The 144,179-nt window shown below is 40.8% G+C and overlaps 1 protein-coding gene across 3 annotated transcripts; it reads left to right on the top strand.

Moving 5' to 3' along the window:
* The first annotated feature begins 31,487 nt into the window (after window positions 1–31,487).
* Window positions 31,488–132,152, top strand: tmtc2b (transmembrane O-mannosyltransferase targeting cadherins 2b). Of its 3 annotated transcripts, XR_004848137.2 has the most exons (14): window positions 31,488–31,997; window positions 73,925–74,501; window positions 96,864–97,710; window positions 99,449–99,563; window positions 100,015–100,100; window positions 102,166–102,350; window positions 103,875–103,953; window positions 106,754–106,875; window positions 113,835–113,916; window positions 116,039–116,153; window positions 120,746–120,809; window positions 125,347–126,922; window positions 127,897–128,107; window positions 128,938–132,152. XR_004848137.2 is itself a non-coding variant. In XM_023279503.3 (12 exons), the coding sequence occupies exons 1-12, from the start codon at window positions 31,915–31,917 to the stop codon at window positions 125,524–125,526; spliced, it is 2,535 nt and encodes an 844-aa protein (XP_023135271.1). In that variant the 5' UTR covers window positions 31,488–31,914; the 3' UTR covers window positions 125,527–127,547. The 3 variants fall into 3 exon arrangements, 1 of the variants encoding a protein (XP_023135271.1); XR_002746653.3 differs by lacking the exon at window positions 127,897–128,107; XM_023279503.3 differs by lacking the exons at window positions 127,897–128,107; window positions 128,938–132,152 and having other exon boundaries at window positions 125,347–127,547.
* The last annotated feature ends 12,027 nt before the right edge of the window (window positions 132,153–144,179 follow it).

Here is a 144,179-nt window from a genome sequence, read left to right as displayed (position 1 = left end):
CAGCATTTGATGATTGTATAATGTTATTTCCTCAAAAAATTTGTTTATCGTGTCTTTTGGGGAAGATGCTGATCGTCCATGAAACTGACATGAACTTTCCACATAATGCATAATAACTCCTGACACCTTCATTTTGCTACATAATTTTAGTCATATGTTGCTTAGTGTGTTCTTTCCTGCTTCAGGCCACACTTCAATACGGAAAAAAACTATTTCTCTGTGCTTTTCCACAGTAAAGGAGAAGTTTATGTGATGCAGATTTATATAATATGCATTTGGATTCCTCACTTCATTCATCACGTCATGTCAGACTTAAATGTTTCTGGAAGTCAATCTGTTTACTTTGTTTTTTATATATGCAGTTGCAGAAAAACATGACTTTTTCTTTCTCCTGTGAGAGATGCCAGAATGCAACTGCTCTCAAAGCTCTCTCAATAAGTTTAATATCGCCCTGAAGCCCTGCAGAATAACAGTGTGGTGAGAACCGTATCTTCCTCAGGGGATCAAGAGGCTTCAGTTTAGAGCTACAACTCCTTTTCTACAGCCAGCCTCCTCCTGATACTTTCCACCCCAGCCTTCTGTCAGCGATCCAGCCAAAGCACAATCTTCTTCCCATAGTATGAGTCTAAAATGGAGAGTGCTTAGCTTAGAGCAAGGGTGTCAAACATGCGGCCCGCCGGCCAAAAGCAGTCCTCCAGAGGGTCCAATCCAGCCCTCAAAGTGTAAAAATTACAGAGAAGACATTAATTGCAGATTGTAAATTAGTAAAACTATAAATTTAAAATAATTTCTAGAGCATAACAGGTTGTTTTCATCATAAACTAAAATACTAGATTGCTCATTGTTCTTTTGTCATTTTGTGTCTCATTTTTGTAATATTTTGTCTTGTTTTTGTTGTTTTTTGTCTTTTTTTTGTCTGACTTTTGTCGTTTGTCTCATGTTTTTGTCATTTTGTTTCTCGCTTTTATCGCTTTGTGTCTCATTTTTGTCATTTTGTGTCTTGTATTTGTTGTTTTTTTGTCTGACACATCGTTTGTCTCATGTTTTTGCTGAAATGAAATTGAGCTGAATGTGGAACCTGGACTAACATGAGTTTGGCACCCATGGCTTTGAGACTCTGAGCTGACTGTGAGAAGATATGTAGGTTGTGTATTCTCTTTACACCTGATCTGCTGGACTCAACGCCGTTATTGCATCTTGAGCTCTTGGAGACCTGAGTAATAAATCTGCAGACACTGTCAGATAAGGCATGCAAGGAGAGAGACAGTCAGACATGGAGGGAGAGGAAGGACCTCCCACTGATAATCACCGTGCTGAACGGGCAATGCCTTCTCGCTGGGTGGCACATCTTGTAAATGTCTGCTCCAACCAGAAGGCAAATACCGCAGCAGCACCAGCCACGTGTTCGGCTGGGCGCTCTGAAGGCCACGACATTAGTCAGACTGAAGAAGAAAGGTTTCCCCAGCCTCACCCAAGGCTGAGCAGAGCGGCTGATGCACAGGAGGTTGTTATTACAGCCATCCTGCGGGAGGACGGAATACTTTGGGCGACTTTCATTGGACTGTCAAATTTGGATTAACGCAAGCATTGCACTAAACTAAAATAAATGTTGCTTTAAAGTTGATGAAAGCCTTCCAAACGTTAATTCATGGATATCATTCTAACTACAGATGAATTTTGTCGATGTTATCCATTATGTGTTCCATTCCTGTGCTATAGATTTGATAGATTCCCCGCTCATATGGCCGGAAGGCATTCTGTGAAGTCAGTCTATTTTCCAGGGAGCTCTTTTACACAACAAACATTTGTGCATATCATGATTTAGGATAGCATCTATTGGTCCAACTGACAGTCGAAAAGATAATTTAAAACAATTGGATATATATCTTTTGGCTTAAAATACAAACTTTAAACGTCAACCAGTGAACCATAACTCAGAGATGTTTTCTGGTTGGGCTTGGCAGCAGCAGCCTGTACAGTATTTTAGAGATGAGAGTGAATTTTTATTAATCCTGATTAATGTTCTTCTGTCTTTGTGTTGCCATTGAAAGCCCCACAGAGGTGCTGTTCGTGTCCTGTGGAATCTTTAGTGAACCTGTGCCCCTGCCAACCCAACAAAACACTTCCAAGGAGCTTCAGGGCTGGCAGATGGTGACACACTTATTATCTTCCAACTCTGTCAGATTTGGGTCACTGATTTGGCTCCGATTGGGATAAGACGATGAATATGGTTCATAATATTTATCCAAAAACAACCTTAAACTTCAGGAACTCAACTGCTGAACTTCATGGTTGGCCAAGTTACTCATGTAAATAACTGGATATTGAGTACATTTACAAGCTGAAAGTGAATAGAAATAAAGTAAAACAAAGTTCACCACAACTCTGTCATAAGTGTCTTTTGACAACAAGGCAATTTAAAGAGCTTTACATAAAAGACACAAGAAACCAAACAAGAAAGAATTGAAATAATCTATTAAAGGATACATGAGGACAAGGGGAGAAAAATGATACGTTGTTGGGTTTTTTTGGCAAATTTGCTCCTATTTAGTGTATTTGTCCCAGCTGGAGTAGAAAACAATGTATATAACTATATATGTATATCATCTTTAATGTTTAATGAAGAACCTCATAATTATTGTTTTAATTCTTCTACAGACCAAGTAGAAATAAGATATGTAGACTGTAATCATAATCAATGGCTGTTCTCCCCCTTTTTCCTCTTAAGTCACTTTAATTACAAATAAAAACAAGATTGTCAACACAATTTTTCCTCGTTTACCTCCCAAACTACCCTCCAGAGCAGCACTGAATACCTACAGGCTGCATAGTACGATGTATTTACAAAAATACTTAGAGTTCATTTTATCACTCCTGTTCTCGATCTCTCCCCTGTTACCCATAGTCTGTTTTTTTTCCATTTCACCTTTCCTTAAGTGCCATCATTAAAAAAATGTTGTACTGGTATTTTATTCAAGCAACAATATGACTCTCAGGCTGTAATATTTTATATTATGAATGAGCCAAAAGAGAAACCACTAAAGCAGGAGAATACAACATTTCTTCTCACAGTGACACTGATTGAACTTCTGATACATAAAGCTTCTTTCAATTTTTAGGATTTTATTTCTCAGTGAATCATTTCAACATATATTGAAATTAAAAGTTTAGAGGGAAAAAAAACCACTATTTTGTGGAGATCTAAAATGTGATCCTGACTATACAACTGCTATAAAAACTCCAAACTCCAACCTTTCCAACCTTTAAAGTAGTAAAACAACTCAGATTTAAGCCTGTGAAGATGCAGGAACTGGATGCATAAGTGGGTCAAAAATGAGTGGGACCAGGTGAGGTCATTTTCTTGCAATATCTTTGTAGTGAAAAGTGTTTTATCATTTCATATTCCAGCTATTACATGTTTTTCATATCAGTCCATTTAAATTTTTTAAATTACCTCTTATACTTTTAAAGACATTGTAATATTTGTATTATTATCCTGAGCTCTTTATCACTGATAATGTCATATTAGAGGTGATGGAGGGATGGACAGCAGCAACAGCTGGAGGAAAGGAGTGGAAAAACGTCAACAAAATGGATGTTGACATTCTTCTATTATTGTTGTGTGCAATATTCTTCTTTTTCAATTGTCAAAACGTTCAAAATCTGTGGAAAGGTGGAAAAATAAACATATTTCAAACTTGAAATCATTCTTGTATGGACAAAATTATAAAACAAACAATAACACAAATGATTATTCTTAACCAGAATAACAAAAAATGCCATAAGAACACAATGATTCTGATACGGGTCATTTTTGACCCACTTATATACCAGAGTGGAACATAATATATTTCCCTCTGAAATGGAGTGAAATGGAAGCATAAAGTTGCATGAGACTGAATATTTAGCTATTTTGCTTCACTAGTAGTGACTGCAGTTGTGCAGAAGTCAGCAGAATAAACTGTCCAGCCGTGAAGACAGGATATGATAATGTACTCCATTGTAGGACAGTTGGGAACAAACACAACGTGTAATTCAGACATGTTTGGCTTTTCCTGCTTTACATTTTTTACCTTTTATAGCAGCCAGGTGACTTTCTAGATATCCAGTTCGGATGCCAACAGTCTGAGTGCTGCTGACCAGAGTTACCAAGTCGATACCAACAATCCAGCAAACTCTCTGTAAGATAGAAAGCATCAATGGGATTGCTAGCTGTACTACTACTGGACTATTAATAAATGTTCAAATTATTATCCTTTCTTCAGGTCATGAGAGAAGTCATTTTAGATTTTATCATTTTAGTCATGTCTTTTACAGCCGGCTAGCGAGCCAGGTAGGTTCACGTCAGTCATTCTCTGTTGAACAGCTACTCCTGGCCTTAGAAACTAGTGGTTGGAAAGACAAAATATTCTGGGAATAAACGTCTACATCTATCCCATAAAAAGAGAAATGCTCTGCTGCACTGAAGGATTTTGTACTCCATGAGAAGCTTGTTTACTTCAACTAAGCAATTTTCAAATAGTAACACTTATATGGTTTGACCTCCAGCCTCAGGGGGTCTGGACTGTCCCAGCGTATTAGATTCAAAGCTAAAGGAATATTGCGAACAATATAATTCTTGCTTTAGCTTCATACAGTAAAGTCTGAGCTCCACTGAAACTGAATGTTTGATGTGTTTTACGTCTGTCAAAGTGTAAAGTGAAATGGGAGCTGTCACAGCTCTGTATCTCAAACCCGAGCCACTTAACTGCAGTTCCAGTGTGCCATGAAATAAATCTAACTATAGGGCCTTTCTGGAGCCCACATCCTGGAGCTGTTGCAGATGTTCCTATGAATAGACTGCATGTGAAGTGTGCTTGTTATGGATTATTTGAATAGATCGCCATGCCGATGTCAACACGGATTTAGAGAGCTGAGAGGTTTACATGACTTTCTGCTCGCTCACACCCGCTGGTGGAGTTTGAAATGGTGTTGGGTGAGACGTGGACGTCAAACTGTTTGGTCTGAGGGGAACCACTGGACAACAAGGTGTTCTGTGTATAATTACTGAGCCAATTTCAACAATGCAGTCATGACTATGATTTAATATCAATACAAAAGCGCTCATTTTCCAAGTGATGAGTTTTTCAGACTTGCAGAGATGGAGAGGATGTGTTTTTCTGCATTACAGAGATTAAGATGAAGCAAATGTACTTTAATGAAGCCTACAGCACAGAGACAAAATAACTGTGTTTTGTAATGTTGGTATAAATTACGAGGTATTATTTTAGGTGCTTCGTACACCTGATGTCTTCTTTATTGCTTTAATTTATTTTAGATATGTGCAAACAATATGTCTTTGAAACCCACCTTTACCTTAAACTCAGAATTTCAGAAGCCAATTTTACAATATTTCTAAGCAGAAACACAAAAAAACAAGATGTATATAAATAAAGATGAATATAAATGTTTAAAAGGAGATAAAATGAAACAAGTAAATTAATAAATTTATAAAAAATATTAGATTGAAGACAGCAATTTAGCATTTAAGAAGACAAAAACAAGAAAAGCTAGAATTTAAAAAGTTAAAAACTTCATTTGCAGTAATTTAAACTTCAGATTTTTCTCTACTATTTCAGGTTACAGGTGCACAGCAAGTTAAACTGGATTTCCTACCAACATTTCTGGACTTTAAATTGGCTTCGTGCCGTCAGTTATTGCTAATAACCCAATTTAAAACATTCAACTTACATCAGTTAATCTGCAGCAGGAATGATTTGTATGTCAGATGTTTATATCCTCACAAACGTGTCCAGAACTCACAAGACTGCATGAAATGAATGAAGCTCATGTATACTTGTAGAACACAAATGGCCTGTTGCTAATTTGACATTCATGACTTTCCATGCTGCGGTTTCACCTCTGAAACCTCCTACACTCCTAAACTTTCACACTGGACCAACACATCGGGTGACACATTCGAAACATGCTATACATCTGACCTTGAAATAAAACAATTTAAATGAGCGTAATGAATGTCTGCGGGGGAGAAATATGTCCCGCCGTCCAGAGCACATACTCGTACCGCCCGTCCAAGTAATCATCTAAAATGAAGTCATTTTTTAATCCATGATGGATGACATGCTCTTGACTGCAATTTCTGCTGCTTCAGTTTTGTTCGAGGCGGTGTTGTGCTGGAACCTTTCATTGTATTAATCATTTCTGAGTGTTGCTAGTACAGGGAACACTTTGGAGCTGGCTTTAAATAAGCTCTGGTTCTGGCAGAGGAAGTGCAAACTGTGGGGAAAAAAAACTGCCAGGAATGATAATCTGATGGTGGTGGAGGACCAGCTTTGACCTAAATCAGCAGAATTCTTCTATTTTACTGGAATCTGGCAGTTTCTGAGAAAATAAAAATTAAAATCTATGATCCCACCATGATTCTTCCTCAGTAAGTCCAGATTTGTAGATGCCTTCAGCTTAATTTGTTGAGCTTTCTCATTACGTTGGACTGTTCCATTGCATAAATGTCATTATTTTTGGCTAACTTTGACTTGACTTCTCTCTTTTTTTCTTCAGTTGCCAACATTAAGTCTTATAAACACCTGCAGACAGGCAGATAAATGAACATAGACTTTCTGCTGATTTGAAAATACGTAACATTTATTTTCTTATTTCTGTTTCCAGAAACCTTTTCTTTACCCCAAGACCCACTTTTCCCACAATGCAGCACTGATTATAATCAGTTGTACTTCCTTTAAAGTACATCTCTACTACTTTATTATTCAGTTTAATATTTTCAGACAGATGAAAAGATTATTCTTAAGGGTACCACTTTGTAATGAAATCGTTTTTTCCTTTGTAGAGTAGATTCGATCATCATTTGTTTGCAACATGACATCTAAGGAAACATGTGGAAGTGATTTTAACTACACCTTTCAGCAGGAAATCTGATTACTGATGACTATTGTTAGTGGGAACAATCATTTTATCATTTTTATTCATCATTTCACTGACAATAAAGCTAAATGACGCAGAAAATGGATTTTTGTCTCCTGTCTCGAAAGATTAATACAGAACGTGCTGTCTCATTGACTCCTGAAAGCTGATATCACGTTCAAACTCATGTTATGATTGGAAAAAGTGTGGTTATTTCTTCAGTAAGTGCACAGCTACTGCCAGTGATCTGACGACTTCGGGGACTTCTTGCAAATCTAACGTTCCTAAAATGGGACACGTCTCAGTGATGAAGGGACAGAATGAATCACAAGTCTAGTCTACATGGAACCTCGTTAACAAATTCCCTCATCGTTCATTTTATGGCCACTTCTAGTTGAGTTGCTGTTGGATTTAATCATCTAAAAGCCGAATAGACTGATTAGATCAATGAATTAAAAATGTATTTGAAGGCACCTGCGTTCTCGTGGCTGATCACAGGGATCACAGCGGGTCATTTTGGGTTGATTCCATCTCGCCATGTGTTTCCAGTTTTTATTGTTTTGGTTTCGAAAAGCAAAGACTGCTCTCAGAAAGAAAAAAAAGGAAAACGATAAGAGCCATCGAGCTGAACATGAAAACCATGAATCAAATGTCCTCTTTTCCAGGGTACGATGAAGTATTGTTTGAATCTGTGCACCACATGGTCGATAAATTCTCCTGGACGGTACCTGGATGAAAAGACTCTGCTGTTTTCTGCATGCGATCCTGGTTTCAGGCCGGCTAGAGAGAGGTCAGCTAGATGAGGCATAAGATTTGTTATACAAACACCATGCAAACAACAAAAAAGACATTCCTCGGCACTTGCGTAATTGTTGAAATTCTCCTTTTGTTCCGCTGAAGAATCAGTGTTGGGTGATTCGTCCCAGGCTCTTCGTTGTTTTATGGTCCTCGGATGTCGTCTGGGTAGCTTTTATTTTTTTTGTAAGATGTGATGAGTTGTGCACATGGGTCACTGTTCAGAATAATAACATGAACAGCACGGCATGCCGGGTAATTCTTCCTCTGTGGGGTTTTTTGTTTTTGTGCATTGTTAGGACAGCTAGGATTGAATTTAACTTTGCATCAGTGTAAATAAATGCCAAAATATTTGCTTTTGCGGTCTGTTTATCACATAAACAAGTCCTGAAGCAGTGCCAGACTGAAAACATGGATGTCATGATAGTGGAAATGTATGCTCTGTTTCTGCAGACTGTACATAACATAAGGTTGTTAGTGGTTTTTCATTTGTAAGCTGAGTTTTATGTTCGCAAAACATGAAGATTTAAGGTATTTTTGAGAACCTGATATTAATTTGAGTGGAAGGACATGTGTATTCAGTTAGCAGAAACTCAAAGTTACAGAATTGAAGTTTTTTTTTCTCATGCCAACTGTGCTTACAGACTCAAAATTAAGGGCCTAAGCTGATTAGCAGTGGTTTTGGATAACTGTTTATCAGACTTATAAGACCAATCTCTTCTTATCAATCTGGGATGTTGTATTGCAGTTTTCATGCACGAGAAGATCAATAAGAAAAATGATAATAAAAAAAAGTGTGGGCTTTTGAGATGTCACTCACTGAAGTTAAAACCTCTGTCAGCTAGAAGCTAATGACTTTCAGATGGAAACACTTGCGGCTTTTTGCGAAGCAGGCAATGTTTTGGCGTGCAGCGACGCTCGTGTGACAAGATGTTGTTGTCGAGGCCGTCATTAACCATCAGAGTGGATCGTTTTTAGTATGAAGAGCTTTGTTATGACATACTGTATATGTGTCACCATCTAATGATCCAGACGTGAAGATTAGAGAGATCTTGTCCGTTAGATATTCAAATGTTGTTACACAAACCCATTACTAGTGACAACAGTCACTAATCAACATGCAAATCTAAAAATCATTTTGGTATTGACAATGACATGTATAACCAATACACTGTCATATTAACCAGGATCCTTTGGGAGGATTTAACACACTTTTCCATAATGAAATGTGCTTTTCATTATTTAAAACATCAGTTTAAATCGAGTAATCTCTTGGTTTTCATGTTTTGGTTTCTTGTTTTTGTGAAAGAAGAGAGAACTTTTATGGTTGATTTACGCTCTTACAGCAGGTTTTTGGACAATATAAGTGAAATGCATCTTTTAAAGCTTTTTTTTTTTTAACATCTTTCTAAACAGTGACCAGGATGGAATGCATCAGTATCAAATAGAAAAACAGAAAATATGAGTTTTTTCAAGTTTACATTACCTGTCATCTGTTCAAAACTGAAAGCCAGAGTCCGGCGTAATAGTGGGTCACATGTGAACAGTTTCTTTAAGTTTTATGGCGAAAGTTTATGATAAGCGGGCCGTTATGTGTAAACACCAAGACAAATGACGAGGACGGCTGATATGTGCTGCATCTGGGTGTGTAGTAAAATCAAACTTGGCTCTTGAGAAGCTCATCTGTTGAACCCTCAGACTAGCAGATACACAGGGTGAAAAGGTAAATCAGATCTCCGTGTCTGCTTTGCTTTCAGAATGAGTTATATGAATGCAGTGTTCTCGGCTCCACGGTGGAATTTTTCACGAAGGGTACGCAGCTAAATTGTTCCAGATAACGTCCAAGCTTTCTACAGCTTTTATTTTATTTTTTTCCATTGCATCAATCTTCTCTTCACTAAACACATGGATGGTATCTTGGATGCTGGTCTTGTGTGCGTGGAAGCTTTTCTCTGCCTTCAGCCAGACTTAAAAGCAGAACCATTGTTTACATGTGGCTCCTATAGTGCAGCTGTGTAGGAAAATGTCAAGAGGAAAGACACATAGACGCAACACAAACCCTCAAGGCTGGCACTTGCAAAGTTTCAGTGTGAAATTAAATTCTCCTAAACACAGGAAATTGCACCATTTGAACTACATTAAATATATATACACAGTTCTACTTGTGATGTATTGCACATACAGCTAATGAATGAGGAGAGCTACTGATTAAGAGGCATTGCTTTCAGACTGCAACTGTTATTGTAGTTTTGGGAGTTATTTCAAAGAAAAAGTCAACTTGATGTTGATGCACCTGCTCTTCGCAAAGTCATTACAAATTGTGTCGTCAACCCCACCAGCTAGGCCTTATCCAGTAAAAACTTTAGCAAATCTAGCATATAAAGCATCATCCAGTCAAAACCAAACAACTAAAGTATGTAAATAGGACTAAAGCATTTCTAGCTATACTGTAAGAGCCTAAAATTGAAGTTATAGAGGGGCTTAACCCTCCTGTTGTCTTCATTTACGGGCACCAAAAAATATTGTTTCCTTGTCTAAAAAAAAATCCAAAAATTCTGCAAAAAAGTTCCAAAAATTTCAGAAAATTTGCAAAACATTTAGGAAGAAAATTCCAATAATTCCTTAAAAGTTTCCCTTAAAAGTTTTATTTTTAAAAAATCCCCCAAATTTGGCAAGAAAATTCTTGTAAATATTTTTTTAAATGAGTAAAAGTCTTCCAAGAAAATCCTAAAAATATCTAAAGTGATTCCATATATATCCGTAAAACTTTTAATATTTTCTTTAAGAACATTCACAAAAAATCAACCAAAATCCAGTGAAATTCACTTCATTTTGCCAGATTTTTTTGTGAATGTTCTAAAAGAAAATTTTTTAAGCATTTCTTTTTTCCACCAAAAATGTTCAAAAATTTCTCAAAAATGTTGCAAATGTGGACATCACAAGTTTCACTGTGAAAATATATTTTTCCGCACATTTTCTAACTTTAAAACAGGTCAATTTGATGACAACACGAGGGTTAAAGGGACACATGAAACTTTACTGCCTTGTAAATTAGCCAAAAAAAATTTAAAATACAGGTTATTAAAGTTATGGTTTTAAATGTGCATTTATTTAAATATTATTTCATTGTAGGATAAGTGATCCATGTTTGAAGAGCTGCTGCCTCCATAATTTCTCCATATGCCAATAAGTGCTCTTAGCATAATATAGTAAATTTGAACCAGGATCAGAATGCAGAACAGAAAACAGTGTCAGATATTCTATGATGGTCCCATGAGGATTCCCTTTGCCACTTTTTACTGTGATAAAACTCTTAACATATGCACAGCACATGCAGAAACCACAAACAGAACATGTCATCGGGCTTCAACTGCAGCCTGAAAGCTGAGCTGAACTTCCATCAGTACTTCTGTGTGTGTTAGCCATGTGTGTTTATGTCTGTCATGTATTAGAGTAATCCACCCTGATTGTACAATATTACCACATTAGTTTAGAGATGTACACAAACCTTAGGCAGGAATTTATCTTGCAGACAGACCCGATATTAATGTTGGATCTTTTGTGTTCCACTTCCAAAACAGGACAACCTAGATGTGACACAGAAAAATCAAAACACAATTTCAGGAAAACAAGCTGTTGTCTTTTTTAGTACTTTTACAAACATGTATTTTTCACCTTTGAAATATCTGGATGAAGGCTTTGCATGTGAAGTTTCCTCACTTAAATTTAAGGAGACCGTAATAGAGTCATCTCAGTTGCTTTTCAGAAGTTTTGTGGCTGTCTATGACTTTACGATTCGGAAACATGATTGAATACAACAGCTGCAGCCAGCTAGTTTGTGTTTATGTCGAAATGTTTTGGGTTTTTCTTTTTTCTTTTTTTTTTACAAGAGAACGGCCTTTTGACTCTGTGTAAATCATAAGTGTGTAGAACCGGTAAGCTGTATCCTCTTGTTTGGCCTCACGCACGTCTTCTTCATTCTCTCCACTGCAAATGCTTTCATGATGAGTTTACCACTGCCTAAGTTATGGAAATTTGAAGCAATTTAATGTTTTTACTGTTTTATAGTTTGGCATAACGTCCTTCTTATAAACTCTAAAATTATCCAAGGCAGAAATGAGGAACAGTTCAAAACGGAGACAAAGATTTCTGTTAAATGCTGATGGCCATCCATTCTAATCAGGAAAATTCCTTCCCTTCAGGATGACACTGTCTCTGAAATTTTAACTCAATCTCTTCACATTTTAGTTGTGTTGTTGTGGAAAATCTGAGGCAGACACGCTCTGAGACGTGCTGTCTCTTTGGAGATAGAATCAAAGTATGTCTAATTTAAGCAGATTTCAATTTTCGCCAGTCGTTTGCAATGCAGGGAAACTATAATTTTTTTAAAAAGTCATTTTGAATTTTATTGAAATAAGCAAAAGATTCAGCAAGATACCCTTCCTAGCATCAGAGCACTTTACTTTGCTGGTGTCACCACATGAATCATTTTTATACAACTTTGTACACACTGAGAAGCTTCACTGTAACCCCACACCCAGTGTCCTTGCTGAGGAGTGTATGGGGAGCTGTGGGAGTGAGCACAATAATCTAGCTGTCAAAAAAGTGACAGATAAATGGTGGAAAAAAGAGACCAGATTCCCAAAACTGCTCTGTAGGGGGAGACTATGACGGGAGTGAAAGCGAGGCTCGCTCACGATGACCTTCGATCATTATTACACCACAGATTGTTAATGAAACTGATGAACCAGCCTTTTGCATGACATAAACAGACACGACTGCAGAAGTAGAAATCCTTCTCTCCTTTGTGGAAGATAAATGTTAATTGGGGAAGTCGAAACAAATTGTCTGTGCATACAAACAAGTCAGAATCAGAAACACATGAGCTCCACGTTGTCGATGATTTGGTGTAATTTCGCTTGTTTAGTAGAGGATGCTGTGGGGCTCCAGCAGCACTCGACCAGATGTTGTTCTTTGATTTCACAAAGTGATTATTAAAACATGCTTTTCCACCATCGTTTGCTGGATGCTGTCAGAAATGTGTCTAATGAAACTGGGGATCTGGGTTGTGTTATTTTGTGTGTGTGTGTGTGTGTCATGAGGTTGAGATGTTTCAGAATTGAAGATGATTTGCATCAGCAGCTCTGAGACACTGTAGCCCAATAAAATGCTGCTACTTATTTTTTATTTATGATAATCTTACATTAAAATAATGTAGATAATTAATATCAACAGGCTGACATCATTGAAGCAGACTCTTCGCTAGAATTCATTCTTTATCTCTGAGATGTTGAAAAATGAGTATCTGTACTTGATGTTCATTGGTTTTCACTTAGGCGGTGAAATATCTCAACATTTATTTGATGGGTTGGCAATAAATTTAGATTTTCATTATTTCCACATGATGAATCCTGATGACTTCGGTGATACTTTCCCCTCCAGTACCATTTGCAGTTTTGAGGCTAAATTTATTTCAATCTATTGGATGGATTGTGACAAAATGTACTTGACGGATACATCTCCCCCTGAGCTGGAAATATAATAACATCATGATCCCAATTCTGATTTGTTAAATATTTTAAATTACGATCCATACATGCAAATTTAATTGCTCAGCTGTGCTTTGTATTCAGTGCTAATTTGAAAATGTTGGAATCCTCACCCTCTAAATGTTGAGTGTGAACTTTTGTAAACAGTATAAATGTTTAACTTTAATCTTTTAGTGTAAACATATGTTAGTATAATGTGCTGAGTGCACAACAGTCACTAAACTATCTTCCAAAGACTGACTCATTTTTGAAATTTGCCAATTCAAAATAGCTTGGATTAAGCAGAAACAAAACAGCATTGTTCTTATGAGTCAGTGATTTTATTTCCATGTAAGTGGCAGAGAGGAATCTGTCTGTGTGAAGCTGCACTCATCATCAGTCAATATAGATCCTGTTAATGGGATGAAAAACATTTTAGTAGCAGAAGTGATTTAAAGCATGTTTGCAAGGCTGTCTTGGAGCCAGTTATGATCAAATGAAAGTGTATTTGTTCTATGACATTGGTACTTTCTTCCTGGATTGGTCTGTCTTGTTTGTTTTTGCTCACTTGTCATATAAAGAATGATTCACCCACAGCTCAGCAGAACACAAACAAGCTGGAGGATGTATCATCAGAACAGTTTCGCTTCAAGTTATCCACCTTCGTAAAAAAAAAAAAAAACCCTTCACATGGATCAGCATAACCTTTATTGTTTCGAGTGCATTCAGTCCAGACGGCATTTTTCTTTTCTTTGCAGGACCTCCGATCATCTGTTCAGATGTTTGTCTGCATATCTATCCTTCATTTTTACGGCTGATGCTCTCATGGATTTCACTGTGAGGAATTTCCTGTAATGCAGTAAAGATGGCTAAGCTGCAGCAAACCAGCCCCGCAACTCCAACTTTTTACAGAAAGTTTTCACGTTGCAAGTTATATAGGTTGAATCATGATGCACTCATTAGTGGTTTGACCTTTTCCTGACTTACAGACCAAATCGCAGGAGAACAGCAGACATCACTGGCAGCCTATTAGGGTTCAAAGCTTGCTGCTTCGGAGGCCACTAGACTCGGCAGTGCCTCCTGCGCAAAGGGAATTCTTTATGTCAAATAACTGCTTCATAAACGCTCACACCTGGGGCCGCGGTGTTTCCAAACCTGGTGGGAGAAAACCCGAACCACCTCCAGTGTGTTTGCATGAAGATCGCACATTAGCTCATGTTGTCTAAATAAGACAGGCTATTTTTTTGTGTGGGTGTACGAGTGGTGAATTATGGACATGATGCAATCCCTTATAGAGCTGATGGCTCCCACATGGCCTATGATTTAAGGTCCCTCCTCAGTTTTGCTGCATGCATGTCAGATAATCCTCCTATTTGAGATTGCGGTGCGAGAACAGGCTGCGCTAAATGAAAATATAGATCTCAACTACATGTCAACATATCTCAGCTTCATCCCTCAGAGGCCGGAATCCTGCATGGATTTGTTCATCACAATTAATGACAATAGTGCTGTTATTCATTCTCATTCTGCACAGGTTCTCCTCAGATAGATGTTAAAATACCACAAGGGGTCATGACTATAGGCGCTGATTTCTATAGAAGCAATACAGCCTCAGAGAAGGGAGTTTCTAACCACAGTACAGCCAACCTTTTCAATATAACATGTTTTGTTTTGTGGCTAATGTCATATGTATATGCCAAAAATGCAAATACCATATTTCAGTAAGCAATTTATTGCAATTTGAGTTAATCTAAAAGTCAGGAATAAACTATGTATCCTTCTCCGGTCATGATTAAATCCCTAAAATGTCATCTCTGTGTGTCAAATTTACGAGTTTAGAAGTTTCTGTCACATGAAAATAATCGCTTCATGCCTCAAAAATGCCTTAAATGCGCCTCGTCACCATTCTTCCTTTGCATTGTGCAGATCTATGGCATTCTTACCATCATCTCCATCCACCTTTCTACCTCTTGCTCCAGCTCGAGCACACCAGCTCTCCTGCGACTCTGCTAAAACACAGTATAGCTACTTTATCCTACTCAATGAAACGTTGCAGTACTGGAGTAATTCATCTCATGTTTGAACTAGAAGCCAATTCTAAAGAAAAATAATGCTTTGAAAAGTCCCACTTAACAACGGATGAACGGTATTGGTTGCTTTGGTTTGGTATGTGTGAAATCCTGATGGTCTGGATCTGTGTTTTTGTGGCTGTCATCAGTACACTGCAATTTCAAGGTGGAAATGTTGACTGTTTAAAGCACCATATGAACATATTACTTAGGGGGAAAAAGTTGATTTCTCCTGTAAACGTAATCAGATGAGCACAACCAGGCTGTTGGACACTGTTGCCTTTATCCACTGTGTGGTACTATTCAGATTAGTAGCAATAAGAAAGAGTAAAAGGAAAGGACAACTGGACAGAACAGTTAAAAATATGGACACATAGTAGGCAGATCATGAACTGTAAAGCTATGGGGTCAAAAAAAGTGGTTTTGTCGCGATAAGGAAAGAGTGTAACTGGTTCAAGAGTCAGAACGCATTTCAGAGACCACTGCAGGGGTGTTGTTATAAAGCTTGGAATGATTTCAGTGTTAACTCCTGGTTGCCAGTAAAAGATGTACTTTATGTATGTAAATTTAAATTACATTTAGGATTTGCATGACGTCCAGTGCCAGTGCATCTAAACTGAGCCAAGGGGTTCTGACCTCGCCTGCCTCTTTCAGTCATCCCTGTAACAGTGAATTGCATTTTTCACTCATTACAGCTGAGATAAAAAGATTAAAATAGCCTCAAGTGGACCAAACTTGTTTGATCCCAACTGACTTTCAAGTTCTTTGGAGGTCTTAAACAGAGAATGGACTAGTTTGGGTTTTGCAGGAATTGCTCGGCGCCAGTTGGGATGCACATCCACCCAACTGCATAAACACACACACAGACCAACACGGAGATAATGGAGAGGTAATGCATCTGTCAGTATAACATTTACAGTAATTACAGAACCCATTGTAAGGCCTTAATTACTGCCTAGAAGACATTTATCTCCGTGTGTCCTTTAAATGTCACAGAGACTGTTGTGTCTGAGTCAGTTTTGTACCTGAACGGCTGAATCCTGATGGGTTTGTTCCAAAGGCAGATCCACAGGTCAGCTCACTTCAGGGGCGCATTACATTAGCATTCGATTTACATTCATTTGCATGATTTTTGTCATCATCACCGGGTTTCATCGATCAATAGCGGCTCTATGCACATAAAAGACAAAAGGTGCACCTGTCGGATCTGTCACAGGAGCTGCTGGTTGCTTTTTAATGCACAACATTAATTGTTGTCTTTGGTGAGCTTGAATTCATCTGGGAATATTTTTGCATGAGAGGCCAGTTTATTCAAATTACAAGAAAGATATTCTGGTGATGCACTACTTTACAAACATGGGTTCAACATTAGGCTGTTTAAATGCAGAAACTGTATTCAAATTGCTGTTTGATACAAATTTATTCTCCACATTGACAAAGCCTTTGTAACCCTTTTAAACACTAGATATTTTTTAATTCTTATTATTTCTTGATTGTACCTTTAACCATAGCTCTTTTTTTTCATATCATGAAGTTTGAGTTCACTTTTGTTTTATTCTCCTTTGTATTGAATTTTAGCTGCACAGGTTCTCCAGTTGCTCCGTTTTACTATGGAGACTTAAAGTTTCCTCTTAGATATCGTGGACTGAAAAAGGCCAAGTAAGCATTCACACTGAATGTTTTGTCCATCACCAGGCACCACAACAACATCTCGAAGCAGCTTTCCAGTGCCAGCTCCCACATCCCCACATTCATTTGTTACAGTCTGGGCACCTTCTGGTATTCATCTGTTAATGCAGCTCTGCTTTCACAAAGCCTCCTGCCTCGGATAGTTGTTTTATTTATATGACAGTTCAGAGGTTTTATTTTGAGCAGAAGTCTAACATCGCTGCATGTGTTGTGTTTTGGTGCGAGCCAAAACCTGCACCTGTTTGCTTTTTCTGAAAATTTGAAACGCTGAACTTCAAACTGTCAAAGTGAAATGTAACTCGCTAGCGGGCGGCTGTGCAAACCGAGGTAAACCGATACCTGTCCGACACACACAAACTTACAGAGTTACTCAGAACACAACAGTTGAGTCGAACTCCTGTTTGAGAAACGTGAAGCCTGGCTTTGCAGAACTCCCCACTCCTAAGTCATTTCACTGTTTACTGGATTAGCCGGCCTTTCTGGCTCATACTTTGTTTGCATGCATGTGTGCACTGTGTTTCAGAGCGCAGACATTTCCTGTGTGTGCAGAGATGAGCCAGAGTTTGTAGAATGAGATAAACCTGAGTGATATCACATGCCTGGGCCGTGTACATGTGACTTGTGTGAGTGAGGTCAGCGTCTGTGAGAGCGGCTATGTGTCGGAGTGTGAAGATGAGCTGCAGATGGCTGGATGGGCGAGATTAATGGATGAACAGTGGCTTTGTAATGTGAATGTGTGGGATGGGAGGGAGATGTGTGATCTCAGTGCTGCTGCTGCTTCCACCCTCTCTCCACATAGCAGGTTTGCACAGTCAGTGGACTCTGTCTGATTGCAGAATCCTGAGCTCTTCTGGGGCCTGCTAGGAGCTGGAAAGAAAGGCTTCTGGCAGTGATTATGATTCAAGTGAGAAATAAATCCTCTATACTGTAAAGCCTCCTGTAGTATTTGGGTGTGAATTTTACTGTGTCGCCATGGAGCACCTTTTCTTTGCTACCCGGATTCTTGTACACCTGTTCTTTGTCTAATTTTCCTGCTTTCTTTCCTGCAGTAGGTGCAGTTTTTTCATCTTTAAACATTCCCTCCAGACATGTTTGAATATACTTAAAAGTGCTCTACTTTGACTAAAATTTAGTGTGTATGGCTTTTCCATAAAAAATTAAATTACCTCATTAGAAATTCTTAAAATGACATCTGTGCCTCCTCCCTTGCTGCACAGTCTAGAATCCATGAATATGAAAGTACGTTTTCCTTTTAAAAAGTTTAACTACTGGATGTGAGACGTGTGCTGCATCGCTGGAAGTCCATTCTCATTGGGGCTGCAATAGAGGCTTCAACTTTCCACATCCCACTTGTGTAAGTTGCCTGTTGGAGCAGAACTAACTTCCAAACGATGTGTGATGTCAGAAACTGTACTTGGATTTTGGATTTCAGGTGACATTTCAGATCCAGCAGAAGAATCCGAAAACTTTTTCAAATTCTGAACATGCATCATTCTGTGCAGTGAAGGTAAAACTTTACAGAGACGTAACAGAAAACTATCTCCTCTGCTGCATTTCCGTCCTGTGGACAAACCCCCAGTCCTCCTCATCAAAGCGTTTAGCCAGAGGCCAGTTGGTTTCTCGCAGACTTCTGTCCACACGTTCTGGGATGCTGCATATGGGTGGAGTGTGTTCGGTCACGCCAGCCCGCCACTTCTAAAGAGGAGAGGCTACATGAAGAGAAAAAAAGAAGCCTTGATCTGATTAAGCGCTTCAAGATGTTTGCATGTCGGTTTAAACCCGAGAGGGCGAGGGCCACTCGGGGCATTGCATTGTCACATCCTGTTGTTTGTAATGATCTCCTGCTCCCTGCATGCTCTGCTTGATGCTCACAGAATGCATTCAGCTACACAACACACCACGCTGTTGTTGTGTGTTTTGCAGCAGAAAACGCACTACATCACTGCCTCCTGAGAGTAAAAATAAAGCATTGGAATAAACGCACCGAACAACTCGTGCTGGAACTAAAGAAGATTCTTCATGGGAAGTGGAAAGTTGTTGCACAAAATAAGTGGAAAATTAGACTTATTGGCTGCCAGAGGTCATCGTCAACATCCTAAACACATTAGTTCAATTGTCAGATCCAAAGGCATTAAAAAGTTTCCGTATTATCCTATTACATGACGGGACTTTCACCTTCATCCATAGTTAGAAAGCAGCGAGACTTAGTTTAAAACAAATGCAGATGGGTTAGTTGATTTTCAGCACGCAGAGCAACAGACAGCACATACTGATGCCACCTACAGGAAGGTCAAGTGTCCTGATTTCTGAGCTGCCAAAGATTTCTAAATTAGCATGTGTTTCATTTGTACAGAAGGAGTTCATCCCCTTCCTTGCTCCAGAAACAAAGGTGAAACAGCCTACAACAGACTTATGCGATACCAGGTTGGTCTATATACTATAAACCATCATATTATTATTATTATTATTAGTTTTATGTGTGCAGTATATATTATTCACATTGATATCCACTGCATATATCTGTTATTCATAATACATTCACTTTGGTTGCTGGAGCTGCATCATTAGATTATTTCTATTTACAGAATTAAGTGTATAGTAGTAATTATAATGTGCATATTAAAGCTATTTAATGTAATCTCTCCAATTTCTTTAATTATTGTTATTTTCCTCATTGTATACACACATAATGTTGTCTTTATTAGCTCTCAGTACTGGGGTGTCCTCATACTTTTGACCAAATTATACACATCCTGTTCACAGTCTAAATGTCCGCATTGACTTTGGAGAAAAGTGAAGCAGAGTTTAATGTTTTTTTTCATGATTGTGTTTCTCTCCCTATTATAAAAACAATTTGTTTAACTGAACTTTGTGTAACCTTCACTAGATGATTGCAGCAAGGACAGAAAATTGCATGATAAATTCGAGGCTGATCCACCCACTGATCATCATTATCATCATCATTAACCTGATATTGCTTCAACGCATGCACAGTCTGGAACTCAAAGCCTGCCATTAATGTTCACAGCAACAAAGACAGTGATGAATTAGCAACACTCAGACCTTTGCAGTTTGGCATTTACAGTCTTTTCATAAAGGACCACTTACGTTAAATGAGAACTCATAAATGTGTCTTTCTATTTCTCAGACAGACTCTGGTTGGTTGCCAGATCTTGTAGTTCAGATGACACGTTTACCTCAGAGCGGTGTTGCAGAGATTTAGTATTTAAAAAAAATAAATTGCATTTCTACAGTCTAATTTTGTGGGACTCACAAGAGGCCAATTATAAAAGTAATGGTCAAAATCAAGAAAGCAGAGACTGATAAATCAATAGTGTCTTTCAGTAGGCACTGATTGCTTCACCGGGGTGCATTTATCAAACTTTGTCTCCCATTAAAAACACAGAAGACGTTCTACAACATTTTCTTCTTTTGTCTATATCAAAAAGACACTATTCCTAAGACTGAAAATATTGTTTTATACAAGCAGCAACCTGCAGGGCTGAAAAATGCAACTAGCACAGACGTGTAGTTCTGTTCTTCTCTATTTTCTTAATCTTTCACTGTTCTATCATTTTCTTTGACCACTAAGGTGTATATCTTAAAGCACTATTGTTTTCCAGACTCTGTCTTTTAACTTAGCTGCTAGCTGTTAGCATAGCCTTAGCTATGTGAGAGTATGTTTGTGGCAACAGCTTGTGTTTCTTGTACCATTTTTGCTGTTTGAGAGACATTTCTGAGACCGCAGAGTGACGACAGACATGATGTAATGCATTTAATCTGTCAATAATCACTCAATAAAAATAGAGATACCGAAAAATGCCAAATATCGTCCATGATAATCTACCGAGCTGATAATCGGTCTATCCCTAATAACTACTACCAAAATGACCACTGAGCTTTAAAACCACGATTCAGAAAACCTGTGTGCTAAGTCACAGAGTGTTTGTCCATCTTTATATGCAGTCTGTGGTTTTACAGCAACTTCATCTACTGGCCAAACAATGTGTGAGACCACCATGGTTCCTCTTGAGTAGCAGGGAAGTTCCCTGTTGGAATCCCCCAATCTATCTTTAGTAACTAATTCACTAAAATGTCAAAACCTTTTCATGAATCAATTAAAACAAACTGTATGGTGTTTAATGTAAAAATTACCTGCATTATTAGAAAAAAATTGAAAAAAATACAGTGAAAAACAAAACTAAGAGGCCTCACACACCCACAGTGGATCTGAGTATACAAAAAGAGGTTGAATTTTTCATTGAATCACTTCCAGATGTCCGAGACAGAAATACGCTCAAATAAACACGTAGACCTGCACAACACAATCTTCTTCAAAATTGAAATGTTGCGGAAAAATGTCCAAACATTATCAAGCCGCTGTTTATCGCCAGTCAAAATATTTTCCTCTGCATCCTCCGCATCTGTCCCCACCCATGTGTGCAGCGTCTGGCCGCCGTGCTGAAAGGATGTGCAGATTAAAGGGCCCATTAGAGCCTCAGTGACACCGTATCCCATATCACAGGGTGGTGCGGTGGAATTGCAGAGCAGAGGGTCTGTGTAATCCCAGCTGATGATATAAACAGTTTGAAATATCGCAGCAGCCAAAAGCACTGCAGAGGACAAAAGACATCATTATGCGTATGGAGGAATTTCACTCATGGTCATTATTTGTGATACGAGGCTGCTGAGCTGCAGTATCACAGCACTCTTTGTAATTTCAGTTGCTTGGAGTTGGACCCATTTTTCTCTTCTTATTATCTCCCAGGCTTTGGCAATGAAGAAGTATGCATTGTACGCTGTGAGAAGGGCTCTCTCTTGTTACTGCATGTCACTTATTCAGTCCTGATTAACAATAATAGGCTGCAGAATCTATCAGCACGGTCTAATGTTTGCTCAAGGGGCACTTATGAATCAGATTTTCTTTTTTAAACATTAGATTTAAGATGAACTGCTTGCTAGTTTTGGAAATTGGGAATAGTGGAAATCAGTGGCAACAACTTGTGCTCCACCTCAGTCTTTTTTTCCTTGGAAAATATTCTGCTGACGTTACATTCACTTACATGTCTGTGATACGCCAAGAAAGCAAAGGGTTGAGTTAGAAAACACATACCTCGTCGTCTCAGACTTTTTTTTCTTTTTACTGACCCATCATAATAAATAGTTTCAGTCAAAATTCATGTACTTTCGGCCCAGCAGATGTTCTTGCGTACATGCGACATTTAAGTCCAATTTCGTTACATTTGATGGAAAATATGTTGGAGTTGCATGTGGTATTGTGGTATTTTGAGCAGTCAGTCAGTCTTTGTTTAGGATCTGTCATCTCTTGGCCTTGCATTGCGTGAGCTGGCAGACCAGAGCGCAATGAGAGCCCGTGTGCTGTTGTCCTGTTTTACAAAACGCAATGCTGACGTTGAAAAATTTGGCACTGGAGACATCCAATGCAAAGACTCTGGTAATATCAAACACGTATCTCATTCTCAGAGGTCACAGTGTCTTCATTCTGCTGTTTTTTTTGTGTATTCTGTAGAGTAGATCAGCTCAGACCTGTCATCGTGGTACACAACAGCTAAGAGCAACATGTAATTTCCATTTAGTTGAAGTTGGCGCTGCCTTCTCCCTTAATCTCTTGACAACAAATCCAAATGTAGTATGTCTTGTGTGATCGGGGCTCTGGGTAATACATGTTACAGTGATGATTTACACTCATTCCAACATGAAAAAGGAACAGGATCAGCACAAAATGTCACTAAATCTCAGAATTATACCAATGACACATGGAAGTTATTAGGTGTTTGGTAAGAAAAGTGCTGATTTTTGAACATTTCTTATGCAGTTGATCCCGCTTGTTTGCCTCTGAAGACATTCATCTTTGCTCTGCCATAAGTATAACAACATTATTAACCAAAAGAAGATGTGGGGTTTTCTCTGAAGTACAACGCACAAAATCGCCTAGACCCCATTATATGGGTAAATTACAGCCTAATGCACATCTTTTAGCCCTAAACAGAGGTTACTGCATGTCCCCTTCATATCAATCCAGCCTAATATCCTGGTGTGTGGCTCCACTTAAACACTGAAGCACCATGTGAATTTCTGGCTCTGAATGCTTTTCAAGCTGAGAAGAAAAGGAACGCAGCAGAAGGACGGACAAAGAAACCGGAGGAACTGGAGCCACTCGCCTTCTCTTGCTTGCACGTCGTCTTCGCCACTGAAACTCTCTGGCTTCGTAGAAAACATGAGCTGAACATTATGTCAATTTGCGTGTTGTTTTCCTGAGAGAGAACACAAAAGTTAGTTAAAGCAATAGCAAGCAGAGGACTGGGCACAGAAGAAAAGTAGAGGCGGAGGAGGATAGAGAGAAATAGTGTGACAAGTGTGTTGGCAAGACGAAAAGAGGGAACACATTTGTATGCAAGGCTTAACTTTGGCACATTAGCATTCAGCGACTAGTCATTCTCCACTATGTGTTCACTCCGCTATAAATCAACCAGCGTGTTTACAGTAAAGAAGTGCAGCCATGGAGGCGTTACTTCTGATGCTAGACACATCTTGAGACCACTCTACGTCCTTAACATTTTATTTTCATTTTATGCACAAAGCCTGCAGTTTAAGCTGGATGTCTGTGCTGATGAAATTCAGAGGAACATCTTGATGAAATTGATTTGACTGATAACTAACATCTGAGAGACTATAAAACCTCTTTTCTCAGGAGTGTCTTCCAGAAATTGAATTAACTGGCTTTTCTTCCCACTAACAAATGCTTTTGTGATACAGTACCTCTCACTCCGTCTATAGCCACTCTGAGCTAATGTCATCACATTCAAACAGAGTTTAAGAGCAACTTAGTGGTGAGATTATGGGCAGGTAGCATGGATCGACTTTGACAGCTTGCAATAAAATTTATGAGGTACTTTCAGATGGAGAGCAGTCGTCACCACCACCTCCATTACCAATCTAAACATGACAGCAGCCATGCAGCAGAAACTGGGGGCAGCAGCACAGAGAAAGAGTATCAAGTTCTTAGGGTTCTGCTTCATAATTTACATCTTGATACACGACCATGGCAACCACAGAGATGATGTAAATGATACAGAAGGTAATATTACTTCTATCTGATATTGTCATGGATCAATACTCCTTTTAAATTGTGGTTGTTTGATGCACTGCATGTTAAAGTGACTATTGTTTTCCAGTCATCCTTGTATTTGTGGTAGTTGGGTTGTAACTCTTGTTCTTTTCCTCCGCCACGTCAAATTCAAATGTTTTTTGGCCCAGTATGAAACTTTAAGCCTGCATTGTTTCTTGATAGCAAGCAATTAGTCAAAGCAAGAGTGGTAGTCTACTCATGAACGTTTCCTTGTTTCCATCTTCTGGTTGTCTGCGTCGGCTACAGAGGATTTCACTCATTCAAGCATCTGTGTAACTGCGGCAGAGCCAAGACATTCATGAGTAGCCACCGTGTAATTCTGTGTAAGTCTCAAGACACAACATCAAACAAAAAATGCACAGTTCCATAACATCACCGGGACTTTTATTCATAGTTGTCTCTGCTCTGGCATGCTCTTTCCAGATACAGCGAGGAGAGTGAGCAGGCAGAAGAGGCCTGATGTTTAAAGGATCCGTCCAACTTGGCTCTTCTCTGAAAATCCTCTGCAGAACACATTAGCCCAGATCAGCTGTGGTTCTCATCAGAGGCACTCAGGCCGAGGACCAAATGTTACACTTAAAAAAAAGAAAAGAAACAACTGAGATTGATGCATAAACATACACTCTTATAAACAGACACTGTGGTTTGTGTGCATGAGCAAAGCGTCCAGACACTCACAACCTGTCTTTCTGGCACTAAGCAGTGATCCTGTAGCCACAGAATTCACAGCTCAGGTTTCTGAGACACATTCAGCTCTGTGTTCATTACCAACCTCTCACTGAACATATTTATGGGGTTTTATGCACTATGGAAATGGTCCATCGTATTAAGATAATCACAAATGAAACTTATATATACAACAACTTGAATTGTATGTGTAACTTTAAATATTCTCCTGCTTTATTTCACTTATTTATAGGCCAGTGCTATTGGGTTTTATTGAGTCTTTGTTGAGGTTTGGAGTGGAAGGTTCAGAAAACTGTCCTCAAATCTGCTTCCAAGAAAATCATACTGTCTGGTTGCTTTGAATATCTGAGAGAATTTATCGAGCACAAACAAAGCATTTTGTACAGTGGAAAGGTGGTCGGCTAGATGTCCTTTGTTGATTTTTGCAGCTTTTAAAGGTTACAAAAAGATCAAGTATGTATCCACCAGGCAGTGTCCTGCAGCGTAGTCAGTCCAGTGCCAGTCATGTGGTGGCAGAGGTTAGGAATAACAGGAGTTTCAGTGATTGTCTCTGGAGCGAAGACGTTGATTCATCCGTGGAAAGACCTTGCTGCGGGTAATTTCATTATGCAGATGAGAATGAGCGCCCCTGTGCTGAGGAGGACAGAGGCGGCGTGCAGCTGGCGGGACACATATTCTCTGGCACAGCAACCAGTACGCCACTAAAGTGATCTTTTGATCAGTTTGCAGTTATCCCCTTTCCTTGGGTTGAGTTAACAGGAAAAAAATGGCATTCAGAAAAAGCCACAGCATTCCTGTGACAATGCTTATGTCTGTATAGCATAAACAGATGGGGGTTCTTGGCGAAGCAGAGTTTCAGCTTAACTTTACTTGAGGATCTATTGTGTTTTATTTATAGCAGGGCTGCTGCTGTGTTGGCGTTTTCATCCTGTGGAGAATTTAAACAGAAAGAATTTGAAGTCACTGAACCATCTTTTGCTAATGATAATGATAGTCAAAGTGGACATTTAACATAACAGGTTTGATGTAAAGTGTTGAAATCCACCACGGAAACAGTTCATTTTGTCGATGATTCTTCTGTTCTTGTGGACAGTTTTTATTGTCCTCCTTCCTCTCTGTCTTTGAGCCATAAATAAACACTCTCACTTCTCTCACTGGTTGTTAAAACTTAACTATTCCTCCTGCTGTGTCAGGTCTTTTTCAAGTGAATGATTGGTTAACAGCATAAATATATGCTGAACTCTCTCCAACTTTGCATTATGGTTTCAGGTGGCTGGCGATAGGAAAAGGAAAAAAATCAGAAATCAGTGTTATTCATCCACGAGTAACCCACTCCAGCTTGCTTTCATTTTACCTGGCAAATAACAAGAATCTGCCTTCGGAGAGAAAAGACAGCGTTCCCTTCTTTGCCAAAGATCAAGACTTTCCTTCCCTGCTTAGACTTGAGAGAAAGATGAGCTGCGTGGCTCTCGCTGCGAGGGGGTATCTGGGTTCAAAGCAAGACGCAGAACATGCTGATGGACTTCTTAGATGATTGTGGTTACTTGAAGATAAAACGTGGCTCTTTTGAAACAGCCAAAGAACCTTTAGGTTATGCACCATCAAGCTGGGCAAGTTCATTCCAAAAATAATAGCGAATTGCAGTTTAGCACTCTGATAATACCGTGGATTCTCTGCTCGCTCCTCTGTTCTGGAATTTAATTGCTTTTTAAATTGAAAATGTTTTCCTCTATGCACCGGTGCACACTGGGAGGTAGCGAACTGAGCATATATGTGTGACAGTGCTGTTATCGCCACATGTTTAAAAGGAACAGGTTCAAATGTAATCTCCCTGACATCACAGGTAGCTTGAATCTCCCAAGACCAGCGCTCCATAAAGGTCCATCAAACCTCCCTCTCCTCCGTTTCTGTCACAGTTAATGGGCCTGCCAGGTGCACAGAGCAGCTAAACTCCCTAATGAAAATGAGAACAACAAATTATATTAATGGAAATGCCACCGCTCCGTGTTTGATGGACACCTTCCTCTCCTACCTCCACTCAATCTGTCCGTCAGCGTTATGTTTTTGTCCACTGCACCATCAACTCTGAAGAAGTAATTTGCTGATGATAGTTTGCGGCTGAGTAAGCTGGGTCTATATATAAACCCAAAGTTAATGTCTCACGTTAATGATCTCATGGTTTTTGCTGATTATTTCAGCACAAAACATGTTCTGATACACATCATTGTTAGCATTTGAAGCATATTTTCAGTTCTCATCTCACATTTACCTGCATGCAGTTCTTGGTTAGACTATTTACTGATATTACATGTTTTTTCTTGTTTGATATTCCGTCAGTCCCTCCAAAACACCCGCAAAGCAGATAAAGCTGCTTGGCTTCATGCAAAGCCATATTTAAGAGAGTCTGCATTAAGCATCACTTTCTGTTTTACCGCACTCACGACTCTTTTCTCTTTTTTTTTCCATGCAGAAGTGATTTGGGGCTCAGACGTAGGTTTGAACCTGTAATTATCAAACAGCCAGAGCAGTGTCCCTGTAATTCCTCCAACCAGGATCTGTTCAGGGAGGTCTCGCTCTGTCACATACATCGGGCAACACTCCCGCCTCCCCCCCTCCTCACCCCTCCAGGGCCCTCTTCTCTCTCTCATTCACCCACACATGCACATGGTTTTACTTTACATGTGTGAAGCTGAGGACTTATCAGCATAAAGAACAGTTACGGTGACTCGCTCCCACACAGAAGTTTCAAATAGTAGAACTGAATTTAATTCCCTAAATACACAATCCTCTGCTACGTTACGCAAGAGAAGTTAAGAGTTCAGTTCATGAAGGCTCCACTGATCAGTGTAGAATAATTATCAGATTCTTGTTTTAAAAAAGAACGCAATGTAAAAATACACTGGAATCATTTTAAAAGTCCAGCCTTATGAGCAAACTGTAAGTGATATTTAAAGCATTAGCATATAGCTTATACAATTATGTGGTTTCATCTGCATCAAATTTTATATCTGAATGTAAAAATGAAGAAAAAAATACCGTATTGTATTGCTATTGTAATTCCTTCTTATATTAAACTTTGCTATAGTTCAGAGAGAATTATTTTTAACTTTACTGCAACTATGTCACAGAGATTTTACACACAAAAAGCTGAGAAATTATGCACTACAGCATGCATGAATATATATTATTGGAGAATATTGTCTCTAATGTTTTATATGAAAAATAACTCTGACTTTAGTTGCACAAATGAATAAGAGAATCTATTAATGCCAAATACTAGTTAGTTCATAAGTTTGTTGAGTTTCTGCCATGTAAAGCCAGCAGCACTGTTCTACACTGCAAACATTATAAAATAATTTAATCAGATTAATGTATCTTCCACTGAATGTAAACATTTGAGTATTGCTAATTCCATGTTATCTGAATTTAAAATGTCTAATTCTTATTTTCTCACCACTTTATAAACATGAGTTCATATAAGTTGAGGCACCGTGACTTAAAATGCTGAGCTGAATGAACGAACAGCAACGAGTTCACTCATCTCAGTAAATTAAGTTTATAAGAAACAAAACTGGAATATAAGCAGACTACCCATGATGCACTGTTGGAGAGTTAAAACTCCCCAGAGACAAATATTTATTGTAGTTTAAGAAAACAGCCATGGTGGAAATGCTCTGTGTCTTTAATACATGCTAAATCAAGGAATAGTTGTGTCTTTTAATAACAATGCAAGTAATTCTAACCATAAATTCAGAACTCATTCATGTTACTATTAAATGCAGACTTAGAATTCTCTAACTGTAACCTGGAGCAGCCTTGAAGTTTGTCTTTGTGCCAACTCCAGTCACAGATAGTGTCAACAGTTTAGGCTGTAAGTCCACAAGGATAAATAAACCAACCCTTTAAATTTAGAAAATGTTAAAGAAAAGTAAGTCTGTCTGTAATCACTTTCTACTGACCAGTTGATTCAACTTAACTTTTTGAACTAATTAATCATCTTAAGTGCAGTTAACTCTTATTTTTAAGGCAGCAGGGGGACTTCAGTTGCCAAGCTTAATGAACTTAAAATGATTTACATTGAACCTTTAATTGTAAATTCTTTTTTGCAAACGTCTTAGTGTGACGGCTACTAACAGAATGTATGTATAAAACAAAATTTACTCAAAGTTTAGCTTAGTAAATCAAAGGATTGGCAGAAAATGAACCAGCAACTACACCTTGATAACTGATTAATTCTTTAATTCATTCCATGTTTAATGGTTAAAGCTTCTGAGATATGAGGATGTTCTGCTTTTCTTTATATAAAGCCATCAGAACTGAATAATTTGGGAGTTTTAGCTGCCTTTCAAATGAAGAAGAACAAAATTTGAAATGATCACTTTTGATTCTGGTTGATATGATGGAAAATTGCAGTAATTTATTGAAGTGTTAATCAAGAAAACAATTTTTAAAAATGACCCTTTTTTTACATGAGGTAGTTTTACTTTTGATATTTTAGGAACATTTTTTTCCTTTATAGTACTAATAATACTTCATAATTCAAGCGCAATATTTGTAGTTTCCTACAGAAAAAATGTTGTTGACGAAAAAGTTTCAAAGCTGCAACACATAAACAGAGACACCTATGGCATAAAAAAGAGCAGCTATACATACACTTAATGTAACTCTAAGTTCATAAAATAATCATGCTACGATCGCTAATCCCAGCCAGGTATCTGTTTGTTTTTGCTGCACATACTTTGAACCTGATGGAAAAATAGCAGCGACTCACTCATGTTTGCTTAATCAGTCGACAGTGATTATAGATCATAAGCAAAAAAGAAATAAAGTCTAATTAATTCCTGAAGTGTGTTCCATCATCATGTCCTGCTGCTGTCCTGTGAAAGGCAGCACAGACAGATGGGTTCTGTCTATTGAAACCACCCTGAATGAAAACGCAAAGGGCCAGGCTACTCGCTTTGTCTGTCAAGCACCTTTACAATTATTCTTTTTCCCCTTTCTTCTTTCTTTGCCAGCGGCCTCCTCTTTATGCTGTGAAACATCCACAGTGGAAGGGAGTTCAAGAACACTTCAGAATAGGAGGAAATACAGTGTAATATGTTTGGAAATTAAAACATGTTGCTCATGCTTGAGAAAATAGTCTGATAAATCATGATATTAATTATTTTTGTGATATAAATTAGTCATTTATGAGCTATTAGATAATCAACAGACAAGTCTGGGTTTACATAAGGTCAGTCATTGCATTAAGACATACATCAGCAACTAGAATAACAGCCTAAGGACTTGAATTGTCTCCCCACAGACTTTATGCACTGTGAGCCCTCTAGTGGTCACTACAGGGCCAGTAATACGCCACATCTGAACCTAAATCAGGAAAGCAATTACTGAAATCACACTTCAGAGACCCCCAGGGTTCAAGTGTGATGAGCGTGTCACTTTTTCCTCACATCAGCAAAAGGAAAAGGTTATTTCTTCGTGATTTCATCAGATAGCCAACCGTTTAGATCAAAGAGAGCCAACTGACCGACAAAATTCCAATCACTTCCAATCACAAGAATCTCTATAATGTGAGTTTTTACGAGCAACCGTGACATTGTAGTTCTTTTTTATTTTTTAAGATTAACTAGAATAAAAGCAAGGATTCACATTATTTTACAGCTGCTTTGATCACTGTTTAGGACGTTGACGGCAGATTAATATCAAAGGTTGCGGGCCATTTTCCACATAAATTCTAACTTTAATGAAGATTATTTGCCCTAAACAAGCCTCAGATTTAGCTAATACTGCGATTTGGTCAATTTGTGACAGATGGTGATAATGACAACACTGATTACAGTCATATTCCATCCATTATGGTAGCAAACCCTGTAAAGGATGATACTGTAAATATTAAAATAAACATTAATGTGGGGAGTTCATGGATTATAAACCGGAAACTGCACTCTGAGGACTACCTCTGTATTATGGACTGCTGTTAGTGACCCCTACCAACGGATCTCAGCATCATGTAGTGTGATTTATCCCTCTGTGGAGGAGGGAGGGTGTGCGCATGCGCAGGAGTTCTACTAACCACATGCGTTTGGATCAGAGATGCGGTCAAGTGAGTGGAGATGGAGAGAGTGGGAGAGGAAGTGGAGCTGAGTCACCTCCATAGTAAAGCTCGGGATGTAGGAAATTGTAGGAGAGCGAGTATGGATATGGATTAATTTATTTATTTGTTAATCATTATGTAAATATGAGGGAAGTTGCTTACAGGATTTAAAGCTTCAAAAATTAGAGCGCGCAAAAAGTGATGATAAGGTGTTTGAAAAAGGTTTTATTTCTTTCAACTAGGTTTTTATCTTTTACATTTAAGAGTCAACCTTTTGATGCACATGGGTCAAAAGATACCCATAATTATTGGAATATGGATATCTTTTGACCCATGTTGTGCATCAAAGGGTTAATAAGGATATCACAGAATTATATTTGTTAAAGGATTTCAATTTTTTCAATATTTTGCGCACTTTTCCACCATTATCAGAAACAAAACAAGGACTGTGCAATGTGATGTTTTATTTTGAAAGTCCAACCGGAATCTGCACCAGTCACCGCCGCGAACTTGACGTTGCTCTAAATCACGACGTTGATCCAGCAGCGGCTGCGGAGCATCAGAGCTGCTGTGCTCTGTGCGTGTCGGGGAGGCGTGCTGCATGTTGTCACTGATTCACGGAACGCTGCTCGCTCCTGTGTTGTGTTCTTTTATTTACCCCCCTCTTTTCTACCCAACTACCCAGCAGGAAAGACAAGCTCTCGGGCTCAGACCCAAAATGGGTTAGAAAAGAAGAAAAAAAGCCACCTATGGATTATCCACTTTGTGCACTTCGGCGAGGATGATGGAGGAGGAGGAGGGCGGGAGGACATGGACTTGTTTTCGCGGAGACATCCTGACAAAGACGGGGACTGAGAGGGAGTAGGGACCCGATAGGATCCGCTGCCTCTTCTCTCTCTCTCGCTTTGCATCTTTTGTTTTTATTTATTTTTTTGTTGTTGTTTATTTTGTTACTTCCTCCCCGCGCGTGTGTTCGAGACAGAAATGTTTGCAGAATTGCTGTGCGGCGCCGTGGCTCTGGTCCTGTATGTCAACACTCTGGGCGCCGATTTCTGCTACGATGACAGGTACTTGGAGTGAATGAAACCACATCCACACTCACTAACACCACGGCTCTGTCCCCTCAGCTGTGGCACATCTATTGTGATCAGGATTCATCATAAGGCTTCGTTCCTGCAACTCTCATTGCATGACAGCTGAGTTTCTTTGCATTAACCCAACTTGCAGGTCCCTGAAGGCAGCTATCAGGTGTCAGTAGAGTGGAATCACAATGCAACTGTTCTGAAAATCACTATTAGTCCTGCAGCTGTCTTCCAGAATTCCTCTAAAAGTATCATCTTCTTGCAGCATTCCTTCACCACGTCTCTCCAGCATCACTTCTAGGTTGGAGTTTGTAAATAACCCTGCAGTCTCCGGAGTCTGGACTCGCTCAGAAGTCCTGAGATGTGTAGAGGAATTAATTGATCTCAGGAGGAAGAAGCATGTTCTCCAAACTCGTCCAAAATGTGCATCCCGGTGAAAGTTAGAGTGGAGTGTTCTGGTGTTAACCCGCTTAAAAATAGGCAAAGTTGTCACCTACACCCGCTGGAGAGGCATCAGTGCATGGGCTGCAGCGGGGTAATGCATTACTCATAGCTGGCCTTTTGATATTTGATGGCTGAATGGTTGTCAGTGCCTCGGGCTTTTTATTCACCATCCACGCCTTGATGTAGGTCAGAGGCATCAACTGTTTTTTTTTTTCCATTTTCCATCTCTATCTCATCTTCCTATCATCCTTATTAATCAGCTGATGTTTATAGATATGAGGCTCAAGCTCTCAGCTGAATATTTCTTTGTGTTTTGCTTCAGCAGGTTGTAGGTTTAACTAGTAAAACACACAGTTTAGTGAACACACACTGCATTAACACTCAACTAGTGGTGTGTTTCCTGTGCTAAACTCCACTCGCTGTTCTGTTTGTCACCTTTTTTTCCCTCAGACTCTCACACTTTTCTTGCAGTTGTGTTGAAGTGATTTTGACTTTGCGCTGAGGTCAGGTGCTTCTGTGTGAGAGAGATGGTGGTGTTTGTCCATAAACCTGTCAGGGAGTGGAGAGGTGAGAGGCTACCTCTGCTGCTGCTGCTGCTGCTGCTGCTGCTGCTGCTGCTGCTGCTGGACAGCCTCGAGTCTTCAGGTTTTAATGCAACACAGAAAGCCAAACCATTGATGTTAACATATTATTTATCATCATGCAAGTTTTCAGTCCAAGTTACTCCCAGCTCCTTATGAAACAGATAAATGACAGAGGGTTTTTTGAAAGATTTCCTCTGACGTGCTCCGTCTCTGACATGCCTTTTCATCGCTGGCTCTCTGTCATGCAGCGTTATCTGTTTTTTAACGCCATGTGTTCAGGCTTGCGATTAGCAGACGTCTCTTGTCCCCCCTGGGCTCCGACTGGGGGATGGATGGAGGGAGCTGGAGGAAGGGTGGGTGCGACGGAGATATATCATTCTGCTAAGTAAAGCGGTCGTGGACACAGACTGATCTCACTTGCTAATGCTGCGTTAGTGTAAGGAATAAAAGCTGAAGTGACTTGGTGATGGTAAGGAAGCTGTCATAAGGGAAAATACTGAATGTGTGATGGCAATAAATCAAACTACCAGCCTGTCATTACCAAAACACCCTGCAGCCTGTAAATTAGATTTATTTTACTGTGAATTTGACAGTAATTTATGGGTCATTCAGAGGATGATTTTCATAAAAGGACACCAGTAACACAGAATATAAGGTTTCAAAGACAAACATCAAGAGCTGATGTCTTATTTAGTGTGCATTCAATTAAAAAAACAACACAGAAAATGAATATTTATGATAAATAGTTGTGCAGGAAACAAATATGGATGTTTTGTCACAGTGCAGCATTGAATCTGGCCTGTGAAAAGACAGCTTGTGTTTGAGCTCTCCTCCTGGCTGTGAAACTGACGCACAGACTCAACTCAGCCAGTGATTTGAAGTTAAAGTCCAAGATTGCGGTGTGTCAGATGGCTCCAGGCTGCAAAGCTGGCATAAAAAATACACCTGAGATTTTAGCAATCGATTGGCTGATAGTCTCCGGCTGGCAGCACAAGACTGAATAATTTGTTGCTTTTTTTTCCTGTTTATTAAGGGAGTGTTGAAGAATGTTGCTGTGTGTTCTTAGTCGCATTATCAAATGTGTGCTCAGTGGTTACACATTAATTTGAGCAAACATATGTAGCTACCGAGGCCATTAGGAGTCCATATTATGGGAAAAAAAACTAGTTTGCACGTGTTATTGAATTTTTATCCTCCAGGCTCACAGATATAATTCCATGCAGGGCAGTTTTCTGACCCCGCAGTCAGCTGCTGCCCCTCCCTCGATAAAAATGACAGCCAGGAAGAGTGACCTGTTCCGCAGTGCCAAATTGCCCCAGGGGGGCTTTTCCTCTCCCTCCCCTGGACGCACTCATCATTAGCACATACACAGCTTTGACACCTGCACTGGAAAATGGGAATCATATGTCATGTAGTTCATATCTCTGCTGCTAAAATCTGCAGTTAGGGCTGACTGAAGGAATGGGGGAGCTCAGAGGAGAATTAGTGGTGCAATACTCTGTGACTTCCTGCAAACCTGCATAGCAAACATGCAACCTAACAGAAGACATCTAATGAATGGCTTAGATGTTCATTAGATGTGGCTTAATTTCAATTTTCTGAATTAAAAATGACCTTTGGGCCGCAGGTTAATTGAGGTGAAAATGCGAGCAGTGAGGCCAGAAATGTAGCTGCTTTCTCCATTTAACAGCTGAAAACGCTGAACTGTTTTCAAGGTATATTTCCACTCAACCCACACACACTGGCTTTATGGATTATCACGCCGCTGTCGGGAGCCTGATGGATGTGATGAACTGCGCCTACCTCATTCCTCTGCCCTCGCCTGGTGTTGTACAGTTCGACTGTGAGAGGATATGTGAAGGTTGCGGGTCACGCTGAAGGACGCAGCCTCCCTGGGCATGGCCTGGTGATTTATAACGCTCAGGCTGTCGGTAAAGACGAGTCGCCGCTCTGCTCCATGTGCCTAAAGCTTTATTAGAGAAGTCGGGATCAATGGCAGAACCCAAAAACACTTAGGTTAGGTTCCATGATGGCAGAGCAGCCACACACCGCTTTGTTTGACTCATGTTGTTTAATGATCGTGCTAGTGCGGTTATGGAAAACATCAGTAGTGCATCTTTATTTTTTTGTTGTTGTTTTTGTTGGATTTTATTCAGTTGTTAAGTAGGTGGTAGCTTTGACTCTTATTGTGAATTTGTGTCTCTTAAATCTGTGTCTAAAAGCATAATGCTAGACTTTCTGTAGCTCTGTGTGGTCCGTCTGTCTGTGTTCGACTACCTGTCCTGACGTGGACTCGTCTGCACCCATGACTGCTTCTTGTTTGGCACCGTGTGTCAGTGCAGTGATCTGGAACCTTCCTCTCATAGCCTGTACTGTAGGACTGGCTGGTTAGCCTTGCGGTTATGTTGAGGGCCCAAGGGCGGCAACCCAGCAGTCTGAGTATCTCCACTTTTTTTTCCCCAGTCAGGCTTTCTCTGTCTGCGCCCTGTAATTACCGTCCTGCCTGCAGAGAGGGACTCACGACATGGGTTTCGTTGATGTAACTGCTCCACTGTCTTCCTCTCTCTTTCTCTTTTTCCCTGTCTGCCTTCCCTTCCACTACCCCCCAAAGCCTTTCAGGCCTCCAGCTCCCATCATCCAGTACCTCCAGATGGTCCCGTTTGGTGAGCAGTTTAGGGTTTTTTTCTCCGTTTGAAGTGGATTCAATTGGAGGATGTTGTGATTGGTTTGTCGTTGCCAGGATGGAGACATCAAAGTTCCCCATGACACAGGCGGCACAGAATAACGCCAGTGAAGATGGACTCATTACTAAACAGAATAAACTCATATAATCATATTTTTAAATGAGCTATAATCAATATTTGGCATCAATCGAAGGACTGTATAGTTTTGTAGTGAGAAACCCACAAAGAATTAGCACTGGGCTCTGCTGATTCCCAATCATTAACGTCGATTAAGTCGATGCATTTCAGCATGTATTTGTTTTCTGATCAAAAAAGCTTTCAAAGCCACTTTTTGTTACTTTATCAACACCAAATGACAGACAAAATAATCCGCTGAGTTATGCACCAGTTAGCAACAAAAAACAAATGGAGTTATATTTGCCACAAGGCTAAAAAATGACTCCAAATGAATGCTAGCGTTTTGTATTTGTGTAAATATGCAGTGACAATGCTTTAACCAAGTGTTGTGTTCACAGTTTGTTTCAATTGCCGCCATTTTTGAAAAAAAAAAACCCTACTTGTTGCACGTCTAAATGCCAAATGAAAAATACAAACAGATGATCAAAGCCGCTTGTGGAAGTGTTTGTTTCCAATGTGTGATGAGTCTGGAGGAACCTTTGTGTTTCTTTCTTTAGACCTCCATGAGTTGCAACCTGTTGGCAAGAGAGGAAGGAGATATGTGGGAGGCATCCTGCCCAGTGCTGTTGGCCCCACGCTTTCTCTAATAGATATCCTCAGATGGGGGAGAGAGAGTGATTTGAGCATCATTTACAGATTAAACATGTTTGTTCTGTGCCAAGCTGACACTGTTCACATTCCAGGCGTAGTAGCTGCCAATGTTTAATGAATGGGAAAAGTTCTTACCAAACTTTGGTCCAATGTCGCTCTCATTTTTCTTTCAAGATGCTTAAGTATCACAGAAACTTGACAGAAAATCAATGAGAAAGCAGAAATAGATTTGACTTGGCCTCCAGTGTGAGCATCTTTGCTTAAGCCACACCAGCCCGGAAAGATTAACAGAGTTTTAACCACAGATAGATTGGATCTCAGTTTTCCAAAGCACTCATTTTCCAACAGATAGCCAGTCAGGGCAGAAATTGTTATTTTCATCCTCACCACAATTGCAAGATAAGCTAGCCTGGCAGAGAGTCATTTGTTTCTAAAAATACCATTAATGAGGGGTTGTGATGTGTTTGTGAGTTTCTTCCCTTACCAGCAAAACCCCACAGAATTACTTGAAGCATCGGAGTCTTGGATGGAGTGAGTTCATATTTAGGTTAATAGGAAACAGCTGACTAGATACGATGCTCTTCTCTCTCCTCCTCGCTGTCATCAGGCTACATTATACTGCATCGTGGTTGCTGAGTTTTACCTCCTAAAGTTCATTTTAAAAATTGTTGGCCTTAGCGCTCCATTCCCTGTGGTGAGGGCAGACGGGAAAAACCTGAAATACCTGTATGCTTGGAAAATGTGCAATAGAGATTAAACTTGAGAAAGTGTTTTATTGGTGTGCCTCCTAACATGTAAAAAGTGTGGAAACGCACACATTGCAGAGAAACATTGCATTCCTGTTGCCTTTCTGGGGACTTCCTTTTCCCTACCTATCCGTTCTGGCCCTCCGGATCGCTCCTCAGACTGGATCAAGGCCAGTTCATGCTTTCCGTTTCTGTGAGGATCACCGTGTCGGCATGCCACTGAGTTTATCATCTGCCTGAGTCTGCGAGAACCCGTGCGTATTCCTCGTTGAACGTCCCCGTGCAACCCAGAATTTGTGACCACGCGGTCTGTATCCACTGCTACTCGTGTGCCAGGAAAAATAAAATGTGTGCTCGCTTGAGGAGAGGTTGTGTGAGGAGATTTGCCGTTATCTGCACATTCATAGCTCGTCATTAAAACAGTAGTTACTGTAGTCACCTTTGGAGGCACGTTTGGTTTTTTACATGCTTTCCGTCAACAGTGCCCAAACACAGTGGGAAATTCCAAATTCTCCAGAAGCCCAGTGCTGTGTCCGCCCACTGTGCTTGGCATGGGAACAAAATGTAGCTGCTGGCTATTTCACAGTGCTTGGCACACCTCAAGAATGATCACTGACACGGTGCTATACTTTGCTGCTGTATCCTGTAAAAAGCGCCATAACAGCCAGCCTTTCAGAAACATCCACAGGAGCCCTGTGTGTGTTTTTCTCTATTAGGTGTGATGCATCGACGTAGCAGACTGCTGTGTGATCTTTTTGTTGCAATAATGGAAACATGTTTGCATCTAACCAAGTTCAAAGCCTGCATCTGTCAGTCAACATAGATGTGGAGACCGTGAATTTGCCTTAAGAATAAGATGGCAGCATCCACTGTATGATCGATGTATTGACGGGTAAAACCATGCTGCGCTCAGGCTTCTCCGTCCAGCAGATCTCTCACTGTTTTTGCAAGTTAAAGAAAGTCTGGGTTTTTTTTTTCCCATTAGGAACTGTGGAAATATTGATTATTTTCCCTCCACAATCCCTTGTGTGACTTTCAAGCATATCAGTATGACAACCAATACCTTAAAAGACTTCTGTGATTTGAGGAATTAACAAGAAGTCAGGGCACAGAAATGCCACACATATGTTATACAGTTACAATAAGAAGACATTGTAAAGAGCTCTGTTGAATCTGCCTGTTTCGAAATACGAAGCATGTCCCCAGAGGATGAACCCTGCTGACTCTGGTGATCGTATATCTGCTCTAGTGCCACCACATGTCAATATTTGTGGGTAAGAGTCAAATATCTATAGTTTCTATTGCTGTGAAATTCATCAACACAAATATCATTTCCATCGTCTTACCCGACAGCTGCACTGTGGAGCTAATTGGCAGACGTTGGCATGGTAACGCTCTTAGATGCGGTGGTGAAAATAGCAAACCTTATAGCTGCTTTACGTCAGTGTGAATTGTTATTGTCACTGTGAGGATGCTGTCACGCTGACAGTAGTCTTTAACTCGAGGCATCGCTGTGCTGAGTGCTGCTAACACTCTTGATTTTTAACAAGCCGACTTTTTGATTTTTTTCCCAGCGATGAAGCCAATCAACAGGGTATTTATTCACAAATCTAGCTTTCATTATATACAAGATAAGGTACACAGTATGCTACTACTCCTCAAGTAAACACTTCAAACCTTATACCGCCTCAAACTGATTAGTGAACCTGTGAACAGTAGCGGCTATAACGCTGAGCATGGTGGTACCAGGGAGTTTTTCACTTAATCACAGTAATCCTGGCTGGCATTTTACACAGGGAACATGCACCTTCAACACTATCGGACACACATAACCTCCACGTCCAGATGGTGTCTAGACTTCTGAGAAACATGATACATATATGTTGATGTGCAATCGATCACACAGCTATCTGCTGCCGGACGGTGCTGGGCTGAGTCAACAGTCAGCGTCAACGGCCGTCATTTTTGATACGCTGCACCAGAAGACCACTGGTTTAACTGCGGGGCTGAAAGCTGATCATGAGCGGTCGCCATGCCCACCGGTTCTTGAAAGCCCTCACTGTGCTCCGTCCAGGCCAGAGCAAGCTGCTTTAAAGCTGCATTAATCAGGCTCTGATGCTTTGTAATCACCCGACTGGTATGCAGTGGGATGAGAAATGGGCCATATGTAGCTGTCGGGTTAGCTGCCCGGTGTCGGATTGAGGCATTAGAGATTGTCTTCGCTGCACTGCACAAGATGTTAACCTTAGTCCTCTCATTGCTCCTTGCCTGGCTATTTAATTAAAAGCCAAGAGATTATCTCTCTTAATACATCATGTGGTTAAAGCAGCACACACACAGAGACAGACAGTGTACTGCAGACTGACAAAGGCACACGCAGAGAGATAATAATTGCCTTAAATGGGAATAATGTGTTACTCCAGACGGAATCATCCGACAAGCAAATCCGTCACATGGTCAGTTTTGTGTGGCAGACGTTCAACACAACTATTCAATAATGTGAGAAAGGAGTTGAAGCTGCCAAGGAATACACCGAGTTAAAATGATGGATCAAATGCAACAATATGAGAATGGTTGGATTTTTAATCAAATGACTTGATGCATGAGGTGTGCCAGCTTTGTGCATTTCCCCCCAAAACAAGCAACATTGTTAATGAGGGCACTGATTGGTAAACTCTGGTTATAGGTTACGCTGCCATCATTAGGCATGGGTCTCAACTGATTTGACTCTGTTGGGCTAAGTTGTTAATGGGTCTAGACAAGGGTTTGGATTTCCAGGGCTAATGCTGGCTGATGGCTCTTAAGCCGTGGCCACTCTCAGGCTCTTGGCCCTCTTCATATTAATGGGATTAACAGCACTGTGGATGAGAGGGAGCACGACATGTAAGCAGAGAACCCCAAGCCATTAGAAACAAAAACTCCCCTGTCCCCCATATCCAACAGGGATGTCATAGTTTGCCCTTTTGAGTAAGGAAGAGAAGAAGGCCCCTTTTTTTTCCCCACTTTGCCTCTCCATCTCGGTGGCTTTATTCTGTCAAGGAGCACTGGCTCATTTCGATAAGGTTATGACACAAGTTGGCCGGTTCGGAGGCAGTGCCTTTGTTCATTGTGAGAAGAAGGGTTTGTGTGGTCCCTCTGTTCTCCCTGGACTCAGTTAGGGAGGCCATTTGTCGCCAAGTAGAGGGGAATTAATCCCTGGTTTTGTTGGCCTGTTGTTTATGAAGCACAAAGAAGCAAGACCTCAGTGTTCAGTGTTTGAACAGAGCAGAAAAGTGCTGCAGCGGTGCGGACCAAACCTGTCAGAACCAATTGGGTAAATTCATTACAGTCGTACGTGCTCTGGTACGTGCTCTCCAAGCTCTGGCTCTGTTTTTTATGTGGTGAGACACAGGAACGAGGTCAGGAGGACTCACAGTGAGTGAACTCACTGAAGCCTAATTGTATTATGAATATGCCAGCTCAATTAGTTAATTTTGGGTGGCCTGGTTGTATCTGTAGGGAGATCATGTGTCAGTCAAAGCACTTGGTTTCCTGACTGGAAATATACTGAAAGCTGCCAAAGCTGACAGACTGGATGATATTTTTTAATTTGTAATTGGTACATTTATGGTCCTGTTATTTGCAAGCCATGTTTTAGTTTTAAAAAACGTATATATACTTCAGTTAAATAAAGGGTGAAGGATTTGCTGGATTTAGAGTGGATTTGATGGTTGTAAAGTAACCCCATTTGCTGCATTCATATTCTGAAGTCTGGCGGTGTACCGCTGCAGTGCTCAGCTAGTCTACCCGGCTGATCGGCCCCACGTCATATCTTCAAAATCTAAGGAAAGTTTCTCCCTCTGTTTCATTTCCTTGTTTTTGCAGATAGTGCTGTCTGGTCGGTTATTGCTGCTGGCAGCCTATTGTTTGCATTAAAGTGCAACAGAGGCAGCAGTATGTGGAAGAATCTCCGCTGAGGAAAACAGAGCGCCTTTTTAACACAGTAGCTGATGAAATGAAATGTCCGACAGTGGCCTAAATCTTGTTGCCCGGGACAACTGGCCAAGTGCTGCTGGTAAACCCGTCGAAGGGGAGAAGACAGACTTAAAGCCACCGGTGACAACAACAAGTTCAGTCCAGGGTATCAGTTATATCAGGGTTGTCAAACATGCAGCCCACGGGCCAAAACCAGCCCTCCAGAGGGTCCAATCCGGCCCGTGGGACGACTTTGTAAAGTGTAAAAATCGCAGAGAAGACATTAACTGCAGATTGTAAATTTGTAAAACTATAAATTTTGAATAATTTCTGGACAAGTTGTTTTGATCATAAAGTAAAATACTAGATTTCTTACTGTTCTTTTGTTGATTTGTGTCTCATTTTTCTAATATTTTGTCTTGTTTTTTTGTCTTTTTTTGTCTGTTTGGTCATTTATCTCATGTTTTTGATGTTATGTTTCTTGTTTTTGTCGTTTTGCGTTTCATTTTTGTCTCGCTTGTGTTGTTTGTCTATTTTTGTTATTTCTGTCTTTTTTGGTCTTGTTTATGTCATTTGTGTAATTTTTTGTCTCATTTTTGTCATTGTCTATTTTTTGTCGCTTTGTAACTTTTTTTGTCTACTTTTTTGTTTCATTTTGTGTCGTTTTTTCTAATTTTTTGTCATTTTGTTTCTCATTTTTTAAAAAATTTTGTCTTATTTTTGTAATATTTTGTCTTGTTTTGTTTTATGTCTTTTTTTGTCGTTTTGATCATAAAGTAAAATCCTATATCATTCAGTTCCAGATAGCTGTGACTAAATGTGTTCCTTTGTAGACACTATGTGATCTGGAAGTTGTAATGTGGAAATGATAAACTGAGGCTGAATGTTGTTGAAATTGAGTTCATTGTCCTTAATAAATTTCAGGTTGTTCATAATGTTTTGTAAAAAAGATAATTCATTAAATGTGAACATTTTCATAATGTACTTTATTGCACTAAAACAAAGGAAAAATCTGAGTTGTGGTTATTTATAGGTCATTACGCTGTGATTTTTCTGGTCCGGCCCACTGGGGATCAAATTGGGCTGAATGTGGAACCTGGACTAAAATGAGTTTGACACCCCTGGGTTCTGTTGTCGTTACACGCTTGAGACTTGTCTCAGCTTCTTGTCAGGTTCAGGTTCATTCCACAAAGGAAAGTGTTAAGACGTTCTCTGACTTGTGTTATTTTTGTGGTTTTAACGGTTTTCACATATGATTACAGTATCTGGTGTTTCCTAAGTGTGGTGAGTGAGTCAGATGCAGAACAGTAGGTCCTGTGGTCTGGCCGGTCCAGCCGCTGTGAGTAACCTGCTGCTCCCTTTAGGCCTGTAACACCGGGACACAAATGAAGATGTGCCCCTTGAGGCGTTCATTCTAGTTCTGTGTGTTCTCCTGCACTGAGTTGAATAAAGGGTCAGTGTCTGCAGAGAGAGAGGGGAGACATTACTGTACACTTCAGATGAGGGAAAGGAAATCCGAAGGGACTGGTCATTTGTGCATCGCTGCACACTTTTTTTTCTATTTTTGTGGACAGACAAGCTGACAGAGCAAATTGAAGACTGAATTCTTGTGGATCCGAAGAGTCCCAGCTGCAGGAGCTGCCTCCTCCCTCTCCCTTCCCTCACTTCCTACCTCTTACCAGACCACAGCAGCGGAGGAAGCACATCTTTTCACAAGCTGCCTCTAATTGATACTGTTGAGCCCTGGGAACCAGAGAGCGTGGCTTTCGTCCTCTGCAAAATGCACAAGAGCCTGCAGTATGCCACCCTCTGGGACACCACAGGTTATTTACAACCAGACGGACGCTCTGGTGTCCAGCCTCACGTATAGTTTCATTTAATTTAATTTAAAACAGTATATAAACCTGCTCTTGGATGTGACCCTTGCCAAGCCTTTCATCAAATAGCTACTAGCACTGGGAGAGGGCAGGAGTTGAATCCAATCCAGAGCTGTAATCTCAGCCTTTAGGGGGCTTTTCACTAAATGGTTGTGTGGGATCTGAAAGAATGAAACCAGATATATATGTAGGCTCAATTCTTACACTTGGTACTGGCTTTTTTTTTTTTTTTTTTTGATACTGTGTGCTTTTCACCACCGGAATATTCTGACTTGTTTTAAATCAATAATTATGTTTAGAATGAATCACAGATTTGTAGGCATTCATTGTTTTTCTGTGTGTTGAGAGCGTCGTATGTGGCGTCACCGAATCCAATCAAATGTGGTGTAAATTGACTGCTTCTAATGTAGCCTGTCATAGCTCGGTGCGGCAGACGAGCCTGACATCCCTCCAGATGGAGAACAGCTTGTGTTGTATTGTATTTCACTCACAGAGCCAACACTCTCGTTCGCTCTCTCTTCCTCTCCCTCCGTCATCATGAATAAAGTCAAACCGGTGACTGATTGATGGGATGGTGATTGTTTACAGGCTTGATTTCAGCGGTTTATTTTGGCTGAGCGCTGACCCTCAGTATCTGCGGCTGCTGTGTTTCTCCTCATCTTTGACCTTTTCACATGTGCGATTTTCCCCCTTCTGGCCGTTCTGCCAAGTGAGCTCTTCCTCTTCATCAGGAGATGGATACACACAATCGGCAAGGGTTTATTTTTCGTCCGAGGAGGAAGTTTAGGTTGGGAGAAAGAGCGCGCGACTGCTTTTTTTTTCTTCTTCCTTCGTCGGCCCCGCTGAGGTTTGAGGATCTGGAGAGGAGCTCTGTCAGCTGCTCTGACGGGATAATGAGATTTCTTAAATGTGCTCTCAAGAGAAATAAATTTCTAATCTGAGGTAGAGTATGCAAAAGAGAAAGGAGTAGAACCGGCGAGAGAGAAAGGAAGACAGAGTAGCGTGGCACTCGATGGAAGCGTGATTGTTTAAGTGTGGCTCTGAAGGCCTGGAGGCTGTTTCAGTCTGCGGTGCACACGTGTTGTCCAGACGATGAACTCCAGCTGCGTAGGCCCTTACAACATTTACCTGATGAGATCTTAAGAAAGTCCAAAAACCACACCAGATCCCCCAAGCGGCTCCTCCGAACGTGTCCGGCATTTACAGTAGACACATTTCTCTGCACCACATGGTAGAAACATCAGCGGCTGTTTTAATTAGGAAGCAGTTTAAGGGAAATCCATCCTCAGCGCTGCTGGCTTTGCAAGCTTTGTTTTCATTTGTGTGACTGACTGCCGGGTCCCAGATGAAGACCCCTTACCCCCACACATGTCTATTCAAACAAAGTGTCACTCAGAAATCTCAAACTTTCGCCCCTTCTGCCAGAAATATGTTAACCTCAGCAAATCTTTCAGCCTCACGGTCCGGTTTAATCTTTTATCTTTTGGAGGAACACGCTCCATTATCTTGTAAAAAGACAAATTACACCACGAGGAGACTGACAGTTATATCAAGACAACTTCTCGAGGGGAGACAATTTCTGTCTGGGAAGAAGTGAAATTATCTCACCCCTTTTGGCAGATTTCCTTCACTTGTGTAAAGAAAAATACATTATCAGCACTAAACACGAGATTAAATGAGTAGCACTGTGCTCTGCCTGCCTCCGCTGCTCATTTAGTACCACTCTGAAACATTTGCTAAAGCAGTGCGCCCGTCACTCCACATGATTGATGGGGAAGGCGACGCTCCCACATGACAGCTGAAGTAAAGCAGGCACGCCTCAGGTAGAATCCACGCGAGCCACCCGCTCCCTCGAGGCTCGGCCCCGTCCTTCTGCTGAGAACAGGCCGTGATTGGCGCTGCTATTATGTCAGCTCCTAAACAGCACGTCCTGAAGCTCTTATTCTCATCCTCCTCAGGAGCTAACTCCAGCTCATTGAGAGGTTATTGATTTTTAGCGTACGAATGATCCACCATAGTTTCCCTGCGAGCACACAGATGGCTGGTCCTGATTAGGTGAATAAGGATTTCATTTATTTCTTCCTGCAACTGTTGCACAGCTCATCCATTCATTCATTCACTGAAGTGTAACCCTATAATGGAAAATGAATGACTTATGTGTGTAGTGCCTGCAGTGTCTCAGCAGCATATAGTTTTTATACAACATATACTGTATGTGTGTGCTTATTCTCCTATAATGTTTTTTTTTTCATTTTACAGTTAAATTTAGCATGTAGGTATACTAGCATGTGGCCAACAATCATGGTTCAGATGCGTAAGAGATCGCTGTGCATCTCACACTATGCAGCCAGAGACGTTTGGCTGTAAATCACACAGATGAATGATTGATACCGCTTGTCACCGTGAACAGATGAGTTGGCAGCACGCACGCTGGCATGTTTTCCTGCTCAATGAGCTTTTAATTTGCGGTAACGACTTGACATCAGCAAATTAGGTCTAAATCAAACTTCTGTGCAAAGCAACTATTTCTTGTACCTGTTTTCAAGATGCTCTGGACCGCAGACAAATTGCTTCTTGAATTTTGAGAACAAGGAGTTTTTAAAAGGCAGAAACTGAGTTTTCTTTTCATGGACAGACCTTCACTTAACTACTCCGTAGACTTTCCAGAAAAAAGACTTCTTATAGAGTGTGTACTGCTGTTAAATACAAACAGCACTTCATAAAAATGCTACCTGTTTTATGCAAAGTACAGAAAAGGACATAAACCATGCACAGAAAGTGTTTAACAGCATCAGGGAAAAAAACACTGACAGGAGACATTTTAGTAAATGTACCCTTTTTTCCAGTTAAGCCACTGACTGTTATTTAACGCAATTTAAAGTTGCCTTTATGGCTGTTTAGTAATTTTTAGTGTATTTATTTATCTGACACATATAATTATCACTCTTTCTCAGTTTGGCTGTGGTGTGTGCTTGCTTTTCAGTGTAATTGGCTGATGTTTTCATGGGCATTTTGTGTTTTACACTAAATTGCAAGCTTGCCTTTCACTCAGTACAATTACAGTTTTCCTTTCGAGAGCCGTGATTAAGCTGAGCTTGATGTCAACAACCTGCTTAACGCAAGGCAAGCGTCCTGCTGCGGTTATTCAAAAATCTATGTTTTACATGGGAATAGTTTAAAGTAGAAATATAAATCAATAACATCTTCCTCAGTACATCACTCAAGTTTTTCGTCTTTCAGTCGTGCTTTGTGTTGCCAGAGCCTAATAGTTTTACAATGCACTGTCTGAGTGAGCATATTGTTGGAAGGGACACGTCCGAGGCTGTGCCATAATCACATAATCATCATTATGAATGATCTCATGGCATTTATAAGAAGGCCTCTGGCTTTTCTCAAAACCAGCCCCACTGTCTCGCATTATGTCCAATATCTGATTGATAGAGAGAAGAAACGTTTGAAATTTTGCTTTTTTTTTTTTAACTCTTGGAAACTCATCACTGCTATTCCTCTCCCAGTGTAAAATCTCCAGGTAAACAGAACTGATTCAGCTCCATCCAAATATATTTAAACATGGCCAGCAGACACCAGCATACAGCTCGTATAGTGCTCTGAGCTGCTCAGCTTGTGTATCACAGTCCCATTGTTCTTCATAATACTCCAAATCAGATGTGCTTCTGCAGATTCCCTCATCTGAACCCCACAGATATTACAGTTACAATAATATTGGCAGAGGCGCCCCATTCTTACACTTGATCTTTCTTTGTAAACTACATAAATCAGATGGATGATTCTGCATGTTTTTCTCATTCTAACAGCTGCTTCTTCAAACTACATTTGGTATGTATAAATTAGCAGAACAGTCGATTCTCCCCCATGCGTTAATTATTTGCAGATTCGTCTGACTCTGTTTTTTTTTTTTTTTTATGTTACTGTCAGCGAACCACAATGATGACCCAGCTCCTGCAGCAGTAGACGCCCACGGTGTAAAACCAGATTAAGCCTTTAAACTATGGGTAGGCGAACAGGCCCAGAGATCACATGACCATGTTTTAGGGTACAATCCAGATCTTAATCACAATTTTTCTGCACAGACTTAAAGTCATGTGATGGCCTGATTAGTTGTACATGTTTGCCAGGATGCACAGACCGTCACCATGAGGCCAAAGTCACTCTGCATCCTGTATCCTGTTTATTTGCTCTGATGTCCTTCTGAAAGGTGTGACCAGAGGTGGTGAATCGTGTTTCCGCGCTTTGACCCTTTTAGGATCTGCTCCTTTGTCCTCTGTGTGTCCTGATTATGTCTCAACCAGTTGCGCTTTTGGAAAAAGAGTGATTTCCTCCTCAACGGATGTGGATTAATAAAGTTTAGAAATGCACCAATATTTATTTAATGATGCGATCTTTGCGATTCCTTTGAAATGCAGATTACATGCCAAGATAAGATCATCTGTCAGATCACCCACTTGTACTTTAAACCTTGTAGTCTCCGGTCAAGACACTGTTAAACTTCTCTTAATTCAAAACTCTTTCATGTGAGGGGTTTTTGATGCAAGTATTGTAGTTTTAGAAGTTCATAGACATGAAAAAAAGGCAATATCAGAATTTTTTATTTTGTTTTGGATTGAACAAAGTTATTGAAGTTTAAAAAGAAGAGCCTTGAAGGTGAAGTTCATGTGATCTGGATCAGAGATTTCATCATGGATTTGATGAATGAGATCAAAGTGTGTGAAAACTGGTCAAACATGATCCTCGTATTTAAAAAATGCATCAAATAATCGATATGTTTCGTTGATCCCAGTTGGAAATACGGAGATAAAACCCAGTTCTCCTCTGTGTGCATGCGCCACGTGTTGACCTCAGCACAGTTACACTTTCTGACAGCTCCAAACCTTGAAGCAGAGGTCGCTTGCATATTCATAAACCTCAGTGCATTTGACCTGGATGTTGAGCTTTATGCATTTTCATATATGTGCAGATAATGAAGAGTGGTTGCTATAATGTTGAGAACAAACAGCAATTGCTCTCTGCATAAATACAGTGCATCATTGTGCACATTATCCATCAAAACACTCCTAATGTAAAATACGGAGCAGCTGAGAGCTTTCACCTTGTCAACCTAATAAACCTGCTATGATGCAAGTTTAGCCGTGTGTGGTGCAACCTCTGGCTGATCTGAGTCTCCATGCCAGCATTAGTTTTACGGGTAAATCCGCCTCAGCTTATCACGAGGAGGCTTCATAAACTTTTGATATGTTGAGCTGCTTTCCTGCTTTTCCATTTTAAATTTTTTTTTTATGGAATGCAAATTGGAGAGTTCTCCCGCTCCCTCATTAGCAAATACTTAGGAGGTCGGCCACCCTTTATTAGCGCCGAACACACAGTGTGTTGTATGTTTTGAAAAGCGGAAAAATATGAAATCGCACCTGATGCCTTATGGTGTTTGCCGAAAACAATGCAGGTTAATGAGGCATTCCAACAGTGCACAAACAACGTGTACCATCTCAATCCTGTAGCCCAACTGACTGAATCTCATTGAAATCATTCATAACTGGATGCACTGCTCTGGTATCCCGGCAAAACTCCAACATCGCTTCACAAAAACACCATTTCCTCACATAAGTTTGAGAGCATTGTTTTCAGCAGTGTTGGTTTCTGTTATTAGCTCAGTTGCTGATGTGTTTATGGCTGTTGGGACTGTGTTTATTTGCTCAAGATTTTATGTTGTTTATTTGGAACCAGTTTCTGCAGCGTACAGTGAGTCCATTCAGATAATTGAGACATTTATATGTTGGATGAAACAGCGGCTTTGTGCTCAGCAGTGTTTACCTCCAGAGTTTTGCTGTAGCTAAATCATCAGCTATCTCTTCTGTCTGACTCAGACTGATCTGAAGGTGTCTGTTAATTTTCCCTGAATGCTGTCTGATTGTGAGGAGCCGTGCATATGACTGACATTGACTCTTGCAGAGCAATTATCCTGCTGCTTTTTTACCCAGCTTTGCTGTAAATAGAGTGAAAAATGGCCTCATTTATTTTTTTGTCTTTCCTAAAATGTCGCATACCTGATCCTGCCCCTTCAGTAATGATACTGAAGGCTGACATTACTCTCCTAAAGTCTGTACTTTATGACTTCCTTACCCTGTTTGCAACACTCATTCTTAAGCCCAATTCTTTAAAGTCTTTCAAAACAACTCACAAAAATCAGATTTTATTTCTGGAAAGGCTCAATAGTTTCCTCAAACAACTGGACATTGCAGTTTTTATCAAGTGTTACTAACTCAGGGGTAAACAGTGAACCAGTTGGAACTATTTTAAGTCAAGTACTGATAGAAATGTGTTGCTTTTGTGAGGATTTATGGCAGCAGTACCTATGCTAATGGTAATAATGGAACAAGAGCATCATTGTGGCTCACTGAACAGTTTCTGGACACCAGTGTTGGAACAATATAGAACATTTCCAGCGTTGTCCTTAAAAAACATGTTACTTAATGGGACAACATGTTCATTTGTATTGTTCATTTGCTGTTTCAGTAACACAAGCCATATTTGTGTTGGCAGTTAGTAGAGACATGTGGGGCTTCATGGGTGTAAATGAGTTAAGCATAGAGTTGTTCTGGCTGACACATAGTTTTGTGTCCCTGCATCAAGGGCCAGCGTTGGTCCCTGAAAGAGCGAACCAATGAGCAGCTGGTAATTGATTTGTGAAAGCGCCCCTTCTGGCTTTGTGAAATGAGATGACAAGTACAGTCCTTAGGCATAGTTGAGTGAAGGGAGGGTAGGGGGAGAAAAAAGGGGTCCATGACCCACTGGAAGATCAATACTACATGACGAGGCTGTGGAAATCATGCTGCAGCTCTTTGTTCCCATTCAGCCTTTGCAATCAACCAACCATTTTGCCACACTACACTTGGAATGTTATTACAAAAAACACATCTCAGTGACACAGGCCATTTGTTTTTACTGGCCATGTGTTTGACCATGTGGTTTTCCATACTGCAGGCACAGAATCATTCTTTTTAACTGCCCGTCGTTGTAAGTGATATCAAGGACATAAAATGCAATGTGGATCCCAACAAAGGCGTTTAATATTCAGTACCATGACATGGCGTCCCGCTACAGATGAACTGAGACATCACACATGGATCCCACATCAGAAGTTTTTACGAGGATTAATAACTGCAATTCTGCTCTATTAGAAATAGGTGAGTTCATGTCTGTGGGATGTAGACTTACAATCCTGATGTGTGTGTGTGTGTGTGTGTGTGTGTGTGGGGGGGGGGGGGGTCCATTAATTCTGCTATATACTGGCATTTGCTTGAGGCAAGACCTAAATAATTTGTTGGTATAACATTAATAATAGAAGCAAAGGACAGTAAGGCAGAGATGGAGTGAGTGTTATTTTTTTTTTTCTGGGGTATGTCTTCGGCTTTGAAACCAGCTTTCATTCATCTCCTTGCATGTACAGTGTGCAGTCTACCATGCCGTGTAGAATTTGGCAACATCACCTTCCAAGTAAGCATTTCTCAGCCAAGAGAAGGGGGATAGGTCAATTGCAAGTGCACTTTTCAAGTCATAAAAATCCATATACAAGTATTTTTCTTTGGGGTTTAGACAGAATTCCTCACCCTCAGGAAAGGCAGCCGAGGGGTTGGAGGGAATAATGGCTCACTTTGCACCTCATAAAGACCAGTGAGCACACCTCAAGTGCTGCTGCTGAAGGCCTCTCACTGAAGGTCTCTGACTGCACGCCCTCAGAGCAATCCCAGAGGATTTTAAAAGTGAAGAGGAGTGGGGTTCAGAGGATGCTATCTGCCTCCACACCACTGATGTATGTGTGTAGCCCTCCTCTAGCTGTCCTTCAAAATAAAACACAGTGTAAGTGCTATCCAAGGATGATGGAACTTCATCTTCTTCCCTTCATTCTTGAGAGTGACAGCCGACCACTCTTTTCCTGCTGGCACTTCTACATGTCCAAAGCTGCCAGCTGACACTCCAAAGTCATAAAAATTGTATTTCTTTGCCACAAATGAAAGAGTCTGCATGAACCTTTGGCTACTGAGCTGAATTAAATGCGTGCGCGTGGCATTTTAACCCAGTTTGCATGACTTGCATTTTTAATATCTGTAGAGCTCCAGGAATGTTCTCTGTTGCATTGAAATAACAGGCTTGGCAGAGAGCTGGGTCTCCATTACATTTTTTCTGCAAGTGGTTTTATAGTTTTGCAGTGGTTTACTTATACCCACCCCTACTTTTGGGCAACAATACGATACTGAGCCAGGACTGAACATTAGTGGATGGATTATGAGTGGATAAATGGACAAGTGAGCACTTTGTTTTGTCTTTGCTCCCAAATAATGTATACAAATTGGAGCTGTGTGGTTGGAAATGAACTGGCAGAACCAGTTGCAATCGATTATCTGAGTTGTGGTGAACACCAGAGACCAGGATTGGTTCAGAAGATGCACAACCTCAATGTCAGTGGCTTTGGTCTCACTGTTGCAAAGAACATTGCTGAAGAAATATGTTGATAAATTGTTGTTTTGTTTTTTGACCAAAAAAAATGTGAAAATCATCCAGTTACAAGAGTGATAGTTCACAGCCATACCAGTTACTCCGTGAGGCTGCACTTTGGCCCAGTGGTTCTATGGGTTCAGTTCTAATGTCGGTATGCTAACATGCTCACAGCTCACAGGCATAATGTTTACTGCAGAGAAACCTCAGGGCAAACCACAGATTGATGAACTGTCTGTAAAAGATGGATGTAGCCACTGGTTTGCAGGCTACCATTTAGCCAAACTGGTGGATTTGAACCTGATGATACTTTGCACACTCATAGAAAAGCTACTTTCTTAAGAATATCCTACTATATCATCTATTTTATTCATAAGGGAACCAACATTTGCAAAACGAACATCAAACTGTACTGAAACTAGTGATTATGACCATAATATCTGGAAAATGTTTACTGAAGTCATAAAGTGAGAAGCGGGATCATCTTCTCAATAACTTATGTACAACACGACTTCTTTTTGCTACCAGTGCAGTCACCCCCTGTTGGGATTTAGTAGGAATTCAGATTGATGGCATTTCCATATTGACTTCACGTTTTAGATACGGAGGCTATGTCCATCAGCCTGTGTTTAAAGCATAAACATTAAGAAAACATGCACCAAATCCAGAAATGCTACAAAAAACACCACTATATTTCGGGTTTGAACAAAAATGGTGGACAGCACGACAAAACCAACATCTCCATCCACTGAGTTGAAAAAAACTTGCAACAACAATTAGATGCATTTCTCTGCACCTGCGTCTCAAGTTCAGATCTAAAAGGGAGATGGACGGGATTATGCAGCCAAAAATGTTTGACCTATCGTAACTCAGGATTGTATATGGCTCACTAGGTAGGAGGCTGAAATTAATCTTTCCTCCCACTCTTGATTCACCGACTTATTTTAGGTCGAACAGGCATAAAATCTTCTCCTCTGAGGAACACTGGTCTTCCTCTGAACTCCATTATCAGAGATCTCCCACAGTAACGGGTCCGTGTGATTAAACCCCACTGATTTGTTCACATCTGCATGCAGCTGTGTCTTACATGATGTCTTCAGCTTCAACATGTTCTGCTCCCCACTGAGCGCCTCCCGACTGGACTGATGGATGCAGAGCAGCAGAGCATGGTGTAGTTAAGACTGCAAAGTCTGTATAGACGCTACAAGCAGTTTGACAGATTTAAATTAATAGTCAATAAAATGTGTAATTTTTCCAGAGCTCAAGGCAGCATTTTATTACTGTCCAATTAAGAGTCCCACAGATATTGGGTTCTATTACAGCACTAAACAAGTTATTTTGCATGTTATGTTTCTATTCGGAACTGTTAAATTCTACTGCATCAGATGAGTAGTTCTAGGAGTTTATTTATTCCCCCAGTACCCTTGAATATTTCATCACTCCTAATCTGCCCCTGTGAGTCAGAGGATCACAAACTGGGGCCAGCGCAATTTCTCGGCACCTCACTGTTCATTACAACAAAACTGGTAGCAAGACGAACGTACACTTTCTGTCAACATGTTATTTTTGAGATTATGGCTTCCTCGCTCCTTCATGAGGAAATTGGGTTGACACAGTGAATTTCTTTCCATTTAAGCAGCCTTAATACTTAATGCTGTTTTGTCTGCCCTTGGGGCCCGCTGAGTGTGCTTTGCACTTTTCTAGGCTGGCACAGATTCTCATTACCCCTGGAAAAACTTCCCGTGCTCATGTAAAACGCTGTAACCTGAGACTCGAAATAGTTTGTGGGAGAACCTAGCATCGTTCACAATCCAGCGGAGGCGATTTCTGCTTCCTGAGACGAGTTGCATGAATAGAAAACAGCCCCGTGGACGATGTGAGGAAACAGCATGTGCTCATTTAACACCTATAAATATCTGAGGTGAGGTTAACATCATCTGTTTTCTCCAGAGAGAGGATTCATCAAAAGAATGAAGGGGACTTGCAGAGTGCTGCTATGTCAACTATTTTTTATCCTGGTGTAACCTCTTTCCAAGAGGAAGTGGCATTAAATTGCAAAACATATTGAGATCTTAGCAATCAGAGTGTTTCAAAGCACTGCTGTTGTCTTACAGATAAAGAATTGCACAGATGTTGAATGGAAGCACAGCTCAAACCATAGTGAAGAATTTTAGGTCTCATTAAAGTGTGTAATACAAAGTAATCCCGCAGTCTTCCTCAGCGCTCGAAACTAGTAAACACTGATGACATAAACACCATCAAATGAACAGGATTGCGAAATGTTTACAAGACACCATCTATTGTGTGCCGAGAGGAAATTATTTCTTACTCCCTGGTGAGAGATTCTATTTTCACCATCAACTTGTCACGCTGGAGCTACCCGAACAGAAAATCAAACCCCGATCCGCCGGATAATGGGGCCTTTGAATCCTTTTAGGACTGATGATGGCGCCTGCTTCTGCATTCATTGGGCAAAATTTGAAAGTTGTGTTTATCGGGATGCATCGGTTGTGTGTGTGTGTGTGTGTGTGTGTGTGTGTGTGTGTGTGTGTGTGTGTGTGTGTGTGTGTGAGTAAACGCTTGTTCGTGCTTTTTATGAGCTCATCTGAGCGGCTTCCCAGCGAGTGTGTGTTTTACAGCCGGATTCCTCCAGGATGAGTCTGACTGTTTGATTGAACAGCCCCATGGCGGCCTCGCAGTCTCTAGCCTAATGAGCATCACGTCTAACAGGTGGTCCATCAGAGCGCTGAGAACAAGAGGAATTAGGCTCTTAGTATAATGCTTATTTGCTGTCTGGAGAGGCTCTGTGTTTTTACCAGTAGCGCTACTCTTTTCTCCATCCAGTGAGGAAAGTGAATCATAAACTCAGCATTTCTTGGATCAGATGTTGGCAGCCTGTCTGTGGTCAGTTCTGTAAGTCATCAAACAGTCTTAGAAACCTGAAATGTAATTTGGGTTTATTGACCGAATTAAGGTTACTGACTGAGTTCTACCGTGAACAAGCTGCTTTGTTTCATTCAGCTACGGAGGGTTTATAAAAGTAAGCACATGGAATGAAAAAGTGACACAAGTGTTTGCAGTTTCACTTCCAGTATATGTGATTGAAAAATAATTGGTACAAAATATTGGTTTACGACATATAATGTGTAAATAATTTGTATGACTACAAGCTAAGTGTATACAGCCACACAATGTAATGCGGATATTTTTTTTTCTTTAAATCCGAAATACTCACATGGAGAAAGCCGTGTTTATATTATTCTCACTTGAAAATGCTACAAATATTAGTATGCTAACACGGTAAACTAACCCTGCGTACTGCGGCTACCCTTACATGCAGTATTGCATACCACTTTGTCATAATATTATGCCATAAGCTTTGATTATAATCTGTCTGTGAGCTTTTGACAGCTCAGGCTTGTTTATACATTTGTGATGTAGCTTCCACTGGCAAAGGATTGTGGGTCAGAAAGGCCAGAAAAGCATGCTGGATTTACAGGATTTACATACTGTAAAGCACAGGTTTCATATAGCGAGTTCACCAAATAAACCAGGCTAATTTTAGTAAGTCAGACTTGGTCCGACTTATTGTTGGGTTATTTTACTTCTATATGGCAAATTGACTTTACTCTGGCAAATTATGATGGGAAACTTACCTAGTCCAGGCCATGATAACTAGTTGTTGCTGAACCAGAGTTCCACACATTCAATTTAGACGTTTGACTGCAATCCCCACTCTTCTTGGAACAGGCTCATGATCCTGGTATTGTTGACATGCTGCATTCGACTTATAATGTCCAGTATACTCTGTATTATGGTAGTGCTGGTTCGAATGCACCCAGAGGTTCTAAATTCTACCAACTAAACCATCAGCATGTTAACATTTAGCTCAAACCAATCAACAGTGTGTCAAAGCTGTGAGCAAAACTGCAGATTTATTGCTTTTAATTTTGTTCTACTTGAACATTATGTAATCAGGAGGTCTGTGGAGATAGACAGAATCCTGTCCAGATTGGCAGCATGAGTGCACTGCACAGACCAACAGTGATGCAATGTTGACAGAATGAGAATGAAAGCCACCCTGAATATTACAGACTGCACTCGCCCATTTTTAATTCCTTACATGTCCGTGACTAAAAAGTTTACCGTGTAAAAGTAGAGAAACTTCTTAATATCTCTTCATGGTGAGTTCATTTATCGGCCATTCTGAGAGTCCTCAGAGTTAATTTTTGCTTTCCTTTCACCTATAGCTGCCGTCTTCTTCAGTCTGAGTTATGTAGGACATTTATTTTATTTTCCAGCAAGATCCTTATCTAAAATTAGACTGCATTAGACTGAAGTGTTAATTGGGTTTAATTAGGTTAATTGCTTAAATCTTACTTATATCTAATCATAATAAAAGTCAATGTTATGCTAATAACTCTAGCCAGAAAAACAAAAAAAAGATTATTAATCCCTATAAAGTTTTTATAGCAATGACAACACGCGAGTCCTGTTTGCTGATGTTGTTTTAAGCATCCTCACTGGATGGACATAAAAGGAATGAAATGCCATCTGCCATGAATGCTTTCTCTTTATTTTCTCTTCATTTTTACGCTGGCTTTTGCAGATTCATATTTGTTTGTTTTCTGATTGAGCAGGATATGCATGATATCAGACACAGCAGCATATGTTTGGCATGGCTGCGGCACGCCTTTTGTTTTGCGGTGAGCTCATTAGATGATGGTGTGTTAGAATGCACAGGCTCAGGGCTGGGTGGGGTTACATGCAGCCCCCCTCCTCATCTTTCTCCTGCTTGCGGAGGACTTTTAATGGAATCTGATTTGAAAGCTTGTGAATAATTCCCATGGGGTTGTGGTTTGTAGGTCATTGTGCCATTATGGTTTGTTCCTGGTCTGTCTGAGGCAGGATATATGCGTGTCTGCTGTGTCTGGGTGGGTGTGTGGGTGGGGGAGGGTGTAGCAGGGGGTGGAAGAAGGGGAGAAAAAGAAGCGGCGTGGAGGCTTGGTCTCCTTGTCTGGTCGAGGCATTGCAGCTTCTCCCTCCGTACGTGGACACCGGGTGAACCGACCCACCCCCTCAGGCCTCCTGACCCATAAATCCCTTCCTCTGGGCAACAAAGGGATTATGGGAGAAATAGACTAATCTACTTTTGGGAATTTACTTATGCAAAGTGTTTGCCACGCAAGCCCTGGCATCAGCTTAATGTTAGAAAGCAGCAGACCTGTTTTTTATTTTTAGTTATGTCCTCATCCAAAGCTGCATTGTTTTTTGGTATTTTTGTACTTTCTGTGCGGTGCAAAGAAAGAAAACGCTGCGGTTCCACTGTGAGAGCCATTGTTTTCTTTATTTGGGATACTTGAGAAGAACACTGGGCTTGTAAGGGGCCACCTGCAATAACAAATGACTCCCCAGGGTGTAGGAAACATCCAAAAGCAGCACTCTGGATGATTTTTGCTTTGATTTATTAATATTCTGCATGTATCACAGGGGTTGTGTGTGAAATATAGCTCTAGGTGTTGCGAGAGCTTTTAAAAAAACCCCTACCTTTTGTTAAGGGCTTCCCAGTCTGTTCTATTCAGTAGCACATACCAGCTATGACAGTCTGTTACTTGGACAAATACTTGGAGAGCAACTTTCACCTCAGAATGGTATTTCTTGGCCAACTTATTCCAAACAGCTTTGATCTGGTCTCTCTCGTTTATATCTGGATGTCGTGTCTTTATCTGCCAGTGCGGTGGGAGTGGAGTGATGATGAGTGAAGGAGGCTGAAGAAGGATGAACTTCTCACCTCGTCTTTGGACGGACACATCGGGTAGAGGCTTTCTCCATAGCTGGCTCTGCTTTGCTTGTTTAAATGTTCCTGTCTTGATGGTGTGATACAGCATCTCCCAGGCTAATTCAGACAGTCTGCAGAGAAATAAGTCGAGGGATTTTGTGCAGTAAAGGTTAGCACGCCAGAGTGACTGGAAACAGACACAGCGAGGGCTTCTTGGCTGGGATCGCTTTATTGTTCTTCCTCGGACATCCCCAGACTCTTGGAAATCAGCCTGCATGTTGTTTGCACAAACTCTAAAATGATTGTTTCCCCTCCACATTTGGCCTGATGATGAAAGATGGTGAGATATTCTGTTGGGTGATATATTTATCTTATAAGGAAGGGCTTTGATTTCTGCACCAGAGGAAGAAGATGTGGGTAGTTCTTTTTGTGTGGTGCACAGAGCTGGATAGTGTTTGACTCGTGCAGACTAGATCCCAGATGCCGGACATGGGTGGTCACACCCAGAGTAATGCTGCACAAGGCGTGTTTATTACCTCTTGTTCATTAACCAAATATTGTTTTTGTGTTTGATTTTAACTGCTCGACCGCACAATTTAGCAAACGAGACTGCTAAACTGTCGTAGATGTTTCCTCTCCAGATGCTTTAATGATGCGCTCATCAGCCCTCACCACCTCAGTTTTCACAGTGTGTCCACAATGCGAGCCAGATGGGTTGGAGGGTGGAGCTAGATGGTCCTGCAGCATGGATATGGGAGATATCGCTGTGGTCCAAATGTGAGATTTTCACAATAAGACATCCTCCCTTACCAAAATCTATTTTTGTAAACAGACTTTCTGACAGCACTTTCTCAGACTAGTCTTCATGGGAAAGTAGCCCCGAGATACCTTCAGTGCATGGAGAAGATGGTCCTCAACTTTGAAGCTGTTTTTGAAGTAGCACATGAAATACTTCAATTTAAACAGAACCTAAATCCCTAAATGTAGGCTTGGCTGTGCAGCTGTTTATTCTGTTTATCAGTCCCACGCTCTCAAAGCTCTTGGAAGCAGAGTTGTTTTCTTTGCATTTTTAAGATGGTTCTTTGAGTTCCTCATCATGACATCGGAACAATGATAGTTTCTGGCGGCCTGACAGATCCGGAGCCGAGTTGTTTGCTGAAGTAAAAATGCTGACTTTGTAGCTCATCAACATACACACGTCTTCAGTCATTACTTGGGTTCAACTGAGCAAACTAAGAACATTTCTGTCTGACTAATCTATGAATATACACCCAAAGGACAGCAAAGCAACATTAAGGTTGTTAAAGTTATAAAATGCTTTTCACATTTTTAGGAGAAAAAAAAATCTACTTATGTTATTCTTCTATATTTTGGGCCAAGTATTGTTTAATAATAATGGACTGAATTGTGCCATTTTATCATTATAACCACGGTCTGCTACTTATGCTGTAGTAAAATTCAATGTTCTCACTTCTACTTCCAGTTTCCTGTTACTGCATAACTTATAAGCCAACACAGACATATCTGTGAGTGATATCAGCTGAGATTTTGGCTCTGCCTCTTGACTGGCTGTTAATTGGTTGATGTTAGTGGAAGGTTCAGACACGGTGGCTTTTCTTATCCTGCAGGCCTCCTGCACAAGCTCCAGTTTCCCTGCTCTCTCAGCGCTCTATAGGAAATGATTGGCCCTCTGGTGACTTGTTGATCTCGTTACTCATTGTGAATGCGCCGCTAGACTGACTTGTTCATTTTATCGCTTAGATGCAACCGTGAGCGTTGCCTGTTATTTCTTTAAAAATGTAGCTTTTACAGCTGCATGATATTAAATATCATATTTTACAGCATGGAGACACGCTACCCAGTCCAAGAACAAAAAGCACTCTCCATGTTGCAGTTTACTTAACCTCATCTGAGCTGAATTCAAATGGCTTGCTGCATGGAAACAGGAGTGCTGTTAAGCTTCTTGAGCACATCCAGGCCCCTCCCAGGCATCCATCACACACTGGAACAAGCTGCTGAGTGCTGCTTGAAGCGTGCGTGTTTATTTGCTATACATGCTCAGTGCTGACAGATACGGAGTGACAGTTGTGAGATATGGCCTGCTGGACATCCAGGACAGGGATTGTCGTGTCTTATGAGCGCTGTCGCAGGCCTGCTGCTCTCTGAACTCCTGTCTCATCTGCCGTTTGCAGCGGATAAAGCAGCTCTAAAGCCTCTTGTGTAAGAGACCTGGTCACCAGGAGGGGACGGAATGACGTCAGTGTCCTCCCATTCTTCCTTCCATTCCCCCCTGATTCTCTGATCCCGAGCACTTGGGAGGTCAGCTGGTCTGCTCCGTTGACCCTAATTCCTTAAGGAAAGATTTCCTGAGAAGAGATGCTGCCTGTTCCCTTCCCCCTTTTCGGTGGCTGACCTGGAAAGAGCACAGAGAGCAGCTGACGCAGATCGGGCTGCAGACGAGGCGCTCAAGTGCCTCAACGGCCTCTCTGGTTTTTTTGATCTGACGAAGGACATGGCTCCATCTGTTTCCTGCTCCTGGCGGCTGCGGCATTCACAGTCAGACTGGATGAAGACAAATGAATAAACGGAAGGATGAGTCACGGCTTTATTTTCATGTTGTGACAAGTGTTTCTGCTCGAGTGCGAGAGACTGGAAATATTGACATGCCTGTTAAATAACTTTGAGAGTGCTTGTGTGTCAGGCGTCATCATAAACACAAACACTCAAACAGCAGACAGTGTTGCTGGAAACATTTCCGTCTATAACTGTTTACCAATTCAACATATTTGCTCAGTAGGTTTCCATTGTTTGCTTCATCAACAAACGCGCCGATTGAAAATGTAGGACGTCGCTACTTGCTGTGCTCCCCTCAGGAAGCCGTTCCCTTCTTCCGAGGGTCTCTCTCATTTCTTTCACTCGTTATCCACTTCCACACTCATCCATCTCCTTTCTCTGGTTCCGTCTTCTTGTCTCGTCCTCCAACACCTGTCAAACCTATTGTCCTTAGAAGAAGAGTAAACCCCATCAGGCATGCTCCTGTGACCTTTTCAGTGACCCTCTCCCCACAGGACGGGTGCCTTTGTTCCTTGAGCCTTTCTTACCAAGTTTTGGGGCAATCAGCAAGGGGGCATCCGTCTTCCCATTGAGGGAGGCGTTGCCCTCGCTGCTTGCTGGGTGTTATTATGGACCACACATGGTCGTGCTCCAGTGGCTCACCAAGACCCGGGGCCTCGGTTCGTGGGCACAGGCCTCGGCTCTGCCTCCTCCGGCCCATAAAGCGCTCTTCTTCTCAGCCTTTTGTCTGCGGCCCTTTCACTTACCCGGAGCTCCGCTGGGCCCTTTGTCCTCCTATCTGGGGGCCCTACGCCTCAGCGTCCACTCCCTCAGCTTTGTTCACTCCACCTACAATATGCCACCAACAAGTATTCCAGAAATGCAATGAATGCAAGTCTTTCTGTCAGGGTGAATGTGCCTAAGTAAAGAAGGGAGAAAAAGAAGTTTCATGTTGCTCGTGAGGTTTTTGTCGACGGTTTGGGCAGTTTACTGAGCTGAGCTGATGATGATGTGGATAAACTCACTGGAATACAGTTAGTATAAGAAATCCCCGCATTCCTTTCCTCATGTGTAGAGAAAATTAAATGAAATTCTTGTTTTGAGGAGTTGTTTACACGATACAGTTTATGAAATTTCCCCTCATTTTTAAAGTGAATTAAAACCTTATGCATGCTTACATTTTAGGCAACTCAGCAGTCCCCAACAGTTGAGTAACTTTCATCACATGAATCCCAGAAATGGCTTTTTTTGTCAAACCTGTAGACATATTTATCAAACTTGAGTGAAGTAAAGAGCCAAAAAACAGGCGTCAGTCTGGATACTACAGTCAAAACTTAATGTGTGTCTTTATGTCTCCACATCCACTAGCATGTCTGACTTTGCAACCATAAATCTTTATATGCAAGGCTTATTAAGTTTCCTTTTTTTCTTTTTATCTGCAGAGTGCAGCTTTTTGATGTTTGACACACATGTCAGGGAGGTTTTCTTTCTTCTTTTTTTCATTATATTGGAGGACTTGCTAATTTAGAAAACTTCTGTCAAGGCCGGTAGTAATGGTACCACCCTGACACTTTATTAACATGAGGCATACAAGATGTTAAAGATGTAAATTTATTGAAATCCCTGTCCTTATTTCACTGTAACCATTTTTAACCGCGAAGGGGATGTCATTTTACCATATTTTGCTCTGGTTTCCTGTATAAATGGTGCTGATTTGTCGGCATTGGCTGCACAGACCTGCAAGAATGAAGCAAAGGTGCATTTATTCATGCTGGTTTGTTCAAGTAATAAGTCCACCAGACGTCCACACCACATGGTCCTTTGTTGTTCTGCCGCTAACCAGCAGTACGGTGCAGAGAAACATCAAAGAGAAGCAGCCATTTCTTGTTTAGCCTTAGCAGAGACCTTGAAAAAAAAGACTTTTTCTTGCTTCACTCACTCTGAGAACCATGTTGCCTGGTGTATTTGGTGCAGTTTTTACAAGATGTTTCTGAGGTATCTGTGGGTTTAAATCCCCCAATCTATAGGGCTTAGTTAAGTTCTTTCCTAATATATTTGTGATCCATGTAAAATTTCCAACACTCTTTACTGGAGCACCATTTTATTGCCACTAACCTTGTGTAACATCAGAACCTTGTCGTGCCAAACTTTAATAACTCCTGTTCAATAAAATACGAGCCTCAAAACCTCTGTGGCCAGTTTGCTTCCATTGCTTCCATACTGGAAGAGGGATTTTTGGTTTACAATAAAGAGTCATTGGAATGGGAGTGGTTGGGGTCTGAGCATCCCGTGTTCTGTTTCTCTTCACACTCCCGATCAGACAAAGACTACAGAAGCCCAAAAGTACGAGTCATTTGAACCAAGAAACAGAAAAAAACATCCTGTGATATTACCTCCTGAGTCCATGTATGTGTTTGTATGTTCAACCCCAAGGGCTATTTTTCAATTTCCACTCATGCCTCACAGGCAAATGTTGAAATCGAGTAACTCTCCCTGTGGAGTCACATGATTCTACTCATTTACGGCAGCCAGTTAGGAACAAGAAAACAAGCAGCTGTCTGTTTAACAATCCGACCTGCCCTCAGGAAAGAGACACTATAGATTGCTGTTCTGTGATACCTGCTCTCTGAAGGGGGGGGGACCCGGCCAAACACCATCGATTTCTGCTCACTTTATCCAATTGATTCTGTTTAGTTCATTCCACAGTAATTCAAAGCTAATGATACAGCCTCGTCAGCATCAATTCTTATTTCATTCTTAATATCATTTTACTTCTTGTTTTGTAGAATGTAGCACTTTTGCAAAGCCAGGCTCGTGTGTGTTTTATGATTGTTTTTTTTTAGAAAATCCAATAGTGCTGACAGTTGAAGTGTAATGCAGCAACTTAGTTGGGAATTCAGTTTAGTCCAACAACGGGAACTGAAGAGAATTGCCTCTGAATGTTATTGACTGAGAGAAAAAGATTAGCTGGGGAAAGTCTTTTGTGATGCAGCGAGTGGCGTGACAATACAATACAAAGGAGACCTGAGGAAGACACAGGAGGAAACATTACTGTTAATGGAGGAGGTTTTCCATTTTGAGGCACAAAAACCAACTGTTAGATGCAAATGTGCTGAATTTATAATAGCAAAATGTGTCATTTTTGTATGTGTTCTTGTTAAATCTTAATTTCTGATTTTTAGAAGAATTATCAATCAAAAATCAATGAAGGATATTTTATGTTGCATAGATTTATTGCTTCAGTTTACTCAACAGTTAACTTTTGCTCTCTTTTGCATAAGCAGACAGTTTGCATTCCATAAAAAAATGAGCTGTGTGTGACAATAGCAAGCATTGTACAAGCTCCTCTAATGATTCGAACACATGAAGTCAGCTTGTGTCAAACCAGTGTGTTTACTTGTGTTGATTTATGTATCTGAGAGATCCTGCACTTTGTAAATGGAAAACTAAATGGGGAAATTTAAAGTCAGTAAAAAAGAACAGGCCCTGGTTACGGAGGCGGTGTGGTTTGTTGATTCGGTGGCTGTAAAATTTCAAATGCGTAAATGAGCTCCTTCGCAAAAATGCAAATTGACACCATGTGGAAGACAAAGCATTCAAAAACACGTAAGAGGCTATTTGGGTTCCTCTCGGACATGTTTATGGGTTTACAAGGCGCTGCAGTCTCACGCAATGGCAAGCGACGCTGGAGATATTTAGGCTCCTTTTGTATTAATAGAAGTCTTCGGGCCATAGAGATGAGCCTGATAGAAAGTCTTGCTTTAGTTATATCCTTTTCTATTCACTTTTTCTCAATGCAGCTACACATTTCGACGTTGTTTACCCCGTGGAAGCTGACATCTGTCATCTGCTTTTGCAGCACAGAAGCGTCAACCCACACCAGTCTAGTTTCCAATTCAAATTACAGCAAATACCAGATCACTGTTGCACCTAAACCTAATTTCCTCCCTGTATCCCATCTCACGTTGCCAATGATTATCTGAGAGAGGGCAAAAGTCAATGAGGCAGCAATATCAGCTATCAGAGTCCATTCTATCAGAGAAGGCTCAGTGCTGAGGCCTGAAGGAACACCAAAGCCCCGTCCATCCACGTTAACACTCGCAGCCGCCCACACGCTCACGTGGCTGTCGATTGGGGCTCCCAATCTCTGTGTGAGTTAGCTACATGTGTCTTCAATTAGGATCTGGAACTGGGGACCAAACGGAAGCGTTGAAAAAGGCTGGGCTGAGAGCAGAACACTGGCTTGTTGTGGTGGAATCTGAAGTGATCATTCAGAGCTGCATCCTTGCCATTCATGAATGTGATGATTCTGTGAGGGTGCTTCTAGCTTTCATGTTGTGTTCAGGTTGTTGCCTCCTGGTTAATGACGGAGAAGCTGCAAATGTCTGCTCTTATTTAGAGCTGAGCACAATATGATCTGCACAAAGAGCAACGTAATGAATTGCTCCCTTTCACTTGGTCTCATCCTGTTTTCTTTTAAAATGTTAAAGCTTTTTGCTTCCTCACATTTGATTGATTGCTCAAGGCTGCAAGAAAAAAGCCACTAGTCACTATGCCCACAGGAGGATGCAGTCATTGGGTCTGCTTGGGTGAAGGCTGCATCTTCATATTTAAACAGACATGGCTATGAGGACTGAGACAAGACACAGCTGTTTCAAATGCTGAAGATATAAGACGTTAGGGGCACTAAAGATGTCTTCTCCTTTCTGCTCCGCTGGCACTCTCAAAGGCCCTTCCGGCACTTAAGCCCCCCTGCACCCGCAATAAACATCAGTGAGCAGAGGCCTCAGTGTTGATGTCCCATGATTCAGGCTCATCCTTCAGGCCTGCCGTGTCTCGTAAAGGCCCTCCACGCAAAAAGATTTGGGGAAGAACGATGGCAGAACGCTGGATAGATGAGTCACTCAGTCAATGTGTTGCTCCTCTCCATATGAACTCTGGCTTGCGCAGGATTTTTTCCATCTGTCTACTACGTGTCTCTCTCTGAAGCCCCTCCATGGGTCAGCATCCTCCAAATCCAAACCAGAACGCTTAAACCTCCCAGTGGTCGGCCAGCCTGGATGGGTTTTGCATGCAACACGGCCACAAGCTCAGCAGAAGTAGCCTCCCCTGCATTGATCTGCCTCTCCCTGTGGAACAGAAGCACTCCGAACACGAGAGGAGGAACAAATCAAACAAATTTATTACCATGTGGCCGAAAAGGTCAGGGTGTGACAAAAGCCTCCTGTTGTGAGGAGGAGTGTTGTGGAGTGGCCCCCTCCAAGTGGAGCTTGGGCGACGACCACAGCATTAGACATGGGTCAGACCGGGGGGGAAACATGGAGGTAGAACGGGTCTGAGAACAAAAAGCTTCATTCTTGTTGGGCCGCCTGTGACGTCCATTTAATAAAAACCTGTTTGGGAAAATTTTCCAGTTAAGCAGTAAATTGGCTAAAAATCCAGAGACGAGACTGAGAAATTAAATTTTTCAATTTGTTGACCATTATGTGACCATTCATTTGAATTCAGCAAACCATAGATACTTAATGGATCCTTTCAAGTGATTATTTTGCTGCCATTTCATTGCAGGAAGATATTTTGTCTTTGAATTTTCAGAAGGTTATACCAGTGTTAAAGCCCTGCGCTGAGATACTTTAGAATTTTTTTTTGTGGGTGTTGTCATCTTCTTGTGGTTTCTCGTTTTTTTTGAATCATTGATCCAGTATTCATGTTAGCAGTGAGGCTCTGTGATCGGTGTTATCTGCTGGCCTTGCAGTCAGTCCACAATTTCAATTCTGAACAGAAATATCACAGTGGCTTCTGAATTTATTGCCAAGAAAGTTTGTGTAGAAATTCATGGTTCCCAGATAATATACCTTAATGACTCCGGTGACCCTCTGATTTTTCCTCTTAGTCCTTATTTTTGGTTTTCAGTGAAAATGCCTCAGCAAATAATTTTTACTGGCCTTCATACCCCCATCAGGATGAATTATATAACTCTGGTGATTCCAAAACTCTTCATCTTGTGCCTCAATCTCTGCATCCTCAACTGAACTTTTGTGTTTAGTGCTAACAAGTAAACATTAAATTAACCAAAATCAAGCTTATTTCTGTAGCACATAAACAACCACAAGAAGGAAAACAGAAATCGTGACACAATCATAATATAAAATACCAAAGACAGAGCAGGGCAACTAATGAGATCATTTTCTAAATTACAATAAATAAAAAATACTATAAAAAATCTCAAAGAGCAGCAAAAAGCTACTGAAAATACTGCGTTGTTGAATCTTACTAGACATTCATACACCCCGTGTTGGCCAAGTCCTGCCTTGCAGAGGCAGTAGCATGGCTGTGGACTTTTTTTTCTCACTTGTTTTCTGCTTTTTCACTCTTTATTTTGAACAAACTGATGTTTCTGCATCATTAGGCCTAACTGCAGGGGCTCTGTATAAATATCACCTTCAAGCAGTAAACAGACTCCTATAAAAACCCATCTAAACCCCAGGTATGGAAGAGTTCTTACACTTAAATGCCACTTTCTCAGCGAGGCCGTCGGCTGAAGGGAGATGCAGTGATGGACACAAAGCTCCACTTTTCTTTATAGACGCAAGACACAAAAGAGAGAAGAGTTAGTGCCTGAGAAAGCGAGGGATGTGTGAGAGAGAGGGGCCTACAGGGTTTGACCCAGCAGCTCTTTGCTGTCTTGCCACAGTCGTGAACATGCTGACAGATTTATTGGATACAATAATCTGAGTCTATATCACTCTGCTCTGCTCTGCTCTGCACGGCCAGCTCCTGTAATTGGTGCTTACACCTGGAATCAACTATAAACATCGCACAACTTTACACTTGGCCTGAAAATATGACATTAAGGTGATTTATTCAGAACACTCAGGCTTCGGACGGTGATTTTTTGTCTTCTAAAGAGCAACGACAACATGACATTCTCAGCAATTGTTAAGTAAAAGACGGAGTTTTTTACTAATGAAATGTTTCCTTGAACAAAAGTTGCTGAGGGGAAATTAATAGCGACACTTCTAGGTAGTTTTATCAAACAGGGCTGTGACCCTGAAGGCCCCCGCTGGATATCAGAGGACTGAGGAAGGCTCACACATACCCCTGGCAACTTTACACCATGGGATTTGATGGCGGAGCTGCCAGGATTCACGCTCTGCCAGTCTGGTTGGCCGGATAGAAGCGTGGCTCACCGGTTGGTTGGTTTGCTGGCTGGCTGGCTGGTTAGCTCTGGTGATCAGCATTCAGGTCACACCCTGCTGTGCCCATCCCGTGCAGCACAAAGGGCTGATCATGGATGCTAGGCAGCAGGCACGGGTATTCACCGAGCTCTCTGCAATGCTGGACAAGCCGGCCCCGCTCCAGACTCAGTGTCTCAGTGTCCCAGTGTTTGCTTGTCTACTGTGCCATGAAATGGAGTGAGGGTGTATGATTGTGCCAGCGGAGCAATGCAAATACGCTCCTTAGGGGGGGAGCATAGAGGGAGGGTTGGGGAGTGCTGCAGGGTGATTCGGGTAGAGTGATGCATGTTTCACGCTGAAGACGACTTGGATCCTTTTAAATGAGCCCATGCATTTTTGTTTGATTGTGTGGGCATATTTTTCTGACACTTTTTGCAAAGCTTACACCCGAGGTGTCAAACTCATTTTAGTTCAGGTTCCACATTCAGCCCAGTTTGATCTGAAGGGGACCAGTAAAACCACAGAATAATACCCTATAAATAACCACAACTCCTAATGTTTCCTTTGGTTTAGTACCAAAAAGTACATTCTGAAAATGTTCACATTTAAGAAACTTATCTTTTTAGAAAACATTATGAACAACCTGAAAGTTCTTAAGAAAAATAAATTCAGTTTCAACAACATTATGCCTTAATTTTGGCATTTATACCAATTTACACCATTATTTACAACTTCCAGATCACAGAGTGTCTACAAAAGCAGAAAACATTTAGTCACAGGTATCTGGAACTGAACTATATAGTATTTTACTTTATGATCAAAATGACAAATCAGATAAAAAAAAAAAAAACAGCAAAAACAAGACAAAATATTATAAAAATGAGACACAAAATGACAAATGTGAGAAACAAAATGACAAAAAATTAGACAAGCGACAAACAAAAAAGACAAAAAATTGACAAAAGTTACAAAGCGACAAAAAAAATGGACAAAAACAAGACAAAAATTACACAGATGACACAGACAAGATGAAAAATGACAAATAAGAAAAAAACAACAAAAAATGGACAACACGAATGAGACAAACAACACAATTACAACAAAAATGACACACAAAACAGTGAATAAAACAAAACACAAAACGACAAAAGCATGGCACGAACGACAACGGTCAGACAAAAAAACAATAAAAACAAGACAAAACATTACCAAAATGAGACACAAAATGACAAAAGAACAATGAACAATCTAGTATTTTACTTTATGATCAAAAAAACTTGTCATGATCTAGAAATTATTTTAAATTTATAGTTTTACTAATTTACAATCTGCAGTTAATGTCTTCTCTGGAATTTTTACACTTTGAGGGCCGGATTGGACCCTCTGGAGGACCGCTTTTGGCCCGCGGCCTGCATGTTGGACACCCCTGACTTAGACCAATAAATCCATGTAATGCTAAGACATGTATGAAAGGAGAGACTCTCACAAACAGAGTAAGAAACTAATAGAATATATGTAAAAGAAGCAGAATGTGTAAAAGTAGGGGCACTGAAAACGTAAATCAACAGCTTGACTCATTCAACACAGTAAAGGACACGGACTAATGATATCCAGTGAAAGAATATTGATTGACTGAATTGCATTTTAGGAGTAAAGAAGAACCCTAATTTTCCTCGTTCCTAACCTTTACTGTGATTGCACACATCCACCATCTCATCCATCCTCAGTCTCCTTCCGTTCATTAATTGCAGTGATAGAAGGCGGTGTCAGGTGTCTACAACAGGAGATAATAGTGCAACACTTTTCCCCGAATTTGTTCCTGATAAAAGTGAAAAGAAACCGGCTAGTTTTGTAAAATTTCACATAGATTTTTTTCTTTGTTTGATGAAAGAAACAGTTTAGTATAAAATGATGAGTGCATCTGCGAACAGGGGTTATTTTCAGATCAATAAATTAGAATGAAAAAGACCAGAGGATTTCTGCTGCTTAAATAACTAAAACTACATGACAAGAAAATGCTCTCTTGCTCTAAAAACGTGCTCCACTGTGTTTCCCGAGGCTGTTTTCTTACTATCAAGGACTTTTATTATAAGCTGGCTAATCACGTGTGTCAAACGGAAGAAAGAAGCCATTCATTCTCCACAATGGGGATTTTACGGCAGCCTCTGTGGTGTGTCGGCTACAGGAGCTGCCCCACAACGGCTTTTTCTGCTTCGCCCTCCTCTTTTATTCAAAATGTATCGAAACATTCGGTGACGCTTAGATACCGTAGTTATTGACAACATTTTAGCCTGAAGATCAAGAAATGGGGAGCTGTGACAGTAAGCTATTCCTTCTCTCCATGTTGAATAGTGCCCATCTTTATGTTTCTTCCCTCCTCAGCTGAGCTAAAAATGTTAACGCTTGATTATATTTTGTCCAGTTTGACTGTCAGATCCCAGCAAGCTATCTGTAACACTGCCCCCTAACAGTCATCTTCTTCCCTTTCAATTTTGCTAAATTATTTCCCCTCATCTTTGTTCATTTCATCTCTATCACCATTTCCATTCATAATTAATGTACTAAATGGGCATTTTGAGAGTTGGCTTTACTGATGCCACTCAGTATGTTAATTATAGCCCCCTAAAGGGACAAAATACGACTATTTATCTCCAGTCTAATAAAACAGATTTAAGAGATGAAGGTTAAATAGCTTATTTGGTAAAGAAAACAAAATGAACATGCACTCTCGCCCATATAAAGAGAATTTTTTTCTATATTCGGTACCTTACGAGCAGCGGAGGAATGCCCATTAATGGCTGCAAGCATGCTCATGGGAAGAAACATTAGACAAAGAGCTTTCCGGAAACAGTGAGTGGGCTACCCCGGTGTCTCTGTGGGCAGTCTAAAAATACCACTGTGCTTCTTTCAGATATTCAATCTGGGTGATGACATATTGTTGGCAGACCTTCGATCACTTTCTCCAAACTCCCAGCAGACTTGATTTTCTTTGCACATGCTGTCACAACTGGAAATCTTTAAACGCTTTGTATTTTAAAGGGCTCACTTTCTCTTTGTGAAGTGTGTAATTTATCACCAACTTTTAAATCGCTGTGAATATTGTTATTTTTTCACTTCTTAGTGCCCGGTTTAACCACAAGGATCCGATGGGAACTCCTTACAAAGAAGGTCGCTGCTAGTTAAATTTCATATTTCCGTTCAAGTGTTTCATATTTTCCCTGAAGCTCTCCACGTATTGTTGACATGGGTGTTGCTCTACTTCCTGTTTACTTCTCCATTGCCCTTCAGTTTTGTCCCATATTTACAGCCGCGCAAAGCATCTGTTACTTAAAACAAATCCTGGTGCTTCACTCTCGTGTGATTTATTTCTGGGCAGATGCCCAGCTCACACATTCTTCGGTGAGGATGGTTTGGCTATTTTCATGTCGTTTTCCTTCAGGCTTTGGAGGATTTTAGAAAAAGGTTTCTAGTCTGGTCGTACAGCTCTGTTCCCCTCATAACTTCATCTCAAATTCATTGAGAAGATGCAAAGTGGGAAAATCCTGATGACATGTCCTTGGTTTTCAATCTCCTTTCTAATATCCAGCTCCATCTCCCGTGTGCTCCCGCTAGTCTCTGCACCGAAAAGCCAATCAATCTTCAATTTTAGATGGCCTCTTTACATGGGATCATGCAGTCATTGGATCTGGCTATTTTCTTCATCCTACTGCTGCATTCACATTACGAGTAGAGCTATTCAGGGGTAAAGAGGTTAGCTCTCACATGATTATTTCTCAGCTAAGGAGATAAGAAGATAACAGCGGGACATTTTTCATGGAAATGCTCCTGAAACGATTCTGTTCTGGGTTGACAAATTACACAGCTCTGAGGTCACAGTAAGGATATTTCCTGCATTTTCATTTGATCACAAACATAGAATATCATGCCTTTGTAAAACTGTAAGGAGTCACTGCACTGCACATGAAATGGGTTATTTTCAGTGTCCCGTTTCTGCCTTCTGACGTGGTGTTGGAATAAAAATGATCGTTTCTGTGAAGCTTTGAGGAGACTGATATGTAGAACAGACACCGTGCTGCCTTTGTGTTCTCTGTTGTGCACGATCACACGTCTTTCTGTTGGTGTTACACATATTTTTAGACATATTGAGTTTCAGACGTGTTGCAATCAGCCTCTCAGTTCACCACAATTATTTCAATTAGCTGCAGTATGTACAGTAAAATGCATATAGTGTTCTCTAAAACCTCACACAGTAGCCTTATCCTTCATGCTGTATGCGTAAACAACCCTGTTCCTGAATAATCCAAGACTTTCCAACACAAGGATAAAGCTGCAGTTTCTGACTTTCTGACAAGCAAACAAATAACGACAGATTGATGCGCCTGAACGAGATCCAGACACGTAGCAGAGGAATCGAGGATGGCAGTCAGAGGTAGATGATCGAGTGAAGAGTAATGGGAGGTAGAAAAAGATTTTGTGGGGCTTCTCTTGTTAGTGGCCACATGATCCCCTTCGTTCCTCTGGGAATCGGAGTACAGGCTGGCGGTTGTGGGAGGAATGTGCTCCCGGCTGGAAAAGACTCTCAGTGCACGGAGAGGTCTTCCCTGCTGCCAGCACTGCTGAGGAATGGGCCCAACCAGCAGCAGAAACCCAATCTTCCTCTCCAGCTGGCCTCCTCTCTGGTAGAGGTTTGATGATGACGATGATGGACCGGCAGTGGATTAATGATTTGCCCTCAGATTGTCCATGACTGGTTGGACTATAATGCAAATGTGTTAATTCAGCTGCGGGGGTATCTCATTTATCCTTGCATCGTGGGTGAAGAGGTTACGCTCCCCCTTTTCTCTGCATTCCTTGAATCCTTGCTTGTGGACCACACTGTGCTAGGCGCTCCTCTGCCTCTGCAATATATATATAAAAAAGAGACGATTTTAGAGGTGAACCTTGTGCAAAGCAATGCTGTAAGCGCAGCAGGCTTTTGTGTCTGCTTCGCACTGGATTTTGTCTGTGCATCGCTGCCAGAAAAGCTCTGGTGTGGTTTTGAGGCAATATATAATGTATCTGGCCTCGCTGGCTCCACCGCACTGTGCAATGGAAAAAGAGCGCACTTGTCTCCAAAATGGCTTTGAGATGTAATTGAACCATAATGCCTCTTATGTGAGCATCTTGCGGTGGAATGAAGATCTCACTTGACAAATGGGCCAGAGAAAATAAACTGGCATAACTGAGTCATGAAGTGGAGAGTTTGGGCTTCCGACTCCTTGAGCCCGCCGCTGGAGGGTTCGAGCTTCCGTCAGTCTGGCTGCAGAAGGTAGAGGAACCCAATCATTTCTTGCACCGACATCCGAGGCATTTCTGTTATATCCCCGCTGATTATTTGCATGTCCTTTCCAGCATCCTGAGGCCTGGTAGTATTTATTTCCCTTAAATCCATCATAAGGGGAGCTATTTCTACTCAAACTTTTCATTGAGGACGGTTTCAATTTGTGATTTGATGAATGCCGCAACCCCTGCTGCACCACACCAAGCTTCCCATGAGCCTTCTGGTATTGAAAGGTGGCAGCCACTCAGTGGGCTCCTGCCAAGGTAAAGTGTTACGCTTCAGAGCCTCGGACTGACCGAGGAAAAGTTCATTACTTTCTGAGTATATTCACTTTTCTCACATTTATTTTCATTTATTCACAGATAAAAACTAAAATGCCTCTTTTCATGTGCCGTTGGAGGCTCCCTCCCACCTTTTCTCCACCCCTCTCCCTTTGAACTAATTATCTGCACTAATTGTGACTACCACGAGGACAGATTACAACCTGCTGCACTTGGCTTGTTATCACTTGTCATGTTTCATCTATCACACTTGCAATTAAACAACACCTTGTTTCTGCTTTTCCGACCACCTTCTCTCTGAGGAGGCGCCTTGTGTTGCACATCATCAGTACCAGCATCTCAAAGAAAACCAGCGGAGGCCTTTTTCTTTGTCAGACACCTTGTATGGTGACAGGACAGACAGAAAAAACATCCATGTAGGGACTCCTGTAGAGAGAAACGTTCCCTTCTTCCTTGACCCCTGCTGACCGTTCCCCTGCCACCGACACACAGCTTGTGGCTGATGTAGCAGCAGGAGGTTAGGTCATGAGGTTCATCCCTGACAGAGAACAAGTCAGAGATGTTCTCATATTTTGAGTCCATGCTCACCAAGAGAGACTGAAATTACATATTTGGTGTTTTTTATCACTATTAAACATGGGCTTATCTACCAGCTTTGCACAGACTCTGAGCTGCTGTGTTCATTGTCACAGTGGACCACCTTCTCTCCAAACTGCATTTTGCCAGTAATTCCTCTTTACTGCGTGCTTGTATTTGCGGCTATGGGTGTGGTGCTCTTGCTTAATCCCCAAGTCCACAGCTCTAAGAGCTGTGGCTGTGGTGGCACCCTCTGATTTTCTCTTTGTGAATGCCACATGACCGCACTCTCAGGGCAAAGCTGTAAGCAAGTGCAAAGTTACATTTCATTGCAACCCATATTTTCTGCTTAGTCTGCACTGGTAAAGAATAGCTGTGCATCCTCCTCAGAGAATCTGCTGTGCTCTGCCAGGAGATGGACTGTGTGTCGTAAACAATGTTTTCAGATGTAACACTTTGTATTGAATGTGGCAGGATGGTGAAGTGGAGGCAGTGAAGCAGAGGGACATTAATTGAACCGAGAAAAATGTGAATGTCCAGCACTGCATTAAAAATGTATGGGATCTGTCCATCTGTAGCAGCCTACATGCATTACCTTTCTTTTTTTTTTGTTTTTTCTGGACGTAGAAGTCCTTCTAACCTTTCCTGTTCTCTTTACAGCCGTGCAATCAAGACCAATCAGGACCTGCTCCCAGAGACCCCCTGGACAAACATCTTCTACGATGACTTCTGGGGCACCTTACTCACACACAGTGGCAGCCATAAGTCCTACCGACCCCTCTGCACCCTCTCCTTCCGCCTTAACCATGCCGTGGGTGGGCTGGAGCCTTGGGGTTACCACCTGGTGAATGTGGCCTTCCACGGGGCTGTGACCGGCCTGTTTACCTGCCTGGCTCGCCTGCTGCTGGGAGGAGGGCTGTGGAGCCTGCTAGCCGGCCTGCTCTTCGCCTCTCACCCCATCCACACGGAGGCGGTGGCCGGCGTGGTCGGGCGGGCCGATGAAGGCGCTGCCCTGTTCTTCTTGCTGTCCCTGCTGTGCTATATACGTCACTGCAGGCTGCGGGGTCAGGCGGAGTCGTGGCGGCTCGTGGCCTGGTTCGTCGTTAGCCTGGGCTGCGCTGCCTGCAGCATGCTGTGGAAGGAGCTGGGAGTGACCGTCCTGGCCGTATCAGCGCTGTACGATGTCTGCGTTTTCCACAAGCTCAAATTGAGACAGATCATCATGCTACTATACAAGGTAAACAGTTGGTTCTCGTCCCGTCGTGCTGCTTTTTCACATGTATCTTATTTCCTGCATCTGTTCCACGACTCAGGAATCTGGCAGGTTTTGGAAAGCTGATATACGTAGGTGTGTATGCGTGTGTGTGTGCTATATGTGTGTGATTTGTTTGCTTTTCATCACAATATAATTTGAAAAACATTCCCCAGTGTGCACAGCTGTGTCATCCAGGTCAGATTGTTGTGTTTTCCATTATATGCAACACATGCTGAGAAAGGAAACAGAATCTTTTTTCTCTGTGTCTGTGCATGACTCACATACATAGATTTCAATGAGTATTCATTAATTCATGTACTGAGGGGCAATCTTAGATTTAAGTTTGAGTATTGTTATGGTAATGAAAAAATATATTGTTAACCTTTTGAACTTGGAGTAGTTTCTGCATGTTTTTTTTTGTTTTTGTTTTTTGCATTTTTACTCACTGTGGGCTAACTTTCTTCTTGCACATCTGTGGAAACGACACAGCCAGAAGTAGAGAACTTAAAAAGTATTTTGTGTTGTATAAACAAGTTATAGTGGCATAAACCATGAAAACAAACCAACTAACAAACAAACAAATAAAAATCATTATTTATTTAACACATTACAACTTTTTTCCAAGTGCCCAAATTCTTTTCTGGACAAATATAGTGTCTCTGAATACTATATACATATTTCACTATTTACTATTACTAGTGCTTCTGTACTTGTCTCCTATCTGCTTGGTGTAAACACAGCCTGCAGTTCAGCCAAAATGTTCCTGAATTTTTGTCACGTAAACGTTGGGTTCAGCTGTGTCATTCATGGCTTTTCAGTTGTCATGTGAAACGCAGAATTTTTTGTTTATTATAGAATCTGTTTAAAGAAAACGGTTTGTTTCTGGCATTTTTTTAAAAAATGAGAGGTGGAATAAAGTGGTTTTGGTGACATATTATGATTACAAGTTTAGATTTGGTTAAGTTTCCCACTGAAACCTTAACAGAAAATTCAAAATCTAATTATTCTTTCTGTTTTTACAGTCTCTGCCTCTGATATATGGTGTCATTTTGACTATTTTTTTTCCTAATATGACTAATCTTTAAAACTGCTAGTGAGTTTTGAGGGTTAATACGATGATTTTCTTGCTAAAACATTAATTCTTATGATCCAAGCAGTATCATGATAAAACTGATGTGTATTTGCTTGGACATTCACATTACACACAAAAGAGAAGAAAATGAAAACATTTCTCTGAAGAAATAGTTGAGATAACAAAAAGCGATGGCCACTTTATATTTTCATGTCACTTTTGAAGCACCCGGCCATTAAGGAGCCCTTTTCCCAAACAGCTTCTGTCAGAAGTATTTACTGTTTGCTGTCTAGTCAATGTGACATCCGTGACTCTCTACTCATCATAACAAATTCAACAGGACGTGTGCACAAACGTGACAAAAGGGCTCCAGGACGACCGATGAGAGGGTGGCTATCTGGCAAAAGATAACACTTTTAAGAACTGTACTGTGGCAAGGAGGGTTAGGGGTCAGCAGTGATGGAGGGAAAACCTGAGAGAGGCACATTCAGAGACACAAACAGGGAGAGGAAATCATTTAATTGAGGAGCCAATCCGTTCTCTCCCTTTCAGTGCTCAGCACAGTGTGGAAATGAAGAGTGAGGGCCTCTGCTGGCTTCTTCTCCATGCTGTCTTCTCATGATTTAAGCCTTATCTGACTCCTCGTGTCCTCCAGAGTACGGCCCATCCATTGCCGCAGGCAGACAAGTCCTCTAATGGCTTGTCAGGCATGGCTAGACTAGAGAGGAAACAGGGCCAAAAGGGCTGAGGGGGACGATGCCTCAAAGCTGACAGTTTTTCAACTTTTTGATTGAAAGTCCACAAACCCTGCTGATCCAATTGTCTCTGGGAAAAAAAATGGACTGGAAGATCATTACAATTCTGGCACTGAGCAGCTCCTATATATTTCTTTCATGGTTTGCCATCGTGGTTAACTAAATTGGCAAACATCTCCAGGGGAAGATGTGTTCTGCTACTGCACACCACGTCCAGTGCAGCTTCTGAATTACACAGTTTCAGATGCTGACAGTAGGATTTTCTTTGATGGTTTGTAGTTTTTTGTGCAAAACACATTATTGATGTTAAGTGGTGATTATAGTAATTACTAATAATATAATAAACTTTAGTTATATGGTAACTTTATACGTAAGTTGCAGCTCAAAGTCGCTGTAAACATTTGAAAAGTTCACAAATAGGTAAAATTAAAATAGATCAACAAAGTAAGCAAGACAACAAGAAACTACATTATAACAAAATTGAATGCTTTTTAAAAAAATAATTTACAGTTACAAGATGTATGCTGGATATTTATCAGTAGGCTGTTCAACAGATTTGACTAATATTAAGCCTATTGGTACATTTGTTGCTGAAGTATTGGATAAATTAAAGCAGGCAACTAAATCTACAAAAGCAAAATGATTCAAAATCATGGAAACTAGTCATAAAATTTTCACATTGATTCTATAGGAGAGAGGGAGCTGATGTAAAGCTGATAAAAAAAATGGGTGTGATGTGCTCTGACAGGTTCTTTTTGTTCAAATTTGTTCCAATTTTTGGGTTGTTCAGTTCAAAAAGTTCTGCAAAAATCAAGATGAGAGTCAATCAGCCTCTATTCTAATACTTTACATGTGCTAGATTTCTAAAGTTAGAAAAATGTTGAAACTTTTTGACACTGTTTTGCAAGAATTGCAAGGTCTCTTAAAGTTCAGTCTTTATTTAACAGTCAAAAGTCAAAATTAATCATATATTTATGTCCCAAAAATTGCAGATTTTCCTGAAGGCTTTACAATCTGTTCAGTTCACAATGTGTGATTGGAAAATTACACCTTTTATTTGATTTAAGTCAGCTAAAAATGTCATTATTTTACAAATATTTGTTGCTATTTGAAAGAAAAATGGCATTTATTAAGGAGTGAATAAGGGTGAATATTTGTTAAATTACAAATATCTAATAAAATCACAGAGAAAATGTATTCATTTACACTTAAAAAACACCATCAAAACATTTTTTTACAAATACTTATTTGCTCTGTTATAATGTGTAACCATAAAATTTTACAGTTTCTCTGTATTTACATCAGCTAAAGATATATTGGAACAGTTTTTACAACTTTTGAATGTTTCAGTATCTTTCTACCATTTTTAAGCTATTTTTTTTCGGCACCCTTTGGTTTTTGGTCTGTTTTCTGGTGTTTAATACGTTCAACGAACATGTTGATAAAGAGTCTAACAATCTGCATTTTATTTACTCATTTATTTGCAGCACAGAGGAGAACTGAGGCTACGGCTCACTTACCGTGGATTACTTTGCGTTGCGCAGACAAATCAGGAACTGTGTGGGTTGTCAGGCACTTTTAAAAAAACAACTGACTGTTTTGAGAGAAGACTGTAAAACAGCATATTTTTCTGGACGTGAGTTTGCCATACATGGTTTTATTCTTTTTTTCCCCAACATGCAGCTTTAGTTGACAACTGTCATTATCGTAGCATGTCATTTAGTCGCACCACAGCCGACATAAAAGCACGCACAGAAGGAGAACTGTCATCATCACTTCAATCACGTTGACTTGGGAGGTTTCTTTTCTGTAAGATTTGACCGCCTGTAATGAAACGGCGCTCTGTGATCATGAGTATGTATGCATGAGTATTGTGACCCAATCTGTTACCCAAATGGCAGCCAGTCCACTGCTGCAGCATGTACATTTGTCTCCCTGCGTCTCTGTGGAGCAAGGCAGTCACTTTGAGTGATGGTGGGCGAAGGGGAGTTATTCCTCAGGGCGAGTTGAGCCTTCAGCCACCCGTATGAGCATTAAATTGTATACAGTGCTGAAAATGATCACAGTGAAAATAAATACAGTCCCCCACCTTAAATTCAGGCTGGAGATCTATCAGCTGGTGAAAACTCCCCCCAAAACAGCGTTGTAATGTTCTGCGATAAGAGGGAAACAAGGCATAAAAGCGTGAGAAAGTAACTGTCATTCTGTCCCTGATTTTCCGTGTTTGAGTGCATGAAACCCGTTCTTCAGTCGGACTAAAGAGGCCCGGTTATTCCGTGACTGACGGGCCGTAATGGGCCGGCGCTCCGTTTTATCGCCGAGCTCTCCACTCAGCTGGAGTCATTTGACATTTAACGTTGGAAATGGTGAAATGGGCCTGCTTATCTGATTGTGGCACACAGTCAATTACATTAGAGTTTTATATCTGCTGCAAATCTCTCATTGTGTCATTACGGCTTCTGTGTGCAGTCTGAGGAGTGTAGGCAGACTGTAATCCTGTCTAGGCTCATAACTCATGGCATCTCCACTTTAAACTGCAGACTCTGCATGTAAATCAGAGGCGAGACGTAATGCACCCATATTATCCTGACTGATTGTTTATGTGTTGGAATTTGCATAAACAATCTTGGATTAGGAGAATCTTATGCTGCAATTAGCCAGGTCTAAAAATACACGTAGTAAATAAATAGTTCTGCAAAATCAGAAAAATAATTGCAGAAACATGAAAGCATGTTGTATTATAATACTGTATGCATGAATGGACTTGTTTGTGCATCATGCATACATTTCCAGTTCAGTGATAAAAAATCCAACAGTATCTGGGTAATACAAAATCCTTAAAGCAGCGGTGTCAAACTCATCTTAGTTCAGGTTCCACATTCAGCCCAATTTGATCCTAAGTGGGTCAGACCAGTTAAATCACAACATAATAACCTATAAATGACCACAACTGCAAATTATAATCACAGGTGTCTGGAACTGAATGATAAAGTATTTTACTTTATGATCAAAATGACAAAAGTCTGACAAAAAAAGACAAAAAACAACAAAAACAAGACAAAACCTGACAAAAACCAGAAACAAAATGACAAAAAATAAGACAAACAACATGAAACAAAACAAAAAAAGGCTAAAATTTTGACCAAAAAGTTACAAAGTGACAAAAAAAATGGACAAACGACAAAAACGATGCTCAAAACACAGAATGAAGCAAAACACAAATTGACAAAAATGAGACACAAAACAACAAGAGCGAGAAAAAAAGGACAAAAAATGAGACAAACGACATGAAACAAAACCAAAAAGAGACAAAAAATTAGACAAAAAAGTTACAAAGCGATAAAAAATGGACGAACAACAAAAATAAGACAAAAAAAATTACATAAATGACACAAACGAGACAAAAAATGACAAAAGCGAGAAACAAAATGACAAAAAAGTAGACAACACAAGCGAGACAAAAAAAACACTAAACAACAAAGATGATGCACAAACAACGAATAGAGCAAAACACAAAATGACAAAAATAAGACAAAAAACACAAGCGAGACAAAAAGGAGACGCAAAACGACAAAAACATGAGACAAACGACAAAAAACAACAAAAACAAGACAAAATATTACAAAAATGAGACACGAAATGACAAAAGAACAATGAATAATCTAGTATTTTACTTTATGATCAAAACAACTTTTCATGGTCTAGAAACTATTTTTCAAATTTGCAGTTTGCAGGTGATGTTTTCTTTGTAATTTTTATATTTTACAAAGTCGTCCCGCGAGGCAAATTGGACACTCTGCAGGGCTGGTTCTGGGCCGCGGGCCGCATGTTTGACACCCCTGCCTTAAAGGGATTAGACAAACTTTATATTCTCCAGTACATTGGGACTATAAATGTTGACACATTATGCAGTGCATGCAGTGTAAAAGCTAATGACTTCTTCTGCCTGTGTTGGCAGTTATGGGAGCTTCTCCAGAGAAGCAAGAGAAACCAGAGGAAAACAATAGTGCTCAGATAATAATTGAATAAACATACCCTGCTGTAGCGCTGACCATGGAGTCAAAGCTCTAGGCATCTTCTGGCATGTGAACTGTGAGGAAAGCCTTTATTAAGAGATTTGGTAGAAACTTTGGATGCACTAGTGACCTTTCTCTACATCAGAAAGACACAGACAGTCACCCATCAGAGCGTATATATAATAAACTGTTACAAAAAAACACTTTTTACTAAAGAAAACCTCCGCTTTAAGTTGCAGTTTAGCTTTTTACGCTCCAAAATCTCCTAACTCTCTTCATGCACTCCCCCCTTCCCTTCCTTTCCCTCCCTGCAGTCATTAGTGTGTAGGTTTAGTTTTGAACCCAGCAGCTCTTCCAGTGTTGATAACTGGTGCCGGTATAAGCCCTCAGCTTATACTGTGTTCTAATTAGTTCTTTCCACGACATGTGTTGTCTTCAAAAGTGGAAAAAAAAAAGTCCTGTCATTAAATTGTTTACTCAAGCTGACCTTTACAGTGGTGATATTCTGCAGTTGCTACGTGCCTGATTAAAGCGTTTACGGCCATGTGTTGCTACATATCGAGCTACTCCGAGGCAATGAGTTAATTTGAGCATTTCAAATGTAACGCGGTTGGCAGTGGTGCGTATGTGGCGCAACCACAATTTATGTGGAAAAACGTGCTTTTTACGAGACCGTTTCCTGCACAGCATCAGTTAATAGGCTCATTTTCAATAAGAGATACTGAATCATAATTAGATCCCCTAATTTAGCTAAGGAAGGAATGCTTTTTAATGTGATCTGACGATGTTTATTCCATAGCATAATGCAATAAATCATTTGCTCTTAGGACCTGGTGCTCTTTCTTTGTTTGTTGACCAATTCAATTAATGGCTAGACAGTTGAAGACAGTGAAATTGGCCTGAACGCAGCCTCTAACAATGGGAAAAACAAGACCACTCTGGCCATATAACACTGTGTAAACATCTTCCCTACTTTTCCCCACATGTGTTGCTTCATAGTTGTTTATTTGTGAGAGTCCATTGTTCTTTTGTTTGAATGATCATGTCCACATAATGCTGCACTCCTTAGCCAGAGACAGAGAATGTTAGTGAGTTTGTTTCTGTGGAGAGCGCTGATAATGTACAGGTAGTGTCTGAGCTGCGGTCCCTGAGGGGCTGACACTCCTGACACGACCATGACAAGAACAATCCTTTGAAGACACAATAGTGAAATCTGAGGCTTTAAAGCGTAAACTGGATGAAGAGGAACTATCTGTGGTGATGTCATGTCAGTGCTGTATATCCTTCAGTACCTCCTGAGAACACATGTGCTCGAATATATCTTCAGAGAAACTCAAGACATGCTTTTGTCTGCATCCAACATGTGACAACCGCTGGAAAATGATTTCCAAATCTGGGCCGAGACCCAGCTGGCCCTTACTGAATGTGAACCTTACACACTTTATCTTTTCACACCTCTTGTTTTCTGTTCACACTTCTGCTATTAGTGCAAGGTCGCTGCTCAAGGCGTGTGTGTGTGAAATGTGTCTGGAGGGAGAGGGAGGGTTTACCTGGGCTCAGGTGTTGCGGAGCTGGTGGGGCCAACCGGGGCCTGAACTCCAGGATGTCAGAGATGGAGGAGGTTTGAAGGGCAGATGTGAGGTCGCTGTAAACATATGCAAACATGCAGCACGTATAGAGGCTGCATACACGATATGACATCCATACATACCCTTGCTGTGCATTAGACGGGGTAAAGAGAAGCACAGCCCACCCTATGCATTCTTACCTGGGGCTCCACAGATGCTCCTCCACGCTCTAATGGCTCCTGTCACCGCGTGATAGATTGAGCCTGGTGGGCTCAGCTAGTGCCCCCTGCCCTCACCCACCTGCCTCTCACCTGGGGATACACACCAGGCTTCTGGTCTGGACTGAGAGACGGGCGGTCGGAGGCGTGAATAATGTAAAGACAATCACAGGAATACAAAAAGGTAAAAGAAAGATGCTTAGATTGCATAACTTCCAGCAAAAGTTGGACATTTATTGATTGACTGATATGGTGGATATAAATCTAACATCCCATCGTAGCTCAGTACAAAGTGTGGAATGGGAGAACAACTAACTGGAAGTCTTGCTGCCACGTGAGGTTGCCAGGCAACAAGCAGGGGAATCAAGGAAGTTACCAAGAACTGTGCAGATTAAACAAATGCTATAGAAAATAGGTTAGTTTTAGAAGCAGATTTCTTCAAGTTTGCTCCTATTTCTGCTAAATTAACCACTCGCAAGCTTCAGATTTGCTGTGCGAACATGACAGCAGTGTAGGTCGAACTCTCAGCAAGAAAGCAGATAAGCATACTTCCCAAAATGTTGAGCTGTTTGTTATGAAAGATGTAGTTAACTCTGAAAAATAGCGCACTCGGTAGCTTTGTAATGGTGGAGACACACAGCTGAATGGATGAGTCTGTCACTTTCAGAGATCCAGTTCCAGTCCACTGATAAAAAAAAAATCTAACAGTCTCTGGGGATTACAGAATCCTTAAAGGGATTAGACAAACTTTATATTCTCCAGTACATTGGGACTATAAATGTTGACACATTATGCAGTGCATGCAGTGTAAAAGCTAATGACTTCTTCTGCCTGTGTTGGCAGTTATGGGAGCTTCTCCAGAGAAGCAAGAGAAACCAGAGGAAAACAATAGTGCTCAGATAATAATTGAATAAACATACCCTGCTGTAGCGCTGACCATGGAGTCAAAGCTCTAGGCATCTTCTGGCATGTGAACTGTGAGGAAAGCCTTTATTAAGAGATTTGGTGGAAACTTTGGATGCACTAGTGACCTTTCTGTACATCAGAAAGACACCCATCAGACCAGTTAAAAAACACTTTTTCCTAAAGAATACGTCTGCACTAAGTTGTGGTTTAGCTTTTAAAATCTGCTAAACTCTCTGCATGCCCTCCCTGCTTCCTTTCCCTCCCTGCAGTCATTAGTCTGTAGGTTTAGTTTTGAACCCAGCAGCTCTTCCAGTGTTGATAACTGGTGCCAGTAGAAGCCCTCAGCTTAGATTGCATAACTTCCAGAGATAGTTGGATATTATTGATAGACTGATATGGTGGATATAAATCTAACATCCCAATGCTATAGAAAATAGGTTAGTTTTAGTATCAGATTTCTTCAGATTTGCTCCTATTTCTGCCAAATTAACCACTCGCAAGCTTCAGATTTGCTGTGCGAACATGACAGCAGTGTAGATCGAACTCCCAGCAAGAAAGCAGATAAGCATATTTCCCAAAATGTTGAGCTGTTTGTTTTAAAAGCTGTAGGTAACTCTGAAAAATAGCACACACAGTAGCCTTGTAACGGTGCAGACATTCCACACACAGCTGAATGAACGAGTCCCTCAACCCCGGAATGTCTTCGCTTTGGGGTGAAATGCAGCGAGTGCAGCCACAGTGATGGAAAGTGACGTGGGCTGGGCTTGCTTCAGTATACCGTTCATCAGGCATAAGTGAACCTGACAAGCATGTTGCCAGCAACAGCCAGCGCTGCGGCCCTGACTTTGCCCTACTGTGAGAAGATGGAAACGAATGAAAAATCCCTAAAACAAAGCCTGGTGTTGGTATAAAAATGAAACACTGCACGAGGGCCTGAAGTATTTCACATTGTCCCTCGTCTGGCTGGAAACGATTCGTTCTTTTTATAGCCGGCGTGTCTGAGAATCGATAGTGGCGGGTTATGTAAGACCTCAGTCCTGGAAAGGAATGTCCCACAGCGCCAATGTCCTCCACTATCCTTCTTATGCACGCATCAGTCGCCTTAATGGAGATGCGTATAGATTTGCTGGTTTGTCTGTTTTCTCCAAATCATTAAGCTTTCACAAGAGATAATTGATTCACCTGGAAGTATTACAGCTAATGACAGGCTCCCAGTAATGAAATCTGCCTCATTTTAATTAACAGCGACGTTCAGGGGATGTTTTCTTTCTTTGGGCAGTCCTAAACCGAAATGGCCATGTTCTTCCAGCACACTCGAAGGTCAATTGATATTTTAAAGTTGAAAGTTTTGCAAGCTGTAGTTTAGAACTTCAACACAAATGAAATATAGTTTGGGCCTTTGTTTCACTTTCTAACCATAGCTGCTATTTATGGATCCTTTTTTTATGGTCTCAGCAAATAAACTGGCATGTAAAATCAGTCAGCCAGAACTGCATTACTGGAGACTTCCAGCTACTTTACCAATATAAAAGGACTAGTGTCAGATTTTGCAAGGCCTTGCGTGGACATGCTGTGTAATTTCTTCATCTCATCACAATTTTCCTCTATTTTTAACCTCCCAGATTTTATTTGCTCTACTGAAACTGTTAAATGGTCACCAGAAATTAAGCTGTTTACATATAAGCTTCCATATAATTCAAAATCAGTTCAAAAATATGCCTTGTTTTCAGAGGTTTTTGACTCATCATCATGTAAACCCAGCAAAAAAAATCTGAAATCTGGAATGCCTCAAAGCCCCATGACAGGTTTAAAGTGCTCTTGGGAAATTTTCTCAAGTCGGTTGTTTGTGTTCTTAGTACAGTAAATACAGCTTTTAGGGATCCTAATCAAAACAAGCATAATCAGATATCCAGTAAACTATAAACAGCTGCCATGAAAAAATCATTCACATGTATAATGGGCAACCTTCCACTGCACACAAACAAAAAGAAAGGAAGCAAATTAAAGACTATTGAAAATTCTCTCTGCTGCTTCATCCCATCATGTCCTCTAATATTCAAATTTAGCTGAAGGCGGAGTGGTTCAATCTATTATCTGAATAGGTCCCATCAGAAATTCCCCCTGTGCATGCTGCTACAAAGGAAAGAACCTGTCATCACTGTGGGCACAGGGACCTGAGGAGAACCGTGCAAAAGAAATGGAGGAAAAAGGAGAGTGTGGGGGATGTTAATGGATGGGGGAGCCACGGGGCAGAGAGTGTCTGCTGTAGATGTTTTCAAGAGGCAGAGTCTGTGTGAAGTGTTTCTGTCAGATGGCCTGTCGCTCCCTGTAAAGCATCAGCTGCTGTAGATTCCACAGACGAGGAATAGAGCCATAGATCAGTGTTTTATTCAGGATAAACATGGAGGTTCCTCTCTTGGTACCTGCAGTGGCACACACTGCCTCCTTATCCTGATTTATTAGTTAGGTCTCATTTGAATGCACTGTATCCTTAAATGACCTTGTGGTTTAAGTCCTGTTTATGTTGCAGCGTGTCTCTATGCTAAACCTTAATGCAGAGATTCAATCAAAGCATGATGCAGTGATGCTTGAAGGTTCATGAATGCTATTTTTGCATAAATATGATTGAAATCATCATCAGATTTGCAAACAAGAGATAAATAAAATACTAGAAAATACACTGAATTATTTGAAATATTATTCAATATTACTTGTTCTCTTGGAGATGTACTTTGGTCACATGTTTTCAGTCAATAGGTTGGCAATCTGGTGTGAGCCGCTGCTCAGTTATATTGAAAGAACATGCATCTATCAAATTTCTGGGGCTTCTTAAGAATATCTCCATTATCTGTAGTAATTACAGAAGATGTAATTGTAGCCAAGATGTATTAAAATGGATTTTTAGTTCCAGAGGTAATTCAGTGCGGAAAGTTTTGCATCACCAGCCCCATCTGCTGTTGTTTTTGACTCATCAGTTACCTGTGACAGCTATTCTTCTGCTAAAAGAGGCCATAAAGTAGGGATAGACCAATTATCGACCCGGCTGATTGTTGTGGCCGATATTTGGCATCATTCTGATTATCCAGATCGGTATTTTTATTGACTGATTACTAATAAATTAAATGTGCTATTTCTCAGAAATGCTCAGAAATGTCTCTCAAGCAGCAAAAACTGAAGAAGAAACACAAGCCGCTGCCAGAAGCCAGGAAATTAGCTTCTCTGACAGTGGCTAACACAATGCTAACGGCTAGCAGCTAAGCCACAGATTAACCTGAAACAGAGTCTGGAAAGCAAAAATAAATAATGCTTCAAGATATGGACGTTAGTGGACAAGAAAATTGATACAACAGTGAAATATTAAGAAAATAGAAAAGGACAGCAGACAGAACTGCAGGAGACAAACTGTCAAGAGCGTCCTAATTTAATCACTCCTATTTCTATTTTACATATTCAGTCATAGTCACCTTTATTAATGAAGAAGCTTAGTTATGAATGACAGGTTCTCTGCTATCACATGCTGCTAAAACGTTACATTTAATGTATGTTGCTTCCAAATATCAGTTATCAGTCTTCTGTTTACCAATAAATGACATCAGTATCGGCTCATATCGGTCGATCCCTGCAAAAAAATTAAAAAGCTCAATGTTGTAAAATGACAACCCTTGTTATGTCTCAGGAATCCTATGTACTAGAGGCAAGTGGATATAACGTCATCACGACTGATGACAGTTGCATCACGAGGATCATGTTTGCAAGAGCTCAATCCCATATTAATGTGAAGGTAAATGTCATTCAGCTAAAACAAAAGTAACACAAGATGGAACTCACAGTGTGATGTTGTTGTAATGGTTCATTTAAATAAACATTAAACTACTTAACTCAGTTTGGAAAACTATTGTTGTGCTCTAAGAAGGACATAAAGAAGATATTGTGAAGTTTGAAGAATAAATCTCCTTTAATAGATAGGTCCATCTTTTCACCCCCCAAGACTTTTCCACGTAGCCCGTCTTAGTTCCCATTTCTCTTTTGCTTTCTGTCATTTCTCAGTCTCACCCTGCCACTTTAGCTCTGCTGCCCTCTCAGATTATATCCCATCACAGCTTGTGTTTAAACAAAGTGATTCACGAGCAGCGACGGAGCTCTCTCGCAATTTACCGAGTTTCAGTGCCGTTTTTGATTAAGCACATGCAGATTGTTGGGCATCAGCTGTGTTTTCCCATCATTTCTGCTTTGGGATTGTTTTCCCATTCTTTCTTGTTTAGCTGCTGAGTTGCAGTCTTTGTCCTTAAACATTCAGTCAACCGTGTGGACCTAAATGGATCCTGGCCCACGCCCAGTTCTAATTTCTAAACTGTGACACGTTGAAGTGATTATCGCAGCGGTAAAGCAAAGCCACACGGGACAATCTACCAGTTGTAAACATTAATGCAGATTCTGGAAAGAATCCTCCTTGACAACAAGATCTGCAAATAGAAATTGTAGTTTTGAAAGTCGCGCTGATTAAATCCCTTTATTCTGTTTGATCAAAGCTTGGTTTTGTGTTAACTCAGCATTTCTTCAAGATACAAGATATGAATTGTTGGTATTAAGCAAATTTAACTTAACAGTGACTCTAATTGGACGTGAGAAGAAGTTAAAGTGCTGCGTCTCAACATCCAGTTAGAAGGAAACATACAGGTGAAGGATTTCTGTGCCAGCACATCTGGGAATCCATCGGTAATTTGTGGGCACGGTGCTATAGAACTGAGTTATTACGCCCTTGTGTGAGTTCAAGCCTGCATGGAGGCATGTGGAAACTCTCCATAAAGATGTCCAGAATACTCCCTAAACTTTTTTCCTCAATTTTCTGTTTGATCTCTCACACAGTTTCTGTCTTTTTTTATTATTAAAATATATCTTTCTGTTATTTCCCTTCTGGAGCTCCTTCCCTGTTGCCATCATTGATTTACTGTCGGTGCTGAAAACTACAAATTAAAGTAATTCCGTATTCTTAACTGACTTTTATGATTCTGTAATGATTGTAATGATGATGTTACACTCTGTGAACGCTGCCTTTGTTGCAGTTAAACAATGAAACTATAAAGCTCTGAATCATTGTCTGAACGCTCATCACTGCAAGCGCCGTATTTCACTGTGTCATGTATTGTTTCTACGTTGCCATTTAATGGTTTTACACAAAGAACTCTCATTCATTCATAAAGAAGTGGTTTATCGTAAATCGATGACTGAATTCTGCTGTTCGTTGTCATCTCACACCACAAGTCATCTTTTTTACTCCACGCTTTGCAGAGCTCCTCTCGTGCTCGTTACTAGCCAGTATAAACAGCAACAAATGGCATACTGTCACTGAGACGTGGTGGTCAGCTGTAACATAACACACCAGAGAGCTGTTTTCAAAAAAGCGGTTCAGGGAAGGGAAAGAAAAAAGAAAAAAAAACGCAATTGGAGCAATTTTCTTCATCCAGCATCTGACATCCCTCTGACAGTCTATCTGCTTAGCGTTGGACCTCTGCTCTGACTCTGTGTCATTCTTTTCTCGGGCTGTCGGAGCTTACCGCCTCTATAAACCCTGAGATACGATGGCTCTGATCTCCCAAATGCCTAGTAATGACTGGGAATCCTTGCATGTACAGGACAAATGGAGTCACAACACGCCCCAGAGACGCTGCATTTTATTTCTCTCCTTTCTTTTTTATTTATACTCGATGTTCTTGAGAATCCATGAGAAGCACAGAGCACAAAATGCTGCCCTGCAACCAAAAATCCAGTCCTTCAAGCTTGAATCGGCATCTTGTCACAGCAAATTTGCCATAGTGGTCACACAGTCTAGTTGGCCCTCGCAGTCCAAATAAATATGGGAAACGAAAGAGCAGAAATCAGGAACAGTCCGTTTATTTTTCAAACCATTACTGTGGTTTCACTCAATAAATATCTCCTCTGAAATGTTAAGGGTTCTAGTCTTCTTTGGTTTTCCATTATCATTATGTTCTTATTGTTTGGTCTGCGTGAGCCGTTTTGCCGTTTCAGAATTCAACTGTAATTTGTACTGAGCACTAATGAAGATGAATTTGGAGTTATTTCGTTTCGTGTGTGCTTTAAGTTGATGAATTATGATGTGTAACCTTGATGTGGCTGTGTGACCCTGAGAAGACATTTAGAGAAAAAACATCTCACCGCTTGGAGTCAGTGGGTCAGGTTGGTGCAGGGGTTGAGCTCCGAGACGCCAAACTGCCCCGGTTTTTGGAAGAGACAGCGTGAAGTTTTGTTGCTTTTCTCTGCATTTTTTCAACCCCGGTTTCAGTAACCACGGAGAATTTGGCAAAGTGGGAGATTTTCCATTGATTATCTGTTTATGTTCTTTTTCTCAGGCTCGCCTTCGTCTTCCTCCTGCCTACCTTTACCACTCTTCTCCTCTTACTCTCAACCAGACGTTCAGATTTCATCCCCGTCCTGAGGCACCCTCCGGTCGGACAGGATGATCTGCGTCTTTCCAGTGCCATTAGATTAGACGTCTGATTGCCACTGATGACTAAATAAATGTACTCTGATTACGGCACTGAAGGAGGAAGACCCTTTTTGACCCCTAAACTGGGGTCATCTGGCTTCGGCAGGAGAAGAAGGCATTTTCTAGCAGGATTCAGACATTTTAAATACGTGTCTTTAAAGCGGTTTAGCTGGAGTGAGGCGAGCTGGAATGTTGAGTGAAGGTTTTGAGAGGAATGGATCCCATGTTGGTTCAATGATTATGGTTAATAAAAGCTGACCGACAGAGCATGAGTTGGCGTGTTTTACAATGTCTTGGCTGGAAATTTTCTTACTCAAATTTATTTGCCTTCGTCACTTACATTTGGATTCCAACTCTTGTTTTCCAGACTGTTCCTTTGGAGATAATGAGTAGTATCATACTTAAAAATGTTCTTTACACATTTAACCCATCTGTACCTTTAAACTATAGGCTCCTCATAGTGTTTTACATTTCTTTTCCTACTTTCTCCTTCTTTGTAGTTGTGCACGTTCTCTTCACCGCCAGGAACCGCATGTATTTTATTCTCTTACCTTTAATGTTTCACAGTCAATAAAAGGCTTGTTTTATCTCCAGCAAATTCCAACTGATCACTGGCATTCTTCCAGGGCTTTCTGAGGCAGATCCTCTCCCATCGCTGTGCTCTGTTTATCCACCAGCCAGACCAGCTGACTCGGGGGGGTTTGGGATGGTTCATGTGGGTTAAAAGCTCAGATCATGAACAGTGTGGAGGACGGTCCACTGTGGGGTTCCACCTCATGACCTCTCACACCATGTGGCCCTCCATCTAGCAGGGCTTCACTTGACTTTAGGTAAACTCTGCAGTGACACAGTCATTTATAGCGGCCTATCTATCCTGAAGTGATGACAGCATCCGTGTAGCTTATCTCTAGGAATGTTTATTTATTGCAAGTGCCTCGACATGATTTACAGTCAGATTTTCTTGAGCCTCTACACACACAGGAGACTTTAAAAAATTTGTTATGAGATGCTTTGTATCTTCTTGGGTGTTCACTCACTCATGCATTTTGCACATCTGTCTCATTTTATTTAGCAAACTTTGTCTTAGTTTTTGGGAAATACACTTGTAAAAATGGACATTACTGTCATGCTTTTATGGTAAATATTTGGCCACAACCAACAGCTAGCAGTTATCAAATTAACAAAATGTACCTAAAAGCACTGCTTAAGATCACTAACAAGCATGCAAGTGTAAAATAAGTGCAAAACTGAATGTTTGTATTGCCAGTCTCAATAACATTCAGATTTAAAGTACCATAAAACCATGGACTTAAATGGTACAGATTACACGACTTTGGATTCATATTCATCAAACTCATTTTACATAACTCTTAACGGAAAAGTAACAAAGCACTTTTCTTAATCTGTGTCTACAACAAGAAAACCTAAAAACTTAAGTTACATTTTTATATATTCTTATTAGCGCTCTGAACACCAATCCATGTCTTGCCGTTTTTTGCTTCTATCACATTTTTAGTCACTGTGGACTCAATTTTCCCTGCAGTATTAAGTCCTGTACCTCTATGGAAACAACACAATTGTCCCTAGAAGTAGAGAAAACTCAAGAAAAAATATCGATGCAGTTTATATTTCTATAACCTCTAAACATGTTTTTGTATACATCAACTTTGGACATACATTTCACCATGCTGCATGCATCTTCCCACAACAAGCTCACTCCTCTGTGCACCATTTTAGAGCAATTTATTTTATTGTGAAAGTAAGTTTATTTTTACCTCAATCTCTCTAATTTGTTATCATACTTATGATTTTCTAACAATAACATGCTTTTCAAACTGCAGGCAGGTTTTAAAGGAATCAGTCCAAACATATTGCGACCGCTACGCTCTGTGTGAAAGCACATTGTGAGGCTTTAAATGACTGTTTTGTTATCATGAGCCAGCTGTTGGTGATCCATAACAACATTGTTAGGAAGTGAATAGTTAGGCTCTTATCTTGTCCTGCTTGCTAGCAGTCAGGTTGTACACCCAACGGTCCTTTACTGTCTCAGAGGAGGGAACACGACAGCTGTGGCTGATAAGCGGGAGAAAAGATAGATGGCGAATTTGTGGTTCATCAACCACAAGCTTGATTAGTTGATCCAGCAGTTAAGGGGCAAGGACACAAGCAGTGTATATCCATCCATCAAACCTGGAGGAAGATTTATGCAGACTTCTAACAGAATCCGCTGTTCTTACCAAATTTCAGCTTTCTGCGAGTCTGTGTTTATGTGTCTGTGTCCAAAAGGCTTTGAGGATGGTAATACTCTCTGACTGCTACCCTGAGCTCATTTTCACTTCCATTACAAGTCTATCAATGTGAGGCAGGATCCTGATGAAAGGCCCTCTGCAGACAATTGATCTGAGTAATGATGAAGAGGAGGGGATAGGTCAGACATGCCACCTCTTTCACAGGATTTCTGTGTGAGCTGCTCGCTGGAGTGTGATCCAGTCACAGCGCTGCAGTTTGATGGGCTAGTTAGGTGTGCCGTGTGATGGATCGCTCTTCAAATGCTCTTGAAAAAAATAATGGTATGGTGCACATCTGCCAATTATGCAGAAAAGTCAATGTGCACCTCGATAGAACCCTTTTTTTCAAAACAAATTAATTAAATTCCTCTCTGGGCTCTTTCCACTTTATTTCGCCACAAACCTGCGTTCACAACAACCCAGCGGATGTTTAGAAAAAAAATCTTAGATTGAGTTTTCTTCTCAGTCAAATTAACCTAATCAAAGTGAAGAGGAGAAAAAAGGCAGGCACTGGCACAAATAGGGGATCTCCTAATTGGCCTGTTTTGCATTTCATCTCCAAGGATATTTTATTCACATGCCTGCCTTATAAAGGCTAAATTGTTTCAGTTCTGAACTGATTGCGCCTGAAACACAACAGAGGAGAAAAAACCCCTGCCCTCATGCCTCCTACAGGGTTGTGCTAAACCACTTATTTCAGACTAAACTGGATTATTGACAAAAGACACAAAGCTGGAATGCCTTGGTTTTCCTGCATAATGGAGCTGTAGCACCCTGGGAGCCGTTGCCCGGCTGGTAATTGAACTTATGCTTTTGAATGGTCGACGATTTAACCAGAGTCGTATTATGAAGGATGCTTATGTTTGTTTATTTAAGAGATAATAGACATGGGGTTCTTGTTGTCCCCTCTGTAATATATCCTCCAGAACATCACTGGAACTTTTCTGTTTCTTTGCTCGCTACCTATATTTTGTGCCTTCACCTTTATTTTCCTTAGAAAGTCAGAGCTTTTTGGCAAAGTAGGCCAAGAGGAGGAGCAGTGGGGTTACAAATGTGCTCTGAAGTTCAATCAAAGGATTGTTTTATGTTTTCAGTACTGCCCAAAGACTTTATCCTACACAGAAAGAAGGGGAGATCTCAATGTGTGAGTGCAGCACAAGAATGTAAATGAAACACTGCCCCAGTCTACAGCGTTGACATATGGATGTGGTTAAGGTGGTGGTGTCTGAGTGTGTGCTGCGTCTGGGAAGAGTCAGGATGACATATCTGTTTGTCACCGTGCCAGGTATGAATGAGTATGTGTGGGAGCAGTTCCAGAATATCAGCAGCAGCAGCACTTTCAGCCCTTCAGAAACATAAAACACATGCCAGCTGGTTGCCCTACGGACGGTGGTCTCCTTGCAGCAGGAACAAGTATGATTTGTAGAAGCAACGGTACAATGTAAATCGGTCACAAACACAACAGATACTACCTCAGAGGACTTCGGGGTGTTGTCTGGTTGGAAAGCTGGCACTGTGCCCCACGCATACAACGCCAAGTTCTGAATAATCGCTTCCTTCCAAAAATAGACAAAGCTTTCCTTTTTGGTCTCTCCTGCAGAGCGCTTTAAGTTAATAGCGAGGTGGTGTCTAGTAAGCCCTGCGCTTGGACCAGAGAGTCATATCGAGAGCCTGTTGAAGATCCTCATAAATCCAAGCTGGATCTCCCCGAAGCAGTGATTGAGATGTATTAACACTGCTCAGCAAAGCTCTCTGGCAAAAGGTCTGCTCAAAGTAGCGCCGCTGGGCCTCAGAGAGCACTTCAGCCCACTTCATCTCTGTGGAGAGTTTCCTGCTCACCTGCTCAGACTGACAAGCATCCAGAGGACCCCTGTGATTGGAAGGAAGGATTCAAAGTGTAGATCCAAACTTGGTGAAATTTGAAGAGAATGATCTCCCTCCATCCTCCCTGAGAGTTCATGTTAAGTTCAGATGACAGCTCTTAAATTTGGGCTTTAGGAGAGACTGGGGATTTTGAAGAACTCCTGTTTTTACCTGATATTCTTGGGGGAACTACAGATTTTCTCATAGTGCAAGGCCTTACTTTTTCTGTTTGTCACAAACTGAAACTTTTCAGTGCTACCTATATCTGTATAAAAAAGAACAGAAATACTTTATTGATCCCCAAGGGGACATACTGTTGTTAGACCACAAATACAAATAAATCAACTGAAATATCCAGGAAAGTTAAAAAATATATATATTAAATTAAACAAATGAGAAAAATATACTAATGCACAATAAATTTCAAAATATACTGTGATATAAAAGGTACTAAAGTGAAAAATGCACCGTAAAGTCTCAAGCATATTATTATAATTTGCATAATAAGCATATTATTAGTTTCTGTGCACATTTCCAAAAAGAGTAATGATTTACTAGGAGCATTTTTTCATTACACAGATTGTGATTGTTTGGCTTAATATGTTATGTTAGACCTCATAACTCATCATCTGGACTTTAGAGTCCAGATGAAGATAAGTCCGGTTCTAAGAGGTCCACATTTGGGAGATCTTGCAGATTGTGAGATAAGAACTTACAGAATGTCTTCATGTCTGTGCAGTAAATATGAAGTTACATTTGTCAGCCAGTAAAGTCTGAAAAGCGGTAGAAACCGTGGGTCCACGTGGCCTACTGTTGACCCTGTGACTTGTTTAATCTGCCCCAAAGTGTACAAAACTGCTTGTTGTGGTTGTCTTCTGCACATTCTTTCTGCTAAATGGAGCCTGCTGGCTGCTAGCTGTTATTGACATGAGAGCGCTATTGAACTCTAGAATGCAAACAAGCATTTTTCCCAAAATGTCAAGCTGTTTTTTTTATAACGATAGCGAGAGATCGGTGTCATCTCCTTACAGATGTGTTTGTTTTAGCGTGGAGCACACCTCTGTGGGTAATCCAGCAATCAGCAGGGACACAGACGCTGCATTCCTCTGTTCCTCACAGCGTATTAAAATGATACATAGACACAGTATTAACTTCTGTTTGACAGGCAGTAGGGCTTATTTATTTATTTTTTTGTCACTAGACTATTTAAACAGCTTTTTTTTTTTTGCTTCACTCATAGTGACAGATGTTAGTGCTTTTCTGTTTCTTTCTTCTCCTAACATTGAAATAACTGGGATGTTTGGCCAAGACGTCCTTGTTTTGCATCCAGTTGCCTAGCTGTGGTCTTTTGTTTTCCTGTTGAACTTTCCGACGTGAAAAAGCTACAGTAGATTCATTACCGCTGACTTGTGGTTCGTCCACAAGGTCCCTGCGTAGTACTTTGATTATATTTTCTTAATTTAGTGGTTTTTAACAACATCTAAATAGTAATTTCTCATCCTCCAGGGGATTTCCACAGGGAGATGACCATAGCGCTTACTCAAATTAATGAGAAATGGTGATCAGGATTGAAATTTTGACCTTTTGTTGCCGAGAGACTGAACAACTTCTTCAGCAGGGGTATATTCTGGCGTATCATCATGAAACACTGGTGTTGTCAGCTCTCTCCAGGATGGTTTTGACAGAGCTGACCTTATGCAAGTGTTTTTTATTCTTTATGCTTGTGATATTTTCCAAAATTGTTACCAAATATTTCAAGCTGCACGTGGTAGGATCTGTCAGAGAGTAGTTCTACCTCAAGTGTTCGTCTATCTCGCCATAATGAGTATTCTAATTATTTGTTTGCACATCATTTCCATGGTGTTGCCATGGCGTCGTCTCCCGTGCTTCCAGCTAAGTGTTGGGCAGCAGCTCTTTGCATTAGCAGTGATCATTAGCAGACAGCAGCTGTCCCCAGAGGTTAACCGAAGCCTCTCTTCACAGATACTATCTGTAAATGACAACAGACAGGAGAGGAAATCAATAGTACACCCCCAAAGCAGTGGTGGCGTGATGTTTATGATCACAGATGAGACATGGTTGCAGCCTTTGGCATGTGCAGCTGCAGAAAGAATTACATCCACTGGAATAAAGATAAGGCTAGACTGCATTCCCTTGGGTTTCCGTTTAAATAATACAAAACATCTCAGACTGTGATGCCCTGGAGGAGGTAGATTCAGACGGCTAGGATTAGTGGAACATACTATTACCACATAGTTAATGTTGAATAATCAATATTTGGTTGCTTTTGTGGTGTATTTCCCTATTTGATGTATTTTTCAGACGTAATGTGAGTTAATACTGCAGGACTTAGGAGGACACAGCTATGCATGTTTTACCACTACTTTTTAAAGTTGGATTTCCAACATGGTCACATTATAAAAGGTCAGTTGGTCCTGACTCTGGAACAAACTTGTGGGTAAATATATCCAGTCATTATTCACCGCTGTGCCAGCAAAACGTTAAACAACCAAACACGCTATAAATATTTCATAAGTATTTCCACACACCATTTGGGAAAGTGTTTAATATCAGGTCTATAATATGATGAATGGAGTTCATATAGTTGTGTTTGTTTTGATATGTCTATGGAGGCCGTGGAGTTAAGGGAAAAATAAGCACGAATAGAAAGTCACGGTGTCAGGTCGCCTTCATTTCAAACAATCGATGAATTGACTCAGTGTAAATGTTCTGGCTTTAATAAAAGTTCATGTGCTATTTTTATTCTCAATGTGTTTAAAAGAGTGGATAATAAAAGGAGAAAGGAGGCTCTGAGCTGATTTGTTCCTGTTAAATGAGTTTCCGAAGAGATCACAGCAGCCAAAGCTAAACTTCTTAATTAAACACGTATCAAAGCTACTCAATTTAGTCAACGCTTTTTATTGTTGAGCAGTTATTCTGCTCCCAGCAGCATTACACAATCACGCAGATGTGGTCATGAAGTAGCCATTTTCATTCTTGACAGTCGAAGTGATGTAAGATCAGACGCTGCTTTGATCATTTCGAGCCTTTATTCATGTTGCAGCCACCTAGAAAACAGGTTTTCCGTGAGTGATGCAGTTGTTTCTTTATTTTCCAGTGGATTGAGAGTTCTGTGTTTTCTTTGTCTTTCAGAGGAAGAACGTCCACCTACTGCTGAATGTGTTTCTGCTGGCAGCCTGGGGAGTCGCCCTATTGGCCGGCCGCTTCTACTGGATGGGCAACAAGCCGCCAAACTTCTCCAACTCCGACAACCCGGCGGCCGACTCGCCCTCGCTCCTCATCAGGACGCTAACGTTTTTCTACCTGCCTGCCATTAACTTTTGGCTTCTCCTTTGCCCGGACACGCTGAGTTTCGATTGGTCGATGGACGCCTTGCCTCTGATCAGGAGCTTTGCTGATTGGAGGAACTTTCACACAGGACTCTTCTACCTGGGCTTGCTGTTGCTGGCTTGGTTCAGCCTGTGGACGCAGCAGGCGGCAAAGGGCAGGGACACCAACGGCAAAGCGCATCATTACACCAATGGCAGGAATGGGAACAGTAATGGACACAGCTACCAGTGCAACAATCATGAACACACTAACAACTCCCACACAGACGCTTATAATCACAGTGCACAAAATGGTACCAAAAAGCACTATGAGAGCAGGACTCCACTGCCTACCACTGAAAATGTTGTGGTGTTCTCACTCGGCCTCTTGGTTATCCCTTTTCTACCTGCCACAAACTTGTTTTTCTATGTGGGGTTTGTGATAGCGGAGAGGGTCCTGTACATCCCCAGCATGGGCTTCTGCCTGCTGGTGGCGGTGGGGGGGAGATCCCTGTACATCCGAATGCGACGCAGGTCCTCCAGGACGATGTTGGTGTACTTCAGTGCAGCCCTGGTTCTACTTTTTGGTGTCAAAACTGTTCTGAGGAACCGGGACTGGCAGAACGAAGAGATGCTCTACAAGTCAGGGATTTATGTCAATCCTGCTAAAGGTAAGTTTCAACTCAGACACATGCTTTTATTCACATTGGTGTGCACACGGATTGGACACAACTGCTCTGAAATATGCACATACACGACCGTACAAGTTTTCAGGCAAGCTTTTGGATTTCATAATGTGTACTGTCGCTTTCTGTCTCTTGCAATCCTGAATTATTCAAAAGAAATCTACTTCCAAATGTCTCCTCTTCATCACTCAGCTTTACCCCAGAACGTACAAAAGTTGAACTCAGTGCACAAGAAGCCAAATAAGACTGATGGGACTTTAAACACTCAACACCAAATATCTGCTTAAAAGCACTTGAGTTTGCTATTGTTCCAAGGACTACAACAGAGTTCCTGATCAGACATTTCCTTACGCCCAGCAGGCAATCTGTTTAATGACACCAGATGCCCTGTCTCGCTTGGAAGGGCACCATCACCCATTTCTGATTGGCACCTTCAGAAGGACATAAAATATTCAAAAGCATGCTCAAGGTCATCAGATTCCAATCCAAAGCGAAGTTCTCCGAACTGCTGAGGAGAGACGCAGGGCAGGTCCTCACAAAGCAGCAGAAGGACATGTTGTGTTTGCTAATTTCCCTTTCAGATTCTGCAGCGGAGCTGAGGCATGACAGCTGTTTGTTTTGGCAGGCCATCAGCTGAACACAGTAGCAGCAATGTCCACGACTCACATTCAATAAGGCTAATATGAGATTTGAAAAACCTCAAACACACACACACTCTCACACACGCTTATTGAACTGTGAAATTTTGGGATACACAAAGCACCTCTTTACTGTAAGACTATATACGTTCTGCTGAGCAAGCATGCATAACTGAATACACAGATGAACGAAGCTTGATTTGTTTTTGTGCCTGTCTTTATTTATACTGAATATCCTTGAGGGATTCCATAGACTCAGGATTTCCAACATTTTAAAAAAATCTGTTGCTTAAAGGCAGCCTGCATATTTTAGCACAATAAACACTTGATTGAGACATGATGTTATCTCCGTCTTCCATACGACTGAAAAAGATGCTAGAAAAAATAGAATCTCATTTTTTTTCACATGTTAGCGTTACACTTTTGCATTAATTCACAGCATTAAAAATGGCTCATCAGGCCTGCTTATGTGTATTTAATGAGCTGTTAATGAGTTGTCGTTATGAACAGATTTATACAGTCTCCAGTACGTGCAAATCAAATCAGTGTTGTTTGAAATGTTACATTCATAGGCTGGCAACTATTCACTCTAAAATCACATTATTCAACCATGTTCCACTGTTATTTTACATCCAATTACTCTCCTTTTCTCACTTTGTCCAAATTTATCTTCACACTCCACCGTCTGTGCGCATAATGCACAAAAGCTCCATAGCAACCTTATATCACCTGTCAGTTACTGCACTGTGCCATTAAAAACTAACGCCATTAGCTGCTCAAAAGCACGGCGGTGGTCTTTCTTTTCATAAACATTCTCATAGGAAGGACGGGTGGTTCAAGCACAAAGCTCCCCCGGTGTGCCGTCCCCTCTTTACTCATATATACGGTAGACCGGCATCCTCTTTAGAGGTTAAAACGCCCTGAACTCACGGCAGCATGAGGCTGTGAATAACAAAGAGAACTTATTACTTGCCACAGAAATGCTGTAACCTGCTGCTCTAATTCACAAGAAAAATGTTTTTATTCTAAAAGGTTGGCACTTTTTAAAATTCTTTTGGTTAACCATTTCCTTTGTCACCTGTCAGCATGGGGCAACCTTGGAAACGTCTTGAAGAGCCAAGGGAAGATGGAGAAGGCTGAGCAGGCGTACAGAAACGCCCTCTACTACCGCAGCAACATGGCTGACATGCTGTACAACCTGTGAGTTTCATTTCATTGTCACATTTTTGTGTGTTCTGATTAACATTCTCTTTAAAGATCTGGTTTCATCTGTTGATGTCAACGTGCGCTCGAAGCCGTTTGAACATCTGAAGAATGTGAACAAACAACTGGACAAGTTCTCCTTTTACATGTGCATATTGATCAGAGCGTTTGTCTGAGAGGAAGCACCGTCTTGTCTTCTATTCCCCAGAGTGCTGCCTGCCTGACAGCTTTATTAATGATACTGTTTCAGCCTGAGGGGAAACACAAAACAATCAGCCAACACTCACAACAGTGCGCTCCAATGTGTGGGGTTTTGTGAAATCGTCCGCCTCAGTTTTATCAGCTATTTGTGTTCTTGTTCAATCCTAACAGAGGGTTTAGCTGTTCTCTTGAAAAGCTTTTTAAGCCTCTAAACTGTCAGAAGCGTCATGCCTTCTTTCTCTTCCAGCGGTTTGCTGCTGCAGGAGAGCAACAAGTTCTCCGAGGCTCTCCACTACTATAAGCTGGCCATTGGGAGCCGGCCAACTCTGGCTTGTAAGTACAGCTCTTCTTTTTTATTGACAATCTCCAGCTCTTGTGGTTGTGGCTGTGCTGTGTCCAGGCAACAGTGAACACAGGCTGTGGTTATGTGAAGGGGAAGGAACAGGCGGCAAAGGGCAGCGGGTATACGGTTGAATTAAACATTCAGCACAGCTGTGTGACTGCCTTTCACAGCCCAGTTATGTCAACAGATCGAGCAAATGCATGATGTCATTTAATATGAATTCAGGCCATGATGCTCTCATTTATTTTATTCCTCCTCTGTACACTACATCTACTTCTTTCTCTCACTTTTTTAGTGTCTCACTCCTCTTTCCTTTTTCCTGCTTTCCTGGATTTCAATTTTCCGTATTCTGTCGTCTTCAGCAGGCTGATTAGTACAAACCGCTCACAGTCTTACCTGATCATGCAAAAAATTAGCTCCCCATTGTTCCAGGCATCCGTCAATGACAGATAAACAGACAATCTTAAATGTCTCTTCCTTTCTTTCCGCAGATTAATTATGCGCCTAATCAAGATTACGGTTAGACTAGAAAACTCCCATTCAGCATGCAATTATCCAATCTGTTACAGTCGATAACAAGGTTAATTAATTACCCTGAGCAGCACACATTTTAAAGCTACAATGAGAATGTGACAGTTAAAGCGTTTTTTTTTTTTTTCAAGGTTACACCATTATTCACTGCCTAATTGTGATTTAACTGGAGCAAACTGTAGCATTTTTATTCAGTACACAGTTATCCTGTTCTCTCATAAAGCACCATTGATTTTTGTCACATTTATTTTGCAAAAAATCTGATGAAATTGGAAAAAGGGTGTCCCTGTGTGTCTTTTTCTTATCTGCTGCCCATTTATTGCAGATCCTTACAAGGGAACAAAGTCGAGATATTAAATATTATCGCTGATATCAAATGCAATACCATGTAGGACAGATAAGATGTGAGGATGAGGACTAAAATAATGTCATCTTTTGAGATCAAGAACACAAGAGGAACACAGTAGATGTTGAAAAAATGTTTGTTTTTCAACCTGTTCTATTAAACTTGATTCTAAATGTCCGCACCCTCTTGAAGAGCCTTTCAGATTGATCTGGTTCATCAAGTTAATTTATTCCAGCGGCCAGGTTTGAAAGTGAGAGGACGGTCCACAGAGACTAATTAGTCTCCAGCTACGTATTGATCACTAGATGTGTTTGACCACTCCAGAAAAAGAAAAAAAAATAACAAGCCTCCAAAGCATCCCACAGGGTGCAGGCAAAGGCCAAACATAGAGTAATTTTCAAGCACGCAGGGTTAATGGATGTATACGTAGATTTGTAGCAACAAGGATAATGCTGAGAGAATTAATCCACCTTAAAAAGATGCACATATACATTAGATCCTGGTCAAATCAACAATACTAGAAACTTAAGGAGGAGGTTGTGATGCTGTAATAAGCTGCAGCATTAAGAAGATATCAGGTGTCAGGTTATGACTGATCCTCCTCACCTTTACCACACCAGCCTATGTGACTTCTGAGCAACACATTTAAACAGCCACAGCAGCGTGCACGCCCGCCTCGACCACATGGCATCTTAATGCAAAGCAATGATGCGGCGTTAAATTGATTCATCTGCTGGTTTCATTTTTCCTCTGTGGCTTCATTATCTCATCAACAGTTACTAAAACAATAAACCCTGATCGCTCTGACAGATCCGTGCTTCGTTTCAGGTGACGCCTCCTCATACCAGCAAATGTTCTCATCTCCATTTAGGATATAAGCCCACCCCATCACTTCTCTCTGGCCCTGACTGTAGGATGTAAAACGCACCCACAACTAGTCATCTGGTAGCTGCCCAGCTGTGGATGAGACAGTGATTGAGAAAATGAATGAAACAGCTGATACCAGTCACTTAATGCTAGAACAGTTAACGCTGGGCAAGACATTTATAATCAAATAGCATATTTCATCACAGGGAAACTCAATGTGCTTCATAATTAAAATGCATACAACAGCTGGCCGATGATGTGGTTTGGATGCTTGAATCTGAGCACCGTGCGCTGTTTGGTTCTCTCAACAGCGGCCTACTTGAACACAGGCATCATCCTGATGAATCAGGCTCGCCTGGATGAGGCCAAGCGCACCTTCCTGACCTGTGCTGATATCCCTGATGAGAACCTGAAGGACCCTCATGCCCACAAGAGCTCCGTCACCAGCTGCCTGTACAACCTGGGCAAGCTGCTGCACGAGCAGGGACACCAGGAGGTAAGAGCAAAGAAAATACATCTCATATTTTAATGAAAAACAACAAAAGAAGATAAGTCTTTATTTATCCCACAGTGGGAACATTTGCAGTATTAGGGCTGCAAACATTTAGGAAATGTAGTACAAAAATTTTAAAAAATGGGCCAAAATATACATTAGTACTAGTCATACAGTATTGCACATACTAGTGGTATTGCACAGATTCTTTCATGAATAGAAATACTTACAAAATACCCATGAAGCTTGTGTTTTAGATTAACATCCCAGACCTCAGGATTAGCTGTGTGAAATCCATAAAACTACTGTAGAGATGGTGGTGTTCATTAATTTACCATTTGAAAAAGGAGTATCTGAAGTTTGGCTAAAAACTGACTAATTCCACTATGATTATTACCTTATTGATTCATATCTGAAAATAAAAGTTAAAATGCTAAATGTTGGGTTCACAGATAGCTCAACTGGCTGAGCAGACGACCCATTCTTCTCCCTACTTTCCTCTCTGCCTCTCAACTTAACCAGTCAAATGAAGTCAAAAATGGCCAAAAAAAATAACTTTAAAACAAAAACAAATGCTAAGTATCATCTAAAAGAAACACAAATAGATATGGTATTTGTCTATATTTTACACATACATGCCACAGTGGAGAATTTTTCTTGTTTTCTTCCATGTAAATTACATTTTGTCACCTGCATGTTGCCTAACATTAATGTAGTTTGCCTTCTATTTACATGTGCTCTGAAATATATCTGCAAACATATTTTCTCTACCAAACACCCCCACTGCTACCACTGGAGTTGAAACAGTGCTCCTTTGCATACTGCACATGTTGGAAAATCTTAAACCGTAGTGAATTAAGATAAAATGCAGGCAATTGCCCAAAGAGCCTTTTGGGGACACTGAGAAAATGCTTACTTTTATGTGGACATGTTCCAAAATTGCCTCTGTCATGGGGGACGCAGTGTTTATGCAGATAATCCTCAGGCTGTTTCTGAAAAATTCCCTCCCTTTCATGCCCCTAAAGACCTCCAGGTCTGGCTAAAGTAAGTGACTTTTTCATTGCTGCACATTTATATTGTCCATAAGCACTGGTGCTGCAGATTCAATAAAGGCCTTTATAAATTGTTGGCGTGCCGGAGGAACGGAGCAGTCCCACTTCCTCTGACCTCTAACCGCAACATTTGCTTCAGCAATAAAGTAGTTTCAGGTCCTTTAAGCGTTTAAACTCGGAGAGACTCTGAGGTGAATTGCTGGACCTACACACTATACATAGTAGAGTCAATAAGTGACGGTGCTCTGGTTGTCTTAACAGCCGTGACACTGAGGATAGACCCTTTGTGCTGAGCTCTGTATGAACCAGCCTCCCGGCGACCCCCAATTCCACGCTGTGTATTCATATTGTCAGGGCCTCGGCTGCTGGGAGGAATGACTAGTTACCCCAGACCCGCTTTCTCTGGCAGGGTCTCTCCGCTCTCTAATGCAAACCTCCCCCACCTTCTCTCTTTTTTTATTTGTCTCATTCACAGGAGGCCCTGTCGGTGTTTAAAGAAGCGATACAGAAAATGCCAAGACAATTTGCACCACAGAGCCTCTACAACATGATGGGTAAGAGCTGCTTCTGTTTCAGGACAACGAGCAAAATGCTTTTTAGTGAGGACATAAGGGCAGTGTGTGGGACTGAAGGTAAAGCATTATTTTTGGAGCATATTGGAGGACAATCTGCAAATGGTGTGAGGTCCTTTTTAGATGTAGGCAAAGTGCTTTGTATTGTTTCACTTTCTACCATTTACACATTTGCACACTTGCTCTCTTGCCTGTGATCTGAAGCAACTTCAAGTTCAGTGTCTTGCTGAAGGACCCAACAACCATCCACTGACAGCTATGCATCATGCATTTTTTCTGTTCTTTATGTTATGCATTAATGGTTTTGAGCCTTTTTTTTCTGGATAAGCAAGATTTTAAGCAAGATTTCAATAAATCTGGCAAGGAAGTAAAGGCAGCTCATACAACTTAGTTATCCCTAAGACCATCGTTGTCTCAAACTTTTACCCACAAAGTCGTTTTTTAAAATTTACATAAATTAAACTTGGAAAAAAAAAACACAAGAATACTTCATGTTAATTAGATTTATTTCCTCCTTTAATGATTAAACATGAAAAACAGTGTTGAGATGTTTAAGACTTCTATAGCGCTGAAAGAATCCAGAAGACTTCAAGTGCTGAACAGATATGAATATGAAAACTTGGTTAAAATCACTGTATTTTCTTTCTGGAATACAGTTTAGGTAAATTTAAAAGTGTATAGCTATTTCTAAGACCAAGTTTGACATAACTTATTCGATTTCATGCTGTGAAACAATGTTTTGACTAGACAGTGGTAAGCTTTAAATATCATGTTAACCAGACTTAATTTGCTTTTCAGTACAAGGACAGCCCAGCTTGTTATGTTCCAGCTGTAGAACAGCTGCTTTCAGGCTCATTATATGTGCTCACTGCATTGCTCTTTCTTTTTTTTTTGCCTTTTTTTTTCCGCTGTCCCCTTCCAGCTTTCTCTCTGCCACACACATATGCAGCTACTACTGGGACGCTTGTAATCCAGGCTTGGTGCTGCCACAGGTTTGCTTATGCGCTCAGTAGAAATGCAGTCTGACAGAGCTCCCGAGATTATGTCAAAATGTTGATGACAGCTCCAGGCACCATTAAGAAGCAGCGCTGCGTCTGTAACGGAGGCACCGAGCCAGAGATCTGTGATTTCTGCAGCTTAGCGTTGTTTCCTCACTGAACTGATTTGCACATTTGGCACACCTGCTTCTATCTAGTCTGGGTTTTTCACTCTCATGCTGTTTGTCAGATACCAGGACGCAGAGGCTTTCATCAGAGGCAGACCTGGGTGGTAATCTGCACCCTGCTGGTCTCGCTCCAACACTCTCTGGTGGGCTGAGGAATGTTCCGCGCCGAGGAGCCGGTTTTCAGCTCCTTGGATTCGATGTCGCCTCTAATTGCACGTTGATGTTTGTGCTAATCTCATACAGAGGTCCACTGCCAGGAAGGCGAGTCAAGTGCTCTGGCTGCTTTTAAGGCCATCAACAAATGGGGAGGTCGTGTCAAAGCAGACCTCATTTTTTTAAACAGTTTAGCACCTCGGGTTTGTTGTAAATCCTAAAATCCTGCTGGTCCTGTCTATAAACACTTTGTAGATTTATTGAAGTTACGACTAAATTATTCAAGATTCTTAAGAAATAAGATGCAGTGCTCCCAGCTCTTGCAGTATAAATGTCATATTCGAATGAATAAAAGGTAAAAGCCAATATGGGATGGTAGGAAATGTGGAAAATAAAGAGATTGCTCTTATCCATTCTCTATTTGATGGTAGCTGACACGGATATGTTTGATTCTGTAGTTACAAAATCATGGATTTCCAACACTTAAACCTGAAACATGAGGTTTTACTAGTGGAAAACATATTCAAGTGTATTGTAAAAACACACATATGTAATGAGGTAATAAGATTTGAGCTTTTCTGGTGATAAAAGGAAGGTTAAGTCTTAAAATTGATGCTTTTTACATGGGTGTGTGTTCAAAAGTATCATTAGCCAGTGTTGTTGCTCATTGGAGAAGTCGTGTTTTCACATCATTAAAAAGATCCACAGGTTCTGATTAGGAGTGTGTCACCTGTTGCTTATCACAGGAAAGCGATTTAGCTGTAATCCCCGTGGAATTCTAATTTCAGTCCGCTCCAGTCTAAACAGCTCGTCCAGTCGTTTGACAGTTCATCAGACTTTGTGCAGATTGAAAATATAAACCAAGCGAAATTTGAACAACTGGGATACGTTCACACTCTCTGGCTAAATCCATCACCATGTTGATTTTAACTGTGTTGTGTTACCAGCCGATGTTGTCAGATTTTTAGTAATAATACGAGGGTTGTTGGACGGCTATGAAAGAGAGGTCATTGTTGTTTCAGGTGTGAGCAGGCGGAGGGTCAGATGTGGCGGTGGGGGAGGTATCGGATGATGTCTGACAGATCAGGGCGAGTTTCAGGCTCAGTAATCTGCTCCCATCGCTCCTTTGGCCACACACTGAACTGATTTCAAATTGACAGGCTTGTATATATTCAGAAATCAAAATACTTTCTTTACCGAGTGAGAATCAAGCGTTTGACACTGAGAGAAGCGCATAAATCATATATTCAGCCTGAATATGACATGTTGAAGCATAACAATTGCATCATCTCAGTTCAAAGCCTAAAACTAATAAACTACATGGAGCTTGTGCTTGAGTTTTATACCCCACCGGATTCACGTCTGGCCTCTGAGCTCCCCTGTTATGGAAATGCTCGGAAGGACAATAGAAAGCTGTGTGATGTCTTAACCTCTGACAGTCTGACCCTCGCTCTGCTCTGACAGGAGAGGCCTACATGAGGCTGAACAAGCTGACTGAAGCCGAACACTGGTACCGAGAGTCACTGCGAGCCAAGCCGGACCATATTCCTGCACACCTCACCTACGGCAAACTGCTGGCTATGACGGTAAGATTTAGTGTTTCATGTCGAATTAAAGTCCTTTTTGAGCGGCACCCTGCCTTGAATTCATATACACTGTAAAAAAAATAAATTGTTGTTCTTACGGTAAAATTCCGGCAGTTGTGGTCTCCAGAATGTTACCATAAAATTACAGTAAAACATTTTGTACATTTACGGTGAAGAAATGTATTGATATTGCTGATTTTATGCTTCATTCCATATTTTACTTTAAAAAAAAGTTTTAACCTTTAAAAATGTTTAAATTTACATAAATATTGCAGCATTTTTCCAATAATAGCACAACATTTAGTGTATTTTACATTTAATATGTGTATTTTTAGCAAAAATTGCAGTTGAAGCTGTCATAAATATTAAGGCATATGTGCGTTATTAACACAAAAGTACATCAGTTTGACCGATAAACTGTATTTTTTACATGTAATAAATGCAGAAATGTTACTTGTTATAAACATTGTAGCATGTTTCCATTATCAGAACAACAAAATGTACATTTAACTGGGAAAAACTGTATTCTTTTCAAGAATTAAATGCAAAAATTACAATATTGTTATACATATTACTGCATTTTTCCATTAAAAACTGTGCAGGAGTTGGGAAGTGTATTTTTTCAAGAGAAAAAAATATCTAAAATAAAAACCCACATTTTTCTCCTGATTAACCTGTTTATGGTGATTCAGTGTTTTATAAACTGCATCAAACTGTTGTAGAGTTTACAGATTTTTACCATCACAGTTTGACAGTTTTTCAATGTAAAATATAAAAACATTTTTTACATTGCAGTTTTATGGGGATCCACCAGTTCAGAGTTTGTTTTACTAGTTTCTTCTGCTTTGACTGTGAAAACAACACTGATGTAAATGAGCTTGCACTTGAAATTAAGCATACTTGCAGTTCATACCAAATCAACTGTTTGCTTCCCATCTCTCAGTCTTCTCCTGCACTCTCTCTGTTCTTTTCACTTACTCCTTATTACTGTTTTCCATTTCCACAGGCTTCTCTTCGGTTCTCTTCAGCTCCCATCTAATGGTCATAATGTTCTCTCAAAGCAAATTAATCAATACTGTGTGTGGGTCAAAGACAGAGATGAAAAAGATTTCTAGACAGAGACCATGAGAGAACAATGAGACAAGGTGGTCACATTGTGTTTTTCAAGATGCTTCTGCCTGTCTGGCAATTGTACTTCCTGATTAAAAATTTTGTCATGGCTGCTCAGGTCTTAGAAAAGTAGCTGCATTCTCATGCAGTTGGTGGTGTTACCTAGAAAGAACAGAGAAATTAAATCTCCCAACACTATAGAGAAACAAATCGGCGCCTGGCCCTGAGTTTTCCAGGTCAGTGGAGATAACATCCTTTCAGGGTCGCACAACAGTCCTGTGTTGCAATAACCAAAGAAAAGGCCATCAATGTGTGAGGATCTCAGGGGCACGAGCAGTTTTTTTTTTTTAGAGCCCTTGGGTTTACGAGGAGGCGGCCATGTGGTGGGGTCATGCAGTCATCCGTTAGAGATCCATGCTAGATAGGTGTATGTGGAGGTAGAGCTGGAGAGACTGTCAGAAGAGAAATAAACAAATCAGAGGATAACTTGTGCAGAAGGTCAGAAGAAGGGTGGAGGCCTTCTCTTCAGCTGACACCCGTCTCTCCCACTGTCTCTGCCCTAATAAAGGTCCTAAATGTGTTCAAAAGCCTGGAGCGGTGGTATCTGGATTTCCACAGAAAGGCTAGACTCTTCCTGTCCTTTTTCATTTCCTTTATGGAAATAGAGTCCTTTTCAAGTTATTTTTTTATTATTATTATTTATAGTCCTTCCTAAATTACGGTTTTGTGTGCATCCCTACTGAAAGGTGGAGACTTTTTATTGGCAAACCTATTTTCCAGAACATAATTTTAGCCTTTTTTTTTGTATCAGTGGCTGGTAAGTCCTAACAAGAGCAGGTTGGCAAACAAACTTTGATACTCAGTTACTGCTTTCATATCTGTATGTAAATACAGTCCTTCTGCCTGTAGCTACTTAGCACAGTTCAGAACATGCTTTGGAAAGCGATAACTTGGCTCTAATCTGGAAGAAAATCCGCCTACCAGCACCTCCAAGGATCCCTAATTAACACATTATATGTTGGCGGTTTAATCCATATAAATACTGAGGTGTGAAAACCACACATTGTGTTATTGTGGAGTTTTGTGTGCCAGAAGTTACTGAACCCGGCCAGGAAATATGCTGGCATATAGCCCCTGTAAAAATGCTATGTGTCTTTTTCTTGTCCAGGTTTTACGTCTGGACAGAAGCAGCATAACTGCTTCCACCTGTTTGCAGAAAGCTAAACAAAATATGTGTATGTCCCAAAACGACAAATTGCCTTTCATGTGAAAACTGTCTTCGATTGTTCACAGTTGCCGTGTATTTGTGGCTCATTTTTATCAGTGCGTTGGGTGTCCTTAGTGAAGTGGTTGTATGCTGGTAAAACACTGTGTGCCTAAATTAAATTGAGCTCCTGCACCATACTAGATTGATTTTCCATTCTGCACTCACACTGATTGTCAGCTGAAAGAAGAGGTCAGCTGGCAGCACAGATAAAAGTCACTTGTTAAACTGACACGAATTCCCGTAAAAAACAAAAAAAAAAGCCATTGGACATCAAAAATGAAATGAAATCAAATCGTGCCATAGAGGACGGTCTCAGGGAATAACACAATTCTTTAGAGGAGAGTGTTAAGACTGGGTGAAGTGGACTTAGGGAAGAATTCGGTGAGCCGTGAAGAGAAACTCATTTTATTTAAGAAAGTGTTATTGATTTTGGAGGAAAGTCGAGTTCAAACCTGCAGGGATAAATCTCTGTAGATCTCTGACCATGATGGATGGTGGAGGGATTCTGAGCCAATCCGATCCTCTGAGTGCAAATAATGCCATCAAAGAAGGGAACTTAGTAGCTTGAACATCCCTATAGTCACTTTATCCATGAGAAACACTTGAAAGAAAGAAGACTTTTATTGAAATCTTGCAGAAACTTTGCACCCATGAATACTCGTTAGCTTTAAGTGTGTACTCATCCTGTTGTAGCTATGGCTTCTGCCTGATGACAACAGCATTTAAGCATGATCAAAAGCAGTGCAGGAAGTTGACCCGTCCACCAGACTTCTATCATCCCCTGCCTCTGCACTCCCTGTGGCAAAGCTGTGAGTGATGAAGACACTTCAGATGCCGTCAGGGGTTTTGAGGTTCAGATCCCTGAGGAAAAAGGGTGGAAAAGCTGCAAGATAAGGCTCGGTAACGGGGTCAGAGAGAGGTGAAAGGTGGATGGTGGAGCTGAGCTGGTAGCTGAGGCATAGAGAGTGGAGGGAGTTGCTGTGATTTGTGCATGAGGGGAGGAAAAACTAGAAGGAAAAGGAGGAGGTAATCACAGAGATCGGGGGAGCAGCATGTGTTTCAGGCTGTGGGAACACACTGCTGGACAGAGATGGACACCTTGATGCTTGCAATATTGGATTCAGTCATCCACTTGTCATTTCCTGGGCTAATACAAAGCAGGCCTCATTCATATTCACTTCAGCGCCCACAGAGCCGGAGCTACATCTGCATTTTGTCTGATGTTATCAGGAGATTTGAGGTGTGAGGCACGCACGAATGAACTCAGCATGTGTGTGACAAAAGGGAGGATATAGCATTTACACAATGAGCTGACTAGAATAAGAAGTGGGTACCACTAGACTTCTTATATCATCCCTGTGTCTTCCACCTCCTCCCCGAGCTAGTGGCCTCGAGGTGCTTTCAAAGAGGAAGCACTGCAGCATCACATAATGTACAAAGGGAGAGACAGCGAGCAAGCAGATTGTGCACTCATGTCACATACAGAAGTTAGGATTTTTTTCAGTATATAGGCTCTGCTTTATGAGGAAAAGTCTTGACCTGCATACTAATAGAAAAAGGAATCTTGACTTAAGGATATCTCAACCCAGAACGATTCTATTTCATTTCTGCACTTTCAGAACCTGACAGAATGAATTGCAATAACTTTGGTTATCCAAATGCAATGCAAGGTCACAATTTCTCTTTTTTTTGGTTTGTAGCCAAAGACTTGACCAAACACTTTGCAACCTACATTCTCATCTGTACATGCAAATGTTTAGTATGTTAGCGTGCTAAATTGAAGCACTTTGAGATTGGTTTTCAAATGTAAAGTGCATTATAAATTAAATTTATGATTATGATTATGATTATGATTATGATTATGATTATGATTATGATTATTATTATTATTATTATTATTATTATTATTATTATTATTATTATTATTATCATTATTATTATTATTATTATTATTATTATTATTATTATCATTATTATTATTGTTATTATTATTATTATTATTATTAAGTGCAGCTAAGCCTGGCCTGCAATAGCATCTGTAAGACCTGATCTTGACCAAACTTGATGAGAACTTCCAAATTTAAGACTTCCTATTTTAACTTTTTTTCATATTTCCACTATTGACTTGCCAAACATGTGTAAAGTATCAGCTACAGTTTGTCTTTTTACTTCCTCCCACTAGTCAGTACACACATTCCTGCAACACAAGACATGAATGCAGGTGATTGGCACAGTCAGAGAGAGAAAGAAGTAAATTTCAGATCGGTTACGTTGGACAATACCCAAACCTGATCCCAAATCAACACTTATAGCTTCACATCCTGGAGCGGAAACCTTCAATGAACAAAACAATTGCTGAATAAAGCAAAAGAACTTCCATCTTCTGAGCGTAGATGAGAAGTGATGCATTAGTTGACTTGCAGCGATTAGCTACAATATTAAAACCACCTGCCTCATATTTTGTAGGCTCCTCTCCTGTTGCCAAAACAGGAGAGAGACATTGGACCATGAAACCTGTGGTGTCTGGTAACAAAACTTTGGCAGCACGTCCTTGTTGGTCCTGTGGGTTGCAGGGTGGGGCCTCTGTGGATCAGATTGGTATCTAAGGAGTTTGGAGGTCAGGTCAAAGCCTTGGAGTCTTTGCCTTGTTCCTTAAAGTGTCCCTGAGCAGTTTAAGTGGTGTGTTGAGTGCCATAGATATGGAGGAGTGTATATAGTCTGGTACAATGTGTAGGTGGGTGGTACATGTCATCCTCATAAATGGTTTCCCAGCAGAACATTGTATTATAACAACATGATCAATGGTACCCACTTGACCTGTCAGTGGTTTAAAGTTGTGTTCTATTGGGTTTGAAGCATTACAGTGATTTAACTTCATATATTTAAAGGATAACCAGAAAACTAAACATCAGTGCTAGCTCATGATTGTTCATAGTGGCATACAGGTAAGCCAGATAAACTCTAATCCAGAAATTTGAAGTGAAAAGAGTTGAAGTTTAAAGGGGTTCAATAGTGAAGTAATAGAGCAAGTAGTATAACAAATTGCCTCTCTAGGGGCAAATAAGACCTGTAATTCCATTCCTCCCAAACCTTTTTTGACTCCCAACTGCCATGTAGCTTTCCCTTGGACATGGTCTCCAATAATATACTTCGATGTGTCAGAATCCAAGTCTTTCAACCGCTCACAACTGCGACTCATTTCAGTTTGTGAAAGCTCAATTTGGAGGTTTTTAAAAAAAAAACAAAAAAAAACCAGCTGTAGGCGTCTGTTATTCTAAAAGCAGCTGGCCCTCAAACGTACACATTCCCAGATCTGCGAATATGAGAGTAAAAATACACAGAAATGATGCTTTTCAGACTGGAGCTGTGATCGCTACTTGGACACCGCCGGCTCTGTTAAACATATACTTAGTGAAGGCTTGATTTTCTGCTGTATCAAGGGAAAACACACTCACACATTTACATTAGAAAATTATGTATTTATTGAATCTAGAGCTCACTGAAAGTGTAGTCGCTTGACTAAGTATACAGTCATTAATACGGCACTGTGCTGAATGGATCCGAGCCCATTCTGCTGTTTGACTAAACTCAAGTAATTTGCTGTATTTCATCCCTCATAAACATTATTTTTTCTGGCTTATGCTGCCTTCATGTAATCCTCCTTCATCTTTTCTGATGCTTTGGCATATTATCTCAGCATATTATCTTAAGAGCACTACAACTCCAATTTAATGGCATGTTTTATTTATAAAAAAGACATTATCTCTTAGACTAAAAACGCATACTGATGGTTGCATTATTAATGCATCGGCTTTTATTGATGAGTGCACATTGTTAATTGTTGATCAGATGGCATCTGGTGCCCAACTGAGAGCAGGGATGTGTCAGAGTCCCAGCTGGCATTTCTATAGGCCAGCTGTTCTGTTCTGTTTGAGCTGTGATTGGTTACATGTCACAGTCTAAAGGACCTGAGGGACTTCTTGAGATCCGCAGAGCCTCGGTGTTTCTTCTCCTCCCAGTATGGATTCTTTCATCTCCCTAAGAGCTGGAACAACAATATACTCACAGATTTAAAAAGAAAAAAACTCTGTGTGTGTGACTTTCACCTGCATTTGAGTCCAAAAATCCCTACAGACACATAAGCCTTTGTTGCTTCCTCCCTTCTCTCCTTTCCACCTTTCTGCTACACTTCCCTATTTCCATGCATCGCCCGCTGCCTCGTTTCATAGCGGTCAGGCCACACACACCAGCAATCTGCGGTTATGCTCTGGAAGTGTTATTTGCACAGATACAAAATATGTAATGAATGAGCCTTTTGGCCCGTCTGGTCCTCTGTGCCAAGCATGACATTGTGTACTTTGACAGGACGACACATGAGCCTGAAAGAATAACACTCGTGGTCCATGTGTTTCATGTCTGTTTATTAAGATTTATTGTTAAAGTGGGCCTGTGGTCGGGAGAGGGACATTAGGTATACACAAAGGTATTTTGACCATTGAGCTGTGTGTGGTGTTTTTATAATGACTAGTTTTGAGGAGCAGTTGAAACAATAATGACACTGTGTTTAATGCGTCTCTCTCAGGGGCAGAAAACAGAAGCAGAGAGGTACTTCCTGAAGGCCATCCAGCTCGATCCCACAAAAGGCAACTGTTACATGCATTATGGTAAGCAGAGATTTATATTTTTTGCTTTCGATTTGACATATCCTGATTTTATTCTCATATTACAAATATTTGATTTGGCATCTTAACACGTACGCGCTGCACTTGTGTGCACAAAGGCAGGAACTTGTAGTCGCTGGCAGGTTGTTAGAACAACAGCATTGGCTGACCCTTTTGCCATTTCTTCCTCTGAACAGCCATAAAGTCGGTCCGTACGTGGTTACTGGACAGTCACGAGAAGACAGGATGATTTCCTGAGATTGTTCGCTTTGATATGGTGGAAATATGGAACGTGACAATTTCAGCATCTCTCTTGTCTCATGTTTTTCCAATGTGACCCACACAAGCTATAAAGTTGCAGCGTTCCCTCTTATATTTAATCGTGACTGAGTTGAAATAAGCTGACAAGTTAATTACTTTCTTCCTTTGAAAGCCTGTAAAACCTTGTCTGTCTGAAAAGGCATCTCCTAATGAACTGATGTGTCAGCTCACTATCGCTGCATGAGGCCTCGAGTGACATTTAAGGCGATCAATACACCAGGTTAATGGTGGACTTTGTTGAGGTACTGTATGTCTGAGTTGTCATCTTTAAAGGTTAATCGATCAGTTAATGCTAAGATGAGCTGTATTGATCCATGAAAGCCTATAGATGGGCAGTAATACAGCATTCTGATAACTTAAACAAGCACCCATGTTTCAGTGCCTTATTCAGATTATGGCTGTAGTTAAGTTGGCAGATTTATGTATTTTTAACTGCTGGATTCATTATTTGAGATTCCCTGAGTTGTAACTTTCTGATTTGTTATGAATTTAATCACCCAAACTGTCTTGAACCAGACTAGCAGAGTATATACAAATCTTTAAAAGTACTGCTGTTAAATTCATCAAAAAGACCTCGAAATACTCTACAAAATCTTACTTTTTTTAACTTATGTTTCTTGTCTTTCGAGTTTGCCTTGCCTGTCATAGGCAATAATGTTAGTTATGACATGTTTTTGCATTCGTTCAGAGGTTGTTGGAATACATTATACACCAGTAAATCAAAATGTGGGGTTTTGCAGCAGTGGATTGGGCTGCAGGAGGCTGTTTCAGTCAGCACTACTAGAAGTATAGCAAAGAAATGTATCATCTTCTATTGGACCTGTGTCACATTTAGCAAAAAAAATGGTCAATGAATAGGTTTAATCCATCTATTCATCCATTTTCTTAGGAAGTGTGTTTAATCACTGGAATAATAATACTGGCTCATATTATTGCTATACGTTTGGACTTGCGTTTCAGTGTATGTGGAGTTAAAAAGGCCCTAAAGTCTCAAATTAATTTCCTAATAAGTTAATTTCTTGATCTTAATTAGGTAAACACTGGGCTAATTTCTGTGCAAAGAACTAACCCTTCAAGTTTCCCTCTAAAAATCACATTCAGTATGAATTTGTACCGTCTTAGGATTCATACCACATTTGTGGAATATTTTTCCACTGGTATTTTTTTGCTGCGGGGTTCTTTTACTTTTCACTTAAAGTTTTGCTTTGTTGTGTCATAAACTCAACATAACTGCAGAAATGTTTCAAACCTGGAGCTATTTAATACACAGTCGGGGTTTGAAGACTCACTTTAAGTCCATCTTTCACCTCAGGCCTGTACTAGCGGCTACAGTTTCATCCACAGTTAATAAGAAAAATATGCTTAGGTTCACTCGGTGGTTTAGCATCCTGGTACAGTGGTCGAGCTAACCAAAGTCAACATGGTATTAATTCCTCTCTAAACCTGGCCCTTACCGAGGGGTCCGCCCCTCAGTTCATGGCCTTGTCAGGCTTCCATAATCCCGTCTCATTAGGCGAGGCTGACTGTAAGGCAGGCGCACCCCATAATAAGACACAAACCTCCTGCGAGGAACAGTTTCATCTTAGAGAAACAGATCTATCAAGGTCGGCTAATCTGAACAAATGGGTCTGAAAGATGTCCAGTGAGATGTTGCACTCATATCTGGTGTTGCAGCGTGTTGTTGCAGGGCCAGGACTAGGCTGTCGCTCTGCGTAGGCCAAAGGCAACACGAGCAGACTGTGTATCCCTCTGTGGGGATCCCTCAGTGTTTTAATAGCGGTGCTGTTCTCTCCTGCCCTGCCAGGTCAGTTTTTGTTGGAAGAGTCGCGGCTGCTGGAAGCGGCAGAGATGGCAAAGAAAGCTGCACGCCTTGACAGTGGGGAGTTTGATGTGGTCTTCAGCGCGGCCCACATGCTCAGGTAAGTGTTTGATTGGAATAATTCATTTTGTTCCGCCTTTTCTTTTTTTAATGTTTGATGATTTCCGGAGTCCAACCACATTCACAAAGACACTGTTCAGTTTGTATTCTGTGTAGATGAGATGGGTGGGCCACAGTTTTCCATGGCTGAGTAGAAAGGAGGCTGTGTATGAGAGAGGGAGGTCTACTGTCTGCACGGTTTATCCAGGGGCTTACACTATCCCTCAGCCTGTGTGATTTACTTGGCTGTACTTTGTAATCCTCTTCTCTTGCTGCAGTGCCAGCCCCAGAGCTGCTGGTTTGTCTTAGCGCACGGATAGGAGGCTATATATCTTCAACTGCTGTCTCTCAAACTTCATATACCTCTCTCCACTCTGTCCCACACTTCCACTGCTGGCTCATGTCTGAAAGTATGCTTCCGAATCAGTGCAAAGTTCAGCTGATGAGCAGAAAAGCCCACAAGCTGTTGTGTTTGTGAACACAAGCCATGAGTCGGAATGTGTAAATACAACCATGTGCCAGCTTAGTGAAAGCTGCCCCGCTCACTAAACCTACAAAATTCTACCAGCCAGTATAGAGATTTCCTTGTTTAGACTCATCTTGGGCTTTTTTGTGAAGATTACAGCTTGCTGTTGAAAGAAAATCTTCAAGACAAATGCATGTGTCGTCTTATCTTGGTGAAGCTGCTGGTCATTTGTCGAGGAGAACATCAGCTCTGTGTAGGATTCCACCCAGCTGCATTTAGCATAGCTCTTCCCCCACCAGTCTGACCATGTAGGATCCTCACCACCAACAGTTTTCCGTATAGAGGGCCTCTTCCAGGGTCCAGACCCCTGGCAGCTAAAGAGAGCTTCAAGCCGTGCTTGGGTTGAACTCATCTCCGCCTGCTTGGCATGGGGTCTCCCTCCTCCACAGCTCACGGTCTTTATGTGTTTGTCTTGGACACAGACTTAGAAAGGCCCTCGGCTGGTGGGGACACAAGTGAATCTACACAGGAGAAAGAAAGAGATTAAAAGGAAGAGCAGAAGCTCTCAAATTTGCAAAATGTCATTTATTACCCTCTTGGGCCGCTGCTTTTTGACCACTTCGCCTCCAAACTATTAATTTCCCTGTGCCTCCTTTGAACAGGTCTCATGTGTTTTTTTGAAACGAGCTCTTGTTTATGGTGTGAATGTAGGACAGGAAATGTTGGTAATAGTAAGACCAACGAGTATGTGGTTGAACTTCCCTTTAATATGTCAAATCCACAAAGAGTGAAAAATTGCTCTGTGGAGTCTTGGAGTAAAGTACAATATGTAGATATCCAGACAGCCAGGGGGAAAGGAAACATTATAAAACACACACCAGCAGGTTATGCACTCATAGTTTCCCTCATAGCTTCCCATCTAATCCGTACCACTTATATAACAATATAATACACATATGTATGACTGATTTGTATGCTCGTTCATGATGTTTGGTATAGCAATTTGTTCATTCACTGGCTTGATTTGATCATCTCATAATGGTAATAAAGAGAACTAGGTACCAAGTTACATTAGGTCTGCTGCACTTACCATACTGCCCTCAGGGAAGATGTCTGTTCAGTGTTTCATTCTAAGTCTAACTCTGTGTTTGAGACAGATGGAACGGCTGCGGTTTAAGCACAAATATCTGGCTGTTGTTGAAAATACAATTTGCTCATTCAGTCATTAGTATCCAACAATGTCACGCTCAGAAGAAGCATCTGTCAGCGCTGTGATTTGTGCTTGTCTGGGGTTAATAAACCATCACCAGACAACAAGGCAGGAAGATCAGTGGTTTGGTTGTTGATTTGAAACGCGCACAAGAATTTTTGCCTCCTCGAGGGAGTCTTATTTTTTTCATTCATGCTCTATTTTCTCACCATTCTGTCTCTTTGTTCATGTGCTGCTGTAGTCTCACATGGACTCTTCCTCGGGTTAGAACCGAGGCGGTGGTTTCCATAGTCGGCCTCCATTGTCTCTCCCAGCCCACACTCAGACGGCTCTTGGAGGTCCTGTTGCTCCCCTGATCACACTGTGGCAGCTCTCCACTACTCCTCTCATAATGTGTTTATAAATGTGATAATGACATTATAGAATTGGATTTGTGCTTTTTCTTTTTTTTCAGGAGGTTGTGCTCTCTAAATGTTATGCTGGTGAACAAACATGTTTGTGGTTGGATGTTCAACCCACATTTATAATCTCAGGACAAATTCAGCAAGTTGGTGTTTGGATCACTGCTGGAATGTAAAATGCTTCTTTGGAAGTATTTTAGAAAATTTCTGTTGTGATAAAACAAAAAAACAAACAGCAGTGGCTTGCTTTCTGTAAATCCGAAGCATGCCAGTGAATAACGTGTGTAATAACTTCTTTAAGATCAGGTTTTGACTCTTTGGCAGCATCGCTCAACCACTGTGGTCACGGACTGAAATAGCTCAAGAACTATCAGAAAGTTCAGCATGAAATTTTGTACAGACATTTATGTTCTCAAGAGGATAAATCACACCGACTTTGGTGATCCCCTGACATTTCCCGTCGCGCCAACATGAGGTTCACATTCATGCTTTCAAGAGAGATGTGTCAGCAGCTTGGCTGGATTGCTATGAAATGTGTTGCACACATTCTGACTCCCGGAGGATAAATTGTTGTCACTGTGGGGATCTTTTTGTTTTGTCATCACTCTTCAAGTTTTGTAACTTCTCCTATACTTTGTTAAATGACCAACTACCTGATAAACTAAAATATTTCCTTAAGCCCAGTCTACTATTTTTTCATCTGTACCTATTTTTTAACAAATGTTAGCTCAGTAGATGAAGGCATGCATTGTGAACAGACTTGATAAACAGCAAGACAGAATCTCATTGCATTTGCAATTAGCACTTAGCTCAAAGCACTGCTGTGCCTGAGTACAGCATCACAGCGTTGCTACAGTGGCAAGTAGATGATCTCACTCCTTGTATAATAGTAGTAATGTGTTTTGAGTGTCACCTTTTTTATTACTAAGACTAAGTAAGTTCCAAGTTTCCATGTTGCTGACAAACATAAGTTCTCCCATTATCGATCTGTGGAGAATGACATATATGAATCTTACAAGACAAATCAAAAATAAATACTTTGTATGTATTTAGGTCACTTCAGGTGTCTTTTTACTGCAGGGACATGAAGCAGGCACAAGATGGCACAAGCATTTACAGGGACATCCTTCTAATGGGCCCTCTCTGCTGTAGTGTAGGATCCACTGGACTCATGAGGTGACGTAATAATTATGGAACAGTTTCAATCATAACGTCAATTCTGAGGTTCCAACAACGATGGAGAGAACTGAGATGCTTGCTGCGTTGCTGTTTGTTATCCTTAATTCCGACTATTCCGTTGATGATGGGAATTTTTTTGAGATGACAAGACTGATTAGCAAAGATGACAGAAATGGTACTTGTTGTAATTTTTTTCCAGGTTCTACCAATCAGCATCGAGCGGTGCCCACTAGTATTTCAGGGCCTCACAGGTATTTTTCTCAGAGTAGGTATTTTAATCTTCTTCAAAAACTGCCCTGAAAAAGGTCCTACTATGGTCATTGCTGCTATCAGAAGATGCAGAAAAGATGCAGGTCGCCGCAAAAACAAGTTCCTGCAGTGGAAAAAGGCCTTTTGCCTTTTATCTGGAACCATACAGATGATGATTCTCTTAATCCGCTGCGACAGCCTAAATGAAACTGTTGTTCCAAAGGCCCTGCTTCCTTTGATCATTAGGACTTTAGGGGCTCCACAGCCGGCTGTCGTTGACTCTGTCCTTGACTTCGTCAAAGCTAAACTGTTTGCAATTAGACAATTGTTACCATCAGTGAAAAGAATGCAGCCATGGATTATAAAGGTGATTTCTAGCATGTAAGAGCATTAATAACATGAGGCGTTTTGTGACACTGAAGCTGCAGGTTTCTGTATAACAGTAGGTAGAACAGTGGATAATGAAAGAAAGTAAGAAGCATAATTTAGGGCATCCATGTCTTGACTGCAGGTTTTATGTCCTCGGGAGCAAAGTATTTCTGGTTCCAGGGACTCATGCCGACAAGCCATCTGCCCAAAAATCCTTTTTGTCGCAGTGTGACATATACAGCATGTTTGGTGCATCTGTGCCATCCACTCTGTTGTTCTGATTTTTTATTTATTTTTTTTATGAAGGTATGATTAAACGTTTTTGTGTTTTCATAGCGTTTGCATATGTTCTCTATCTCATCCATTTAGACAGGCAAACCACATTCTCTTAGATAAACTATAAACATACAGTGAATATTCCTGATCGGCCTCGGTTTCTTGGTTTTCTCAGAGGGTCCAATAAACCAAATGTCCTGACCTCAAGGTTCAATTAGAACAGAAAGTGCTTGCTGTGCGCTTCTCAGCTCAGATGTTATCGAGCGAAAGATGCTATCGAACGAGGAACCTACCGGCTATTGGATCGGCTTCTCTCATCTCTCATGCTGTTATTTTCTCACTGACCCCTAAGCACCCGTAAACACACGGGGTTCAAGGCCTCATCCGAAGCCAGGAGCAATAAAAATGAGTAATGATTGCCTCTTTCTGTTTTCCCTTTGCAGACAAGCCAGCCTAAATGAAGCAGCAGAGAAGTATTACGGACAAGCAGCAAGCCTGAGACCCAATGTGAGTAAAACCACGACTAGCTAATCTTCCCCGCATCACTATTTACTCTGATGGACACTGTGCAATCACAGTGTGGGTGGCTTTCCAATATTATTACTACCCAGTCTGGCCGCTCACAATGGCCTGCATTGTCAGTGGTGCTCAGAAAAATGAAGTTTTTTGCAAAGCTCAAAGGTTTGCTTGTGCGACATCCATCAGCAACTTCAAAGAAGAGGCCAGGGTAAGCAGATTGAAAAGAATAATGATAATAACACTCAGTGAGGGGACTATGACGTCTTGAAAATGAATGGGGTCCAGTCTTTGGCAGCTTTGACAGGAAGGGTCAAGTTGTTTAAGTGAGGGCCACAGAGGGAGCGAGGTGTGTTTGGCATGTGGTCGCCCTGTTTATGCCTGCGTCTTGATTAGAAGAAATCAGATTAGGATTAATGGTGAAATATATCTGGACTATGTTACACAGACGATAAAGTTTGGTTCTGTGGGCATACAAACGCTGGTATAAGATACACAAACATTGGCAAACAAGACAAACAAAAACCGGAGTGGAACAGAAGGATGAAATTTAACATTTCTACAGAAGCCATGATATCGACCTCCTATTCCATACGCTGTGTATTTTTAACATCTAATTAAACCCAGATGGAAGGTTAGGAAAATCATTTTTCCTGTTGCTCCAGTTGAAATCCATACATAAATAATGAAAGAAAACCTTCAAGCTTAAGATGAATTGTGGGAATATTTGACATCTAAGTTTCCTCTTCATGCTTTGATAGCATCATTACATCAGAACGCTTGTCAGATTTTGTTCAGTTAGAAACTTTCAACAGAGCAAACACCGAGAGACACCAACATCCACACCAGACAGTTAGAGGTAACGATATAGAATGTTTCTTTGGGTGTTTATGTTCTATTTCAGGTCCAGATCAAGTGTAATTTTCTCATGACCATTTCTTGGCATCTGTATTTGCACAAATACACATTTGACGTTCACATCCAAACACAGAGGCCCTTTTGTTTTTTTGTGCCCCAACTTGGTCAGTTTTGTTTGGATGCCTTTTGTATTGCTTCGAGCTGAGGCGTGATTATAATTTAGCATCCTTATCCGTCTTCTTTACCAGCGTCCTTTGTTCTCTCCGATATGTCTTGACTTAAGCCATGTACCCTGTCTGTCTTCATTTGCCATTGCATGCTTTACTGCGGCTTGACTCTTCACTCTCCAAAGGCACTGGTGTTTTATATTAAGCACATATGTCTGCTCGCTCTGAGTGAGAGAGGACAATTCCCTCCATTGAAGGGATTTAGTCCTTTAGTCCTTCAATCCCCTCTATCTAGACGGGCTAAACCACATCGGATGCTTACTTAGCGTCGGTTGCTCTCTGCAACCTACGACATCTGTCCTTTGAAAAGTTCCCATTTTATATAGACGCTCTTTACCCGAATGCCCATCTGAAGTCATTAAAGTCAGGTCATTCCCAACCCTAGCCTTATGTTGAAAACTCCAGGTCTTTATGTTGCTTTACAATCGAGGCTAATATGCTCCGCATCTGGCCGTGCCTCTGCTCCTAAATGCCAGTTTTGGCAAGGGTGGGGAGGCAGAGAGGTTACAGAGCAGCAGGAAATGAGAAGAAAAAAAGAGGTTTTCGACCAGGCAGCATTCGACAAGGGTGAGGAAGAATGCAGGAGGAGGGCTATAAATCACCACAAGTCTTAGATATTTGAAACAGGGGGGTCAAAAGAGGCGTGTAATATAGTAGAAGCTTGAGCCTACCAGGCAGACTTGAGGAAGGAAACTAAACTCAGGAATTGATCAGTTCTGCATCTTTTGAACTCACTGCAGCTGTACTGAGAAGAAGTCAGCTGATTTGCTACCCAGGAGCCTTTATTTTATATGTTTCACCTCTTATCAGTGTCGATGCTGAGGAGTCAGAGAAGCGCTGCGTACAAACATGTTAACGTCTGCCTCTTTTGGTTGATGTTAGATTTGTCCAGCAAAGTATTGATCTGTCTTTTAAACTTCTTCCATAGAAATGTTTACGTCTTCATCAGCATCTCATCCATCTAAACCCGGCTTTCATCTGGACAGACTTTGTTTTTAAATCCTATTAAAGGCAAACTGCCCACTAGCCTCTTCTACAATCTGTCTCATCTCTGAAGGGAAAACTTCCAATCTATTGCTGTAGTCTGTGATATCACAGACTTCACTGCATTGCCAACAGCTAAAGAGAATGATACGAGAAGCTTGAATTGTCACTAAAACAGGAGATTTGCAGGCAACCAAACACAATGATCCAAGGAAATGTAGTCATCTCCAAAAAGCCAAGCAGGATATTAATTAAAGCACTGCCATTCTGTCGCTCAGAGACTTCCAACGCTGAGTTATGTTAAATGTTCAACTCGGTGACTTCTCAGAAACACATGGAAGCTAAGGGAGGATTGCATTTCTGCTAATACAGAATCCTCACCGACTCCTTAGATCTGCATTAACACTAATTTTCCAATATACACCCACTTGTCACCTACAGATTTAGGATACAGTATTTATGTATGGCCCCTTCAGTGTCATTTTCAGTTCTATCCATATATTTTGGTTAGCAATTTTCTGACTAGTAAAAACCACTAACTTGCAAATTGATCCCCTCGCGTTATTTTGTGGTCTGACCCTCAAATGGCAGGGTCAAACGGGAGGTAATTTATAGCGCAAACACCCTCAGAATTACCCCGGCCATTAAATACTAGAACCCCGGCCGCTACTAAAACACGGGGAGAAAATTCTGTTTTGCTAGCAGATTAATGTAATTACACATTGTGCAGAAAGGGTGCTAGGCTTAATGCTTTAGAATTGAATTTAAACCTAAACGACGTGCATTTGGAGAACGTGAGAAACGATTGAAGTGTCGGTCATGCCAGCCGTTCCTTTCGGCAAAGCACCTGTCATGTATTTTAGAAGTGTTGAGCGAAGATGTGGCTCCTCTCCAAAGGACAATTGGATTATTCCAGATTTTCTTTGATTTATTCATCAAGCTAATTCAGCCTCTGAGAAAAGCAGCTCTATTGCACATATTGTTCCCATTCAGATCCTCATGCACGGCGCATCACTCATGCTACCTCGACACTGGAAAAACACAGAGATGTTTTTGAAAGTTTTCTAAGTGCACTAGACACAGGTGGACGATCCAGCAAACGGAGGCGGCTCATGCAACCCGCGGTGTGAACGATACTCACATTTCAACAAGCTATGATAGATTTGGTTTGACTGAATTTTATCGTATGTAATTACATTTTCTGAGTTTTTCTGTAGCACTTACAGCCCTGCTGATTTCTCATAACATTTATAGAAAACACTTTTCTCCCATGCAAACAGTGTTGCTCTCAGAATTAGTCGTGATTAGTTAATTAGCCTTAAGAAAGAAACTGTTGGCCTAGTGCTGCAGCTCATCAGCAAATGTCAAGATGCTGTAATCATTCCACGTGAGAATGATGTATGGGATGATAATGACAGGAAAAAGTGACAAATACTGCAGTAAAACCACATGACTGGCCATTTTCACTCCGAGTGTTTTATTTGCACATTCCCTGTTCCCTAGGAATCACACTTAGAGAAATTACAATGATCTTAAGCAGTAAAACAGTAGCTTCCCTGCAGGATTAGACATGTTTTCCACAGTTCAACCTGAAATGGTGATCCGATGTTGCCCCTCCCTTTGGCCTTGATGCACCGCTGTCTTGATGTGATTGCACCCCAGACACTTTTCCTGTACTTACGTCCTCATGACTCACCCCCGTCGCACTGATGATGATTTCGTCCCTTGGCACCAGCCGGGATAAACAGTATATTCATCTAGACCCACTTCAAAGTGCCGGCCGCTCCCTCTGACATCTATCGCCACAGACAAGACACAGGGACACGCAAAGTGGCTTGGTTAGTGATTCCAAACACAGACTGGGGGATCTGATGAGCGGGAACCAATAGCGTGTCAGGGGCCGCTGTATGATGACCAAATGTTCTACTATAGCTCTATTTAAAGGACAAAATAACAGTGTATTCTATAGCTTTATTTAGGACTCAATGCTGACATTTTCCAGGCTTCTTGCTCCCACTTTCAGAAATAACATCAGGTTCCTTTCACTGCATGTGGCTCAGCCATACAAAATAGTCACTTTCCATCGCCTGTTAAATTATGTATCCTCCCAAAGTGTGAGGAGATAAACTTCATTTGCATTATTCATCAGCCCCTGGATGTTGTAAAATTTGATATTTTGCATTAACTTACGTCTCTAGTCTAAACCTACCATTTGGGGTCAGTGAATAACTTATTGTGTGTATGTTAACTCATCTCCAGGCAGCTGATTCATTATGATTATACCTTCTGTACTCTTCCTTCTCCTCACTGACAGCGTATGAGTTGTTGCATTATTATTCCCCAACAGAACAGTGAGCGTATCTTTGGAACACAGCTTTAGGCGAGCCCGAGGTCCTCTCAGTTACGAACTCATTGTGCTCCAAAGTGACTGAGATCACCTTTTTTTCCCTTGGTTTCAGTACCCCGCTGCCTTGATGAACCTCGGGGCGATTCTCCACCTCAATGGGAAACTGCAAGAAGCTGAAGCCAATTACCTCCGAGCACTTCAACTGAAACCCGATGACACCATCACCCAGTCCAATCTGCGTAAGCTGTGGAACATTATGGAGAAACAGGGCCTGAGGACCGCGAGCCCCTGAGCTCACCCAGCCCGCTTACCTGCCATCTGCACGCCAGACCCGGGGAAAAGGACAACCTTCGTGCTCCTCGTTCGCTCCTCTCGGAGATGGAGGAGACTCAGGGAGGATGTTTGCTCAGAGAGGCCCTGACTACACCTCACAGTCCTCCTAATGACTCCTGAGCTCCACATACACCTCAGGCCAGCAGCTTTTCCTCACAAGCGTTGCTCACAGTTTGGCAGGTGCTACGTGGTATTTGGACTCTTGCTTCAAAGTTAGAGCTCACACAGAATTCATGTGTGGGTTTTTGTTTTTTTCTTTTATCTTAAGAGCACTTAAACTTGAAGTGAGACCACAGGTACATGCGTCAACATTTGTCATGAATTAGATTTTTAATTAAACAATTCCCCTCTAAATAATATCCCAAGTAGTGCAAAGTTAAATAGAAAAGAGAGAAAAGAGCCTCAGAGTTCCATCTTGATAATGAAGAAAATAAGGTAATATGAAGAACTTAACGCCATCCAAAATCTCCATATTAATATTAAATCTCCAGTCTGTTGTTTTTTTGTTCACATCCTCTATTAATTTGCTCATGAGATTAAGGATTAGCACCATTATTGCAAACCAACTGTAGCAGGTGTCCTGACATTCAACTTGAAAAAGGGAAATTCAGCTTTTTAGCCATTGTAGCGTAGCATCCAGAAAGGCGGGATTTCGCCAAATGCAGCAAGTTTTTGGCAGGAAAACTCTAAAAAGTAAAGTGTATTCACAGTGTAAGGACCTAAAAGGTGCGAAATCTTCATCACAAGTGTAGCATACAGGTGGCATTTCTACCGTTACTGTTCTAAAGAACGGTCACTTTTTCTTGAGAAGCTACGAATACACATATTAAGCTACAATGTTGTGGCAGTCAAAGGGCAGGTACTGTAGTTTTGGGTCCACCGCCTTCCCTCACGCCTCAGGCTTTTACAGAGGATTGTGTGTGGAGCTCAAACAGATGAAGGAATTCTTCTAACCAAATACAAAAGCTACACTGATGCACACCTTTGAATATGAGGACGATGCACAGTCGTGGCACGTTCGAGGGAAATGTTTTAATGCCTTTGTGTTGGAATAAAGTAATTTCAATGTGTTTGTATAAATGAATCCTAATATATACCTACATTGTGTATAGTATACAGAAAAATCACGCAGCAAAAAAGTAGCCGGACATAAAGCAGAAGCAAATATGGCTCGTTATGATACAAATATCTCCTGTTCTCAGTCTTAAGGTCTCATTTGTACATATTCTATGTAATTAACATCTATTTGTTTGTTTTGTTGTCGTCAGCATACAGTAAGTGAAACAGCACCTTCCCGGGAGTAAGAAAATGTACAGCTCCTCCACCTCCTACCTGTGTCCTTAGTTTATTACATGGTAAGTTATTGCTATGTGTTACCTAGCAACAGAACCAGCTGGCACTGTGTTTTTTTACATGTAAAATGAAGGAAGTTAGTTAGAAGGAAGATATAATGTATATGTTTGTGGTCATTGCTGAGTAAAATGTCCAAATACACTTTATGTGGTGAATACAGAGTAACATCTGCAATGGAGGGTAAAGATTTGGAATCAATATGTCACTTGTTGCAGTCACATAGTCAAAGTTCACACTCATTCCTGGCCCATATATCACACAATGTGCTAAATTCTCATGTGTGTATATAAAGTGTTTATGAAGGAAACACTGACAGTTGTTATTGCTTGAGTGAAGGTATAAAAAGTAAAAAAAAAAAAAAAAAAAAAAAAAAAGAACAAAAAAAAGCGTTTCACTCTGTGTCTCTGCTCAGGGATCTCAAGCAGTGGGCTATTGCAGAAACTTGTTCACAGAGCATTTACTAAATTAAAATTTATTTTTGAAAGTTGTCATATTTGTATAAATTATCAAGATTTGTAGCCTTTTTCTCCTTTTTGTAATATACAAAAACATGAACAATGTGCCAGAATAGACTTTTTTCTTCCCAATGTTGCTTTTTTCCACAATAAATTTATGGTGTTTTGCTTTTGTGGGTTCCTGTGAAGCCGTTTTTGATGTAGATCACAGATTAATTTATGAATCTCGTGGGTTTTTTAATGTCCAAAGATCCAGCACACTCTGCAGTAGCGTGTACAGTTCTCAGTCAGGTTGTATTCATGTGGGATAGCAGGCTTAATGGGGTGGTCTTGCCCGCTGTGGAACAGGTTTTACAGGGCATTTAAAGTTCCCCCCTGCAAATTTGCCAAAATGTGTCATAAAATCAACTCAAATGGATCTCCTCTGCTTTGATCTTTGAACAACAAAGACGACATGTAAATATTCCCATATGGAAGGGGTAGCACAGTGTGTACATATGGCTGGTGTGTTTCAATTTCAGCCGCCCCCACAGTTCAGACCCCGCTGACAGGCAAAAGGCTCTTCCCTGTGAGCGAAGCCCTCTGCCTTGTGATGTTTCTCACATGTCTGCGTGGAAGGTCTGCTCCCATGATCCCCGCTCACCACGGTGCCCAGTTTTCCTTATTGGTGTGGAATGCACGGGCCCCGCTCGCACTGTCCGGTCCACTTTCACTCTTCTTCTCATAACACAGGTGCGCCTCGCTTCATCTTGGCAAGTAATGAAATGGGGAAGCTTGCTGGTTTGTGGGGCAGTGAAGTCACGCTACAAAGGCAGTGCACTTTTAGTTCCTACTGCAGGAAAAGGTAGACATTTGGGTTTCTTCCAATATATACCACTAACTGTGAAATTAAACAGAGCACATGGTAGTCACAGCAGAAACAGGGTACTGTTTTAGGAACTGTTAGGATGACCGTTTTGCGGCTGGATAAAGCAGGAGGCTTGAGGCGAGATAAGCTGCAGACCAACCTGGTGTTTATTCACCGACAGTCACGTTACAAACACAAAAATAAAAAAAACAAAGCAAGGTGGTTAACTGGGGTGTTGTGACACTCCTTCCCTCTACCCTCGCTCTCATTCAACGTTCAGCCTTTTATAGGCCAACCCCTAATCAGCCCCTCAGGTCTACCAACATGAGGGTTAACCGAAAATAATCACACACAAGAAATTCACAAAGATGCAACATAACTATAACAACAAACATTAAAATGAAGTATCTGTTTCCTAAAAACACCTACTGACATCCTCATCAAGCAATGTATTTATTTTATTAACCGAAGAGATTACTACTCACCCTCTCCCACCTGCACTTGGTTCCTCCCAGAACCTTTATAAAGGTGTTCCAGGCCATGGGGACACTTTTGGCTGGAACACCTGAAGCAACAAAAGAGAGGTTAATTATCTCAAACTTTCCAATTTACACATTCTTAAAATAATGCCACATACCCACTTCTATAGTCATTCAGTTATTACGTCCAATCACTTAATCATGTTACTAAAACTCTTATTTTCTTTGTCTTGTAGGCCTCACCAGGGTTTTCACCCAGTGCTGTGAGGAGAAGCCATCAAACAGCGCATGACAGCACGTTAGCCCCAAAGCTACGCCCATTAAACCTATCCAACAGTCATTGTCTTGTGTCTTATTATATCTTTATCCCAGATTGTGATTTCCCATGTAGGTAATGAAGCTGACCTTTACCTGAACCTTTGAAAAAAAAAAAAAAAAAAAACAAGAAACCATTTCCAACAGTTTGATCTGGGCTGAAATATGACAACTCAACTAATTGAGCAGACATTTGTTGTCTCTGGAGGATTAATCCTAGTAATTTACAACACTATGAGTCAGAATTTTCTGTTTTCCTGTAAAATATGTCAACATACACCAGACGTCCAGGCAACACTTTGTGCAGGTAGTGGGATTCCCAGAAAATTTACCCTGATGATTGTTGGATCGATCTAGAATCATCTGTAGTTTGTGTTTAGTGCTGAAGCTAATCTTCTCATCTAGGATAGTTTCTATACATGTGGGAAACATGAAGTCAGCTTTAATGTGGTTGTGAGTATTTTAACACAAAGAAACTCTTCACTCGTCTGTTTATTTTATTTTATTTTACTTTGTTTTTTTTAAATTAGACAGTATGTGGGAGTCTAAATATGTTGTGAATACTTGAATATGCTCTGATTAGCATTTAGCTTCAAGCACCACTGGGCCCATGTGCATCTCACTGGCATGGCTTTGGACTCTTGGTGTATTCACAACATGCTGGAAAAACAATCTGGTCTCACAGTGTTTACTACTCAAACCGTAGTTGCATCTGCATGATAATATTTCAGCAAAATTACTAGTCAATCTTTTGAGGATCTATTTCAGTCCATATTCTTATTGTACAGTTTCTGGAAACTCAAAATCACAAGTTTCCCATTTCATTTTCACCAGTCTTTCCATTGGTGACCAGTGTTTAACCCTGCAGATCTTCTACCTAAACTTGTATGGATGCTTTGGTAAACCGCGTTGCTAACTGAAAAGGAAATGATTTATTTGATTCTGATACTTGAATGCTTAAATGAGTAGACCTACAGACATGATTATAATCTGAAAGCTGAATTAGTCTTGTTAAAGTTCATGCGGTTTCAAAGGCTTGGCCTGTCTTATTGGATTTGTTAAATACAGTAAATGTACCAACATTTGGGCCATGCAATTCCACTCTTGTATTGAATCTCTTTCTACACAAGACCAATGTGCAACCACTGCCAAAATAACCAAACTAGCTTTCCTAAAATGAACGAAACAGGCACATGCTGAGCTTATTAGTTTATTTGGATCTCAGTGTCAATGGCCTTAAAACAAACAGCGATGTTTCTGAGCTCTCGTGTCCTCATTTGCCTTTAAACCTCTCAGCACTCGAGTGTTTGAGTGTTTACGCAAGCATATAATTTTGTCAGTTCTTGTTTGCACTGCACAGCTTGGATTAGAGTGGTACCATAAAGTAATTCAAAGATCCACTGACAGCACCATTATGGGCAGCAAAGCGCCGGCAAATTAAATAATCACAGGAATTTTAGACTGATGTGAAGATCAATGATATATAACAGATTTTAGTTTATATTTCATAGTGCGAGGTGCATTTCTTTAAAAACAGATATGTCAGAAAGGTTTATGAAAAAGGAGGCTTGAAAATATTTTCCTTCCCCAAGGAAAATCTCATATACTTTAAATACTTTTTTATCTACAAAATATCCACATTTGTCTCATGGCATTAAACAGAACCTGGAATCCCTGAGTCCAAGCACCTAAGGAAATAAAGAAGCTCCGTGTTCTGCTCTTATGACATTGTAATGTGCTTCTTTGCTTTCTATGACCTCCTGCACTCGAGAACAGCTCAAACTGAGATAAAGGAATTTGTCTTATTATGTTGTGATCTGGAAAATCTGCCCGCTGTTATCAAGCAAATATTTTTTTGGTATGTGCTGATGAACTATCGCTACTTTGATCTGGAATGCCTGAGCTGGCTGCTCACAGCTTCTTTGGAGTGGGTCGGCTGTGCGTGATGCTGAGAAGTCCTTCCCTCTGGACCCAATACCCTCTGTTATCGTTTGATAGAAGGAGCATTAAGGTGAAGCTCCTGCATGAGATGCAGACTCTGCCTCACTTTATTAAAGTGTTTTGAAGTCCAGAAAGGATATTGCTTTCTTTGGCGTCGTGTTACCAGGCAATATGTTCTACTGTAGCAGAACCTACTGCTTCTAAATGCAATGTGGTGATTAACCCTCCTGTTGTCTTCATTTACAGGCACCAAAAAATATTGTTTCATTATCTGAAAATTTTTTTTTAAATTCTGCAAAAAAAAATCCTGAAATTTCTGAAAATTTGCAAAACCTTCAGGAAGAAAATTCCAATAATTACTTAAAAGTTTTATTTTTTAAAAAATCCCCCAAATTTGGCAAGAAAATTCTTGTAAATATTTTCAAAAAATGAGTGAAAATCTGTGATTACATATATATCAGTAAAACTTCTAATATTTATTTTTTTGTGAATGTTCTTAAGAAACATTTTTAACATTTCTTTTTTTCCACCAAAAAATGTTGAAAATGTGGACATCAGAAGTTTCACTGTGAAAATACATATTTTTTTCCACATTTTCAAACTTTGAAATGGGTCAATTTTGACCCGCAGGACGACACGAGGGTTAAAACGTGGCAAAGATCATGATCACTTTACATTAAGCTATAAAGCACACTGTTTAGGCCTTACTCTGTGAAGTAACACGTCGCCAAAACTGAGTCATCCTCTGTATGATGCTTTTAAAGAACATAAAATAAGTAATTTAGGTTTTTGTTTTATCTTGTATAACTGCATGATTACCACCAGGGTTAACCACTTTGGAGTAATGCCAAGCTACAATGTGTTTATTGCTGATATTGTGTGAATACAGCAAATATAGATTGACACAGAACCCTTTGCATGGCTGTAAAACTTTACTGGATTATTTATGAATTCCTGTAATGTCTCTAAACCATCATCTGAGACTAGCAAACTAGCAAACCAAATAAGATATCAAAGCATATCAGTGATTGGACGCCATGTTTCTACTTTTAATGTAACTTTCATACTTTGACCGCTCAAAGTTTTGTTATTTTCCCCTAGTGTGGTTTCATACATTAGCTGAATTATTTCCCTCACATTCCTTGGCTTATACCCCCTTTGCATATATTCTATTAAAGTCATAATGAAAAGTTAATATAGTCTCCAAACCCTCCCTTCTCATGAATCCCAACCACATTAAGTTTAGTCTACTAAAATGACATCGCATTTATCAAAATGACACCGTCAAATCCTTCGCTCTCACGACTACATGCAGATATGCAGTGTAATAACACCAGACTGCAATGAGTTTCTGATTTTTATCATTGAAATTAGCGTGTGTGGAGGGTTCTCTGGCACACGGCAGGAAATGAACACACTGGGTGGTTCTCCGTCGTCCGCACCGTAAATCTTCTCTTCAACGCTGCGGCACGCTGTATTTGGTTTTCAGCTTTCACACCAGCGCACTGACAAGTCTAATGCGTGTTTGGAAAACATCTTATGAAAAGTCTGAAGCCGAAGCCGCTGATGCGTGTGATTTCCCAAACTCAAATGTAGAGTTGGAGTGCCAGCTCTAACGGAATCCTCCAAAACCCATTATGGGCTCTGACTAATTGTTGGCGATGCAGTACACTATCCCTGTTCCCTGTTTGGACTTTATATAGAACAGCTACTGCAGTCGAGACATATACTCATGCTTGTGTGTGATCCTGCACGGCTGCTCATCGGCGTGCTTGTGCAGGTGTGCAATGTTAACAAAGAAAAGGAGTCCGAGACACAACCCAGATCCCCGTCTCCTGAAAACGGCCACCTCTGACGATTTACAGAGCGCTATTAACAGCCAAACCCTAGAGGCCTTCTGAGCACACCTACACATCTCAGGAAATGGCACTGCTTTTTTATGTCTACACTGACAGAATGTGCTTTGTCTTCCTTCTCTTACTGATGTGGAGAAGCAGGACTGCAGAAAGCCCCTGAGCTGGAACAATACGACGTGTGTGTAGAAATGTATGCATGCATGGGTGTGCATGTGTCTTGGTGTGTGTGTGTGTGTGTGTGTGTGTGTGTGTGTGTGTGTGTGTGTGTGTGTGTGTGTGTGTGTGTGGACCATAGAGGAAGCAGGTGCGCTCTGTGCGTAGCGAGACGTCAGGATTGATTAGTTCCAGAGGCAGAGACAAAACGTGAAGATTCAGTGGTGCACTGTCAAAACAACAGGCTGTTCTCCAGACAGCTGGCTTTCCGTTCAGACCGTCACATGGACGGCTTCCATGCTTAAGGGGAAAAGGACTCAATGGGACAATATTTATAGGTGACTAGTGTGTGAGCCAGTGTGGGCTCTCAGATGCTTTGGGCTGTGTTGCTGCCGCCAGAAGATCAATGTTGTGCAACAGAATGATAAAAAGGAATCACTCATGTGACCCACTGAGAGGTGATTCTAGGTGATTTAACACATACTGACAGCCGTAGCGGAGGTCTTCACCTGTTAGTGAAGAGCAGATTGGAAGCAGTCTGCAGCTTGGTTTCATCACCAGCCTTTAGCAGAGACAGCATGGTGTTGGAGGGGAAATTATCTGATTTCATCAAAATGTAAACTTGGAGGTGGATTCTCAAGAGGACATAAGGTAAGCCGATTGGCACACTAGATTAACAAAGGAAAATATAAGCAGGTTGTTCATTCATTTTTATGTTGATTTGGGAAAGTTTGTCGACAGTTTTGTAATTTTACAGCAATATTTGAGCAGATCTGGGCATGCTGGCCCAAAGATGTAGTCACATATGCAACATTGTAGTGGTCAAATGAATGTCTGCATCTTTGTCTTGTTGAAGGTTTTCAACAAATTTGCCAATTAAAGACATTTTTCATATATATGACTTAGTTGGTGCCGTCCTAAGACTTAGTGCTAATTAAATCTGCAAGACATAAAAACTAATCAATTAACCAGTACCACATATGACATGAGAGAATAAAAATACAAAAAAAATGTATATATATACGATAGAGGTGCAAAGTATTCAAGAAAACATTATCAAATAGAGATACAGTAAGTAGTAGGAAACAGGGAATGCATTCACCAGTATAATAAGCCATATTAGTGTAGAGTTGCGAGTTACAACATAACAGAGGGATCTGACAGTAAAACTTAAAAACTATTATGCAGTTTGCTGGAGCTGACGACTTATTGATGACTCTGGAAAATGAGCTCATCGTCTAATATTTCTTACTCCACATATTTGTTCTCAGATCAGTAAATGTGTGTCATCTGCTTTTAATTCATCTGTGTTTTCCTCAGTTCAGCCACCACAGTAAAGTTGATTTACCAGCTGGCCTTCTGAAATCAGGATGTTGTGTGCTCGTCGTTTTGTTCTAACAGATGCGGTTCAGCTCAGAACAGTGTAACCAGACTTGGTAGCTGGATGGATCCTGGACGTCATACGTCTCAGTCTGCTGCATTAAATGTCAGCTCGTCCACCGCAGCGTCACATTTCACTGGAGCCAGTTTGAGCTCTTCACACTCACATCCAATCTGAATGCAGATGCGTTTCCTATTTACTGCTGCTGCTGTTGCCAGAGGCTCCTCGCTTCAGCTTCTACCTGATGTGACTCTGCTGTGTTTGTGTGCACCTTTAACAGTGTTTACATCGATTTAATATCCACTGGGTGCTGATCTGGGGTGCTGTTTTTCATGTGTTGTGTTTTCACATTCCTCTGCTGTGTTGCTGCAGCAGCGTGCCTTCCTAAAATAAGTCCACCGCCAGATCAGACTGCAATGTCATCCTTCGTTTGTCAGGTGATGTAAGTATTTGTGACAGGACTTGACCAACATCCACACCACAGCAAGCTTTTCAGTCAAGTGTCTTGTTGTGAGGCTGCTCTCACAAGACATAGTGAGATAAATAAAAAGCCTAAACTGGTAATATGGTCCAAACAGAAGGAGAAAGACAGAAATATGTCCAAATAATAAAAGTTACATGACATGCTTGTAATATTTTCAGTGTTTCCATGTCTTTTCATGTGATCAGCTGGTGTATATTGGACAATGTACAATGTATATTGGATACTATTGCGATTTTTTTCCCCAAACGCTCACTAACTATCTGGACTTGAGTGCCTGCAAGCAACATAACTACTACCTTATGTACCTTGTATGTATTTACTGAAAATACACACGTTTACATATATTTCCATACACCTTATATATAATTTTTGCACTACTAAAGCCATGCTTATTCATACATGTTCAGCAATGGGCAACATCCAGAATTTAACATCAATTACACTGCTGTTTTTATAGTTTCAAATATACCAAATAAGTTATTAATAAAAATAAGCTATAGCTCTGTTTTCATAGATACACTTGCACTTTTTTTCCAAATAGATGCACATTTATTATTGTGCTTTTAAAAATTGTCTTATTGTATAAATTCACTGACAGGATTTCTGTTTAATTTTGTTGCACACTGTACAATGACAAGAAACAAGTTCTATTCTATTTAGAATTCAGACTATAGCAAGGGAATTCTAATCTCAAATGAGTAACTAGAAGCAATTGCTTTTCAGTTTGTATTAATTGTAGGACTCTTCATGAGACGGTATTTTGGGTTGGCTTTACAGAGAACTACAAAGTAAGTCATTCATGTATTCAGACATTCTGTTCTGTCTTCTTGGTTCATCAATCCTCGTCATTTCTGATCTTAATGCCTCCCACCTGCTCTGCATTCCCACCCGTTAGATCACCTGATCTTCCCTGCCTTCATGCTCACTTTTTCCCACTCACCTAATCAGCCCCTCAGCATAATTACCAGCTCCACATCTAGTGCTTTGCCACATTGTCTCTGTGGTTTTAGTCTGTTTTTGACCTCTGCCTACCAACTTGAAACTATACTTTTACCTGATCCCTCTGTTTGTCCGATTGCCTTTCTAAATTACTTTAGCAAGTATACTTCAGGTTGACTTCTACCTGACTTTCTCGGGGTTACGCATTTGGACACAGTATCAGAGTCATGACACAGAACTTTTATTGCCAAGGGATCCATGACGCAAACTGCAAAGCCTCTACATCTGGGCAGGTTTCCCATCTCTCTAGTGCTGTGGCCTTGTCATTGGAGTACAGCCACTCCACTAAAACACAGACTCCACTGATCTGCCAATCTCTCATCCCTCTGTTACACAATGTGGCCCTGATAAATCAATGAGCCAAACATTACAAAATAAACAGAATACATGAACGCCAACAAACACAAGACTTAAACAAAGGGCTACGATGAAGAGACAATGATAGATTCTTGGTTGACAGCTGGCATTGAGGGGTGTAGAATTTTCAGAAAAAGGCTGCCAGAATTGCATTTCATATATCTTCATTTGTATCTTTAAAGTTCAGTCCAGGTTGCGTAATGCATTCAGCCTGTTGGCGCTTTGGCTGGTGGTGGTGACGAGACTGTAGACAGGATGCAAAAGCAAAATGTTAGTTTGGACACAGGAGGAGCAACATCAGAACTTGCAGATTCGAGTGCAAACTGGGAAAAAAAGAGAATACAAAATAGGCTGTAAAACTGGAGAGAGATCTAGCAACACTAGTGGCTAAAGTTTGACTTCTAAACATCATGTAAGAGAGAAGACAGTATGTCGGAATAGGAAATATTAATCATGATGTGTATGGAGCTTTTTTTTAAAAAACTGAAATCCATTTACATTCCAACTCTTAGACTACGTCTGCCTTGTCGTCCCAAGAGCAGAAAGCCGTTGGTCTCATTGCTGAACAGTAAATCATACAGAAAATTGCCGTCCCATGAAGTGTTTGTATTTACTATAATGACTGTTTACAGTGTGATTGCAATTCACAATTCATCTCCAGGAGCTTCTGTGATTTCTTAAACACAGCTTGAGTTTGACATGTTTACAACATTGTTTCTCCAGTTGTTAGTCTTATCCAAACAGGACTGTGCAGAGAGCTGTAGCACTTCAGATGTTTAGATTCATATATCACACAATATGAAAAGGTAAGAGTCTGATCAGTGCTAAAGTCATTCCACAGCATGACAACAACCCCAAACGCACCACCAGAGTTAAGAACAAAGAGTCCTCGCAGTCAAGTGGGAACGTCATGAACCAAACATTTTTGATGAGCAGTTTCTCAGTTTATCAGCTCACACTGCAGCTATTGTGAATTAATTCGCTGTACTGGCCGGCAGAGACTCGTCATTTGGCTTCCCTCCTTTCATTCCTTCCATTTCCAACCATCTGTTAGAGAATCATTCCAAAGCACCCCATCAAAATATTGCAGCATTTACCGAAAGTGGCTACACAGTGTTAGAATGCCTTTTCTTTACTTAGATTATCTGTTGCGCACTAAATTCTGCTATCTTACGCTCTCAAATCGGATCCCATGCTTACAAATCCAAGCATGCACACTCTCAAATGTTGACTTGCAGACTGAATAGCACTCAATATTTGGCTATGCTCTCTCAGAACTTTTGCCGCCAACACTGTAGTGTTTTTGCTATGTTTTGCAAGAGTGCCATCAGTCGGCTCTGTATTGGCTAGACCCCCCCTAAAGCTGGGTTGTCCAGCTTGTTATTTATCCTTAGCGCACTGGGAACGGCTGATTAAGTTCCTTGGAGACCCATTAGAGCAGGCAACCTGTCGCACTCAGCCACCGCCACCATCCATCATGCAAATCTAGAGCACAGACACCAAGTTCAAGTTTGCCACGGTCTGCTTTATTATACCCTCATGTCAAAAACCAGTAAAAAAGTCTGCTGCTAACAACTCTGGACACTTCCTTTAAAAAACTCCCATAGTAACAGAAATGGGACACCGGCGGGTGAGCGTGGAAGGAGCAACAGGTCTCGTATCAGTAGGGTTTGTTTAGCTGGGTTTGACACCTCCCTGGTCCTGCCCCATATCTCTTCCCGCTGCAGTAGCTGACCCAGGGAGCAGGGTGTTGGGCAGACGGCAGGCTGCTGTGTGTTATTCTACACTCGAACGGCGAAGGAGGTAATTTGCAAATAGGCTTCAGGACGCTAAGCACCAGGGCTCCAGCCTAGAGGCCCCCTGACAGCTCCGATATGAATTCCGATGGAAAACTTCTCAAAGCTGCGGTTTGGACCTCTACCAGTGGGTCTGACGGGGCCCCAGTAGAATCCTGGGGGCCATTAATCCTGATACAAACAACGTGTTTCATATTTTTGATCCTGTTTTAACACGAAATTCTCGTGTGCTGATAATTATAGTTTTATTTACCAGGGTAATTGGAGATCGCTGACATTGACCACCAAGTTTGACATCAAAAAGTTATCAAGCTATCTGAGAAAGAGGCGAAACATCTGTTTTATGTAATGAATACCTTTCCTGGAATCCAATCTCTTGTGCATTTTGGTTTTACAATCAGCATTTTTTTCCTCTTGGAATCTGCTTTTTGACAGACTCTTGATAAGGCCTTTGGGTCGGACCATGAGAAGGTGTGAACACTCAGAGCCCATAGAACATTTTAGCTGATGGAGTAAAATAACAAACCGATTTTTTTAGTTTCATACGGTGATAAAGTGCTGATTCAACTGAAATCTACTCGTGATGTTGAAACAGTTAAAATGCAAAACCGCATTTCAGCTCGTTTGTCAAGATGCATCTGTGATTTACATCTGTTTAAGCTAGCCAAATGCAGCCTCACACATGTGTAGAGTCACTCTAGTCACACGCAAATATGTCTTCAGTCAAAAAAAGCTCTTTTTCCCCTGTGAAGCTGAAAGATCTTTTGCAGATCAGCCCTTTTTCAAACAATGCTGATAGCCCCATTACATGCCTGATGGTAATTTATGCCTTTGATTGTGTCAGGTTTGCCATCCACGGCCATGTGAGTAGCTCGAGGCCACACACCTTCATAACAACAGGAGAAATCTCCAACAAACAGCACGTACTGCTGCTTCTGTTGTATTTCAAACCAGACAAAGGCGAAAACGAACAAAGTCCCCACTGATACCAAATGCAAAACCCAAATGCTGTAGATGGCGATCAAATACAGCAAGAATTCAACACTGATGAGGTGTTGCCTTGTAAACACCCTCCCATTTTTGTGCAAAGCTTATGTAGTGTAGTGCATGAACAGTTTTAAATAACAAACAGCCTGATATCAGATTCTGTAGAGATAATATGTCAGAGTTGTGGGAAACCAGCGAAACACTTTTTTCTTTTTCTTCTCTGGAGTAACTTTATATTTTTCTGCCACGAGCCCGGAGGTTGCAAACAGTAACCATTTTTCATTCATCATATCAGTCATCACATAAGTGGATTTAGTGTGTTATTCCACTCTAGTGGGAAGAGCACGCTAGGAGATCTGGAAGCAATCAGGGGATGTTTGTATATTTGGCAAAACGATATTTGCTTAATGCGGAATATAAAATGGAAGCGAGGCCACTGGTGGTTAGCTGCTCACTATCGCAGTCATCATGATGTCCATTTTATTTCCTCTTTAGGTTCAACCGCAGTGTCTTAAATGTCTTTGAGGTCTTTTAATGTGGAGAGTCTAGGCCTTGGTGAATGTATGTTGTTTTATTTTTAAAATTCTGTATTCATCTTTCAATTCAAACCATCAAAAACCTGTTTTCTAGAATGCTATTTTTGTGTTTAACACAAGAGCCAAGGCAATGGTGATGTACAGTAATTAGCTGTTAAAAATAACCTCTGTGTTTTTTCCACCTACCTAACACGAACAGGTGAAGTTTACCGAGTTAAAAAATTAGAAATTAAAAGTAAAATAATATGGTGAATATGTAGTTTTTAGGAAGCATTGATTACATAATGTACATGCAGGCCTTCACAATAAGAGTACAGTAAACAATTTCTGTGTTAAATCTTCATAAAACATTCACCAGACTCTCTGATATATGGGCATTATTAAAAATTACTAAAATTGTTAAACAGTTATTAAAAATGCAATGGTGTATACACAACCACTACAACTGCTGATGATCTCTAAGAAATCTCTTGCATAATTTACATTATTCTCATACAAATGCCTTTTGTTGTTTCTGTGTTGGGGCTGCAGTATGCATCAGAGGAGATGATCATAATGTTCTCTGGTGCTTTTAATGAAGCAAAGTATCTTCTCTTATGTCTCATCAGTCAACATTAGGAGCTTGGGAATGTTTCTCTCAAAGCTAATGAGGGTCATCTTGTCAAAAACTACTCAAGTTTTGACAGCAAAGAGCTGTAATTCAGAGAGAAAATGTGGCATTTAATTTCCCACATCCTTCACCACCATGGAAAGTTATTTATTATTTATTTGTGGTTACACTGAGACACAAGAAAGGCATTGTTCAACTGGGCCGGCACACAATTTGATTTAGAATTAAATGAAATAAATTAAATAAATAAAGTCCGATTTATTGCTCATGAATTAACGATATTGTGCCCAGTATGGCTCGTTGTAAATGTCCGCTGAATTTCTCCAAGCAGATGTGGGTGTGTCAGTTAGAAATGTTTGGGAAATTAATTAGAGACATTTAAATGAACTCAATCTTCCCAAGGGCGTGTAAATCCAAACCATTGCTGATCACACAAAGCGGGTCACCTCCGTTTGCAGAACAAACAAGGAAATTGCTCGATTCTTAGAAGGTCACACATGAGGTGGTCTGCTAGCTTCCCTTATTGCAGTCTATTTAGTGAAGCAGTGCAGATTAAAAGGTGTTGCCCAGTGATGAATAAAATGCCAGTTTTATTTTATCTATGACCAATTTGCATGCTCATAGGTTCTGTTTTGTGTTGATCTTAAAATTGAATCCTGCTTTTCATGTTATTTTCTTACAGTGGCTGATATTCTGCAACTGGGACTAAAGTCAAAAATGTTTGATCTGAGGTTTCAGGACTTAAAAAGTGGACTTTGTATGTTAGAAATTCAACCCGGAAACATGCAGTAACTCTTGTTTGCATCCACTGAATCTGTCCACTCCAGTGGCCCAGACTTAGGAAGGAAGCATGATGTTTTAATAACAGCAGTCTGTACCAAAGATGGTCGTTTCTCGGCTCTTTTAATGTTAAATTATCCTCTGTCATCGTACCGTACCACACACACTGCAACAAGAAGCAGTACAAGTTGTGGTGTAACCTACAATATTTTGTGATCCTACTTTGAGTTGTCAGTTTATCAGAGACTGGAAGTGCCTGCAGCAGAAATCCACTTCTATCCACGCAATAAAAAAAGAAGAGAAGAAAACTGCTGCTACTGTGTCCTGCTGTTGTTAGTGTATCCTTAACACAGTTTTTTTCTTCACAGGAAACACATCCTGCTGAATTTACAAGCAGCAAATTTAAAAGTTCTTAATTTATTTGAACTTTTTTTGGAATGCACCAAAACATGCACTGTCTGGACCAATAGTTTCACTGTGAGAGTGCTGTTTTGTAATGATCCCAGGTATGGTTTGACTCACAGAGCAGCTCTTTGTGTAACGGACACCTGGAGGAAATACTCAGGGAGGACGAAGGGCTGCACTCAAAGACGCCTTTCCTCTTTCCTGTCGGATTTACTGTTTGATTCATGGTTGTGTTTGGAGTGAATGACGGCATGTAAACATTGATTATGTGAAACCTCACCGGTCGCTGCTATTAATCAGTATGATAGTTCTGCTTCAACATCGCTAGCATCCAACAATCTGGTTCGACCTAAGTGCCATTTTGGTTGGTCTGACCTGGAAGCGATGTCCAGTGACCTGCGAGGCGCTAAAAATGTTCCCCTGCAATTACATGTTCACCACAATTTCCTGGAATTCCCAAGAGATCATAAATCACTGCTGGGTCGGTCAACTAAAACACTTGTGTTAATACAACATGAAGCACAAATGATCCTGCAAGTCACCATCTGTGGGCCATACTGGGAAGACTTCCCTATTAGCTCTGAGTGCTGGATGCCACATGTGAAAGGCGGCGGTGATTCACAACTGAGTAAACAAGAAGGTACAGGTGAAATGAAGAAAACAACACAAAATTTTATCTTCTGCCACGGTAGGAGCAGCCGCTGGGGTGCTGTTAAGAATGTGTTGCTCTTGCTGTCCTTTTCCTCGTGTGCTGCAGGAGTTGATGCAGTGACCTTTTGTTCACACTCCGACTCATACAGCCTCACAGCCATCGCCACTGCAAGTGTTTGCTCATGTCAGGTCATGTGGAGTGATTTATTCTGCATGTAGAATATGTCAAGGGTTGATTTTTGTCCTGCAAGAAGACACCAAGGTCTACACAGCAGGGCTTATAGAGTGACAATGAGTCTTTCTTAGAGAATGAAGACACTGAACATACAGGTGAAGGGTGGAGGTTATGAAACGAGACATCAACAGCAGCAGTAGCAACTGCAGATCACTTAGCTTTCAGGTGAATTCTTTGACAACAAAGAAAATAGCAGTGAGGGAACTGAGACACTGCAGCAAGGCTAAGGATGTGTTGAATATGTGCAGCAGTGAGAGGATTTAGTCCATGCTGTCCATATTAATGTTCTCCCTGTGCATGCGTGGGTTTTCTCCTCCCACAGTCCAAAAACATGCTGAGGTTAATTGGTGATTGTAAATTGTCTGTAGGTGTGAAAGTGAGTGTGTTTCTCTATGTGTAGTCCTGTGATAGACTGTTACCTGTCCAGGTGTCCCCTGCCTTCACCCTTAATCAGCTGGGATAGACTCCAGCCCCCCCATGACCCTAATGAGGATTAAACGGTGTAGATAATGGATGAATGGATGGATGGATGTCCATATTGGACGAGGTCACACCTCATGATTTACTCAGTGATATTGCAGGTAGTAGTGTGTCCTTCTTGCAGCAGTTGCATACTTCTGCTAATCAGTGAAGTTGCAGTTAATATTGCTGTCTGTCCGTATTCCTGTACTGTATGTAGTGAGGAATTTAAAGGAATTAAATTGGTGCACAACCAAGATCTGTGTCACCAAATAAGTGACCAAATTTGACCAAATGTGAAATATAATTACAATCTCACCCTCTATTCCTGAGTTATGGAGGCAAAAAGAAGTTGATCTTCAATCCTTTGCATATAAAATGTCATGACTTCATCATTTTATCCAATTTTTCCATAAACAGAATATGAATTCATGGTTTCTCTCCAAAAAACATGTTTATGAGGCCACAGTGACCTTGACCTTGAAACTGGATTAGTTCCTTGAGTCAAAGCGAACATTTGCAACATATTTAATGAAATTCCCTCCTATCTCCTGAAGTGTTCAGGAGATATTACCTTTATATGAATGAGCTAAAAAACCTAAATATGAAAAGGTTAGAGGTCTGTTGACGAGTTGATGTATACACTAGCATGTGTAACTTTCAGTCAAGGGATCACGTCAAGTCTTTTCATAAATGTGAAATAATTTTTCACCTCTTTGCTAACAATTAGCATGTTTTCCCTATAGAGTACATCACATGTTTAAGTGCCTCACAGCACTGTGACTTTACATTTTAAGCAAAATCTTTTGGGGTTTCAGACGGAGGAGATTTACTGCCTCAAGTAATGTCCTCTAGTCAACGTTCATTGGATTAGAAGAGTGCAAGTATGAAAATGAAAAAAAAGAAATCTCAAGTGTGGAATTGCCAGGATATGAGCTTGCCAGACATCTGAGGCCTGCTACTCAATACCACATCCCTGAATCTCCTGATTAACAAGAAAGAAGAACCCTTGGAATAAAACTGACAGTATCGTGTTCTGCTTTCATCAGTTTTGTTTTGTTCTTTCTTAAAGTTCTAGCCATTGTTTTAGGTGTGCAGTGGTAAACTTGTGGCGCACTCTTTTAACCATAGATCATTTGGTATAACCCCAGTCTTTCCCAAACTTTAACCATATACACACATTTCAAATCATTGCTACTGGATGCCAGAAATGGAAATTGCCAATAATTATGCTGCAGGATTTTGCAGAATTTCCAAGTTTGATCTTCTGCTCTGGAACATTATGTTATCTGAGGATAGCAGTGGACTCGAACTGGCTGCCTGTACCAGCTCACATTCTTTGTTTCATAAACACTTCTTGGGAGTGGTGCATGTCTATACTGTTTGCTTTTATGGAAAGAAAACATTGTAGCGAGTAAAACAAGATCCAAACCAATTTCTGTTCCCAATCAAACTGAAATTGTTCAGATTGTGTCGAAAAGAATACAGTGTAAATCTGTAGGGTAAACACAAGCATTCAGCAGTGCTGCTGCC

This window comes from Amphiprion ocellaris, chromosome 3 (genome assembly GCF_022539595.1).
Source record: "Amphiprion ocellaris isolate individual 3 ecotype Okinawa chromosome 3, ASM2253959v1, whole genome shotgun sequence".
In the NCBI taxonomy this organism is placed as follows: Eukaryota; Metazoa; Chordata; class Actinopteri; family Pomacentridae; genus Amphiprion; species Amphiprion ocellaris.
The sequence above is the reverse complement of the archived record's forward strand: the minus strand, read 5'-3'. Positions and strand labels throughout refer to the sequence as shown.

What these genes read in the sequence shown, in the direction of transcription:
- tmtc2b (XM_023279503.3), top strand. Translation starts at nt 31,915, where the DNA reads ATGTTTGCAGAATTGCTGTGCGGCGCCGTGGCTCTGGTCCTGTATGTC. An exon ending in TTATGTCAATCCTGCTAAAG is followed by an intron (nt 97,711 to 99,448) that starts GTAAGTTTCAAC and finishes GTCACCTGTCAG; the next exon opens with CATGGGGCAACCTTGGAAAC. An exon ending in GAGCCGGCCAACTCTGGCTT is followed by an intron (nt 100,101 to 102,165) that starts GTAAGTACAGCT and finishes TTCTCTCAACAG; the next exon opens with CGGCCTACTTGAACACAGGC.